The sequence below is a fragment of the Tamandua tetradactyla genome, chromosome 8 (genome assembly GCF_023851605.1).
Source record: "Tamandua tetradactyla isolate mTamTet1 chromosome 8, mTamTet1.pri, whole genome shotgun sequence".
NCBI classification, from domain to species: domain Eukaryota; kingdom Metazoa; phylum Chordata; class Mammalia; order Pilosa; family Myrmecophagidae; genus Tamandua; species Tamandua tetradactyla.
The window spans coordinates 41187732-41294454 of NC_135334.1; the positions used below are offsets into that span (position 1 = coordinate 41187732).

The window sequence follows — 106723 nt, forward strand, 5'->3', positions numbered from 1 at the left end:
CATCATCTCTGGGTCCCAGGTGTCTCAGAGTTACTCAAAGTCCCAGGTAAATATCAGCTGATGAACATGTACTTCAGTGTCTCAGTATCCAGAGACACACTTACAACTTTAGACTAAGTGTGGCTGCTATAAGGTTTACAATCTAGGTTCCAATTTTCGTATAAGTATTTTCTGAAAGAGACCTTAGCGCATTTGTTATTTAGTTTCTGACTGTTTTGCACAACAGCTTGTCCCCAAGGTTTACTCAGTTCATTGCATGTCTGTTGCTATCCTTCCTTTTGGTGGCCACACCATATTCCATTATATAAATTTATCAGTTTGCCATTCGGTGTCTCAGTTATTGTAAGTTTCACCTCCCCTGAACTGTTAGGCATCATGGGTAATGTCTTTACCAGAGTCCTGAGAAGGGAATTGTGCAGTATCTATTCTTTTGTGTGTGGCTGATTTCACTCAGCATTATGTCCTCAAGGTTCATCCATGTTGTCATGTTCTTCAGGGCCTCATTTCTTCTTACTGTTGCATAATATTCCATTGATAATGTATACCCCATTTTGTTAATTCATTCTTCTGTTTCAGTAACTGTTCATGTCACTGCTTTCAGCTCTTCTGGTTATATATTGAGTACTTGTATTGCCAGGTCATAGGCCAAATCAATATTTAGCTTTCTAAGGAATCGCCAAACTGTCTTCCACAGTAGCTGTACCATTATACATTCTAAACAACAGTGAATAAGTGTACCAATTTCTCTGCATTGTCTCCAACATTTGTAGATTTCCGTTTGTTTAATAGCAGCCATTCTTATAGTTTTGAGGTGATATCTTATTGTTTTCTGGATCTGCATTTACCTTATAGCTAATGAAAAGGAGCATCTCTTCATATTTACTCTTCAGAAAAGTGTCCATTTATATCCTCTGCCCATTTTATAATTGGGTTGTGTGTTCTTTTATTGTTGAACTGTATAATTTCTCTGTGTACACAGGATATCAAACCTTTATCTGATATGTGGTTTCCAAATATTTTCTCCCATTGATTTGGCTGCCTCTTCTTTTTAACAAAATCCTTTGAGGCACAGAACCTCTTGATCTTAAGGACTTCCCATTTATTATTATTTTTTCTTTCACTGCTTGTGTTTTAGGTGTAAAGTTTAAGAAGCTACCTCCTATTATTAGATCTTGAAGCTGTTTCCCTGCATTTTATTCTAAAAGTTTTATGGTACTGGTTCTAACATTTAGGTCTTTAATCCATTTTGAATTAATTTTTGTATAGGGTGTAAGTAAGGATCCTCTTTAATTCTTTTGGCTATTACTATCAGTTCTCCCATGCCCATTTATTGAAAAGACTGTTCTGTCCCAGTTCAGTAGATTTGTGGGCCTTATCAAAGATCTATAGTCCATAGATTTGGTGGCCTATCTCTGCATTCTTGATTTGATTCCATTGGTCACTACTTCTGTCTTTGTGCCAGTACCATGTTACTATAACCACTATAGCCTTACAGTAAGCTTTAAATTCAGGAAATGATAGTCCTTCCACTTAATCCTTCTTTTTAAGGATATTTTTAGCTATTCGGGGTCTCTTTCCCTTCCAAATAAATTTGATAACTGTTTTTTCCAAGTCTTCAGTGTAGGTTGTTGGGATTTTGATCAGTATTGCATTGAATCTGCAGATTTGACATCATAATGTAGACTTGGAATCATAACGACATTCAACCTTCTTATCCACGAACATGGAATGTCCTTCCATCTATTTTGGTAATTTTTTTTTTCTTTGGGTGCATGGTCCGGGAATCAAACTTGGGTGTCTCGCATGGAAGGTGAGCATTCTATCATTGAACCACCATGCCCCCCTTTATTTTGATCATTTTTATGTTTTGTAATTTTGACCAGTGTTTTGTAATTTTCTGTCTACAAATCCTTGACACCCTGGTTAGGCTTAATCCTAGATACCTATTTTGAAGGGCATGTTTTTCCTTAATTGTCTCCTCAGATAGGTCATTGCTTGTGTATGGATACATTACTGATTGTTGTTCATTAATCTTGAATCCTGCCTCTTTGCTGAATTTATTAGCTCAAATATCTTTGTCATAGATTTCTTAGGGCTTTCAAGGTATAGGATCATGTCCTATAATGCAAATAATGAAAGTTTTACTTCTTCCTTTCCTATTTGGATGCCTTTATTGCTTTCGCCTATCTAAGCGCTCCAGCTAGGACTTCTAGAACAATGTTGAATAATAGTGGTGACAATGGGCATCGTTGTCTCATTTCCAAGCTTAAGGGGAATGCTTTCAGTCTCTCACTGTTAAGTTTGATGCTCACTATGGGTTTTTCATACATGCCCTTTATGATATTGAGAGTGTTTCCTTTGATTCCTACCTTTTGAAGTTTTTTTTTGTTTAAATCTGGAAAGGATGCTGGATTTTGCCAAATGCTTTCTCAGTATCAATTGATTTGATCATGTAATTTTCCCCTTTTGATTTGTTAATTTGCTGTAATACATTGATTGATTTTCTTGTGTTGAACCACTCTTGCATTCCTGATATAAACCCCACTTGGTTATGATGCATAATTCTTTTAATATGTCACTGCATTCATTTTGCTAGTATTTTGTTAAGAATTTTTGCATCTATGCTCATTAGGGAGATTGGTTGATCACTACCTTTCTTGTAGCAACTTTATCCCTTAGAGGCATTAAAGTGATATCAGCTTCATAAAATTAGTTATGTAGTGCTGCTTTTTCCTCAAGTTTTTGGAAGAGTTTGCACAGGACTGGTGTTAGTTTTTTTTGGAATGTTTAACAAAATTCCCCTGTGAAGACTTTTGGTCCTGGGCCTTATCTAGTGGGAAGATTTTTGTGGACTGATTTAATCTCTTGCAATTGGTTTGTTGAGATCTTCTATTTCTTCTTCTTTTTTTTTTTTTCAGGATTTTGATTAAAAGTTTTATTTAAATATTACATGATTTGATTTTTATCCATCTATCTGGGCTGAAATTTTCAAATGGATACAATTTTATGAAGGTTACAAATATCTATCAAGTTACAATGGAAGGAATAATTATTTAGTTTTTTACAGTGTTTTAAAAATTGAGCTCCATAATTTTTCTTTCTTTAAAAAAAGATAAAAGTCTCTTACCATACTATGCCACTTTTAAAATATTATGTACCCAATAACAGCCATGTTTTAATCCTGATCCAATCTTGTGGGGGCAGCCATTTCTTTTAACCCTGATTCAATATCATAGATGGAAACTTTTGAATTAGTTATCTTCACAGAGATGTGGGGCATGCTCAATTCTGAGTGTGAGCTTTTGATTAAATGGAGATATGGTTCCACCCATTCCAGCCTGGTCTTGATTAGTTTACTGGAATCCTTTAAAAGACAAAACATTTTTGAAAGAGTCAGAGCCAACAAACTACAGAGCAGAGCCGACAGAGAGAGAAGAGACATGGATGTTTGGAGATGCTTGGAGCCCAGCAGACATTGCCATGTGCCTTCCCATGAGATGTTAAGCAAGCCGGAGCGGAGATCCAAGGGAAGCCAGGAGATGAAAGCCAGCCCCAGAGAAGAAAAGTGAAGAAGCCCCACAGGGACAGAGGCTGAAAGTAATGGAGACCAGGAGCAGGGAACCAGCAGATGACAGCCATATGACTTCCCAGCTGATGGAGCTGTTCCAGATGGCATCAGCCTTTCTTGAGTGAAAGTAACTTCTTGTTGGTGCCTTAATTTAGAATTCTCTCAGCCTTAAAACTGTAAATTTGTAACTTATTACATTCCCTTTTGACAAGCCATTCCATTTCTGGTATATTGCATTGTCAGCTAAACAAACTAAAACACATACAATGTGATATGAAAAAATCCAATTTCTCTGGAAATGTATACATTCACCTAGTAGTAAGATCTAAAATGGAAAGAATTAATACCTCCAGAAGAGGGTAGGGAAGTTGGGGGGGGGAGGAGATGGTGGTATGGATATGGTAAAATAAGTAGTGGATGATGTACCATTGGTACACCATAAGGTGCAGCCCACCCATATTTATGATGGGCGTGGAGGTGGTAGAGGAAATGAAAAATAATGCACGTCAAATACTGGAGGAGGAAAGGGATACTGTGGCATAACAGGACTGTTTTGTCTTTGAGGTGGAAACACAGAAGTCTCTGGAGATATCACATGTTCTAAACTATAAAACTGCTGAAGTGGGGGGTCTTCCATGGCAAGATTAAGGACAACTACTCCTGGAAAATCCTCATGTGAATTCTCTGTCATGATATCATTTTGGGTACTCTGAGGCAGGGTTATGAGCTTTCCAATTCTGATGGACTTCGGCAAAATCTTCACCTGGCTCATTAAATTCAGATTTGAGTTTTACCCAGCCTTGAATGTGAGCTTTTTTTCTCTGTCTGGCTTCTTTTTTGTTTTCATCATTGCTGAAATCTAAGGCTTGTGTTGGTAGTTCCTGATTATTCCTCCATGATGCATCTGATTCCCTATCTTGCTTAACTTTTTCTGTGAATAAGTATTGGATGAAGTTTTTCACTGATGGAGCAAAATACATAGTATCCTTTAAATATCTTTACTCTCAAGGTGATCTGAAGAACTGAACTGAAACACATAAAATGGATTAATAACAGGTCCAAATATCTCAAATATCTTTCCTGCTGCTTGTTGATCACTTTAAAAAATTACAGTCTCCTCATTAGCTGGAGGTAGGTTACTCATAGATTCAATTATTGCTAATTGTCCTATAATATTGGAAATAATCCCAAGAGCCTTTAATTCAGTATCATGCAGCAGAATAACATTGAGTTCTTCACAGAAGGTAGTTCATTAAGAAGTCCATATTTTAAGAGGAAAATTCTTATTTTCCATATCAACTTGCAAATCATCTTCTTCATCTGCCAGCGCTGGATGAAGAGATACATGAGAGGAAGTCAGATGAGGTGGGAGATGATGAGCAAGAGGAGGGGCCTTAACCATCGGAATCTGTTTCACTGTCTAAGTCTAAAGTCTCCAAAGAATCATGGCTCTATGCCAGATCGGCTGTGCCAGGCAGGTGACATAGTTCTGGCCAGGTGGCCCCCCTGGCTGCATCTTTGGTGCCAGGCTCCTGTCAGTGGTGGAACTCAATGCATGCTGAGGTGGCTGCTGTCCCACAGGCTGGGGCTCCACAGTCAGTCCTGCACCCAGAAACCCCTCACCCAGCTGCACCCAGCAACCCCTCACCCAGCTACATCCAGCAACCCCTCACCCAGCTGCACCCAGCAACCCCTCATCCAGCTGCACCCACCAATCCCTCACCCAGCTGCAGTGGCGATCATAGATCTGGAGCAGGAGCAGAGTCCAGAGGCTGCATCGCCTGACCTTTGCTAACCCCCGTGCCAGTGCCAGTGCATTTCAGAGTCTCCAATTGAGTGGTGGCCTCCACTACCTCCATTGCACAGCATTAGAGTTCACATTGGGCTTATGTTCTGGCCTCACATCCCGGGCTCGTGGACAGGCTCGTGGCTGGCCCAGGAAAAGATAAAACAGTCTTACCTGGGCCCAACTTCCCACTTTCTCAGGCCTTCTAATTCTTCTTGAGTCAGTCTAGATAGTTTGTGTGTTTCTAGGAATTTGTCCATTTCATCTAAGTTTTCTTGTTTGTTGGCACATGGACATTCATAATATTCTCTTACAATTTTTAGAATTTCTTCATGATCTGTGGTGATGACCCACCTCTCATTCTTGATTTTATTCCTCTCTCATTTTTCGTTGTTAGTGTAGCTACGGGTCCATCAATTTTATTGACTTTCTCAGAGAACCAACTTTTGGTTTTGTTGATTCTTTCTATTGTTTATTGTTCTCCAGTTTGTTTATTTCTGCTTTAATCTTTCTTATTTCTCTTCTTCTATTTGCTTTGGGGTTAGTTTGCTGTACTTTCTCTAATTTCTCTAAGTAAGAAGTTAAATCCTTGATTTTTGCTTACTCTTGTTTCTTAACATAGGCATTTAAGGCAATGAATTTCCTGTCAGCACAGCTTTGCCACATCCCATATGTTCTGATATGCTGTATTCTCATTATGATTTGTCTCCAGATATTTACCAATTTCTCCTTTGACCCACTGATTATCTTAAAGTGTGTTGTTTACTTTCCATATATTTTTGAATGTACTGGTTTTTTGGTAATTATTAATTTCCACTTTCATTCCGTTGTGGCCAGAGAGAGTGCTTTTGATAATTTCAATCTTATTAACTTTATAAAGACTTAGTTTGTGTCCCAGCATACGATCTATACTGGAGAACATTCCATGTGCATTAGAGAAGAAATGTATATCCTGGTGTTTTGGGGTGTATTAGGTCTAATTCATTTATCACAATGTTTTGGTTCTCTATTTCCTTGTTGACACTCTGTCTGGTTGTTCTATCTATAGAGGAGAGTGGTGTATTGAAGTCTCCCACTATTATTGTTGAAATGTCTATCACTCCTTTCAATTTTGCCAGTGGTTTGCCTCATGTACTTTGAAGCTCCTTGATTAGGGGCATAGACATTTATGATTATTATTTTCTCTTGGTGAATTGCTCTTTTATTAATATGTGGTGTCATTCTTTGTCTTATGATATCTTTACATTTAAAGGCAATTTTTATCTGATAATTAGTATAGCTACTTCTGATTTCTTTTGTTTAAAGCTTGCAAGGAACATCTTTTTCCATCCTTTCACTTTCAATGTAATTGTGTCTTTGTGTCTAAGTTGTGTCTCTTGTAAACAGCATATAGATAATGTTTTAAAATCCATTCTACCAATCTGTATCATTTAATTGGTAAGTTTAGTCTGTTAATGTTCAACGTTATTTCTGTAAAAGTAGTTCTTGAATCCACCATCTTATCTTTGGTTTTTATTTGTCTGATCTGGTCCATATTTTTTCCCTCTCCTTTTCTCCTTAAAATTACTGTTACTCATGTTCTTCAATCCTGTGTTCTCCTCCAGACCTCCCTTGCTGTCCTTTTTTTTTCTTCAGCTGACAGGACTCCCTTTAGTACTACTTGTCGAGCCAATCCTTTTTAACAAATTCTCTCGCCATTTGTTTGTCTGTGAAAATTTTAATCTTTCCCTCAGGTTTTTTTTTTCTCTCCCTCAGTTTTGAAGGACAATTTGGCTGGGTACAGAATTCCTGGCTATAAGTCTTTCTCTTTCAGGATGTTTAATATATCATACCACTGCCTTCTTGCTTCCATGGTGCCTGAGCTCAGTCTTATGTGTTTTCCCGTGTATGTAGTAGATTGCTTTTCTTGTGTTGCTTTCTGGGTTTTTTGTTTCTCTTTAATATTTGACAGTTTGATTAGTATATGTCTCGAAGTAGGCCTATCTTAATTCATTGTATTTGGAGTTCATTGGGATTCTTTGATTTGTGTATTTATGCCTTTTCTAAGGGTTGGGAATTTTTCCCTGATTATATCTTCAGTGAACTTCCCAGCCTTTTAGTCTCATCTTCTCCTTCTGGGACACTGATGATTCTTTATTTGTGTATCTCTTGTTGCCTGTCATTTTCTTAAGATCCAGTTCCATCTTTTCCATCTTTCTTGCCATTTTTTCTTTTGTGTGCTCTAGTTCAATTGTTCTGTCATCTACTTCACTTATTCTTCTTTCTGCTTCTTTGGATCTGCTATGTGTAGCTCCAGGATATTTCTAGTTTGGTCTACTTTATCTTTCATCTCTGTGAGATCTGCCATTTTTCTATTTAATTGTTCAGATTATTCTCTATGCTCTTCTAGTGTCTTCCTGACATTTTAGCTCCTTATAAATATCCTTGAGTAGTTATTCCATATTCTGCGTACCCTCTGGAGTTTTGGTTTGGTCATTTGGCTGGGCCGTTTTTGCCTGAATCTTCACATGCTTTGTGATTTTCTGTTCTGTTTGGGGCATTTGATTATTTTGATATGGTTATCTTGCAAGTTTGATATGGTTTCCTTCACGCATCCATAGTTTTGTGCTTACTCAGTTTTGCATTGAAGGTTTCCTGTTGTACTTGGTTTGCCAGTAATTCCCTGCCAAACTGAGGCCCAGATCTCATGTTGGGGTACAATTCTAGTTGAAGGCCTATTAAAAGGTAGACTAAGGCACACGGGTTCTTCAGTGGCAGAATGCCCACCTACCACACAGGAGACCCACGCTTGATTCCTGGCCCATGCAACCCTCCAAAAAACAATACTACTACTAATAAAAATAAAATAAAAATATTAAAGAAACCACCATCAACAACAACCAAACACACCTCACCATTGTTAGGCCCCAAGGTCAGAAGGGGACACCCCAAGACATATTGGGAATAAACTCAGACTGGTGCCTCAGAAGGGAGAGAACATTAAAAAAAAAATAATTAAATAAAATAGCATAATAAAAAATAAGAAGCAAAAATAATTAAAATGACAAAATCATTAAAGATAAAAATATATAAATAGAAAATAAAAATAACTATAATATCACTAATAAAAAATATATCTAGAAAAAAATATTTTTAAAAAAAGGGAAAAAAGGAAAATAAAACCTAGGCAGATAGTGTCCACTTGCCTGCACTTAGTACCTTTCACCAGCAAGTGGTGCCCCTGAGACACCTTCTCCCTCAGTTCTGTGCCTCTCCAACTGCAGCAGCTGCAGGAGAGATGGTGAGTGTGGTGGGGGATTGCTCCTGACCCATGGCGGTGGGACAGCTGGTCCTGGCACATGGACAGGGGATCTGACCAGCACCCAGAGACATCAGCTGACTTGCAGTGCCTGGCACCCAGCAGATCTACCACATGCCAAGCTTGATGGGACGCTTATTCACAGCACCCGGCTGGGCGACTACTCCCATAGGCTGGAGGTGCAGGTCTTAATGGTCGGCGGCTGAGTCTACCTTTGGGCTCCCCGCGGGTGCTTCAGCTGTGCGCTGGAGGAGAGGGACATTCAGTTCCTTCTGATCCACACCTCCCTATGTGCCACTGTCAGCCCCCAGTGGGAATCATAGCCAATCCACCCTGCTCTCCCCATTCCTGTCTCCTCCCCAGAACACCCTGGAGACACTCTTTTGACTACTCACCCCCCTGGGTCTGCAGTCCTGGTCATTCTCTCCCCGCTCCCCATCTTGTTCCATGGAGCATGTGTGAATTCAATCCACCTCACTCTGCCATCTTCCCATAAGTCCTTCATTTGCCTCAAACTTTTAAGTTCTAGATCCATCCTTTCTCACAGCAGGTCAGTTTTCAGTTCATCTCCTTTTTTTTTTTTCTCTCTTGCCTCTGGTTTCTTTTCTGTTAGGGTGTCCCACCAAGGGGAGGCAGATGGGGTCAATCCAGAAATGTCTGTTTTACATTTAGTGCTCCAGCCCACAGAAACTAAATTGAGTGGGTGCTCCTCTTACCAGCAGTTCTACAGCAGTCCCTCTGCTCCCACTCCCTGGGGACCCTTTTGTATGCAGCACTCAGCAGCTCATGTTCTGCCCTAGGTCTCTGGGGACTTGGGTTCCCGTGCCTGGATGTGCAGGGGGTTCTGACTTGTTGCTGTGAGTGGTTCTATAGTCTGTGTCTGCAGTGGGAGGGACCTGTCCGTTGTCTCTGGGTGACCCCCAAGCCGCATGGACTGAGTGCGGGGGAAGGGAACAGACTGCCAGTTCTGGGAAGGAAATTTCCAAAGTGATATTTTTCTTTTTCTTCGATTCAGCATTCGTGGAGTCCTCCAGTCTGTACCATTCTCCAGACTTCTAAGGAAGTAGGATTTGGCCTTTCATTTACTGAATCTCTGGGGAGGCTTTCTCAGGGAATGTCTTCTATCACCATGTTGATGATAGACCCCCCCCCCACCCCCTTAGTCTTTTGCATGCCATAGTTTACTAACAAGGCCTTTATCTCCATGTGGCTTGGATGATCAGAGGCTTCTTTCAGCTTCTCCAAATGGTCTGTGCTGGTCAGAAACTGTTGTGTACCTCAGAAAAGCCATGTTCTTTAATCCTAATTCAATATTGCTGGGTGGGAGCTTTTTGACTGTCTCCATGGATATGTGATACAACTAATTGTGAGTGGTAGCTTTTGATTAGATGGTTTCCATGGAGATGTGTCTCCACCTGTTTCAAGGTGGGGTTGCTTAATGGAGACATTTAAGAAGGAACCATTTTGAAAAAACTTCAGAGCTGACACAGAGAGATACATTTGGAGATGCAGAAAGAAAATGTCCCCAAGCGAATCTATTTGAAACAAGAAGCCAGGAAAGAATGCTAGCACACATCAACATGTGCCTTCCCAAGCTGACAGAGAAAACCCCGAATGTCATTGACTCTTAAGTCAAGGTATCTTTCTCTGGGTGCCTTATTTTGGACATTATTATGGCCTTAGAACTGTAAACTTGCAACTTAATAAACTCCTTTTTTTAAAAGCTGTCCCATTTCTGGTATATTGCATTATGGACATTTTAGTAAACCAAAACACGACCCTTACTGCTTCTGCTTATCCCACCATATAGTTTGAAACTTCTACTCTCCAGTGTCTGCAGGAAAGCCTTACCATTCCCCTCTTGGTTATAATAAAGGCAAGAGCCAAGGACCCACATATGCTTCTTCCCCCTTCTCCACAAATCTTGCAGAAACATAGATTAGGCAGGCCCCAGGCTCCTCTGCTGTTCTCATTCTCCCTTTCCCCCCTCCAGGGCCTCTGAGCTAACAAGTTGTTCTCTCATGCATTCTCAGCAGGCTGACTATCTGTGTCTGCCCCTCATCACCCAAAGACCTTTCACATGTCATCCAAAACAGGTGCCAGCAGGTCAAAGAAGTTCAGAGCTTCAAGGGTTGATGGCAGAGGAAGCTATTACATTCTAAACTCACTGATAATATGCCCTATCATTTTGGTCACTCTATATTTCTTTACATTTCTGCTTGCTTGAATCTCTCTTGGGTTCATATCTTTGCCAAATGCAACCAATAACAACCACCATACCCTTAAAGGGTCTGTCTATTGAGTGCTTTCAAATAGAACCATAAGTTTAGTAGGCATGTGGTGTGATTTCCAAGTTATCTCAGGCAGTCATTTATCCATTGTTTTGCCATTGCATAGCATGGTTTTCAGCCATTCAGTCTGCTTATTTATCCTGACTTGTACAATAACCATTACCCAAGTTGGATACTGGCAAATGAAAAAGCTAAAAAAAAAAAAAATATATGGCATCAGGAAGTGGTTGTGTTATGAGAAATCAAAACTGCAAAATCTCAGTAGCTTGAAAGAATGTGTATTTATTTCTAATTGTGCCATAGTTGTTGGATGAGTGGCCTTCTATGTGTTTTATGGATCCAGCTTCTTTCCAATCCTTCACTGGATCCCTGAATCTAGCCAGAGCTTGAGGATGAAGAGGCATGTAGGCCATCACTGAGAGGTTATAAATGCCAGGCTTGAAAATGATTTACATTGCTTTTGTTCCCAGTTCAATAGTCAGAACTCAGACACGTTTCCACCCCCAAGCTTGCAACTTCAAAATACCGATTAGTACTGTGCTGAAGAAGAGGAGAAACATGGGAATCGATGAGAACTAACATTCGTCTTAGACACATTGAGCATGTGCTATTTTTCTTTTTACTGAATTAATGTCTGCTTCCCCTATTAGAATGTAAGCATCATGAAGGCAGGGACTGCAGCCATTTATCACTACATCCTCAATGTCTAGAAGTGTCTAGTACATAGTAGGAATTCAACAAATATTTGCTAAATGAGAACTTTAATGCATGAATGTGTGTGCGAAGCAATCAACCAATCCATTTTAGTAAAGTAGGAAAGACCAAGTCCAAGAAGGAAGCAGCAAGTATTGATGTTCACGGGGAAATATAAAGTCAATGTGGACAAGTTTAGTAAAGACAGACAGAAGTCCTAGAGAAGGTGCTTATTTGATCAGCTGGTGATGGAGAAAGTATTTTGAAGGTCTTTTGAAATGTATACTTAATTTTGAGGTCAAAGTCTCAGAAAATATGCTGTGGTCATGCATTCAATATTACAGTATATTATTTCTTTTTTTTCATTATTTCTTTAAAAACCTGTCATTTTATTGGAATGGGATATTGGGGAATTTTTAGCTTTAAAGGTTATGTTTCATGTTTATTATTTAATTTTATTTTACTTTGGAATATTTAAAATGAATGTATTTTTAATAGGATTCCCCTTTTAAATTTTGAAGATTTGAAATACAGATGATTTGAAATTATGTGCTATAGAAAAATATTTCTTTGGATTGATTTGTAAACACTTTCATATTACCTCTTAACAACTACTGGACTTACCTAAAATTCATCAGAGTTTGAGAGAGAGAAAATTTGTCCAAAATTGGTATTTTATAACAGAAGTTAACATCTGATTGTTAAGGAAACAGGAGAGTGGAAGGAGCTAGGCTCTGGAGTCACAAAGATGTAGGCTGATATCCAGACCTGTCACTTCTTGGTTAGGGGGTCCTTGGCCATGTTATTTATCTTCTCCTGGCTTCTTATTTTTCTATCACAGTAAAATGAGAATAACACCCACATGTTAGCACTATTGTGAGGATTAAGTGGGATTTGGGGTGGAAAAATATTTGTAGTGTCTGACACATTCATGGCTCTCATAAAAGAAAAGAAAAAAAGCTGGTTTCAGCTTCTTTGTCCTCCTCAAACAGATTCAGACTGTCATTTGGATACCCTAGCATTACCTTCTAATAGAGAATGTAGACTCAGGATGGTTATTTGATTTTGTCTTATTTTTAATGATGGAGCAGGTGGTGAGAAGGTTGCAAACTTCTTCCAGGTCTAGTGGAAAGGAACTGATTTTTTTTTTTTGATTAGTGTCTTGCATAGCTTCTATCTATAATGCAGCATTTATTGTTTCCAGTTTCTGCTTTTCTCTAAGTGAAGCAAGAATTTAAAGATACTGCAAAAACATTTTTAAGGGAAAATCTTCTTAGATATTTATGATTTTGTTCCCCATCTTTTAAAGTTGTCTTTCCTACAACCAATGCAACAGCAATTTTATTGAGTTCTTCCAAAGTAGTCAATGAATTTTTCAGAGAAACAATTTTCTTTTCATGCCCATATTTCCCTAGTTTATATAATATTTAATTCAGTTACATGTTAATTATATAATAAATACAATAAGCATAAATAGTTTTGGGAAGAAATCCAACTTACTTTTGTTTGGCATACAGCTCAGGGTGTGCCTACTAACACAGCTAGCATCAATAAGTTTTAAAGCAGGAAAGCAAACTTTGATTAGGTCACTGAGTCAGTTAAGTAGCAGCTGATTTTAAAAGTGTGTGCAAACTGAATTATAGACTACTACATAGCTTTCTTGCTCAAAAAATATAAAAGTGATATAAATATGGAATGTGGCTACTTTTGTCCAATACTAGACATTCTGAACAAAATTGTAAATTAACATCAGCCATCCAGATGTTTTAGTTTGTAAAGGCATAATTGTCACGATTTTGAATATTTCAGTTTTTTTTTTTTTTTTTTAAAGGAAGGAAAGACAGAGAAGGAAGGAAGGGAGGAAGAAAGGGAAACATTTTTAAACATTTTCTTGTTTTATTATATTTTGTTTGTTTGTTTGTTTGTTACATGGGCTGGGGCCGGGAATCGAACCGGGGTCCTCCGGCTCGGCAGGCAAGCACTCTTGCCCGCTGAGCCACCGCGGCCCGCCATATTTCAGTTTTTAACTGAATTTCCTATTTTTTGAATATGCCACTTCATTTTAGGTGCTCAACAAATTCTTGTTCAGTTTTTAAAAGTGATCTCAATGAAGTTTTAACACAATTTTCTACTCTTAAATAGCTGTACAACTTTGGGATTTTATTCATAAAACAACTGGGTTATATGACAAATAAAAAGTCCTATGTGATGTGCTCTAGCATGTAGGCTGGTCAACACTCTCGGATACAACATGGCTAATAGTGTACAAAACAAGTGAAAAAGAAAGATGTTTGATGAAAAGAGGAAAAAATATTCCAAGATGCTCAACTGACTCAAAAGTATGTCCCCCAAACATGTAGTTGTTTCAATGAAAGAAGTTCAGTGAAAGAAGTCTGAGATTTGGAGAGGAATGTTCAGTCTACAGATCCTACACTAGTGGTGTTATTTGGCTATGAGACTTGCTTTTATGTTTTTGCAGATTTTAACTCACTATTTCTGCTGTTTTTTTCATTTCCTTTTTGTGCTTTCTTATTATCACAGAAATATATTCCAAAGCAGGCTTGTAATTTTTTTCAGGACAGAATCTTGTATTGCAGCAGCATTCTTTAGAGTACCATGTCCAGAATTTGGGGGGAAGTTAGCCTGATAACTTAAGAACAGATGTCTAATTAGAATACATACACGTATCTCAGCTTCCACTAAATGAAATAACTGTGTCGGTTTTTTTGTTTCAGTTTTTTTCTTCAAATGTTCTCTAGCATCTTTCTTTTCAGGATTCCTTTATGCCAATGTAATATATTGTCCTATCTATCTCTCATTTGACACTGTCAATATCCAGGGATCATCAGACAACAAAATATTCCTACTATTAACATGATTGTCATGGTTTGTTCTCACAACATGACAATACAGTTTGCAGGGATAAAACAAATTGAGTTTGATGTTGCTAAATTTGAGATAACTCAAAGTTTCAAAAGCTTTCAGATACCATTACTATGATTCCTGATATAGAATCTGATTGTGTCTTCTAAATGTTACTGTTTGAGATTTGTTAACAATGTATGATTCAAAATAAATGACGTTTTTGTTTGAAAAGAAAGTAAAATAATGATATATTTAAAACATTTAGGCTTTGCTTAGGTATTAACTATTGGGCCACATTCATTTGAGCCAAAAGAATTCCTTATGGATTTCACATGAATTAATAAGGTAAATATTAATGTGTGCTTAAAATAACCATAATCAAATAGTATATATTCATTTGATATCATTTGTTGAGAGGGCCTTCTGAGATAATAAAAAAACAAAGAAAAAGATTGCATTGACTACATAAAAATTAAACATTTCTGTAGATAGGCAATATAGTCATAAATTAGGAAAAGGACAAATTATAACCAAAACTAAGGTAAATATCTAATGCATTCTTAGGGGGAAAGAAAAACAATTTTTGAACACCTCACTTTAAAGTGTTAAAAATTGTAATTCCTCTCTGCTAATAACTGAAGCAATATGACTTTAAATAATATTACCGTATTTTTATTATTGAATTGGCATAAACTTTAAAAACTTATAGTGCCCAGAGCTCGGAAGGTGATGTGAGATGTGAACTCTTAGGAATTGCTTGGACCCATTTATATTAGTACAAGCTTTCAGAAGGGCGATACAAAACATACAAGCATATTGAAGGGTCAGTATGGTGGCATGTTCAAAAATCTTAAAAATATTCATAAGTTTCACCCAGTGATTCCACTCTTAAGAAATTGTGTTTAACTTTTAGCTAAAATGGTACTTACTTCAGCATTATTTCTAACATAATATCACTGAAATAAACTCATATCCAACAACAGGGCATTAATAAAGTTAGTTAGGATATATCTATATGGTGGAATGTTATATCAACTATTTAATTTAATAGACTAAAATGTTCTCAGTATATTTTTTAAACAGTAGAAGTTCTCAAAAATACATACTGTAAATGTCATTTATACATATATATAATTATGCAAAAGCTAAGGGAAACCACAAAATATAGCAGTGATCCCTCTGTGTACCGAGATTACAGGTGAACCTATTTTTCTGCTACACTTAAAAATTCTTGGGTGGGCCATGGTGGCTCAGGAGGCAGAGTTCTCACCTGCCATGCCAGCAACCTGACATCAGTTCCCAGTGTCTGCCCATGTAAAAAAAAAATTATCTTCTATGGTCACGTATTTTTGTAATATCAAACTACTAATATAATAATTTTGTAATGAATGCTTCTCAATTGTACCAGGAAGAAGTTTAATTTTAGTTAAAAAGGAATGTATAGGGGACAAGGGAAGTGCAGCAGGATAGCCAAGAGAGGATGCGAAAGAAATGTTTCCTTTGTTCTGTAGTTTCAAAGAGTCCTTGTACCATGTTTCAGTGGCAGAAGGTAAGAAAGAAAATTCAGGGAAATAGCTAAATATATGGATTTAATGATCTAGTTAAATATATTGTTGAGATGTAGGATGGCTCATTGCATTATCTATTAATGAATAGAAATGATTTATTTTAATAAAAATACAAAGAACATTTTATTTTCTCTGTGTATTTCCACTAAAATACAATAGAGACAACATTCTATTATTATTTCATAGAGGGCCTTTTATATATTTTATCCCAATATATTCTTACATTCCTGTATCTAAAATATTTGGTTAGGTAGACTGATAATTTAATGACATTGATGAATTGGAATTAACAACTAACCCAGCTAGCAGATGAGAAAGCAATGGGCATTAAAATGGAAGTCTTCTTTGGATGTGAGGACTTTATACTTTCTTTATTTCAAGTAAAATTGTTACATCAGTTTTGTTGCCATTTCAGTTATAGTGTCACCTGGTTGCTGAGAATGTACCCTTTGAATTCAGTATGTTTTGAGAGTCCTTGCATTTCTCAAAGTTTAGAATGTGAGATGTTTGCTTAACAGGACGTTAAAAGCACAATGGTGGTCAGCAAAAAGGAAGCCAGTAACTCAGAGTTCAATCTTTTGTGATAGCAAGGTCACAGAGATAGCACAATGTAGCATGTTATTATCTTATATAGTTGAATGATATCATTTTGTCATGGCTGTACTTAGAATAAACATTCTATCTTATTTTCTGTGTATGAGTAACCCATGAATTATAGCTCTCATCATTTACAATTCTCCTAATTACAAGAACTTCTACAAATTCTGTGCAAGACATGCTGTCTCACTTTTGTGTTCCTGTCTCTGATGCAGTTTTAAATGTACTTGGTTTTCTGATGCCAGGGATTTAATTGTGTTATCTGGGCTCCTTGGCCTTCACCTTATTCGTAATGATGGTAAATCACTGACACCCTCAGTTCTGCCTTGTTCTCGTTGTTTCCAGACTTTTAATTTTTTACTGCCCCTGACCCAACTGAGGTATTTCAAATCTTTATGCCTGCCCCAGGACTCTGTCATCTACCCCACTATCAGATGATTATAATGCTTATTTCACGGGTCCCTTCTTTCTCTTTGTCCCATCTTAACATATTTTTGGTTTTCTATATAAAAGGAAGGTATTGTTTAGCAATCTACATTTTATACCTAATGTGGTATCTTGGAATTATGTATCTCAGAAAAGCATGTTCTTAATCTTAATCCATTGCTGTGAGTGTATACTCATTGTAAACAGGCAATGTGGTAACTATTTATTTACGAATTCTCCTTTTGGTGGATAAATAGGTTTCTGTTTTTTGTTATCACGAGCATTGCTATGGTGAACATCCTTATACACACATTTTTGTTCATTGTTCAAAAATATGTGACTGGAATAGATAAAATATTTTAAATTGTTGGATCAAAGGGTTTATACTTTTGGAATTTTAATATTAATTGCTTTTAATCAGTACTTTAATCAGCACTGACAAATTGTCCACTAATATGGATATATTAGTTTATACCCCTATATCTTAAGAGTATCTGTTACCCCACATCTTTGTCAAGTTTGATTATAATCAGCCGTAATTTTTACCGGTTGGATGATAGGGAAAAAATATCATTTCAATATTGCATGTTTTGATTACTAGTGAAGGTTAAACATATTTTCATCCATTTGCTGTCTATTTGGATTTCTTTTTTTGTTTGTTTGTTTATGATTTTCTTGTTCCCGTCATACCCATTTACTATATTTTTACTTGTTCATAAAAATTTCTTTATATATTATAAAATTGATTTTTTAAAATATTTTAAATTATGAAATGCAACATAAACATACATACAGAGAAATTCCTATCAAATCATCATTAAAGCTAATAACCATGTATTCACCCAGGTCAAAAAATGTTTTTAAGAAGATTGAAAAAAAATATTTCTTCCTGCTTTTTTAGCTGTCTGCAATGAGGGGTTTAATGCAAATCACTTTGTCTGCTGTAGCCAGAAGTATCACTCTTTTTTCTGCATAATTTTATGCATTACTGTAGGAATGATTATAGTTTTATCTATATAATTTGTCAGAGCTACAGGACCTATAATAAACTTTATATCAGGTTAACCAGTTTCATCTTTATAGAGGACAGCTAATATTTTGTTTGCCTAACTCCTTTCCCTTCTGAAAAGCGTAAAAATCTTGCCCTCAGTCACAGAGGCCTGGTTTTATACACCTGGAAAATGAGAATATCAGGTCAGTCTCTCTCCAGTGATTTAAAGTAGAGACAAGAATCTGAGAGAAACAAACATGGGTAGGAAGAAGGGAGATCAAGAGAAGGGAGAATATTTGAGTCCACTTTTCAAGTTTTAGTCTGAGGCTCTGTATTTGGATTTCGTGAGAACACAGTGTTGTTACGATGACGTTTTGTTTGTGTTTAAGCTAGCTCAAATTGGACATCTGTGTCATTTTATAGAGAGAGTCCTAGTAAATAGAGAATCCCTGCCAAATTTTGAGAAAGATGGAGTCTATTACTTTCTTTTAATAAAGAGCTTGGATGTAAATTTCTATACTGAATAAGAAGCTCTATGCAGACAAATGTATCAATGAGACACCTAATACCTCTGTTCCTTTGTTTTCAGATTCCATTGTACAGTAAAGTTAGGGGAAGATTCGGGGGTAGAATAACAGAGAGAAGAAAGGATAAGTATCTGGTAAGTTGCCAAAAAATACCAGATAAAATGCACAGTAGGATTTTAAATTTCAGTTACTGTTTTCCTGCTCTAAAAGTGATGTTAGTTTTTTTAAAAATTTGTCCCATCATTTTTAAAATAGTTTTGAGTTCCTTACAGATATTTTTAAGTTCTTAAAATTCCTTTAGCATAGTTATTTTGCAGCATGAATGATAACTCTAATATCTGAAATCTACGTGTCTGTTTCAATTTTCTCTTATTCTCTGCTATTTTTTGCTCAGAGAGTCTTGTTCCTTGGATGCTGTTTTCTTGTATGGTTGGTTATCCAAGTCTGAGCTTAAGTTTCTTATAAAACTTAGGCTGCAAATTGGGAAACTTTCAGTTCTCTCTTTCTCTGAGAGTCTCAACTTAAATAAGGGATGGTAGTGTTTATCAGACTTCCTACTTCAGGTGGGCACTGGCTTTTTATTTTAGTTGCCCTCATTCCAAAAAGCCATTAAAACCCTGTTTTTGCTTCTTTCTTCAGAAGGGCAACTGGCATCAGGGCAAAACAGTTTTGAGTACTGGTCTTACTTTATTGCATTCTCACCCTTTCCTAGATTTTAGTCTGGTAATTTTCATATAAGTTATCACTCATCTATGTGCTGTACATGTATGCATATAATGTCGATTTTTAGCTATCCTCAGTAGGAGACTTGATCTTTATCTTGCTCAGCATATTAGAAGTGGAAATCCTTGCTCCCATCACAGAAAGCAGGTCAGTAGTGGCTGGAGCCAGGAGAGGGAGTGGAGACTGACTGCAAACAGGTCCGAGGGAACTTTCTCAGGTGACGAAACTATTCTAAAACTGCATTTTGGTAATGGTTCCTCAGCTCTATAAATTCATTAAAAATCATTGATCTGTACACTTAAAATGGGCAAATTTTATGGTATGTGAGCTTTGCCTCATTAGAGCTGCTTCAAGTGGAATTTGGGAGATGGTGGTTGAAAAATGGGAGACATTTCAGAAAGATTAAGGGGAGACAGGAAAGAAGAATATTTGTACCCTCAGTCACCTGTTCTCAGGAAGGAGACCCCTTCTCAGGGAGCCCCCAGACCAACACGGAATGACCACAGCAGAGGAGAAATGACCATCTGGCATGTTTGGGCAACAGTGCTAGAGATTGCTCCTTTCTGTTTAAGAGCCCCTTAGCCGGGTGACGCGGAGGGAAATACAGAATTTCACAAGGGCTTCTTGTGGAGGACTCAGAAAGGAGCTGAGCAAGAACCATGGCATTTCCGTGATGAGGACAAATTGGCCATGAAGTGGAGGCCACAATGTGGTCAGCCTGAGACAGAGGCCAGATGGAGAAAGCAGAGGAGCCCCAGGGGATCTGAAGCAGGAGCTTAGGTGGGAAGATGTAAGAGTGAGCAACAAGAACCACCTGACATGCTGAGAGAACAGACCATGAGTTACACAAGCTGAACTGAAATTTTAGAAGCAGATACAGTAAGGACAGAAGCTGACAGCTCTGGCAGCCTAAGTTGCTGTATTATATAGCCTACACCTTTTCTCCATCTGGACCTTAACCAGAGGTGGCCTGCAGCCTGGACCCCTCCAATTTCCTGGTATGCATGAGCTTTACCCTGTACCCCAGCCCTCCTTTTTAGAGAGGGGCAACAGCCCCGAGAGAGTGTGTGAACTTTGAATTAGCCAAATATTTTTCTGAAAGGGGATTTTAAGTAACAAAAGATCATTTTGAACCAGGAGAGAATGATCCACCTCTAAATGGCATTTTAATGCTCTACCCCCTCCCACCCCCAGCCATATGCCAGAATGGGCGCTTAGAAGAAAGTTAATGCATTTGTAGAGAGATGAAGACCCTTTGCTTTTGTTATACATTGAGCTATGGCATGTAAATTTCTATGCATCCCTACCACACTGCATGGCATATGACCTGTTTCTAACCAAAACTAGAATTTCCTGTTGGGGGAGCTATCAAACAACATGTTTGTGAATAAGATAAAGGTGTTCTGCTTCTTTTAAATGAGAATGGTGCATGGCTCTGTGTGAATATTTACAGCGTGTTGGCTCTATTTGTCAACATCTCTCTATATTTCACTTCTTAAAAGAGATCATCAGATAGAACTGGTTAAGATGACCCAGGTTTTCAACAGTATGGGTACTGCTTCTATTTTTTCCAGTTTTAGCCAAGTTGGTCATCTCTGTTCTGAAAATGCCATTCTCACTCCTAAATAACTCTGAAACTTATTGTTGTTGTCACTGCTTTATATCCTCCTCCTCTCTACCTAGTTCAAATGTTCCTCTTTTTTTTTTACTAGGCCCTGTTTGTACTCTCTCCTCCATGAATCCTTTTGCAAGCACTTTAAATCACACAGTCTACCTACTCCTCTGGATTCACAAAGCACTTAAATGTGGCAGTTCATTTGCCCTCAGAATGGCAACTTTACTGTCTTTTATATGTTGATCTAAAATATTCCCCAACTAGATCATAAACTCCACAATGTAGTCTTGAACTTACAGCCTGTATATACCCCACCATCTGGTCCATGATTTGGTATCTGTCAAACCTGAAATTCTGCACTGCTCTTTTATTTGGTAGGTATATGACTTGAGCACATAGCTCTTCTTAGCCTCACTTTCCTCATTGGGTTATTGTGAGGACTTAGGGAGATAAGGTATGTAAAGGGTTTAGCTCAGTGTATATTCCTAGCACACAAATATTCAATAAATTGCAGCAACTTCTAGACAAAGACTCTCGAGGGCAAGAATTATTTCTCTTTGCTCCTTCTTATTGTCCGTACCTTCAAAATACATCCAGATCCTTCTCACCACCTTCCTTGCTACCAGCCTCCACTTGATCACCGTCATTCCTTGCCTGGGTTGCTGCAGGACCTACTGGAGGCTCTCCCTGGTTCCCCTGCTGCCAGCCTGCTGCTGTCCTCTGCACAGAGGCCAGGCTGCCTCTATCAAACTGAGAAGAGAGAGGATCCTGTGTAGCGCGTACAACCTTTCCATAGCTGCTGCCTTCACTTTTGGCAATAAAGGTCCAGGGCCCTTTAAAGACTGCCCCCAATACTAACTCCCTGACTTCATCTCCAACTCCTACCACTCTCCCCTTCAATTGCTCAACTCTGACCAGACTTCCTGCTGTGAGAACATGTCACTCTCAGGACCTTCATACTCATTCTTTCACCCCATGACTTGCTACCTCGTATTTACCAGGTCTCTGCTCTGATGCCACCTTATCATGAGACCGTCCTTCACTAGTCAGTGTAAATACCATCCCTCACCTGATACTCCTAATACTCCCTGTCACCCTTAGTGGCCTTATTCTTCTCCATAGCACTGGAGAAGAATCTGTCCACTGGGACTGAATAAATTCTCTGATGTATTTTATTTTCATCTGTTAATTTGTTTTCTGCCTCCTTCCACTGGAAGGGAAGGCAAGCTTCACGTTGGTAAAGGTTTATTTTGTTCACTGCTCTATTCTCCATGCCCAGGAGTGCCTGGCATAGTTCATAAAAGAATGAATACATTAATTAAAGTAATTAATAATGGATCATGCTTAATAGCTGTATGTTGAGAAGTCATCTGAATGTGCAACAGAAATGATGAGATGTTTCAATTGCCAATTCATGCTATAATCCCCAGAGTGTCAGCATATTTTTAAACATAGTTAATTCTAATAGACTATAAATTCAGACCACATCTGGGTGGCCACTGTCACTGTTTATTTTGTATTATACCATTTTTCAGTGAGTATATTACTATTCACCATGCAGAGGGCTTAGGTCTGCCATTTTACACCCAATCAGACACTGCTGCCATCATTGTTGGAATCCATTCCTAGTACGGTTGCCAGATTTAGTAGCTGAAATACTGGATGTGCATTTAAATTTGAATTTCAGATAAACAACAAATATTTTAGTCTAAGAATGTCCCTAATATTGCATGGGACATACTTTAGTTTCTAAAGAAATTCATTATCTGAAATTCAAATTTAACTGGACGTCTGTATTTTTTTTTTATTTTTATGACAACCCTAGTTACTAGCATGGATTTCTTGCCTGTTTGTCTCACAGTTCTGAATGTTTTTACCTTTTCCAAGTCAAAAGCAGGTAACATTAGCCAGGCCACCATGACCTGCGCTTTGCTACTGATCTATTTAACCACTAGAGAAATTATTTCACTTTTGTTTTTGGCTATTTATAGAAAGTAAAGCCAAAAGATATATAAAAATGATTAACTAAGAGCCCTTCCTTTTACCTGACCCCAATAAACCAGAGCACACAGTGTAGAGACTTGAATTAGAACTTCACTTTGTGAGGAATCTTTAAAGGATTAGTTGCCTTCTATAGTGAAAATATTCACTTGTTTCAATTGTTATTAATTCACCCTCTTGAAACAATGGATGGCCTGGTGTGGACTCTGTTTATAGGGAAAACTCATGCCTTTTGGTGGAGTTATTTTTGGAATTTCCAGTGGCAAGCATTACTAGATTTAGGATTTGATTTGAAAGCTCCATGGCTTGGGTACGACATATAGCATCTAAGCTATTGGTTATTAAACAATTTCAGGCTGTGTGTACGGTTGTCCACTGGGACTGAATAAAAAATTTGTGCACACAAATGAAGATTTCATGAGTTATTTTTCATCTTGGCTATACAATTCTGCTGAATAATGGGTAAAAATGATATGTAGTTCTCTTTATAAAGTTCATTTCTTTTAAGCTTTACTATTCCTTGAACTATACTTCTTATTTTTATATCAGACTGAGGCATCATCCTTGATTTAGGCATTAGTCACTTCACGTGACAAGGCATTTCAGTTTACCCCAAATGCTTTAAGAAGTGGGCTACTGGATTTCAGATGCCATTTGTCTCCATCTGCAGAGTTGAAAGCCTCTAACGTTATGTGTTGCTTTTTTAGTTCTTCTGTTTCACCCGTAAACTATTCTTAGTTTTGACTTTCTAAAGATAAGTAGAACTCTGAGGAAATTGCATTCCTAGCATTATTAGACTAAAGTGAAGGGCAAACATTTATAAAGAGGGTAAATGTTAAAAGAACAAGCAGTGTGTTGTAGAGCTTAGATTAAATAATATTTGGTTTGCTTTGTTCTCTTACCTTTCAAATTCTGCTTATTCAGAGGCGCCATGTGAAACAGAAACAGCCATTATTATGTATACATTGTGTTAGTAAGAGAGAAAATGTACTCTTGAAGAATATCAGCTACTGAATGTTATGTTCTCAAGGCTATTTTTTCCCATTTCGAGTAACAACAGTAAAAGTCATAATAATAATTATAGTTACTACTTTTTAGCACTGACTCTGTACTAGACATTTTAATACAATTTTTTATTTATCCTTCCTATTCACAAGAATTATAATCATGTTGTTTGTTTCTCTACGAGAATGTAAGCTCTTCAAGAACACAGACCACCTTATCTCTGATGCCCTGGTTCTTAGCATAGTGCCTTACTTGTATTTCCTCAGTAAAAAAGAACAAAGCAACAAATAAATAAATGAGAAGACTACTTCTTTAGTTAAACTGTTAGAAGAAAATAATATTTATTGGTGCATTCATAGTATCTAGTCAATTTTTATCATATTTTAAAATTATATTTTCCTTTTTAATATAATATTTAATATATACTAAAGAATACCTACAGAAGTGTAATGATGGTAATCATGACTCCCTATCCAAATCAGGTCCTGTATCATTACCAATAATTCTTACCTATGTGTTTTTCACCTCACCCATTGCCCTGACTCCCCCGCCATAGGTTATGACTATTCTGGTTTATGTTTATCATTAGATCACTTTATTCTTTATAGTTTTATTATGTATGCATATATGTCTAAATAATATACTGTTTAGTTTTTCCTGGTTTTTGTATGAAGTCTGCAGAAACTTGCTTTTGTCATTCACCATTTTGCTTCTAAGATTCATCTATATCATTATATCATCTTGTAGATCACCATGCAAATGAACCACAATTTATTTAATCCTTCTTCTTTAGATGGGCTTTCAGGGCTTATTTTCTACCTTTTTGCTACAATGAAAATGAACATTCTTGGACATGGCTTCTTGAACATGTACTAGAATTTCCTTCATGTATATACTTAGAATTGCTGGGATGAAGTACAGGTGATTAAGTTTGCAAGACAACAAATGGTTTTAGGAAAACAACCATTTTATTTCCTTGAGTGAACCAGAATTGAGAATCCAAAAGTAATGTGATTCACATTACTTACATTGTTTTCAATTCAGTGTTATATCCCAGAGATGAGATATCTTGTTAATGAACAAATTCCAGTAAGTGATTATCGTACCAATCAGAACTGAGTGTTCCTGATGACAGTATGTGGTCCACAAAGGATACTTATTGGGTAAAGTTTATGAATGATGTTTCTATAAACTAAAAGTCATGCTAGTGATTGAAAAAATAGAGAGCATTATAATTAGAATTGTCTTGAAGAGTTCATAATTCCCAAGATCTTCACATAAATCTCCTCATTAGCAGAAGCATCATTCTGAGAAAATAATATGGTAACAGTATTTTTGCCCCTTCTGCTGATGTGGACAACAATTTGACAAGGGATGAACTAAATTGCCTTAACAGTTGTTTCGAGGGCTACTTTTTTTTCCCCATGATATTTCCTTCTCAAGATCCTAGGCTGGCTTATATTTACATCGCAAAAAAGTACAAAAGAAATTTCAGTTTGGTATGATTGTTAAAAGAGTATTTTATCAACATATTTTTCGTATAGTGAATTATCTACATATGGTCATATCTTTTCTAGGAATTTGATACATCAGTCACATATTGGAAATTTTGACTAGAGAAGAACCCATGTGTTTTAAGTAAGCTTTCATCTAACTTAAATTTTCTGATCCAATAGGCAGATTACTTCCCAGTGGATTCCAATTATAATCCAAATTCTTAAATTGCCCACACTATTCAGATTCAGACAAAAAGCTATAAAAGTGTAAAAGTTTCCAGAATATAGACCAACTATGTAAGAAACTATTGATGATGAGCTTGCAAGCAGAGATTACTCCCTCAAGTGCTATGTGTCTATACTTCTGAATTCATCAGATTATTGATCTTTTATTTGAAATTTAGCTCATTAAATTTCATACCCTCATCATTGGAAAAGGTAATGTGCTAAATAAATGACAATTAACCCAGTCTGCAACTCCTACTTAGTAAGCACACACTAATGTGCAAATAATGTCCTGCACCAGACACTATGGGAGCAAGTAGGAGAACACAGCCTGACCCTGCTCTGTGCACAGTGACTGAAATTTATAATATGATAAATAAACTCCACAGCAGAGAACATTGAATGCTAAATGAAAACTGTAATGCTTTTGGGGAGGGAGCAATCCCTTGAGCACCTTATTTCTGTTTGCATTATAAATATAAATTAAAGATTCAAAGACTTCCTTTCACTCTGTAGTTTCTTCTTTTGAATAAATAGTTGTGATATTCAATCTATTCACTGAAGTCAGATGTAGATTTTTAATTAGTATAAACTTTTAAGTTTTTTGTTTCACACCTCCAACACACAGTAACTACTAAATTAACATTAATTTGATAAAATATCATAGATATTTTAAATAATTATTATGAAAACCAATATAAAATATATTAACCACAATTGTGTCCAATATCTAGTACCCAGAATAAAGGGGAAAAACTCAACCAGTATATGTAAACATTGCTTATATAATTACCAAGGAGCTTAGACAGTAGAGGATAATCTCTCTAGTAATATCTCTATCATAGTCTTGTTCAAGATATTTTACTATAAATTATGTCATCTAAAAATAGTATTGTAGATGAGAATTTCAAGTCATGCAGATTATGAGATACCAGACCACTTCACTTGAGTAGGTAAAAGATTTTAAAGCAGTTCGGTGCATTTCCACTTGGCATCAGGGCAATGATTATACTTTATTCTAGATTTGAAATTCATAGTTATAGACAGGTCTGACTAATTTATTTTAAATTTATTAGTTCTATTTATGAGCAAAATAGAAAATGGTAAACTAAAAGATAAAAAAAAATCTGCTGTCCTGTACTTACAAATATTGAATTGTATTTTTCCATGATGGAAGTGGTCTAATGTAATCAATCATCTTTCTATATGTGGAGAACAAAACAAAAATAACTTAGACCCTTATATCATACCATAGCAAAAATTAACTCATATGTGATCATAAACCTAAATGTAAGAGGTTTCTAAAACTATGAAACTTATAGGAGAAAATCTTTGTGACCTTGGAATAAGCAAAGATTTCTTAGATATGACTACAAAAGCATGATGTATAAGAACAAGCAATTAATAAATTGGATTGCATCAAAATTAAAACCTTTTGCTCTTTAAAGACACCACTAATAAAATGAAAAGACATGCCCAAATTGGCAGAATACATTTGCAAAACATACATCCGATAAAGGACTTAAATCCAGAATATATAAAGAACTCTTGCAAATGGATAAGACAACCCAATTAAATCAATTTTAAGTGGGCAAAATATCTAAACAAACATTTTTACAAAGAAGATAGATGAAATACTAATAAGTGCATCATTAGTCATTAGGGAAATGTAAATTAAACCACAGTGAGACACAACTTCATGTCCACCCAGAAAGGCTATATTTAAAAACTAAGAATACTAACTGGAACCCTATGAATAGTGTAAAACAGTATAGCTACTTTTGAAAATGGTTTACAACTTCTTTGAAAAATTGAACATAAATTTATCATAAGATTTAGCAATCCTTCTCCTAGGTATTGGTGCAAGAGAAATGAAAATATACGTCCCCAAAACACTAAAATACCAACATTTTTAACTCCAAACTGGACACACCCAAATATCTATCCACCAGTGAATGGAACACAGCATTTCCACACTATGGCATGCTCCTCACCAATGAAAAGGAAAAAACTACTGGTACATGTTACCACATGGATGAACTCAAAGATAATTATGCTCAGTCATAGAGTCAGATGAAAAAAGACTATATATGTTGTGTGATTCCATTTATATGACATGTCTAGATAAAGAATATTGATGGAAATGAAAAGTCAGTGCCTAAGGGTAGAAATAGGGATTAGCTACAAAAAGGCATAAGAGAGCTTTTGGGAGTAATGAGATGTTCTAAAATTTGCACTGTGTGCTTATTGTACAATTCTAAACATCATTGAACTCTTAAGTTTGCAGTGGGTCAATTTTGTGGTTTGTGAGTTACACCTGAAAAAAGATGTTGAAGCAGCAACAACAAAATACATTTTGGAAGACAGATACATATATATATATATATATTTTCAGATGTATTTTTAAAGTAAAACCCATTGCAAATGTATAAGCCCGAGTCACATGAATAGATTATTCAATATTTGTGTAATTTGGACTAATCACTTCAACTCTTGTGAGAATAAAGATTTTTCAGGTAAAATCCCTATTCTATCAATGAAGAAACTAAATTTTATGCTTGCATAAGGTCTCCATGCAAGCTCTGCTGAGCTTTCTATTCCACCTTTGTTCAAGCTCTCTGTCCCTGTGCTTTAATTTCCATTACTTCAAAATGAGTCCTGATAGCTTTTAGAACAAGTCCCAAAAGGTTTCATATGACAGGATACACCTAAAAAAGTCAAAAGCAACTTTATCCATATACTTCTACAGAATATATATACTATAAAACTAAATGTGCCTATGGTTAAGCTAACTAAGATATCCATTTTTGGTGGTCCTGAGTGCATTGTTTGTTTTCTTAAATAAAAATATTTTAAAAACTAAATTAAGAATAAAAAAGAAAGAATGAATATCACTAGTTTCAGGAGAGTATTAAGCTTGAATGAGGAGATGTAGGGGGATGGAAGGGAGAGGAAGAACATGCAGTAATTGCTGATGCTCTAGTCCTTCTGGATGGTGGATTCATGGTATTCGTTATGCTAATAAATAAGCAAGCTTGAATGAATACATAAATAAAAGGAAACCAGGCTTATTCTCTGAAAGATATTAAGATGTATAAGATATTGTGGAGGCCATAATCTTGTAAAGGAAACAGACAGTATACACAAATTATATATAATACTTATTAATGTTTAAGTACAAAAAACAATATAGAATTTAGAGTTCACAAAACCCTTTCACATATATTATCTCATATGGTTCCCCAAATAATGCTATAAGGAAGGCAAAATATGCCGCTTTTTTCCCTTGATAAACAATCACAATTCTTATAGGTTAAGTGATTTATTCAAAGTAGTATAACCAAACACTAAGAACTCAAACCCTTTAGGTTTTCTGTTCTTTTTACTGTAGCTGCCATCTCCAAAAACACAGATGATTAAAGAGACACTTGGTATATGAGAATCAAAAAGTTAATTGTTAAAATGAAATACATTATCATTTTATGCCTCCTTGCATATAATATTTTCTTTGGTTCCTACTTTAAGGATATGGGTAAGCTGAACTCATTGAAAATCATTTGGAATTGATTTTACTTGCAATTTGTTTTTCTTTTCCCTTTTTAAGTCTAAACTTAGCTCTGGCTAGAGTTACTAATCAACTGGTTGACTGACTTCCTTTTGGTTGGCTTTATTATTATTTTAGTATAAAACACAACTTGCTTATAGGGATATTCAGGGCAATTTTTTCCCAGGACATTTGAACTAGTTTAGGGCAGATGTTTTTTATTCTCCATCATTGTGAATGTGCATTTCAGAAGGATGTAGAAGCCTTTAAAACAAACGAAGAATTTTAATGGCAGTCTCCTGGGTCACTAGTGGTCAGTGGGAGTATGAACAGAGGGGTTACTATGGTTTTATGGCTTCCTCACTAGGCTTATAATTATAATTGTTAATTTATGGAATGTGTTCCTGCAAACTCTTTAATTCTTCAGAATAGCACTGGCTCTGCTCATATACCCTGGGGTAAGGTTCAGGGCTAAGTGACAAAATAGATGTTTTCTTGACAAGTCATGATTGTTAGATTTTTTATTGGTACTAAAGCAATTCAACAGCAACAGAACTGGATTTGGAGTTCAGTTGTGTTAAATTATTTAATAATACAATAGCTTCAGGCTAGATTTAACTTTAAAAAGAAGATCAAATATTTCTGAATCTTAACAACAATTAAAAATTCTTGATATATTAATTTCCCCCTGTTTATTTATATTAATAAGTGTGATTTTCTGCTTTTCTCCTCTGGGAAAGAATTGAGATACAGCTCAAGTTTTTGAGCTATATTTATACCCCTCCTTTCCTATGGTCTACAAAAAATAAGCTAGTTTTAACTGCATTTACATACCATAAATCACTGAAATATTTTCCCTAAGCTTACAGTTGTAAGCTTAGTGGTTACTTTATGTCTATTTACAAATAATAGAATTACAGAAAGTATGAATGACTTTCTGGCTCCATTTCATTTAAAATTAAGGTTGAGAGGTTAAGAGACATGCTCAAAAGTACATAGTTACTAGGTGAATGGTCTTTGAGAAAGTATATTGCATGAAATAAGCCTGGAATGAAAAGGCAAACATTATAACACCTTATTTATATGGACCAACTATAATATGCAAACTCTGAGAACTGAGTCTGAGAGCACAGGTTATCAGGTGAAGGCTTATTGTAAAGGTTCCTAGATTATAATCTCTTACAACAGTCACATCTGTTCCTGAGTTATAACTTTCATTTCTAAATTCTGAAATATTTCTAAACCTAGTTGTTCCCTGGAATTTGGGTATTTATGTGACACCTGAGACTCAGAGCTAGAGTTCTGCAGCTATGAAAGTCATCATTAATCCATACAGCAACTGTTTAAAAAGTTGGAAAAGAAATCAAATTTCAATTAGAGATATGAATCAGGCTGATCTGGTGAGGACTAAGGTAAAGCATACTAAAGGGTAAAGGATGGTATTGACAGTGTTTTCAAATTTCAACCTCTGTGTGAGACCAAAGGAAAAGATGTTTATTGGTACAAAATTTTTATCTTCTGATGCACAGTCTCTAATTTAACTTGTATGGTCAGCTTATTCAAACACCAGAATTACACGAAAACTTGAATAGGCAGTGAGATCTTCTTGGTTTGTACAGGTTGGTGAGATGCCCTGATACTTGCCAGAGTAATCTGGGCAGAGAATAAAAAAGTATTTGCAAATTCCCCTCAAGGACAGGGGTAAAATGTGGAACTATTAAACTTACACACCAGAGGAATTCCTGATATTCTTGGAAACATTAACTATCAATTTAACAGGCAGAGCCTTTGATCTTGGGGTTTGCCCTTATGAAACTTACTCCTGCAAAGCTAAGCTACTTATAATGATGACTAAGAGTCATCTGTCGCTCAGATGTGGCCTCTCTCTAAGCCAACTTTGCAGGTGAACTCACTGCCCTCCCTGCTATGAAGGACGAAACTCCCAGGGGTGTTAATCTCCCTGGCAAGAGAGGACATGACTCCCCATAATGAGCTTGGCCCTGGCATCATGGATTGAGAAAGACTTCTTGACCAAAAGGGGGAAGAGAAATGAAACAAAATAAAGTTTCAGTAGCTGTGAGATTTTATATAGAGTCTAGCGGTTATTGTGGAGGTTATTCTTATGCATTATATAGATATGCTTTTTAGTTTTTAGTGTGTTTGAATAGCTAGAAGAAAACCCCTGAAACTGTTGAACTGTAATCCAGTAGCCTGGATTCCTGAAGATGATTGTTTAACTATATAGCTATTACAGTGTGTGACCTTGTGACTGTGAAAACCTGTAGCTGACACTTCCTTTATCCAATGGACAGATGAATAAAAAATAAGGACAAAAATAAAGAAAATAAATGGGGGGAGGGAAATAAGGGATATGGGATGTTTTGAGTGTTGTCTTTTACTTTTATTTTTATTTTTTGGAGTAATGAAAATGTTCAAAAATTGATTGCAGTGATGAATGCACAACTCTATGATGATACTGTAAACCACTGATTATATACCTTGGATGATTATACGGTAGGTGAACATATCCATCTCAATAAAATTGCATTAAAAATTTTAAAAGCACATAGCTAGTTAGTGACTGAGTTCAACTATAATCCAGATTGCGAGACCCCCATCCTGTGCTTTTTCTGCTCTTCCAAATTCAGATTCAGCATACAACTTTAACAACAAATACAATACAGCTGAAGTCATCTTATTCTGCTCCCTCAGAATTGGTAGATGGTCATATAAGTTAAAAAAAAATTGGTTAGGGAGTCTCAATAAAAACATGCATGGATTTTCAACATTTTATTTTAAATTAGATCCATAAATATTCCTTTTTCACCAATCTTTTGATGAAGGATCTTGGTAGTTTCTGTTGGTATGGGCCCATATTTCGGGTTACCTGTGGTTTTTCTTGTATAAGCCACAAGTGTAGTCCAGCATTTACTCTTTCCAGTTTCAAATTCTTTAGGTTGTGTAACAGTTTATTGTGAATGTTAAATATTTCTAGATTTTTATTATCCCCCCCTACTTTTCCTTTAAATTTTTTTCTCAGCTCTACCCATTTAAGCAGGTTTTCTTTCTCCTGTCTTCCTTTCCTTACTTTATTTTTCTTTCCTTTCATCCATCTTTCCTTCTTTCTTTTAACTGACTAGCCTTTATGAAGTCTTTTCAAAACCTTCAATTTAGTTCACAGAAACAACAGCTCTCTTTGTTTTTCTGATACTATTTTATCTATTTACATATTAGTTGATTAAATGAGAGAATAACAATAATAAATGCAACTCTCATAAACAGGCTGGGGAAATAATAATACACTCTTGGTAAACATTACTTAGTGGTGGGGTATTATCCTAACTGCAAGCCAGGACTCAGCGTGGGTGGGAATCCTGAGGCTCTCTGTAGAGGGAATGCAGCCCTGTAAGGAGGGCTTTTACTGAACATTATAATTATAGTGTGTAAATAATTATTGGAACAACTTCTTTAAATTTTTCTGATGGTAAAAAAAAAAATCATGATTTTGAGAAGATTAAAGAAGAAAAATAAACCAGCTACTCCAAGATTAATTACATCATTCTTAAAATTTCATATGATTTCTTCTAATATTTTTGCAGTCATATATATTTTTATTTACAGAATTGGGGTTATAGTGGACATATATTTTACCCTCTGTATTCTTAAATCATTTAATGATTTACACAATGAGTATTTCCCGCATTAAATATTCTTTCAAAATGTATGTTTTTAATGATATCACAGGGATTCATCTAATGAACACACTAAAATTCTTTATCCGATTGCATATTATTGTGTTTAATTATAAGCTTTTTCCTTCCCTTTGAAAGAAGTAGTATAATAGAGTAAATAAAAACATGGACTTTACAGTCAAGACTGACTAGTTATAGCTCATAGTGTACTATGTATCTAAAAGTTTTACTAATCAGTATCTGGCAGTGCAAATCCTCTTCCTCATCCTTCCTTATGTACTCCTGGCTGTACTTGTTCTTGTTTTTCGTTTGTTTTCAAAGTGAATTTACAGTAACTTTATCTAGTTTGCCAAACCATATACTTTGGGTAGTGAGTGGATTTGTATTACTCTTATAAACTAATTTGACAAGAAATAATGCACCACCAGATGTATTATATTAAATCTTATCATCAAGGTACATGTTTTATCTTTCCATCTCTTTGGGTTTTGTTTGACGATCCTCCACTAAATTCTGTAGTTTCTTAATATAGATTACATATATTTCTTCTTAAGCTTTTATTGTGGTTATTTTAAAGAGAAACCCTTTTATTACTGTTACATTCTGATTTGCTAGATTATAAACATTTGGACTCTGTTCTTGGTTTGAAGAGTTTATAAGTTAATTCCTTGGAGTTTTGAGGTCTATTTAAAGTAATTGATTATTTCAATTGATTGTGGTCTAATAAAAAGTCCAAGAATAAAAGAAATGAATGTCCAAACCAAGCAACTCTGAACTGAGTCCATTTATTTTCCTCAGATGATTGGAAGATTCTATCTTTGCATAGACAAGTCTTAGTTTCTTAGCCACACTGAACCTATCGATAGACTATAAGAGTGGACTTCAACACTGTCAAACCAATGTTCTCTCTTTTATAATCAGTATTTTGTAAAACTTCCTTTAGTCCTGAAATATGAACCATGCATATATTATTATAAATTTTTAAAAAATCCATGTAAGTCAAAAATATCTCGTTCAAAATTTTGGCAGAGCAATCTGAATTAGTCAGATTCCTGTATCTGCTTATAAAATGTAAGAAAATTTAAGAGAATAAAGAAATCAAGCTAGAATTTTTTTTTTAATTTTAAAATAAAAAAATAAAAAATAAAATCAAGCTAAACAAGAAGCTTAGGGAAATGGAAGGTCATGGATACAGGAAAGACAAGAATAAAAATGTGGTTAATAATTGACCAGATTTATTTGTACATAAGAGACAAATAAAAAACAGAAATAATAGGCAGAGACTAATTACAAACCTTCAAAGTGGAAAAACTAGTTTGCTAATCTTGAAAATGAACTTCGTCTTACTTTATAAGGGTAATGATCAAATAATTCTTTGTTAGTACATGGGATGAGGTAGTAAATAAAATAACATGGAAAATATATCTCCCATTCTATCTATTTGGGTTTCTAGAATGATTTGTCTCTAGAACTTCAAAAAAAAAAAAGGTCTTAGAATTACCCTGGATATGTTCTGTTCACTTTTCCAGAGGCCCTCTCCAATCTTCCATCTGCTTTGCACCCTGAAAGATGGACCATTACAAGCTTCATTAAATGGACATCCTGCACTGCTGACTTATGGCTGGGTTTGCCAATGGGAAGTACTAGCAAGAGATCAGAGGGTTAAAAAGAGTGAGATCAGGTATTTATTCTGCTTCCTCTCTCACTGTGGGTCTCCATAGGCTGGTAACCTCCCCCCACAGAAGGTCTTGGCTCCTATCAGAAAGCGCCCTCCTCAAAATTTGTTCTGTCTTCAGGTTCTTATAATCACTCCCTACCTTTCCTGCTTCAGGCCTTGGGTACAAGTTACAAGTTCCTAAGTACTGCTCTATCCCTTCTGATTTTCCACACTATTATAAATAATCCCTTCAAATTCACCTCAACTTAGCTAATTTGAGGGTGCCATTTTTTTCTTGCTGGGGCACTAATTAATACAGTAACTGGTATTCAAATTGGGTCCACGAAACAAAACCTCAAAATGATATCCTTGGAGTTGGTTGCTTAGATAACTAAGGAGCAGATATTAAGAAGCAACCTTCCTGACTAAGGGAAATAAGGTACAAGTAAGCTTGGCATGTAGTGAAACCATGATTACTTCACTTGTCATCAGTGTTTATGATTAAATTCAATAATAATTCTCATCACTTTATTGAGATTGGCTTTATTCCTTGCATTTTAAGAGTCTCATTAGCTTTTCAAATATATATGAAAATGCATATCATGCCATACCATTTCCATTTTAATATTTGATTTTTCATTAGGTGAATGAAAACATAAATAATACTATTAAATAGTAAACAAAATCTTTTTCAATGTTTCCTCAGAGAGTCATCTTATATTCATGTGTAAGGATAAGACATTCAAACCTTTCTTCAGTTTCAGTTTACAGTCTATTGTATTAAGAACACTTAGTCAATTGTATTAATAAGATTGTGAACAGTATTCACCAATTTGTGGAGACTTCCACTAAGATTTTTAGCATCATATATAGCCAGTGACTGATGTGCTGAATTTCTAAAATACCTAGAGCTATTATTTTAAGTTGGTTAATAAATCCACATTGCTAAATATTGCTGGTGCTCTATCTGTTCTAATGTAAAGGCATTAGATAAATATTTTTTTTTTCGGTAAAGTAACCATAAGGGTTTCAAGAGTCCAATTTTTGACTACTCCTTTGTATTCACTATCAATAATTTTGAAAATAGTATTTCCTCAACATATTCTTCATTCCTTAAAAATTAACATGTAAGTAGTAAAGCTTTATTATTGCACAGAATACATTCATCCTGTTGCGGTTAAAATTCATTTGACTCTAGTTCATTTTCAGTTGCTTTCTGATAACTTAACCAAATTCTTGATTCTTGTTGAAATATTTTCATTGTTCAATGACATAGAAAAAATATTTAATTAAAATGTTTTTCCATCAATGTACTTATAACCTTCCAAAAGCTGGTATGATCGATTCTTCTATGGTATCACATGGTTTACCGTATTTTCCAACCGCTTGAGTTATTAGTCAGTGTAAGACTTCTGTCCATGGGTTCTTATTGCTAAGAATCAATAGTGCCATTTTATTTTCATGGTAAAGTCTTTTTAATTTTGATGAGGTCCCATTTATCTATTGTTTCTTTTGTTGCTTGTGCTTTAGGTGTAAAGTCTAAGAAAGCATTGCATCCCTGTGTTTTCTTCTAGCAGTCTGAAGGTTCTGGCTCTTATATTTAGGTCTGATCCAATTTGATTTGATTTTTGTATTAAATATGAGTTAAGTTTCCTCCCTCTTTCTTTGCAAATGCAGATCTAGTTTTCCACGAAGGACTTTTTTTTTTGGTGGGGTGGGGGAAGGGGTACATGGTCCAGGAATCATACCCAGGTGTCCTTCATGGAAGACTTGCATTCTACTCCTGAACCACCCATACATTCTTCTGAAGGATTTTTTCATGAATGCAATAGGGCAATGTACATAATGGAAAAAAATATTTGGAACCATATGCATGATAAAGGTTTAATATCTAGACTATATAAAGAAATCTTTCAACTTAACAACAAAAAGACAAACAACCAATTTAAAAAATGGGCAAAAGACTTGAATAGACATCTCTCCAAAGAAGATATACAAATGGCCAGAAAATATATGAGAAGATGCTCAACATCATTAGCCATCAGGGAAATGCAAATCAAAAGCAGAAAGCAATACCATTTTACACACCCACTAGAATTGCTACTACTGAAAAAATAGAAAATTACAAGTGTTGGAGAGGATGCAGAGAAAAAGGAACACCCATTCATTGCTGATGGCACTGTAAAATGGTGCCAGCTGCTGTGGAAAACCATTTGGCAGTTCCCCTGCAAGCTAAATATAGAATCATTATATGACCTGGCCTTCCCACTACAAAGTATACACCCAAAAGAACTGAAAGCAGGGACTTTAAAATATATTTGCACACCTATGTTCAGAGCAGCATTATTCACAATTGGCAAAAATGAAAGCAATCCAATTGTTCATTAACCAATGAAAGGATAAGTAAAATGTGGTATATATGTACAGTGGAATATTATTCAGTTGTAAAAAGGAATGAAATCCAGATACATGTGAAAACACGGGTGAACCTTGAAGACATCATATTGAATGAAATAAGCCAGACACAAAACTATGATTCCCCTGATTTGAAATAATTAGAATAAGCAAACTCATAGAGTCAGAATTTAGAGAACAGGTTACAAGAGGATGGGGTGGGGTAGGGAATGAGAAGTTAAAGCTTAAAATATACAGGATTCCTATTTAGAATGGTGGAAATGTTCTGATAATGGGTGGTGGAGATGGTAACACAACATTGTGGATATAATTAGCACTGAAATATATATCTGAATGTAATTAAAAGGGATAATGTTAAATCATATATATGGTGTGCTGGTTTGAAAGAATTATATACCCTAGAAAAGCCATGTTTTAATCCTGATCCATCTCACAAAGGCAGCAGTTTCTTTTAATGCCTATTCAGTTCTGTGGAAACTTGATTAGATTATCTCCACAGAGATGAGACAAGTCCAATCTTGGGTCTTAACCTTTGATTAAAGAGAGATGTGACTCCACCCATTCCAGGTGGGCCTTGATTAGTTTACTGGAATCCTTTAAAAGAGGGAGCATTTTGGAAAAAAGCTTGAGAGCAGCAGAGCCATGAGAGAGCCATGAGCACCACAAGAGCCCATGCAACTGGAGACCTTTGATAATGAAGAAGGTAAAAGCCCCTTGGGGAGCTTCATGCAGCAAGAAGCCAGGAGAGAAAGCTAGCAGACATTGCCATGTTCGCCATGTACCTTTCCAATGGAGAGAGAAACTCGGAATGGCATTGGCCTTCTTGAACCAAGGTATCTTTTCCTGGATGCCTTCGATTATACACATTTCTACAACCTTGCTTTAATTTGAATATTTGTGCAGTCTTAGAACTGTGAACTAGCAGCTTAATAGATTTCATGTTTTAAAAGCCATTCTGTTTCTAGTATATTGCATTCTGGCAGCTAGCAAACTAGAACACATGGGAACAGAATAAAAATTTAAAGAAATCCATGGAACTGCATTATACAGTGAATCCTACGTTAAACCATGGAACACAGTTAATAGTACGATTATAAAAATATTCTTACATCAATTGTAACAAAAATTTCCATACCAAGCAAAGTGTTAATTATAGGGTGGTCTATGAAAATCCTGCATTTTATGCAATATTGTTCTGTAGTCCCACAGCTTCTCTAATAAAGAAAAAAATATTTAGGCAATAAACTAAGAAACTTACTGTGAAGACCAAGCAAACAAGCAAACCAACTGTGCCTTTCCAACTTTCGTGATGTCCCAAAACACTCACACACCTTTACAAAACAGCCCCTTGAAGGCAGCACCACTCCCATAGAGAATCACTGGACTGTAGGAACATTATCATAAATCAAAAACTCTTTCCAGTTGGTTGCAAATTTAAATATGCCAATGGAAAAGATGTGTAAGGTCTCTCATAATTTTGTAATTTAACATGCAATCAGTGAACACAACACCTGCACAAATCTCTCTGAGAAAGAGTTTTCAGTTCCATGACTGATGAAACGTCACTAAAAGTGTCCATGAGCAACCGACTCAGTCTGTAAATCCAGAAACTCCTGGCTATGTTGGATTTTCAAATCTTCCCAATTGAGTGCACTGAAAATCAGTGAAAACAGGTTTTGAGTTCACGTTAATGGTGGTAGGTGAATCGGGTTTAGGAAACTGACTTTCATAAACAGCCTTTCTTGAATGACCTCTACCCAGAAAGAAGTATACCTGGAAAGGCAGAGAAAATGGAAAGAACTGTCCAAATTGAGGCCTCAGTGATTGAGACTGAAGAGCAAAGGGTCAAGCTGCACCTGACAGTGGTGGACATGCCTGGCTCTGGTGACCCCCTCAACCGCAGGGAATGTCCTATATTGACAAACAGTTTAAATTGTACCTGCACGACAAGAGTGGGACGAATCGATGACACATCATAGATAGAGCGCACTGCTGTTTTAATTTTATTTTCCCTTTGGACCTGGATTTAAGTCCTCAGATGCCGTGTTCATGAATGTGATACCCAATAAGGCGAACATTGTGCCTGTCATTGCAAAAGCTGACTCTGAAGGACCGAGCAGTGAAGGAAAGGATTCTGGGCCAAATTGAAGAACATTAACATCAAAATCTATCACTTACCTGATGCAGAATCAGATGACAATGAGGAGTTTAAAGAGCAGATGAGACTTCTCAAGGCCAGCATTCTGTTTCCTTTGGCTGGATCCAATCAGTTGATTAGGCCAAAAGTAAGAGTCCGCCTGTACCCATGGGGAGTCGTGGAGTGGAGAGCCAGGGCACAACAGCTTCCTGAAGCCGAGGACGCTCGTTACTCACGGGTAAGATCTGCAAGGGGTGACCCAGGATCTGCCCATTCCCATCAGTATCTGTCACCTTAACTCACACACACCCCTTTCTTTTCTACTGTGACACCCCAAGTCCGGATATCTCCCACTCCTGTGTCTGTCCAGCCTTTGACCTCTGACAACACAATTTGGTTTCCTACCTAGAAGCTGTTATGAAAGACTTGTTGCTAACTTAATTGAATTGTTTCTTTTAGCCTTTTTTTGCTGTTGTTATTTTTAAAAAAGGTAGCTTTAGTAATCTGTACATGAAGAACTTTAGATGGTAAGTCCAGAGAAATGTATTGGGTACTTTGCTAAAAGCGTCATTCTATCGCTACATGAGGAAACGTGTTTTCCACCAAGAGATTGTAATTCTCTCAGGAGAGGTGCCTGCCCCGGGGGTCTCCTCAGAGCAAGAGGGGCTCACACCAGCCTTCCTCGCCTGGCTGCCTGTTATTGATTTCATCCTGGTAGGTTTCTATATGAGGTTTGTATTTTGTGAGCTGACATTACTGATAAAACCACATCTCTGCTTAGATAGCACTTAATGAACTGAATTAAGAAGTACACATCATTCAGAAAAGTAATTTCTGCGTTGTACTTTATCAAAATATGCACATTGTAATAATTTGATGGATTAGTGCAAAAAAAGTTCTTCTGGGACCAGAGGCTCACTACCTTAAAAGGCAGTCCATTCATTATTACAGAATATTACTTAGAAATTCCTTCCATAGAGTGAACCCACATCTGCCTGCAGTGCCCAGATGTAAAGATCCCAGGTGTCCCGCGGAAGGAAGCAAGTTAATATGCAGTGCTTTCTAAGTCTTTTTGTGCCTCTCTAGTACACGGCCTGTTCTGTTGGCATGATTTAGGTTATTGTTCATGTTACAGAGAATCAGACAAACAGGCAGTTTTATCCAAACAGCATCTTTCAGTCTGAGTTCCTGTCTCCCTTTTCTTTAAGCTATGTTCCAAATCTTACTTCTTGGGCTTTTCTCACATATGAAACCACAAGATTTTCCCCAAATGAGTGGGTATTACTGTTTCCAGGGCAAGAATTTTAAGCTGGAGCCTGAATTTCAAGCTGGTATTTCTTTTCTCACCTTGTAAATGTCATTGTTCCCCAAACCTCCCTCTTCAACCCTCACAACACACTCATCCACACACGTGGCTCACCAGCCACCTACATACTGATGACTCCTGACGTGATCTGAGTCAGATCCTTCCCTTTTGCTCTAGATCTGTTTATCTCTGTTGAAAATGGATGGCTGAAGGGTATTCAGACTACATGTGTTCAGTACCTGTCCCTCTTCTACCTTGGAGAATTATCCCATCATCCATCCAGACTTCCAAGGCAAAATCTAGGAGTCCTGTGTCTTAGGCTCGCATTCCATTTCCATCTGACTAGTAAATCCCATCAGAAATCTCTCACAAGTGGCCCTGCTTTTTTCTCAACTTTAATTTCAGTGCCTTAATAATAATGGTGCTTAGTAAATAACAGTTATTGTTTGCTAGAAAATGTCCTAGGCTTTTTACATACATTTTTATTTAGTTCTCACAAGACACTGAACGAAAATAATATTATCCCAGTCTTATCTATGAAGAAAACAAGGCACTATAAGGTAAATTAATTCCCCCAAAGTCAATTAGTCAGTGAGGGATATTTTCAATTTTATCATCAGCTCCCACCATGAGAAGTGTGAAAGGCACTTTCTTAGTTTCCCTGCCTCCCATGTGCCTTTCCTCTAATCTCACCCTGACTTTGCTACCTGATCTTTTAACTACAAATCTGCTTGTTTGATTCCCATCCTTAAAATTCTTCAGTGTTTCTGTCTCCCTTGGACTCTAAGATAAAACCCAGACTCCTTGGCTTTAGCACGCAAGACAATTTATGAGGTAACCTCAACCGATTTCTCCAGCTCCATCATCTGCCATTTCTCCAGGGGCAAGCACCCTTCACACCAGCACAGAAACAACTGGTTGTTCTCTAGATATATTCTGCAGCTGCACACCTCAGTGCCTCTTAATGTGTTTTTTCTTCTCTCCAGGACACCCTGTCCACCCTTTCTGCCTAGGCAATCTCTTTAGGACTGGTTCATTTTGCATTCTCCAAGCAGACATCCATGACAACTTTATCTTTTATTTTAGTATCTTCATTTTCTACCATGACACCCTATGCAAGCCTCCATTTTTTTATTAACTTTTTTTTTATTGTATAATATAACCTATATATAAAGCAAAGAAAGAAAAAACAATAGTTTTCAAAGCACTCTTGAACAAGGAGTTACAGGACAGGTCCCAGAGTTTGTCATGGTCCACCATACCATCAGATGTTTCCTTCTAGCTGCCCCAGAATATTGGTATGCCTCCATTTTTGACTCTACAATACTATTTAGTTTGGGTTCCCCACAAGAGCAGATCTTGAGACAAGGATTTAAGAGCAAATAATTTGGGAGGCGCATGGAACAATGGCAGGGTAGTGGAAACATGATACAGGAAAGGGAAAGCAGATACTAAAGGGTGTGCAAATGATCACAGTGGGCCACAAAACTTAAATCCTACACAGAAACTACTGGAAAATGATGCAAAATACATCTCAGAACCAAACCACCAACACCTGTCAGTCATTGGTTGAACATAACTGGAAGGTACTAATTTCCAGATTCTTCAGGGAAAGCAGACTTGTGTAGTTTCGGGAAAACAACTATGCTCAGAGAAGTAGGGGTATGGTTAGGAGTTAGAATTTGTCAGTGGGAAGTCATATAGAGCACAATGAAAGGGGACAGACTGTCTACTGACAGGTCTGCTACGCTATATCTTTTATTTACTTGTCTGCCTCCCCAACTAGACTATAATAAGAGGAAGAAACCTTATATTTACCTCCACATTCCCTGCCCCTAGACATTGGCTAATGTAGGATAGATTACTATATTAATAAAGATTATTGTAAATAACTCTTGGGTAAAAGAGTGAACATTTTGAGGCCTGTGGGGAGTGCAAACAGATACCAAAACTCCAGGCACAGAGAGGTAAGTGACCAAAACTCTTCCAGAGAGGATAGGATGTTAGAAGTTGATTCCCTTTGGTTTAGCTATTGGGTTTCCTCCTTAGTCTTGGAGACTCAATGAAAATATATCTTAAAACAGCCATCTCATTCATTTCTTTGTCCAATAAATATTTATTAGTTGTTATTATATAACAGGAACAATGTAGAGTTTAAAATATACCCTTCCAAAGTTGTATTTCTACTGGGAAGCATTATTGTATTGCCATTTGTGGATTCAAGGAATTTGTGAAATACCTGAAATTATGTGCAAAAGGATTTGAGCGCATGTATTTGCATCTCTATGAGAAGAAAGCTCTACAGCTTAGATCAGGAAAGGTTAAGGACCACTGTTCTAGAGTGTTTTTAAAAATTTCATGTTCATGTTTCTTTTAAATATTATGATTCACTTACTGAAGAAGTTTAAATGGAAATTTTGCTTTGATAACAATACACTGCAGCTCTTTATTGCTTATAATGTTTTTTCATGACCACAATTATTTTTGATCATTGCAACAACCCTGTGAGTATGTGGTATGTCTCCATTTTACAAATGAGGAAAGTGAAGTTCAAAGACAATAAATTATTTACTCAAGGTCATTCAGCTAGTAAGTAGCAGCTTAGTTCTAAATTTTCTGAGTCTAAATTTAGTGCTCTTTCTGCTATACTCCACTGTTATTATTCTACAGAAGATCTTTATTAATCAATTAACATTCAGGCATAAAATGGTACATATATAACTAAGAAGCCAACCCTTTACTTTTACTGTACAATTAACACTGGTAACATTCTCAAAGCATTTAACATTTATATTTTAGCTGACATCTTAAAGGCCTACCGTGACATGAGCTTTTACTGATGTGGCACAGAACAGAGTCCAGATCTCTTTCTGTGTTCAGAAAATCTATTATCTATCTCCTGCTTACCTTCCCGTCTCATTTCCATTTACTTTATCCCAACATGCTAGATTTTAAACACACTAGACGGTTCTCCAAACAGGATGTCCTTTCATTTCATCCTGCTTTAGCTCATCCTCTTCCCTTAGGCTGGACTTTCTTCTTCTTGGCATAATGAATGAATCCGAGAATGAACTCCAATGGCACCTCTTTTCTGTAGTTTACCCTGACTGCCCTTGGCAGAACTAATTGCTCCCTCCGCTATATTCTCACAACACATTGTGGGAATGTGTCATAGCTCTTGTTACATTGTCTTACAGTTGTTTATGTATCTTTCTAGTTACACTCAACTCTTGAGGGCAAAGACCATCTCTTATTTATCTTTGTATTCTCAGTGCTTAGCTCTATGCCTAGCATGTCATAGGGTTTCAATAAAGTCTGCCAAATTAAATGATTACTCATTGCACTTATTACAACTATTAAAATGTTTGAACATTCTGTCCCTGGTAACTCTTATTTAATTTTGTTTAAGAACAGATTATATTTGCTTTGCATATTTCCCTGGAAAACTGTCAGTTTTGAGTCTTTGTTTTTTTAAATAATTTTAATGTTTTATTACTTTTTTTTTACATGGTAAAAATTTAGTTCATTTCAATTTTTTACTGACTGTGCTTCAAATTTATATATTAAAGAATTTAACTGCTATCTTTGAGAATAAACTCTATTTCTTTGAATTTCCTTAACAGTAATCCTTGTATTTTACAGATGTCTGTCATAATAATTCATAATTACTCATCATTTATCCTTCCCATCTTATTAAATGTAGATTGGAAATTGTTTTCCTTGAATTTTAATTGCAGATTTTCTAAAAGTAGGTCCATGCTTTGTTTTCTAAGACTTTTTATTTTGGTCCCATAGTTGCAATTTTACTAATGCATCTTTTAGCAGTTCTCTTTTCACATGAAGTTTAAAATCTGGGAACATCAAGAATACCACAACAATGAAAATATAATTATCTCATTAAATATTCTGATTTTGAATAAAAACAATGGGACATAAAGATGATCAGAGAAAAAAATGACCTTTTATGCCATCATTTTACTCGTGAAACAGTGAATCAAGCTTTGTCAGGTCCGACCAGTAAAACAAATCATGCTTAAGCATTTAAACCAAAAGAATGGAACAAGAAATTAGATCCATAGGTATGGATCTTCCTCTAGAGGAGATGGTAAGGCAACCCAGAAATTAGCAGCAGCAGAAGCTGCTTTCACTTTTTGGCTGGAGGAACAAAGGAAAGAGTCATGCTGAAGATCCAGTGACAGGGTCACACAGCAGACATTGGAAACTGGCAGCCTATCTGGTGGTAGCTGGAGCTACTGAGTAGACACAAATTGAGGCAGACAGGGAAGTAAATACCCTAGCTTCTCTTTTTCTCTTACCCTATAACCTCCTGACAGGGCCTCCCCATGTCCAATACCAGTTGGGTGCCTGGGAGAATAGAGCCTGGAGGAGTGACCTCTGCAATGCAGAGTATAGAAGGGGAAGGAAGAGGACTGGATGTGAGAAAAAAATAAGGTCAGAAACTGACACCTACATTACTTATTATTTTGTGCCTGAATCTACATGCTCCTAACATCTTATGAATCATTTAAGCTTGGGCCATTTGGAGACAGAACCTGTGATTGGCTGACATACTGGATTAGCTGATTGTTGAAGCTTATACAAGATATTGTTAGACCATACTGCTTCAACTTTATACGACTATCATTTGTTCCAGCCCTGTTTTTCAATAGGCATTATGAAGCTGTAAATAATGGATTTGTAAGCAAAAGCAAAATTTTATAGCAGTAATTATTCCTTTGACAAGATATATCCCTAAAGCAGGGAAACGGTTTAGTTAGTTCAAGACCTTCTATTTAAGAACTGTTGTGAGAGCCAGTGTTGTAGTTTGCAAGCTGCCAGAATGCTGTATACCAGAAATGAAACTGCTTTTAAAAAGGGAAATTTATTACGTTACAAGTTTACATGTTCTAAGACTGTGAAAATGTCCAAATTAAGGCAAAGCTATAGAAATGTCCCATCTAAGGCATCCAAGGAGAGATACCTTGGTTCAAGTGGCCAATGACGTTCAGCGTTTCTCTCTCAACTGAAAAGGCATGTGGCAAACATAAGGATATCTGCTAGCTTTTTCTCCAGGCTGCTTGTTTCATGAAACTCCCCCAGGGGCATTTGCCTTCTTCATTGCCAAAGGTCTCTGGCTTCATGGGCTCTAAACCTTTTTCCAAAATGGCTCTTTCTTAAAGGGCTCCAGTAACAACCCCACCTTGAATGGGTGGAGACATCCATGGAAACCATCTAGTCAAAAGTTACCCCCCCACACAATTGGGTGGGTCACTTCTCCATGGGAACAACCAAAAAGCCCCCACCCAGCAATAGTGAATGAGGATTAAAGGGCATGGCTTTTCTGGGGTCCACCACAGATTCAAACCGGCACATTCTACCCTTTGGATCCCCCAAAGACATGTTCTTTCCAATGCAAAATACATTCATTCCATAACATCAGAAAGCCTTAAAGCATTTCAGTAACAATACAAATGCAATTCAAAATCAGAACCAGTGTAGAATCTTGTCAAAGTCAGCTACAGGCATGGTCTGTCCTAAGGCAAAATTCTCCTCTGGCTCTGGACCTGTAAAACTCAAAACAAGTTATCTGCTGCCAACGTACAAAGGAGGGACAGTCACAGGCTACAAATTCCCATTTCCATAGGGAGAAATTGGAAGGTAAACAGGGGTAACTGTACCCCAAAATTTCTGGAAATCTGCAGGGCAAACACCATTCTATTTCAAAGTCTGAGAGTCATTTCTCTTTGGGGCTTTAGAAAGCACCAGTCCCACCCTTTCCAGGGCCTACACAGTGGCCTGCCTCTCTCTGAATGCAAACTTGAGGGACACTGGGGAGATTACCTCTTTCTTGGTCCCACCCTCTCCAAGCACTGGGGCCATACCTGGGCTCTCTGCCATCTGTGGGGCACATGTTCAACCCTTCCATGTGGTGGCAACCAGGCTCTCCTTGGTCCCCAAGGAATGTGCTTTACCCTCTTCAAGGCCTGAGGCAGCACAACTCTTCCACTGCACTGAGGTAGAAGACCTACCCTCTGCCTTTGGGGCAAACTCACCCTCTCCAACTACTTGGGTGGGCCTGCTTTTCTGGCCCAAGGTCTCTTAACTCCAGGCTTTAGCCTCCATGGTTCTGCCTCTGAGACATTTTACCTTCACTTTGTCCCTTTTCTGAATCTTTTAGTCCAGACTTGTGGCAGGTCCATTTATACAGACCCCACCACATTCTTGTTGGCTTTCTATGTAATATGCTCAGATCATGCTCATCAGACAAATGGAGTTTCAACAAATCCTCCCTGGATAACTCCATCGCCAATCCCGGCTTTTTCTGAAATGTCTATTTCTATGTTTAGTTAAATCCTCACATGGGGCACTATTCTCTGGGATTTCCCTTTTTGGAACCCCAGAATTTTTCAGGCCATTAGTGTCTAGTTTCTTTATACCCAAGAGTTCAGTTCTCAGCTTATCTTTTTACTGTTGCATTTTACCATAAGCTGCAAAGAAAAAGCAGGCTGCACTTTCCACATTTAATATGGAAATCTCTTCTGCTAAATATCCATGTTCATGGCTTTTAAAATCTGCCTCCCATCTAAAGCCAGCAGTTAGGTTTGATAAATTTTTTGCAACTTTAAAATAAAGGTTGCCTTCCTTAAAGTTTGCAATAACACATACCTCATTTTTGTCTAGAGCCTCATCAGAGATATCTTTAGAGTCCACATATCTACCAAAAGTCTCTTCAAAGCATTCTAGGCCTTCTCTATCAAGTGCCTCACAACTCCTCCAAAATCTTCCCCTTATCCATTAAAAAGCCATTTCAACATATTTGGTGTTTGCAAACCACAACAGTACCCCATTTCTCTGGTACCAAATTCTGGTCAAATTTGCAAGCTGCTGGAATGCTATATACAAGAACTGGAACAGCTTTTAAAAAGGAAAATGTATTACATTTTAAGTTTATATGTTCTAAGGCTGTGAAAATGTCCAAATTAAGGCAAGGCTATAAAAATGTCCAATCTAAGGCATGCAAGGAAAGATACCTTGGTTCAAGAAGGCCGATGACGTTCAGGGTTTCTCTTTCAACTAGAAAGGTACATGGTGAACATGACAACATCTGCTAACTTTTTCTCCAGGCTTCTTGTTTCATGAAACTTCCCTGGGGGTGTTTTCTTTCTTTATCTTTAAACATCTCTGGCTTTATGGGCTCTAAAGCTTTTTCCAAAATGGTTCCCTCTTAAAGGGATCCAGTAAGCAACCCCATCTTGAATAGGTAGAGACACATTTCCTTGAAGCCATTTAATCAAAAGTTACCCCCTACAATTGGGTGGGTCACTTCTCCATGTAAACAATCAAACAGCTCCCACCCTGCAATATTGAATGAGGATTAAAGCACGTGGCTTTTCTGGGGTATACCAAAGATTCAAACTGGTACAGCCAGGATACAATATTAGATGTGGTGGTTTGAAGCCGTATGTACCCCAGAAAAATATGTTCTTAAATGCGATCCATTCCTGTGAGTATAAGCCAATTCAAGTAGGACCTTTTGATGAGGTTACTTTTGTTGAGGTATGTCCCATGTCTATCAGAACAGGTCTTAATCCTATTATTGGAGACCTTTATAAGAGAATAGAATTCAGACAGAGAGAGGAAAAGCCACGGGAAGCTAGAAACTGAAACAGAACCTGGAAGAGAAGGATCAAACCAGGAGAAGCTGCCATATGCCTTGCTGTGTGACAGAAGAGCCAAGGATTGCCAGGAGCCAGACCCGGAATACAGTCCCTGGAAAGAAAGTGTTGCTTTGATGACTTGATCTGGACTTTTTCCCAGCTTTACATCATGAGTGAATAAATTCCCATTGTTAAGCCAACCCATTTCATGATATTTGCTGGAGCAGCCTAGGAAACTAAAACAGATGTTTTGGTTTTCTTTGGAGTTCCAATTGCAGTTTTCTTTTCATCTTATTTGAAAGTGGTTCCACTTTTAGTTGGGTTTAGCAAGAAGGTATGTGTGTATTTTTACATGTATTATTATGTAATATTTGATACATAGAAAGGAATGTCTAATATATTTGTAAGTTATGAAGAAAAATAAAATATACACTCCTGAAGCCACCCCCAAGTTACATGGAAACGTTTCCCCATCACTGAGAGCATTCATGTACTTCTTCCAGATCCCTAACCACTGATTCACTCCCCAAACTACTGTTGAGAATGTTATGTTGAAAATATGTCCTTTAAAAAGTTATTTTACCACATATGTATGTATTCCTAAAGATAAATCATTCAGTTTTTTTTGTTTTGTTGTGGTGACATAATACAAAATTTAATTTCCCATTTTAACCATTTGTAATTGTATAATTCAGTACCATTAATTATATACATACTGTTGAGGTACCACGACTGCCATCTTTTACCAAAACTTTTGCATCACCTCAAACAGAAACTCTGTGCCCATTAAGCAGTAACTCCCTACTTTCCCTACCTCAGTCTCTGGTAACCTCTAATCTACTTTCTGTCTCTGTGAATGTGTTTATTCTATATATTTCACATAAGTGGAATCATACAATATTTGTCCTTTGTGTCTAGCTTATTTCACTCAATGTAACTGCTAACAAAGTTCATCCATGTTGTAGCATATATCAGAATTGCATTCCTTTATGGTTGAATAATAATCCATACATTGTATGTATGTAGCATATTTTGCTTATCTACTCATCTGTTGATGGACATGTGGGTTGATTCCACCTTTTGGGTATTGTGAATAGCCAATGAATATTGGTGCAAAGTATATGTACACATCCTTGTTTTCAATTTTTTGCTATATACCTAGAAGTGAAATTGCCAAGTCACGTGGTAATTCAATGTTTAACTTTTTGAGAAACTATCAAACTGTTTTCCCCAGTGGGTTCATTTGTTTCTCAGAGGTATCATGTTTTATGTAGTCTTCTGTGACTTTCCATTTCACATATTTTCCTAGGATTCACCTCTATTGTGACATATAGCTATAGCTCCTTCATTTTTGTTGTATAATAATCTATTGTGTGGATATATCATATTTTATTTACCCAGGTTCTTGTGTTTGGATATTTAGGGTAATTTTGTTTTTACTTGTGTGTTGCTTTTATGATCAGTGTTGCTATGAACATTTGAGTAGATCTACTGGTATATATTTGCAGATTTTCTCTAAGAAGTAGAGTGGAATTTCTGGGTAAATGCATATTCATATTTACATGATAATTCAGTGTTTTTTTCCAAAGTAGTTTTAACCAAATTATTAGGGATAAAGAGGGACTCTACATAAAATCTATTTTTGCTGCTGATAATTTTTTTACCCCAGCTTTACTTGGCTCAGTATTTGGTGGTATAAGTTTCCAACATTTTACATTCAATGTTTCCATGTTCTTATAGCTTCAACATGTGTCTTACATATAGCTAGGTTTTTAAAAATCCAATCTGATGATCTCTACCTTTAAAAATTGATTAATTTGGACCATTTACATTTATTGTTTTTATTGAAACACTTAAGCTGTTTTCTGTCATTTTATTCTGTACCCTTTATTTTCCCTCCATTTTCTCCTTTCTTGCCTTTCTGTAAGTTGGTTTATTTTTTATCACATTAAAGAAAACTGGTTTACAGTTTTTGTAAGTATATTTATAATAGCATATGATATTTTAGAATATTTTAACTCCAATAGTTTAGCTTTATTAACTTATAAGAAATTTTTGCCCAACATTTTAATACTGCTTTTCATCTTCTCTATAAATTTGACAATATTTATTATTCAATCTAGATTATGTTTGTTTAGAATTATCTAAATCTTCACCAATTTATTTTAACTCCAAAATTCCTTCTGGGGTAATTTCCCTTTCTTGGGAGAATACATAGTTTAGAATCTTGTTTAGTGAAAGTCTATAACAAACCTGGACTTTTTGTTTGTTTTTCTGTTTTAAAGAGATGGTTTGCTACCACACACTATCCTTACTATTTACTTTACTCCCTACATCAGCAGATTCACATCATACATCCATGTCATTCTGTAAAAGTCCTAGACCTTTTCTCTTTAAATATTATTTCTACCACATTCTCTCTAAGAACTCTTCTGGCATTCTGAGACAATTTTATCTATCCTTTGAGTCTTTTATCCTTTCTTTCATGACTTTATTCTCTTGGTTTTTCTGGGTAAGTTCTTTATCCATTGAGTTTGGAATTTAAACATTATATTTTTTCATTTCTAAAAGTTCTATTTGATTCTTTTTGAACTTTACCTGGCCATTTTATAATTTTTTGTTCTTTGTTCATTTTTATTCCATATTTTACTTCTTTAAAAATGTCATACTTAGTTTTTAATATTATATATTTAATAATTCCAATATCTATATTATTGATAACCTAATTTTAATTTGTTTTTGCAACTATCTCTTACTATTGTGGCTTGTTCTTTGTATAATTGGTCATTTTGATTTGTGTTTTTTTTAATTGAACTTAATTTATGAATATGGGAATTCTGAGAATATAAATTGGGATGCTTTTCTTCAAAGAGGATTTATATTAATTTCTTCTTGCATTCAGGAGTTCCACTGGCTTAGGATGTATTTACTCTCTTCTGAAGTCTGCAGATCCATACACTTAAGGTTCACCTCTCTAACACTGTAGAGTCCATGGCTTTTCTCCAGTGCCAATGATCCTGTAATGCCAAGGTGATTCATTTCCAAAGGAGTCCTTAACACATACCATTCTGATTTCAGTTGACTTTTTTTTTTATGGCCTTTATTGTTCTTCTTACTAATGTCATTAACTCAGAAATTTCTTTTACCAATGTGTGGGTGTGCTATAAATTTAAAAAGTGTTTTTTTGTTTTAATTTATATTGGGCCTAATTTTATTTGTAGCAATAAAAATAAAACCCTGTAGATGATCTAATCTGCCCTAATGCTGAAAGAAGTCTCCAGAGTATCTTTAAACAAAATTATCTTTTTTTTGCTTCAGAAGATAGTATCATCTTTGCTTTTCTGTTTTTTTTTTCTTTTTAAAATCACCTCATACTTCATCCACTGGTGTTTTACAATGGAAAAGTGTCTAGAAAATACTGACAATGGTACAAAATGTAAATCCTCTCTTAGCTGTTCCTAGTAAGTACTTGAATATATGTCTTCCTATAAAAATGCATAAATTAAATAAAAAACAAAAAGAAAAATAAACTAAAACAGAATAAAAAGAAAACTTCAATAAACAGTCATTTATATGACTGTTGTATAATAAGAAGGACTCGCTATCAATCATCCTGCTTCCTGGCATTTACTGAGGACATTTTACTTCATCCCGAGTTCATGAGGTCCGCGTCATACCATAACAAGATTTTTCATCTACCAAGGTTCATTTAAGACTAGGAACCAGCAAGCATTATTCACAGATTTTAATTTTAAACAAAGAGAATCCATAACCTGATAAAGGCATTATTATCTATATGCAGTTATCAATAATTTTGCAGAGTTGAAACAAATGGAAAACTTTTAATTTGAATATAGTGAAATTGTTTGTAAATAGAGTTTTATATAGATTTCTCCATGTCAACTCTTGACTTAGCCAAATTTAAAGCTTTTTATCTATTAACATTTCCCAGGAAGTGAACTTGCTTCATTGTATTTCACATAAATTAAGGCAGTATTTTTTTATAGGCTTTTGATAAAAATGCTGTCACTACACACAAGCACTTTTTAAAAAATGTTTAAGCAAATAACTCTTGAAACACACAGACTAACAGACTATGGGAATATATAGCCTCTCATAGCTATCGATTTCTTTAATACACCACCCGCGCTCAGAGTATGGAAGATTCAAGGACGGTGGAAGGAGAATTGTACAAGGGGAGGGGGGACTTGAAAAAAATGATACCAAGTAGCTCACATTTGATGATTTGTTTACTTAAATGCCAGTGAAACTGGGGCAGGATATCACGAGAGGCCAGGACTAGAGGCCTAATGATATTCCTCTTGGGTACCAATAGAACTGCCAGTACTGGTGAAGGCAATGTTCTTTCTGACCTCATCAGGTCAATTCTCAATGACATTCAACCAACTCTAATACCTGAAGGGTTTTCCAGAAGTAATAGTTAATCCAGTTTCAATTTCCTTTTACCCTTATAAAGACTGTTGAGAAAGACAAAAGTATAAAACAAAGAGAGACTAAAGTCTTTAATTTTGGAAAAAGCAGATTTAGATACTGGGTTTGGGCTTCAAAGCCCCAATTTGCTTCCCTAAACCCTTCTCTCTGCAATTCAGCTACCTACCTGATGGAGAATTTGAGCAGCACAACAGATATATTTGCCAGAAATAGACAAGACTTTGAAGCTACCTCTTAAAAGCAAGCTGGCTCTAACCTGCTTATGATATAGAGGCAGGACAGTTCATTCCCCTTCCTCAAAGCAGGCAGACAGGGAGACAGAGGAAGCAAGAGGGTTGAGGGTGGAGAGGTGGAGCCAGAGAGAAAGAGTGAGAGCAAGCGAGAGCAACTGAAGTGAAGGAACTGAGAATTGAACTGTGTGCTTACTCTCTTCTCCCAAAATCACTTAGATGCCTCTCTTTCTTCCTTGAGTGAAAGTTATAGAGAGCACAGAATTTCTCCTTTAGTAGAAAGCTACTGTCATGGTTAGGGACAGGTGTCAACTTGGCCATGTTGTGGTACCTGTTCGTCTGATTGGGTAAGCACTGGCCTGTCTGTTGCAATGAGGACATTTCATAGGATTAGGTTATGATCACGTTAGCTACATCCACAGCTGATTCCATTTGTGATCAGCCAAAGGGGAGTGTCTTCTGCAATTAGTGATGCTAAATGCAATCATGGGAAGCCTTTTAAGGAGGACTCAGAGGAGATAAGTTGCATTCCTGCTTTGGCTGGCGAGCCTCTCCTGTAGAGTTCATCCAGGCCATCCATTGGAGTCATCAGCTTCGCAGCCTGCCCTGTGGATTTTGGACTCTGCGTTCCTACGGTCACGTGAGACACTTTTATAAATTTTATATTTGCAAGTGTTCCCTGTTGATTCTGTTTCTCTAGAGAACCCTAACTAATACATCTTGGTACCAGGAGTGGGGGCTTATGGAGGCCAGGTGATCAATGGAGTTTTAGCTCAGGTCCATCTCACAGTGGGTCCAGTGGGCCCCCGGACCCATCCTGTAGTTATTTCCCCAGTTCCGGAATGTATAATTGGCATAGACATACTGAGCAACTGGCAGAATCCCCACGTTGGTTCTCTAACTCGTGCAGTGAGGGCTATTATGGTGGGAAAGGCCAAGTGGAAGCCACTAGAACTGCCCCTACCAAGCAAAATAGTAAATCAAAAGCAATACCGTATTCCTGGAGGGATTGCAGAGATTACTGCCACTCTTAAGGACTTGAAAGATGCAGGGGTGGTGATTCCCACCACATCCCCATTCAACTCTCCTATTTGGCCTGTGCAGAAAACAGATGGGTCTTGGAGAATGACAGTGGATTATCGTAAACTCAACCAGGTGGTAACTCCAATTGCAGCTGCTGTTCCAGATGTAGTATCATTGCTTGAGCAAATCAATACATCCCCTGGAACCTGGTATGCAGCTATTGATCTGGCAAATGCTTTTTTCTCAATAGCTATTAGTAAGGACCACCAGAAACAGTTTGCTTTCAGCTGGCAAGGTCAGCAATATACTTTCACTGTCCTACCTCAGGGGTATATCAACTCTCCAGCCCTATGTCATAATCTTGTTCGCAGAGACCTTGATCGTTTCTGCCTCCCACAAGACATCACACTGGTCCATTATATTGATGATATCATGTTGATTGGACCTAGTGAACAAGAAGTAGCAACTACTCTAGATTTACTGGTAAGGCATTTGCGTGTCAGAGGATGGGAGATAAATCCAACAAAAATACAGGGGCCTTCCACCTCAGTAAAATTTCTAGGTGTCCAGTGGTGTGGGGCTTGTCGAGATATCCCTTCTAAGGTGAAGGATAAATTGCTGCATCTGGCCCCTCCCACAACCAAAAAAGAGGCACAACGCCTAGTTGGTCTTTTTGGATTTTGGCGACAACATATTCCTCATTTGGGTGTGCTACTCCGGCCCATTTATCGAGTGACCAGAAAAGCTGCCAATTTTGAGTGGGGACCTAAACAAGAGGAGGCTCTGCGACAGGTCCAGGCTGCTGTGCAAGCTACTCTGCCACTTGGGCCTTATGATCCAGCAGATCCAATGGTGCTGGAAGTGTCAGTGGCAAATAGAGATGCTGTCTGGAGCCTTTGGCAGGCCCCAGTAGGAGAATCACAACGCAGACCCTTAGGATTTTGGAGCAAAGCCTTACCATCTGCTGCAGATAACTACTCTCCTTTTGAGAAACAGCTTTTGGCCTGCTACTGGGCCTTAGTAGAGACTGAACGCTTAACCATGGGCCACCAAGTTACCATGAGACCTGAGTTGCCTATCATGAGTTGGGTGTTGTCTGACCCACCAAGCCATAAAGTTGGGCGTGCACAGCAGCACTCTATTGTAAAGTGGAAATGGTATATACGAGATAGAGCCAGAGCAGGTCCTGAAGGCACAAGTAAGTTACATGAAGAAGTGGCACAGATGCCCATGGTTTCCACTCCTGTTGCCACATTACCTTCTCTTTCCCAGACCAGAGCTATGGCCTCTTGGGGAGTTCCTTACAGTGAATTGACTGAGGAAGAGAAAACTCGGGCCTGGTTTACAGATGGTTCAGCACGATATGCAGGTACCACCCGAAAGTGGACAGCTGCAGCATTACAACCCCTTTCTGGGGTGTCTTTAAAGGACAGTGGTGAGGGGAAATCCTCCCAGTGGGCAGAACTTCGAGCAGTGCACCTGGTTGTTCATTTTGCTTGGAAGGAAAACTGGCCAGAGGTGCGTTTGTATACTGACTCATGGGCTGTTGCTAATGGTTTGGCTGGATGGTCAGGGACTTGGAAAGACCATAATTGGAAAATTGGTGACAAAGAGGTCTGGGGAAGAAGTATGTGGATAGATCTTTCTGAGTGGGCTAAAAACATGAAGATATTTGTGTCCCATGTGAATGCACACCAGAGGGTGACTTCAGCAGAGGAAGATTTTAATAATCAAGTGGATAAGATGACCCGTTCTATGGATACCAGTCAGCCTGTTTCCCCAGCAACTCCTGTTATTGCCCAATGGGCTCATGAACAAAGTGGTCATGGTGGTAGGGATGGAGGTTATGCATGGGCTCAGCAGCATGGACTTCCACTCACCAAGGCTGACCTGGCTACAGCCACTGCTGAGTGCCCAATCTGCCAGCAGCAGAGACCCACACTCAGCCCCCGATATGGCACCATTCCCCGAGGTGACCAGCCAGCTACATGGTGGCAGGTTGATTACATTGGACCACTCCCTTCATGGAAGGGGCAGCGATTTGTTCTAACTGGAATAGACACATACTCTGGATATGGGTTTGCTTTCCCTGCACGCAATGCTTCTGCCAAAACTACTATCCGTGGGCTTACAGAATGCCTTATCCATCGCCATGGTATTCCACATAGCATTGCTTCGGATCAAGGAACACACTTCACAGCAAATGAAGTGCGGGAATGGGCACATGCTCATGGAATTCTCTGGTCTTACCATGTTCCCCATCATCCAGAAGCAGCTGGATTGATAGAACGGTGGAATGGCCTTTTGAAAACTCAATTACGGTGCCAACTAGGTGGCAAAAACTTGAAAGGCTGGGGTAATGTTCTCCAGGAAGCTGTGTATGCTCTGAATCAGCGTCCACTGTATGGTGCTGTTTCTCCCATAGCCAGGATCCATGGGTCCAGGAACCAAGGGGTGGAAATGGGTGTGGTGCCACTCACTATTACTCCTAGTGATCCACTGGGAAAATTTTTGCTTCCTGTCCCTGCTACCCTGAGTTCTGCTGGTCTACAGGTTTTAGTTCCAAAACGGGGTGTGCTTTCTCCAGGAGAAACAACAGTGATACCACTGAACTGGAAGTTAAGATTGCCACCTGGCCACTTTGGGCTACTTATGCCTCTGGATCAACACACCAAGAAGGGAATTACATTATTGTCTGGGGTAATTGACCCTGACTATCAGAAGGAAGTAGGACTGCAACTACATAATGGAGGTAAAGAAGAGTTTTCTTGGAATATAGGAGATCCCCTGGGGCGTCTATTAGTACTACCATGCCCTGTGATTAAAATCAATGGAAAACTGCAACAACACAATCCAGGCAGGACCACTAATGGCTCTGAGACTTCAGGAATGAAGGTTTGGGTCACCCCACCAGGCAAAGAACCACGGCCAGCTGAAGTGCTTGCTGAGGGGAAAGGGAACATGGAATGGGTAGTGGAAGAAGGTAGTGATAAATATGAACTTCGACCACGTGATCAGTTACAGAAACGAGGACTGTAATGCTGTTTTGTTTGTGTTATACTATTTAAGTTGTAAGATATCAAGTTTAAGAATGAATGTTGTCCAAGGATTTGCACCCTATTCTGGAGAGATTTAATGTGTTTCCAGTTATATGCAGGACAGTTGAGTATTGTCAGGTAAAAGAAAAAATGTGTGCTTATTTTTGTTTTCATTTGGAAATCTAAGGTATAGGTGCCAAGTTGACAAGGGGTGGACTGTCATGGTTAGGGACAGGTGTCAACTTGGCCATGTTGTGGTACCTGTTCGTCTGATTGGGTAAGCACTGGCCTGTCTGTTGCAATGAGGACATTTCATAGGATTAGGTTATGATCACGTTAGCTACATCCACAGCTGATTCCATTTGTGATCAGCCAAAGGGGAGTGTCTTCTGCAATTAGTGATGCTAAATGCAATCATGGGAAGCCTTTTAAGGAGGACTCAGAGGAGATAAGTTGCATTCCTGCTTTGGCTGGCGAGCCTCTCCTGTAGAGTTCATCCAGGCCATCCATTGGAGTCATCAGCTTCGCAGCCTGCCCTGTGGATTTTGGACTCTGCGTTCCTACGGTCACGTGAGACACTTTTATAAATTTTATATTTGCAAGTGTTCCCTGTTGATTCTGTTTCTCTAGAGAACCCTAACTAATACAGCTACTCACAGTAATATGAAGACACAAGAATGGTTGCCTCCAACTATTCCTGGTATCCACTACACTGTATCCTACCAATATTCTTATTTCTGCCTAGACCTGTCTTTCTATCTTCTTTCCTGGAATAGCTACTACTTAACTTTCATCACTTGCTCTGATCTCTCATCATCAACTCCTTGCCCCATCCAACTGCGGGTTACATATTCCATGGATCACAACTGCGTGCCTACAGGTTTGTATTCCTCCCTATCTTTCTGTGCTTTTTCCTAGATTGAAAGTTCAAGGATAAAAATTATGTTTATGTAGCTTATAATTATATACGTGTTACCTGCCATAATGCTGGTATGTATTACCAGCAAACAACAAACATTTATTGAAATGGGAGCTGAAATTGGATGTCATGCAGTTATTGTTCTCTTAGCATGAGGCAACTTACATTGACATCATGTATGAAAAATTACTTCATCTAAGGGTGTTAGAGCTATATAAGAATATCCAATGTTTACTGGTGGTATGATCTTGGACAAGTTACTTAACCTTGCTAAAATTCTTTCCTCATTTTATATGTAGATATAATAGCATTATTACTATATTAGAGAACTATTTTGAGGATTAAATGAAATGGAGATACGCATACAAAGCACTTAACCTAGTTCCTGGTATATAAAAGGAGTGCAATAGAATAATTAATGTTTTTGATTATATCATTGTCAGATGATCCTGAAGTAATAATTTCTCTTTATTCATGACATTATCATTTATACAATGAACCTTTAAAAAATTAACAAAGGACACTTTCCTAAGTTTCTCTACTACCTCTATCACTTTACATTCGAGGCTTATTTCCGAGGTTAGCCGTGTGACCTTAGTTTGGTCAATATATCAGCACTGTTTTTTTCTGATAAATTGTTGCCAACATATTTCACCAAAAACTTGGAGAAATAACACCAAATGACTTACCAAATTCTGACCTGTTCCCCCTGAAACTTTGAGCTCATTAAAAGCTTTGTTTCTAAACTTTTCTATCAAATCTGCCTGCTAAAGTCAATCCCAGGGAAAAACTCGTTATTGGCTTGTTTTCTTCTTCAAAAATGCCATTTTTCTGAAGGAATTCATAAATCCTGACCAATTATGTTCTATAGTGAATTTATACTCGTTAATCTCAGTTACACAACAACCTCATTCATTTTATGTGGTACCCTGTCATTTTTTTTTTTTTTTATACTGTATGGCTGGAGTCAAATTTCATTCTTTTCCCATGTGAGTATCCTGTTATCGCAGCATCATTTTTTGGCTTTTTTGTTTGTTTGTTTTTTGGGAAGTGCATGGACCAGGAATCAAAACAGGTCTCCTGCATGAAAGGCAAGAATTTTACCACTGAACTAGCCTTGTACCTCTGTGTCCTATTACTTTTATGATATGTTTCCTGGGCTCTGCATTGTGCAGACAACCTCTGTGTCCCACTGTACTGGAAAGACTGAGATTCCTGAACAGCCTTTCTTTTCCTACTAAAAAATGTGCATCTGTACCTATATTTTCTTCCACCCCTCCACAACCTTCACTCTGTATGCTTAAATAGTTTCAAATGTTACTAGTACTACTTAACAATATTTTCTTTCTATGGTTTCAAACTTATACCTTTTTATGCTATTCATTCATTCACATATTCAATTTTGCCAATAAAGCAATGGGATAACATACCAATTGGGCATTTATAATTCAAGTATTACATTTTCCAATTATTACAGTTTAGCTTGGCAAACATTATAGTAGAGGTTAATAAAGTGTTATGAGAGACTAAAGGGGGGTGATCCCACTAAGTGGGTATAGAAACGGCCAGGAAGAATTTCTGGATGAGCTGAATTTAAAAGGAAAGTTCTAAAGATTAAGTAGACATTAACCAGATGAAATGAGCACCGAGAAGGCGGTGCTGACAGGTAGTGGAACAGAGTATGTAAAGGCAACACAGTACAACAAAACAATGTTCTGTGTGAGCTATGAGGTAAAAGGAATGAGATAATGAAGAGCCAAACCTCAAACCATTAACTCTGTGAGGGCTGGTGAATAATTTTAGCCATGGAAGAAAGAGGCTTGTATGTGTGTATGTGTATGCTATAAAGTTTATTTATGGATTGGATTGGAGATGAGCAAAATGAGGCAGAGAAAGATCAATTTCAGAATTTCTACAACAACCTAGAGAAAGCTGAAGTTCTCGAAAAGTGGGAATGGGAAGAAAAGATCAGTTTTTTTTTTTTTATTAATTAACGGAAAAAAAGAAATTAACCCAACATTTAGAAATCATACCATTCTACATATGCAATCAGTAATTCTTAACATCATCACATAGATGCATGATCATCGTTTCTTAGTACATTTGCATCGGCTTAGAAGAACTAGCAACACAACCGAAAAAGATATAGAATGTTAAAATAGAGAAAAAAATAAAAGTAATAATAGTAAAAACAAAACAAAACAAAACAAAAACCTATAGCTTGGATGCAGCTTCATTCAGTGTTTTAACATGATTACTTTACAATTAGGTATTATTGTGCTGTCCATTTTTGAGTTTTTGTATCTAGTCCTGTTGCACAGTCTGTATCCCATCAGCTCCAATTACCCATTATCTTACCCTGTTTCTAACTCCTGCTAAACTCTGTTACCAATGACATATTCCAAGTTTATTCTCGAATGTCGATTCACATCATTGGGACCATACAGTATTTGTCTTTTAGTTTTTGGCTAGACTCACTCAGCATAATGTTCTCTAGGTCCATCCATGTTATTACATGCTTCATAAGTTTATCCTGTCTTAAAGCTGCATAATATTCCATCGTATGTATATACCACAGTTTGTTTAGCCACTCGTCTGTTGATGGACATTTTGGCTGTTTCCATCTCTTTGCAATTGTAAATAATGCTGCTATAAACATTGGTGTGCAAATGTCCGTTTGAGTTTTTGCCCTTAATTCCTTTGAGTAGATTCCCAGCAATGGTATTGCTGGGTCGTATGGCAATTCTATATTCAGCTTTTTGAGGAACCGCCAAACTGCCTTCCACAATGGTTGCACCCTTTGACATTCCCACCAACAGTGGATAAGTGTGCCTCTTTCACCGCATCCTCTCCAGCACTTGTCATTTTCTGTTTTGTTGATAATGGCCATTCTGGTGGGTGTGAAGATCAGTTTTCAGAGTTACTAAAATAAAAATCTAAGAATTTCAAACTTTCATTTTGGGATGGATGTAAACTTAAGAGTCAGATAATTATTTTAAAATAATTTCAAGGGCCCAGAGAGATGTAATAGCAATGAGGACTATATGAACAAAAATCCAGAGAATGGAGAACTTTCTGAAGTGAAGCTGTGATCAGCAGCCATTTATTTTTCCCTGGGGGCATTAATTAATTATAGGCATTGACTAGATTTGGAGTATCTGGGCTTGGTCTAGGTAGAGGGACAATATAGGGGGAAAAAAAGATAAAAAAAATCAAAGCAAGACTGAAATAAAAAACTGGAGGCCTGAGGAGACAAATAGGGCCAGTTCTCCATAAGGTATCTGTTCAATTTTTTACTATATGGTTGTTTAATTACATTATGTACCCCCCAAACAAAACAAATCTTTTTAATTTTAATCTGCATTCCTCTGGGTGTGAACCCATTATAAAAGGATCTCTAAAAGATGTCATTCTAGTTAAGGTATGATCCAATATTACTGGAGACCTTATAAAGAGAAGAAGTTGGAGAAAGCCATAGAGAGCAGCTAGAAGTCACCAGAAACTGGAAGATCAGACTCAAGGAGAAAGAGATCACCATAGAATGGGAGGTAGGATATAAACCACGGAATCCCAAGGATTGCAGCAAGCCAGCACCAGAATGCTGTATTTGGGGAGAAAGTATGGTCTTACTGGTGCCTTAATTTTGAACTTCTTCTGGCCTCAGAGCCATAAGTGAATAAATGCTTGTTGTTTAAGCTATTCAAGCTCTATGGTATTTATCATGTAACAGTGACAATGGTATCTAACAGCTAAGATAAAGCCTCTGGAATGTCCTATACTTTCATGGTGTTTAGGGAACCAAAAAGTACTTAGGGAAAGAGGGCCTGAAAAACAAAACAAGTTAGGCTTGATCTATATGCAAAAGAATGAAGGTGGAACCCTACCTCAAACCATATAGGAAAGTCAACTCAAAATTGGTTATAGATCTAAATAGAAGAAGCAGAACTATCAAACCCCAGAAGAAAACATAGAGAAGCATCTTCAAGACCTTGTGTTAAACAATGATTTCTTAGATTTTACACCCAAAACACACACCACAAAAGAAAAAATAAATAAATGAGACCTCAGCAGGATGAAAAATATTTGTACAAAGGACTTGATCATAAAAGTAAAGACAACCTACTCAATAGGAGAAAATAGTTGGAAACCACATATCTGATAAGGGTTTTATATTGAGACTACATAAAAAATCCTGCAACAATAATGAAAAGGCAACACACTTTAAAAATGGGCAAAAGACTTGAGTTGACATTTCTCCAAAGAAGATACAAAAATGGCCAGAAAAATACGTGAAAAGATATTCAACATCACTAGCTATCAGGGAAATGCAAATCAAAACCACAATAAGATAACAATACACATCCACTTGAATGGCTACTAGTAAATCAAAAAAAAAAAAAAAATTACAAGTGTTGGAGAGGTTGTGGAAAAACTGGAACACTCATTCATTGCTGATTGGAATGTAAAATGGTGCAATCATTATGGAAGACAGCTTGGTAGTTCCCCAGAAAGTTAGGTATAAAATCACCATATGACCCAGCAATCCTACTTCTATACACCCAAAGAATTGAAAACAGGGACTCTCATACATATTTTCACACTAACATTCATAGTGGCATTATTAAAAATTGCCAAAAGATAGAAGGAACCCAAGTGTCCATTAACTGATGAATGGATAAATAAAATATGATATATACATACAATGGAATATTATTCAAACATAAAAGGGAATGTAGTTTTGAAACATGGGACAATATGGAAGAACCTTGAAGACATCAAGAGGAAAAAAATTATGAAGAGGAAAAAAATCAGACACAAAAGGTCAAATATTGTATGACTTCACTGATATGAACTAATTAGAATTAGTAAACTCATAGAATCTAGAATATAGTACCAGGTGATGGGTGGAAGTAGGGAATGGGGAGTTAACGTTTAAGTTCTAAAGAGTTTCTATTTGGGTTGATTGTAAAGTTTTGATCATGGGTGGTAGTGATGGTAGCACAACATTGTGAATGTAACTAACAGCACTGAATTATGTATTTCAATGTGGCTAAAAGGGAAACTTTTAGGTTATATATACAGTACTGGAACTTTTTTTGAATCATAGGACTGTACAACACACTGAACTCTATTGTAAAGGATGGACTACACTTAATAACGCAATTATAAAACTATTCTTTCATGAATTGTAACAAATGTACCACACTAATGCAAGTTGTTGGTAATAGGGTGGTATACAGGAATCCTGTAATTTATGCATGAATTTTTTTTTTTGTAAACCCTCAACTTCTCTAGTAAAAAGTTTTAAAAATACAAAACAAAACAAGCTAGATTTGAAGTGCTAGAGGGAATGGTAAGGAGATACTGAGGCTCTGGAGCTAAATCTAGAGGCTGTGTATACAGATCTGGCCTTGGCAGAGTATCTGCTGGGATATGAATAAAACCATCATAAATTTTGGCATTTACATTGGGCTGGAATGATGATAGTTAATTCAAGGGCCTCAATCAGCCAGTCAATATTGCTTTCAAGACATTTGTCTCCTCATCCTTGAAAGACATTCTGCCCTTCAGAGGTTTTCAGCTTAGCTATTTAGCCTTATGCCCATGAATCCTTCAAAATTTGGCCCAGATCACCAGCCTTTCAAGGCTTAGGAGCTTGAACAGCGGCAAATGAGGACAGACTGAATCTTTCCCAAATTGCAACCAGTCCCAATACATAGAGAGCTGGATCCATGCTATCTGTGTAACAGCGGAAAAAATCCTCTGCCTCCTTTTATGCTTGTTTTTTTTATTTTTTTATTTGTTTGGTTTTTGTGTGCCTCCTTTTAATTATAAAGTCTAGCATAGAATTAAATCACTAGATATGAGAAGAGAAAGACCACATGATAACCAAGAAACAAAAATAAATGATAGAAACTGACACTCTAATAATCCAGATATTGGAGTTAGCACGTAAGAACTTCAACATCACAGTGATTATATATTCAAGAAAATTGAGAAAAAGTTGGCCAAAAGAGATGAAAGGGTAGAAAATTTCAGCAAAGAAGTGACCATATATAAAAAAAGTATCAGATGGACAGTCTAGAGTTGACAATCATCATCTAACAATATGAACAAGTGAATGTGTTTACTGACAGCTAAATTATTAACAAAAACGATGCAAGCCAAAAGATAATATCTTTACACCCCTGAAAGAAAGAAATGTCAACCTAGACAATAATTTCTCTAGCTAGAGAAAATATGCTACTAAATGAAGGTGAGACAAAGAGGCTTTAAAAGAAACAACTGGAAAAGATGGAGTCATAAAAGAGAAGATAGGATTTAACAAATGAGTATGACTCCTGAATCATATTGATATTTCTTTTAGTCTCCAATGTCTTGGAACAGCTAGAAGAGAAAACCAAACATTGTGGAACTACAACCCACATCAAGTTCTGAAATCTATTCTATAATTAACTGTTGTGGTGTGCTTTGAAATTTATTGTTTTGTATATATGTTATTCTCCACAATAAAAAAAGTAACAACTGAAGGTACTTATGCTGCAAGTCTAGACATAAATAATAAAGGAAGTTCTAGATAAAAATGTTTCCCAAACAGAAACCTGAAAATACACAGGGGAATGAACACCAGAAAGAGTAAAATTGTGAATAAATATGAATTAATATTTTCTGTGTAAAACCATAGGAATGCATTGTGGAACTTAAAGTATATAAAATGCATAGCAACAACAATGCCTATGAGGGAGAATGTTAAAAGAAGTTGAGTTTTAAAGGTCTAAAATTATTACGGAACTGGTAAAGTAATTTAGACCATAATAGGCCATGAATGCATATTGTGATTTCTAGGATAACCACCAAATATATAGCTAACCAATTAAATGAGGGAAAAATGAGTATTAGATTAATGCAAATAAAGTCAAGAAAGGAGAGAATAAACATAAAAGACAAAATACATGGATCATATAGAAAGCAATTATTAAGATGGTAAATATAAGTACATTATATACCCTCTACCAGTAAAAAAACTAAGATAAAAAAATAGCACTCAACTGTGGTAGATTCTGTTTTGGACTCCAGATTTTCCCCAGACTGGTTTCAGGGCAGAAATATTCATTCTTCCAGCTATTCTGGGGCTGATAGCTAACAGGTTAAATCCTCCCTCTAGGCAATTTTCTTCATCTAGCTGGGTGGTTCACAGACTTCACTGTGCATTAGAATCACCAGAAGGGCTTGTTTAAAACACAGATTGAGCCCCAACATTCTGATTCAATAGGTTTGGTACTGGGCCCAACAATTTGCATTTCTAGCAAGTTCGCATACTATGCAGCTCCTGCTAGTTTGGGTAAAACGTTTTGAGACTGGCTGGTGTAGCTGAAAGTCACATTCCTTGTCTGCAGGCAGATTTTATTCAGTGGAGTTGGTCAGTATAGGGGCATAAAGGTCTGGCATCCTTGCCCCAATTTCAGACAATTATCTGGGGTCATCCTAACTCCAGAGCTCCTTATGGGATTGGCATTTGGCTTTGTTGTGCCTTCATGCAGCCACCTTTCCCTCTGTCCAATTGTACATCCTCCACTTTCTCATAGGCATTGATCCCAAGAGCACGTCCCAGTAAACTTCATCTCAGTGTCTACTTTTTGAGAATTGAGACTCTGGGAGTGCTGCTTAAAGAAACACTTTAAATATAGGGTCCCAATGTGATTGAAAATAAATGGAGTGAAATATATACTAGGCTAACAATAATAGGAAAAAATGGTATAACTGTATTAAAACTTTTACGCAAGAATGATTACTAGAGTGTAAGAGGGACATTTTATAACGAGAGAGGACTCAAACCACCAGGAAGAAATAATTCTAAATCTGTACGCACCAAATAAAATAGACTCAAAATATTTCAATAGAAGTAGACAAATTACATGAATAAATGTCTTGATTGTGGATTTGTTTATAATACACCTCTTTCGGTAGTTAATAGAACAAGAAGAAAAAAATCCCCATCAGGGTGTGTTCTAGTTTGCTAGCTGCCAGAATGCAACACACCAGAGATGGATTGGCTTTTAATAAAAGGGGATTTATTTTGTTAGTTCTTCAGAGGAAAAGCAGCTAACTTTCCACTGAGGTTCTTTCTTATGTGGGAAGGCACAGGATGGTCTCTGCTGACCTTCTCTCCAGGCCTCTGGGTTCCAACATCTTTCCTCGGGGTGATTTCTTTCTGCATCTCCAAAGGCCTGGGCTGAGCTGCCAGTGCTGAGATGAGGCATGCTGAGCTGCTTGGCTGTGCTACGTTGCGCTCTCTCATTTAAGCATCAGTCAATTAAGTCAAACGTCATTCATTGCAGCAGGCATGCCTCCTAGCCGACTGCAGATGTAATCAGCAACAGATGAGGTTCAGGTACCATTGGCTCATGTCCACAGCAACAGAACTAGGTGCCTTCACCTGGCCAAGTTGATAACTGAATCTAACTACCACGTATCCCCCCCCTTGTCAACTTGGCAACTACAGCCATCACCTTAAACAGGTGCAAAAAATTCTCTTCTGGCTGTGGAACTGTGAATCTCAAAACAAGTTACCTGATGCCAATATGCAAAGGAGGGACAGTCACAGGATACAGGTTTTCATTTCTGTATGGGGAAATTGGAAGAAACACAGATTAAAACCTGCAGGGCAAGCACCGTGGGATTTCAAAGTCCAAAAGTCATTTATGCTTTGGCTTTAGAAAGTGGCAGTCCCACCTTTTCCAAGGGCCTATGCAGTGGCCCGCCTCTTTCCAAATCAACCTCGGGGAACATTGAGGAGACCACCTTTTTCTCGGCTCCACTCTCTCCAGGCATCACGGCCACCCCTGGGCTCTCTGCCATTTCCAGGGCACACACTCAACCCCTCCATGTGGTGGCAGCCAGGCTCTCTCCAGTGCCCCAAGGAGCACTGCAGTCAGCTAGGAGGCATGCCTGCTGCAGTGAATGACGTTTGACTTAATTGGCTGATGCTTAAATGAGAGAGCGCAATGCTCCCAAGGAGCATCTCTACCATCTCCAAGGTCTGAGGCTGCATGACTCTTCTGCTGCAACAAGGTGGGAGACATCCTCACCCTTCAGGGTAAACTCACCCTCTCCATGTATATGGGTGAGTCCACTCTCCTGGCCGAGGTTTCTTGGCTTCAGACCCGAGCTTCCATGGTTCTTACTCTGCAAACTCCAATCTCTCCTTTTTGTGTCCTCCTTTGCCAAAACTGGCAGTGATTTCATTTATACCAACAGTCTCTTCAAGCACTCCAGGACTTCTCCATCATTCTCTTCACAGTTCCTCCAAAATCTTCCCCTTGCCATCCAAAAAACCATTCCAACAAATCTGGTATTTGCAAACCGCTGCAGCACCCCATTCCTGGTACCAAATCTGTTCTAGTTTGCTAGCTGCTGGAATGTAATACACCAACGATAGATTGGCTTTTAATAAAAGAAGATTTATTTTGTTAGTTCTTCAGAGGAAAGGCAGCTAACTTTCCACTGAGGTTCTTTCTTACGTGGGAAGGCACAGGATGGTCTCTGCTGACCTTCTCTCCAGGCCCCTGGGTTCCAACAACTTTAGATTCAGACAACTGAATCTAACTACCACAGGGTGTAAAAGATCTGATTATCATAATTAACCAACCTGACCTAATTTATACAAATGGAAGCCTAAATGCAAAACAACAATATGCATATTATTTATATGAACACAAAGAGCCTTTAGAAAAGTTGAAAATCTTCAAGACCTCTGTATGACTCAGAAGTCATTCGGACTATTCTCTGACCACAGTGGAATTAAAATAGAAATGATTAACAAAAAATACTTGGAAAATTCTCAGATAGAAATCTAACAAGATACTTCTTAAGAACTCATGGGTCAAAGAAGAAATCACAGTAAATATTAAAAACAATTTTGAATTCAAAAGATATGAAACAAAAACTGACATAGCCAAAAGGAGAAATAGAACATTGTAAATGTGGTTGCAATTTCAATCTCTACTCTCAGTAATTGATAGAACAAATAGAAAATGAATAAGACTATATATAAGAGCTGAGCAAGATTATCAACCAACTTGACCGAATTAACATTTATAGAATATTCCACCAGCCACAGAAGAATACAAATTATTTTCATGTGCACATGAATAGACCATATGCTGGGAAATAACAGAAGGGTATCTGGAAAACCCCAAAATATTTAGAAATTAACATTGTATTAAATAGCTCATGGATCAAATAAAAGATCATAAGGGAATTAGAAAATAATTTTCAACTAAATGAAAATGAAACATAACATTAAAAATTGGTAGGGTGCAGCTCAAGCACTACTTAGAAACTTATAGCTTTAGGTACATATATTAGAACAGAAGAGAAGTCACTAAGCTTCCACCCATCATTGGAAGTACAGGTAAACCACTCCCTGTACTTCCAAGCTTGCAGGCATGGCATGTAGGGACATAATGGAGACTATAACCCCTGCAACTTTTAAGTCTTAAAGGACAGCCCTAAGGATACCATCTCTCTCTTGCAGTTTGGCATATTGTCTTAGATGGGGGTGGGGGGTAGGGGGCCATGTTTTAGCAGCTTCTGATTGTTTTTTCACTATTTGATAGCTCTCATCCCATATCCAAGGAACCAATGTGAAGTCTGTGTCAGCTTCTTCCTACCTTGATATGCTTTTCTTCCTCTCTGGTCACTTCTCTGTCCTTTTCTCTTTTTTTCCTGCTTCTCTCCTATCTCTAAAAGTTGGCATGTCCTAGGGATCAGTTATTTTTTCTTCTCGTCTCCATTTATACTTGCTTACCTGATGATCTCATCAATTTTTCATGCTTTAAATATGATCTATATTACCATGAGTCACAAATTAATACTCCTTAGGCCTGACCTCTCTACTGAACTGACTCATACGCTCAGCTGCGTACTCAACTTCTCCACTTTGATAACTAACAGGTCTTTCATACTGTACATAACCAAACTGAATTCCTGCCCACACCCCATGCCTGTTTTATTCATAGTCTTCTACATCCTAATTTTGACAATTCCTTCCTTAAAGTTTTTCCCTGACAGAAACTTGGAGCCAACCTTAATCTTTGATTACTTTTATTATCTCACATTGTGCTTCCTTTCCTTTAGGAAATTCTTTTGGTCAACCTTAAAAATACAATTTTTAATCCCTTTCACAGCTTTCGTCCTGGTCTGAGTCAATATCATTTCTTGCCTCATGTGGTAGGCTGAATAATGGCCCCCAACAATATCCATGTTCTAATTTCTGAAACCTGTGACTGTTACCCTCTATGGTAAAAGGGACTTTGCAGATGCAATTAAAGTTAAGGATCTTGAGATGGGGAGATTATTCTGTATTATCCAGAGGGGCCCTAAATGTAGTCACAAGTATCCTTAGAGGGAAGAAGGTGTAGAGTTTGTTACCAAAGAAGGCAATGCTGACTTTGAAGATGGAGGAAGGGTTATGAGTCAAGGAAAGTAAGGAATGCAGCTCTCGCAGCTGGAAAAGGCAAGGAAATAGATTCTTCCTTAAGCTTCCACAGAAGACAGTCCTGCCAATACCTTCATTATGGCTAGTGAAACTGATTTCAGACTTCTGACCTCCAATATTGTTAGAGGATAAATGTGTGCTGTTTTAAGCCACCAAGTTTGTGGCAATTTGTTACAGTAGTCATAGTACACTAATACACCTAGTTTACTGCAGTGAACTCCTAATGGCCTCTCTATTTCTACCCTCACTTTTTACAATATATTCTTATACAAGGGCGATCCTTTTAAAATTGAAGTCCTATCAAGTTAGTCCTCTGCAATGCATTCCTATTCCTTTAGAGCAAAAGGCAAAATCCTTGTAATAACCTAAAAGTATCATGATACTCTTTCTTTTTAATCTCTGCGTTTCTCTACCTGTTTATTCTATTCCAATCACACTAACTTCCCTATACTTAAGAGTATACCAAATACACTTCTGCCTTAGGGCATAGGCTGACTTTCCCCAGATAGCTGCAGGGCTGATTCCTTCATCCTCCTTAAATTTTTGTTCAGTCTCACCTCAGTGAGGACCCCACTGACAACTTAACATTGTAATTCCCCATTCTCACCCCCAGTATTTTAAGTCCCCATTTTTGTGTTCTTTCCCCCTCCACATAAAGTATGTAATCACCTTTGAACATACTATAAAATTTATTCATTTTTAATATTGATTATTTATCATTTGTCTCCACCAATAGAATATAAGTTCCATAAGGACAAGGGTTTTTTTTTTCCTGTTCTCATTCAAGAATGTATCTACAAGTATCTAGGATAGTCATGGCAAAGAGTAGGTACTCAGTAAATATTTATTGGATGGGTGGTAGGAGTGTAAATTGGTCCAACTACTTTGGGGAACAATTTGGCAATATTTACTAAAGTTGAAGATGGACATACCTATGATGAAGAAATTCTTTTCCTGAAATCTAAGAGATGAGCTATCCTATGCACATACTGTTTACAACAGCAAGCACAATTTGCAAGTGCAAAAAAAGGGAAACCACCTATATATCCTTTAATAAGAGAATGGATAACTGAGCATTTATCCAATGCTGTATTGCAGTGAAAATTTAATATGGTTTCCTTTTTATATAATTTAAATACTCATAATATATTTTAACAGTAAAAAAGATCTCCACTTCTTTGGCTTGTCAATTATTCTACATGCCTAGGCAAGATGTCATAGTTACACTTTTTTTTTTCCTGGAAGTTAAGAACGTGGCCCATGTGGAAAGTGCCAGACCCCACTCCTAGGGAAAGATATTACTTTTTTTTTTTTTTGCATGCTGTAATGGCAGGGTCACATTTCATTCTTTTTTCCATATGAGAATCCCATTATTGCAGCACCATTTGTTGAATTTTGTTTGTTTGTTTTTGTTGGTTTCTTTGCTTGTTTGGGAAGTGAATGGGCCAGGAATTGAACCTGGGTCTCCCGCATGGCAGGCAAGAATTCTACCACTGAACTACCCTTGCACCCCCCCAGGACAGATGTTGCTCTAAGACTGGTTGTGGCCACCCCACAAGGATAGAGCTTCCCAGGATGTTTGAGCCACCTTGTTAAAGTGTAAACACTCCACCTTGTCTACTTCATTCTCTTGTGCTGGGGTACATGTTTTTTGGTTGTCATTGTTTGTTTTGGATATAACATAACAATATTTCAAAATAGGAGGATTCTGGAAACTCACTTTTAAACCTGTTATAATGAAACATATATAATGATGAAATATAATGCTCCAGTAAAATGTTTAGTCATATGCATTTTTAAGTCTTTAAAACATATAGGCAATCGCATTTCTTAAGTTAGGGTGCAAAACCCTCCCAATTTTTCTTGAGTCTACTGTAGAACTATTTTGTTTTCAGAGTCAACCTGACTGGAGAAAAACCAGAATGTGGAGGAAAGGAAGTGGTGATTTAGCATTCACTAGTTTTTATAATTCTATACTTAAACAGTGACTACTAATTTTTTTCCAGGGAAGCTATTTCAGTGCTTTGGCACATATGGTTTATTTGGAGGCATGTCATGATTTCTAACAAATAAAATGCAGTGAATCATAAGATGCTGCAAGTGTAGTTCTATGTTATTCATACTAAGAAAAAACAAAGAATTTGACTCATGACAAGGACTGTGACCAAGGTATGGAGTTCGTAATATTCTCTCCATCTCGATTTTTTTTCCTCCAATAAATACAAATATTGTGTTAAGAATTTACATAATTCACCTATTTAGAATCTTCTTTGAGATATTAGATTTATTAAGACTACTGCTAATTCATTATGTCTGGAATATCAAACATAAAACTTTTAACATATTAAACTGAAATCCTTAAACCAATGACCTGAGAGGGATTACGGGTAGATTGGCGATACTTATTTTTCAAAATTTTTTTTAGATGAAAAAATCACTACCCAGAAGAAATTCTCAGGAATTGAATTTAATTAACTTGGCTCATGCCAGGCAACCCCTTTCCACTTCCCTAGTAAGTGACCTCACTTGATAGGACTTGATCACAACTGTTTATCTGTCATAGGGCCCAACTTCAGTTTATTAAACCAGCCAGCTTGCTTTGATGAGTCTCAAATTTCATTACTACAAATGTGTCTGCCTCTGTACCGGCTGCCCTGTGATTTCCTAAACATTCTGCCTTAGATTTCTAGCTAAGTTCTAGCCACTTTGATTCCTTCGTCTGCCCTGCTTGGATTAATTTACTTCAATTTAGGACTTTCTGTTATGCTTGCCTTGAAATTTACAGGGATTAAGAGCAGGAAATTCTTACTAAAAGGAGTCTTGGCATCACCTTTAGGGTGCTTCCAGTTAACAGAGACCAGAATTTATACTGGAGTACACAGGCATATATTATCTCAAATAAAGGCAAGTCCAGGGGTAGAGTAGATTCTTTACCCTGAAGTAGATTCCAGGGTAGCTTTATGGTCAATTCCATGAGGTCTTCTAAAACCAAGCTCTTTTGTTCCTCTGCTCTGCTTTTTTTGGTAGAGGTTTTATGATCAGGCTGGTACCAAGCTGCTGATAGCAACTCCAGATCATTTTCCACATATAGCCAAATCCCAACAGTGAAGAGAATTATTTGCTTTTTGGTTCACTCTAAAGAGAAAGAGAACTTTTTTCAAAGGACTTCCCACCTCTGCCTTCCACCAGCAGATTTCCCTTCCTATGTCACTGGCCAGAACTGAGTTACACTCCTACCTTAAACCATTCATTGGCAAAGGGAGATGGAGCAAGCTTTAATCTGATAAGGCACCCCTTGTGTAGTGAATGAGGTCCACTTCCCCTGGAGCACATGGTGATATGGGGGAGGGTGGATACCTGGACAACATTTGGATTTTATTATGAAAGAAGAAAGAAGGGTAGATGCTGGGTCGGCAATCAACAGTGTCTGCCATGATACTATGCACCACTATGCCATGCATAGGTAAAGCCTGTGTTTTGGAGCCAGATGGATCTGGATTCAAGCCCTGAATAAACTTGGACTATCCAGGAGGCCTTGATCAAATTACTTAATCTTGATGAGGCTCTAGTTTGTTTCATCTTTTTTTTTTTAATAGGTTGAGTTAGATTATATGCTACAGAAAATTTAGGTTCTAGACCAAATAAACCTTTCTTCCTTTGGTCTTAATAAGTATGTGTGGTTCTAAAATATAGACAATGTCTTCTCTCCCCATGTGTTCTGAATTACTTTAACCTCGATCTGATCAGCTTCATTCTTATCTCTAAATATCAGGTTTTATATATATATAGCCTTTCAAAATCCAGAAATAATAATTACCGCTCCGGACTGAATGTATCTGCTATAAAAGCTTACAATCTAGCCCCCTGTTTTCTTACAAGTATTTTCTAAATGGACATACCATAATAGTTCTTTCATTTTTGGTTTATTTTGCTTCACCAAATGTCCCACATTTTCATTCACATCATTGCATACCTCACGACTTTGTTCGTTTTTGTAGTAGCGCAAAATTCGATCACATGTACACAGCATTGTTTGCCAATCTACTTCTCCATCAGTGCATCCTTCAGCCACCTGCAGTTTGTTTCGACTTTAAAAAGAACATAAGTATCACCATCTCTCAGGGTTATGAAATGATTAAGTAAAAATAGTAACAAGAGCTATATGATTAAAAGGTTATAGAGTTCCTGGTCTTAGTAACTTCTCAATGTATTTTCCTTTCCACTTCCTTAACCCTCCAACCCCTGGCAAAAGCACTTCAAATTCTACAAATTAAATCCATTGCTTTCTTCACAAAGATCTTGCCTAAGAAATCCATATCAAAGCTCTTCCTGTCCTACTATATAGCATCCCATTTCATTTCCTTTCAATGAGTATGGAACTGTTTATTGAGTTGGAGTTTTAGAGAAATGTTTATAACATGAAGTATTTATGGTTATGTAACCAGCCTAGCACAAAGACAGTACCATGTTATTCTGAAGGACAAAACTGTAAATTATGCAAAAGGGTGACAGCCTGATAAACTAGACATAAAATTTGTGTCAACTTCTCAGGAAACCTGAAACAGACAGGTACAGAACTTCACCACCATGAAATCTGATCTGACCTAGTTTCAAACAATGTTTGAATGGGAACTGGTGTCTGGACAATCATACCCAAATTGGAGTTGAGGGTATCTCTGTGATAAAACCCCACACCAATTTACCATGGCAAATTAATTCGATGGTTTTCTTTAAATTATTTGAACTCATTCTTGATGAGTTTGATTCCATTGGATGGAAGATATAATATGTGCTGAGTTATGAGGGTAGATTTTCCAAGATTAAGAGTTGCATTACTTTGTTGGTGTGTTCACTAACTGTTCATTTAAAAATTTATATGAAATATATTTTGAGCGTGTTACTTTTCATTCTCTTCCAGGCTACAACTTCTACCTCTTCAATCTAGGCCAGACAAACACTCAATCAGGAAAAAAAAATCTGACATTTCCTTCTATCTGCTCTTAGGAGCATGGGAGTCAAGACTATGAAGACGAAAGCATTTTTCTTACAGGACCCTGCATGGGGTAGCCCTGGAAGAGTGAGGAGGCAGCTTACCTGAGCTCTAGATGGTTCTTAACAGCTATCCCTCTCTGCAGCCCATAACAAAGTGCTTCATTCTCTAGTTTTGAGATGACTTCTGGGACTTGCCTCACATGCCATGTGTAGTTGGTTGAATGGTGGTTTCCCCAAAGGGTATATCCATGTCCTGACTGCTGGGACCTGTGCATGTGACCTTATTTGGCAAGAGGGTCTTTGCACATACAATTAACAATCTCAAAATAAATTCACCCGGAATTATTTGTGCAGGGGTGCCCTAAATCTAATGACAAATGTTCTTATAAGAGACAAAAGGGGAAGTACAAAGGAGAAGGCCATGTGAAAGCAGAGATTCAAGTTATGGAGCCACAAGTCAAGAACTCTTGGGTTACCAGAAGATGGAAGAGGCAAAGAAGGATTTTCCTGTCCTTTAGAGGGAGCACAGCCCTTTCAACACCTTGATTTCAGATTCTAGCCTCTAGAACTGTGAGAGAATAAATTTCTGGTGTTTTAAGCTACCGAGTTTGTGGTAATTTGTTATGGTAGTCTTTGGAAACTAAGACAACATATTTTGAACCCCCTTCTTATCTCATTTCTCCAGCTTTGTCCTGCTGCCCCTCTCTGCTGAGTCCATTTGGACTGACAACTTGGTTGGATATACTTCCAGGCTTCCAATTTCAGGTTCTCTTAATAATGCTAGCTATCTGGTGCTGCTTTAACTTTGGGTTGGGGTGCAGAGTCATGTGAAGGTACCCCATCGTCAAGCTCCAGCAGTTTCCCCAGAGCCCAGCCCTACAACCAAGGCTCAGTTCCAATGTTCCTAATTTGTCATGATGGGGGGACTGGACATAGATACCTTGCAATAAATCATGGATATGGTGCTAAATATAGATTCTAATCCCAAATCTGCTATTTCTTTTGTGATCTTGGGCACAAGCCTAGACTTTATCATCTGTAAAATGGCAAAGTTTAGATTCACCTAAATAGGTTTTATAGAGATTTGCAAATATTTTCTCATTCAATCCTCAAAAGTGATATGAAATTAAAACATATATTATTTGACTCTTAGAATAAGGGCAAAGTAATACATAAATACATTCACCAATTCCATTATTATATTAGAATACATGGGTGACTGCTTGAAAACCAGGCTGTAAGACAACTCTGTTGTGAGTATAACAGCCTTACTGCTTGAAACATCCATAATTTTATGTCAACATTTACTATATGCAATTCTTCCTCTGTATGAATACAAAGCTTTAGAAGGGAAAAAATCATTCAAATGTGTATTACAGTTTGTTAATGAATCAATAATTCATGATCTGGAGCTCAGACACCTAAAGTGACAGCTTACCATCTGTTTCCATCAAAAAAGACCCCTTTGTTTCTTCCATGAGAAGCAATCAACTGCAGCTCAGGAGAGAAAAAGGCAAATTATTCTAAGCTAGTAGCAGATCCCCAGTATATATAATAGCATTCTGATTTCTGTAGGAATTTTTTTTCTTGCCACTGATTCAAGTATCTGCCATTATATGTATAAATATCTACAATGTGTCTGGCACAGTCCTGCCTTCCAGGGTCGGGGGTTTAACCAGAAAGTTAAATTACAGTTATGCCTTCTACATGACAGAAGTTAGGGGCACGGCACCCCCACGATCTAGAAAATCCATGTAAAATTGTTTTATCTTCACTTTGAACCAGAGAAGAATCTTCAATCAATTTCTTCAGGGTTTGAGGAAACTTCCTGGGTGCCTCTTGAATGTCAGATGCTGCCTCTCCCAATACTTTCACACTGTGTAAGCTAAACCTTTTTTTTTTTTCCTTAATTTTCAAACCAGCCTTTGCTGGTCTGAAAATCCATAGGGGTAGAACTTTCATCTTCATTTTCCTTTAGGAAATCATGTAAGGACATAGCTTTTTCTCGTATGATGACAGAGTCTACTGGAATGCTTTTTTTATAATAATCCTGCACCCAAAAGATTGTTGCACTTTCTACATGCAAGAGATGCAGATCTTGTGGTTTAAGCAAATGCTTTGCACTGTTGGTGTAGCTGCAGTAATGGCTTCACAGATTTCCATCTCTTTCTTCTTGATATGCCTTAGGTCAACTGCAGTGGCCATTTTGTGGCTTCCACAAAACTTCCACAAATTCCCATTTAACTTCTTATGCTTACCCATGATATATCAAATCTGCAATGGGAAAAAGTGGCAATGTAGAAGGATAACTAGTATGTTCTAAAATAGAGGGGTGCACAATGAAACCAGATTTTTGGTAGATGACAATGATATAGAGGGATGAAAAGCTCCAAAACAGCATAGAAACAAGAATTCACTCAAATATGAGCAGTAATGATGTGGGGGTTGTTTTAGACCCAGGTTTTCAGAAGCCGTGTAAGAAAAAGTCTAAGACACAGGAACAATAAGGCTATACTGGAGATAGAGCCAAAGTTATATAGAAGAGGATAGGTGACTAGAGGGACTTATTTTTTGACTGGACAAAAATGACAAGTTTATTGCCCAATAATTTAAAAGTCATTTTACTCATACTGTATATGATTAGGTCTATTTCTGGGCTCTTTATGAAGTTAACAATCCCTTGATACCCAACAGGAAGAGCTAGGGAGATCACTTCTTAAGGCTACGGTCTCTGGAGTAGACTACCTAGGCTTCAATCTTAGCTCTGTCTATGACCTTCATGAACTGGAGCAAGTACCTCAATCTCTCTGTGCCTTGGTTTCATCATAATTAACATAACAGAAATAATAATAGTGCCTATATTATGACATAACTATGAAGATTAAATAAATTAATATATAGAAAGCACATATATGAATATATAATTTGCATATTAAACATTGGATGCTGTTCTTAGTGCTTGCAATTACTATGATCTACCTTTTTGCTAATATTGCAGTCTTTAAATTACCCTAGCTCCATAATAAAATATATGTACATAAAAATCAGATTGCCCATCCTTGTTCTTCTTTTTCACAATTGACCTAGTTACAGACTGCAGCCTCTGGTCATAATGGAGAAGAAGGAATTAAGTTTACCCTTCTTCCTTAAACAAACATATGAAACAACAGTTTTTAGACATTGGTCAACATGCAGCAAAGGACAGTGACTGCTGAGTAAAGGGAAACAGATGAAATGAGTTTGATGAGCGCCTCAATTTACGTCTGGACAAAGTTTCCATAGCCACAGGGCAAGAAAGAGAAACCAAATGATTGTACTGTCTCCCCAAATTGTGGAGACAGAGTTTGCCCTCGGGTATGTTTATCCTAGTACGAATACAGCACCTTCAGATCAAAGGCTTGATCAGGGATAACAAGGTGGACAGAATTCTCAGGGCAAATTACCAGAAAGGAGAGAGCTGGAAAGGCAGAATACTGGCAATCTGCAGAGAATTTCTCTCCATCTTCTGTTGAGTGCTGAAGTGAATGCATCTGGGGAAACTACCTAAGACCATGATAAGAACCAATTTAAAGGAGAAGGTGAAAAATTCCCAGACTTGGTAATTCATTTTCCCAATAGGACATCTGATGAAATATTCTGAAGGTGTTCTATCATTACTAGGATAAAATAGCCCTAGACCAAAAGCTGTTCTAGTCCCACCTAACAAAGCTTAGAGCTTGCCTTGAAAGAATTTGTTTCCTAAAAATTTTACTGATTCCCAGAACAAAATTCAAATATCTTGAATTAAGTGAAAAGATATATAGCACCTAATAATGTAAAATACTCAAGGTCCATTGTTCAATAAAAAATTGCCAGGCATGTAGAGAAGCATTTTCTCCCATAATGAGAAAAAAATCAACTAATACAAATAGACCCAGATAATGCAGGTGATAGGAGTATTAGATAAGGACATTTAACCAGTTATAAAAATATTTGATATATTTAAAAGGGTAGAGGAAAGCATGAACATGCTAAAGGAAAACATGGAAGATAAAAAAGACCAAAATCAAAGATGAAAAATGCAATTTCTGAGAAGAAAAATATGCTGGATGGTATTAACAGATCAGACACTTCAGAAGAAAAGATTGGTGAACTCTAAGACATGGTGATATAAATAAGCCAAAATCAAGCACAGAAAGAAAAAGGACTGAAAATAAGTGAAAAGCACATCATAAAGTGGTGGGACTATTTTAAGACATATAATCAGAGTCTCCGAAGAAAGGAGAGTTTAGGATCGGGGCTGAAAAAAATAGAAATAATGACTGAAGGTTTTTCAAAATTGATATAAGCTATAAACCCATAGATTAAAAAAATAAAACCTCAATAAATCCTAAACACAAAAGTGTGAAGAAAAGTATACCAAGACATATAATTAATTGCTTAAAATGAGTAATACAGAGGAAATCTTAAAAGTAGCCAGAAGTAAAAAGACACATTATAAAAAGAGAGACCGAAGATAAGAATGATAGCTGACTACTTATCAGAAATCATGCAAACTAGAACACAGTGGATTAGCATTTTTTAAAGATCTGAAGAAAAAGAAAAGTCTATCAACCTGGAATTCAACACTCAGCTAAAATATCTTTATATACATACAATGGAATATTGAGAGGCTGCAAGAAGAAATGAACTCATGAGATATGCAATTAGATGAATAAGCCTTGAGGACAGTATATTGAGTGAAATAAGCCAGAAACGAAAATACAAATATTATAATGCATCAGTAATATGGACCAACTGTAACGTGCAAACTCTGAGAATTCAATTCAAGGATATTGGTTATCAGGTGAAGGCCTATTGCAAAGTTTCCTGGACTGTAAGCTTTTATAGTGTTCATATCTATTCCTGAGTTGTAACTGTTATTTCTAAATTCTGAGATGCTGAGCCTTTGTGTACAACCTGGCCATTGCCTGGAACTTCAGGTACTTGTGTGACATCTAAGACACAGAGCTAGAGCTCTGCAACTATGAAAGTCAGCATTACCTCATACATCAACTGTTAAAAACACTGAAAAAGTTATCATCAGACTTGAATGAAGCTGATCTGGGTAGAACTAAAGTAAATCAGATTAAAGGGTAAAGGATGATAGTGATGAATTTAAATTTTCAGCTTCTGTGTGAAACCAAAGGTAGAGATGTTTATTTGGTACAAAATTTATATTTTTGGTAGCACCCTATCTAATTTAACTTGTATGGTCAGCTTATTCAACCATAACCACATGGAACCTTGAATAGGATATCAGATCTTGTTGGTTTAAACAGGTTGCTGTGATGCCCCATTACATCCTAGAGTAATCTGGGCAGAGAACAAAAAAGTATTTGCAAAGTCCCTTTGAGGGACTGGGAGAAAAGGTAGAAATATGGAACTTCCACACCTGGGGAAACCTGATTTTCTCACAAGCACTGGGGCCTGCCAATTTGTGGGCCAGACCCTTGATCTTGGGGATTGCCTTTATGAAACTTATTCCTGTAAAGAAGCTATGCCTATTTATGAGTATACCTAAGAGTCACCCCCAGAGAACCTCTTTTGATGTTCAGATGTGGTCTCTCTAAGCCAACTCTGCAGGTGAACTGACATGTGTGAGACATGACTTCTAGGGGTATAAATCTCCCTGGCAATGTGGGACATGACTCCTGGGGATGAGCCTGGCCCTGGCATCTTGGGACTGAGAAAACCTTCTTCACCGAAAGGGAAAAGAGAAATCAAACAAAATAAAGTTTCAGCAGCTGAGAGACTTAAAATAGAGTTGAGGGTTCATTCTGGAAGTTATTCTTATACAGTGTACAGATAACCTTTTAAATTTTGGGGGTAGCTAGAAGGGAATACCTAAAACTGTTAAGCTGTAATCCAATAGCCTTGATTCTTGAAGATGACTATAAAGCTTTTAAGGTGTGACTGTGTGATTTTGAAAACCTCGTGACTGACACTCCCTTTATCCAGTGTATGGACAGATGAGTAAGAAAAAAAAAGACAAAAATAAATAAATAAATAATGGGAGTGTGTGGGGCTACAGTATGTTTTGGATATTCTCCTTTACCTTAATTTTTAATTTAATTTTTTTTTTTTTGAGTAATGAAATGTTTAAAAATAAAATGCGGGACGGGCCATAGTGGTTCAGCAGGCAGAGTTCTTGCCTGCCATGCTGGAAACCCCAGTTTGTTTCCTGGTGCCCGCCCATGCAAAAAAAATTAAAAATAAATAAATTGTGGTGACAAATGCACAGCTTTGATGATAGTGAGAACCACTGATTGAACTTTGGATGATTATATGGTATGTGAATATATATCTCAGTAAAATTGCATAAAAATAGAAAGTTGACTGTTTAACACAAAACAATGACAAGGTTTTGAGGGCTTTATAACATATGTAAAAGCAGAATGTATGCCACAATAACACAAAGGCCTAGATTGATGAAATGGGATAAACAGCTATAATATTCCTATCTTTTAGATAAAGTGGTACAATATCACTTGAAGGTAGACTGTGATGGCTTAAAGGTGAATTCTATTACCTCTAATGCAACCAGTGGATAAAAGGTGTATCTAAGAAATCAATAAAGGAGATAAAATGGAATGTATTAGTTTTCCACTGCTGCATAACAAATTACCACACATTTAGTCACTTAAACAACGAAGTTTCTGTGGGTCAGGAATACGGGCATGACTTACCTTGATGGTTTGCTCAGGACCTCACAGGATTGAAGTCAAGGGATTGATAGGGCTGCATTCTCATCAGAAAGTTTGAAAAATCTGTCTTCAAGCTCACTGAGGTTGTTGACAAAACTGATTTTCTTGTATGTATGTATGAATGACTCTGTATGATGAGGTCCTCATTTCCTTGTAAGCTGTTAGCACCACTCACAACACCTACAGCTATTCTCAGGTCCTTGCTACATGGCCTCACTGGCCCTCTCACATCTCATGGTAGCCTACTTGTTCAAGGCCAGCAGGAGAACCTCTCTAGTTTCTGATCTTTCTTTCCAGTGAAAGCCTGGAACCTCTTTTAAAGGGCTCATTTGATTAGATCAGACCCATTTAGGAGAAATCTGTCTTTCAATTAATTCAAAGTCAATTTATTAGGGACTGTGAAGGTTAAGTCCATGTGTCAACTCAGCTAGGCTATGGTGTCCAGTTGTTGAGACAAGCAAGCATTGGCCTGATTGTTACTATTAGGGTAATTTGTGGCTTTAAATCGTTAGTCAATTGATTACATCTATGGCTGATTATAGCTACAATTGAGAAAGGAGATTGCCTTCAGAAATGGGAGAAGTCTCCTCATCAATCCCCTTAAAGGGAGAACAGATGATTTCAGTAGTCATAAAGGAGAATTTCTATCTCTGCTCTGGACAGCCAGCTCCTCCTGGGGAACTCACTGTCAACTTCATTGGAGTTCCCAACTTCATCACAGGAATTCAATGACACCTTCATCAAGTTTCCAACTTGTGGCCTGCCCTATGGAATTCAGACTTCCAATCCCCATAGCTGCATGTGTCAATTCTTAAAATAAATCTTTTCATATTCTACATATATATATATTCTGTTGGTTCTGTTTCTCTGGAGAAATTTGCCTACTACAAGGATCTTAATTAGATATGCAAAATCTCTTCATATTTGCCTATAGCATAACCTAATAACAGAGTGAAATTCCACCTTATTCACAAATCCTGTGCACACTTAAGGAAAAGAGGAATATACATGATGTGTACATGCGGAGAAGGAATCTTGGGGGCCATCTTAGAATTCTGCCTATCAAATGGAATTATAAAAAAAAATGCAATTAATCCAAAAAATGCAGAAAATTTTAAAAAATGACCAAAGAGATTAGATAAATACAAAGCTTATAGCAACCATATTAATAATCATATTAAATTTAAATGGTCTAATGACCCAATTAAATGGCTGAGAGTGTTAATTGAACAAAAAAAATCAAGGCCTTACTCTATGCTGTCTAGATAAAACCCATTTTAACCATAAAGACATAAGTAGATCAAAAGTAAAAAGTGTAAAAAGGTGTACCATGCTAGTACTAACCACAGGAAAGCTGGAATGACTATAATTACAACGAAGTTGATTTTAGAATCTTACCAACAATGAATAGGTGCTTTCATAATAGTAAAAGGATTAAATTCATCCAGAGGACAAAACAATCCTAAATATTTATATACTTAATAACAGTGTTTCAAAACAAATGAAGCAAAAACTGACAGAAGTGCAAGGAGAAATAGATCAGTCCTCCATTATCGTCCAAGAATTCAACATCCATCTCTCAATAACTGGTGGTTTAACAAAGCAACATGACCTAATTGACATTTTTTTTTTTTTTTTTTTTTTTTTTTTTTTTTTTTTAAAGACAGAGAGAAGGAAGGATAGAAGGAAGGAAGGAAGGAAGAAAGGGAAACATTTTTAAACATTTTCTTGTTTTATTGTATTCTGTTTCTCCGTTTTTGTTACATGGGCTGGGGCCGGGAATCGAACCGAGGTCCTCCGGCATAGCAGGCAAGCACTTTGCCCGCTGAGCCACCGCGGCCCGCCCTAATTGACATTTTAGAACACACTATCCAACAACTGAAGAATACACATTCTTAACCTTGCAGCTATTGACATTTGGGACTGGATAATTCCTTGTTGTTGGTTGCTGCTGTCTTGTGCATTGTAGGATGTTTACAAGCACCCTTGGCCTCTACTTACTAGATGCCAGTAGCACCCCTGCTCCCATTTATGACTATCAAAAATGTCTCCAGACATTGCCAATTGTACCCTGGGGTTAAAATCATTCCAAGTTGAGAACCACTGATTTAGAGAGAGTTGTGTCATGAAGTGTGTGCTAAGGGGAAAAGGCAGGCGGGGTAGTGTGGGAAAGTTACCTGGCTTTATGATGAAGGCAGCCTCTAGGTCACAATGGTCATATACTTTCTTCATGAAATTAACAGGCATTCCAGGATTTAGTAATAGTCTTCTCACTAATATTCCATTGAATGGGTTTAGGTCATAGCTTATTCTTGAATCTTCATCAGTAAATGATGAATCTGGCATTCCTAGTTTTAGTCTATGATTCTTGCATTTAATTCAATAAGTTTTTATCAAGTGCTTATTATTGGCTAGTTACTGTTCTAGCATTGAGAATACATTTAAGAACCTATATAATGTACTTGATTAATAAAGCTTAATACATTTCATTGGCAAGAACAATTAAATATATAATATGGTGATAAATGCTGTGGAGAAAAATAGAGCAAAGTAAGAAAGGCAGTGAGTTGAGTGGGAGAAGTGTTCAGGGAGATGTCAGGAATAAGGCAACATTTGAGGAGAAGACCTAAAAGAAGTGAGGGAGTAAGTAATGTCAATATCTGGTGTTGTATTTAAGGCAGAATAATTAAAAAAGCCCAAGGCAAGAGCATACTTGAGAGTGTTTTAGGAAGAACAAGCAAGGCCAGTGTGTTGGCGCACAAGGATTTGAGTCAGAGAGCGGTAAGAGAAGAGGTCAGGGTGGTTGCAGGGGCCAGACCATGAAGATTCATTAGGTCACTGTAAGGATTCTTCTTTTTGAGTGAAATGGAAAACTGTTATAGGTTTTTGAGGAGAGAAATGACATGACAGTTTAAGAGGATCACACTGGTTGTTGGTTGAGCTTAGACCAAAGTGGACCAAGGGCAGATTCCATAGAAACAGTTAGGAGGCTGTTGTAATATTTCAGGTGAGTAATGCAGGATGGTAGCAGAGGAGGTGGTAAGAAGTTTCAGATTTTGTACTTATTTTGGAGGCCCAAAAAGCAAGATTTCCTGATTGACAGAACGTGGGATGTGAAAAAAAGAGTGGAGGATGAAGCTGACGCTTTTGGCCGGTGAAACCAGAATAATTGAGCTAGAATGATATAGAAAAGACAGCAGAAGGATCATTCATTTGGGGGCATGTTAAACTTGAGATATCATTTAGACACCTAAGTGAAAATGTCAAGTGAGTTGTTTGCTAAAAAATCTGGAGTTTAAGGAAGAAGTCTGATCCAAAGAAAGAAATGTGGGAGTCATCAGTCTTTAGCTAGAATCTAAAGTCATGAAACCCGATGAGAAATGCTAGAGAATGAGTATAGACAGAAAGGGCAAGTGGTCCTAAGGATAAGCCCTGGGACAGGCCAATATACAGAGATGGGATTGATGAAGAATGTATTAGTTTCCTATTGTTGCTATAACAAATTATTACAAAATCGTTGGCTTAAAACAACATTAATTTATTCTCTTACAGTTCTGAAAGCCAGAAGTCTAAAACCAAGATTTTGGCAGGACTGTGTTCCTTCTGGAAGCTTCCAGGAGGAATCCATTTCCTTGATGTCTTCAGCTTTTAAAGGCCAACTGCGTTCCTTGGCTCATGGCTCTTTCTGTTACTTCCATAGTCACATCTCCTATTACTGACATTGATCTTCTTGCCTTCCTCTTAGAAGGACCCTTCTGACTACAGTGGGTACACCCTTATAGTCTAAACACTCCCATCTTGACAGCCTCAATTTAATCCTATCTCAATATACTCAATTTAATCACTTTTGCAAATTTCCTTTCGGCATGTAAGATAAGATACTCCCAGCTTCAAGGGATTAGTACATGGACATCTTTTGGGAGTCAATATTCAGCCTACCACAAGGAGGACACAGCAAATAAGACTAAAGGGTGCAGCATCCAGTGAGGCAGAGAACAGAAAGGAAATGGCATTCTGGAACTGAGTGGAGACATGGCTTCTAGAAGAAGGGAATGATCAACTCTGTTAAATGTCACCTGTGGATCCAGCAAGAAGCAGGTGAAATTGACTGTTAGATTTAACCTACTTTCCAGGCAATTGTCATCAACAAGAACTATTTTAGTGGAATTGATGAATGATGAAAATATGATGGAAGTAGATTCAGAAGACAATGGAGTAGGGTCAGGTTCGTCATGTGTGGCTTGTGCCCAGGGCCCCATGTTTAGAAGAGTCCCACAGTAAAATTAATGCTCTGTTGTCACTGTCTCGAAATTCTTAATAATTTTTAAACAAAGGGCCCCACTATTTTATTTTGTACTTGTCCCAGCAAATTATGTAGCTGGTCCTGCCATGGAAGAGGAGGAATTGGAGACAGTGATTATGAACAACTTTTCAAAGCAGTTTTATAGTAAATAGTATCAGAAAAATGGAGCCAGAGGAGGATGTGGGATCAAATGAGGATTTTAAAATTCAAGATGGTTGCTTTCTGGTCTTGCACTTATTGTGTGACAACAGAATGTCATGGCTGAGCCAGAATCTGTTGAAGCTATTGCCAGATGTTCCACATGTGGTTTTAGCTGAGCTTGCAGCCTGATTTCACCAGAACCCTTTGAAATAGGACATGCCTCTGTTTCCCTGCCTCACATCTGTTATTTTTCCAGTGGGTTGGTGGTGTCATTCAGGAAGGATAAAAATTCTTATAAAGTCAAATTTCAACATGTCTTCTTAATCAATCAAGCCTCCTGTCACTCTGAACTCTGACACAAGAGATTAATTTTCCAAGCTTTGTTCTTCACAAAGCCATGTTTTCTTAGAAACATTTGAAAATTGATTTTATCATGATTTGTTTTAGCATTTTCCCAGGCATACCAGTTCAGCTGACTCAGGGCCAGAGTCATTCATTGCTGTCCTCAGGAAAAGCACACTGTTGGCATCCTTCCACACTGTGGGCATTTCTCCCATCTGTCATAGTCACTGGAAATGAATTTCACTGTGAAGGTCTCCTAACCACACTGAGCATGGCCATCCAAAGCGTTGTACTTGAGCAACCAAACATCAACCCACCCTTCACCAAGTAAGTAAAATAAAATACACATACATGCACAACACGATGGCCCAGTGTCATGATCTAACTGACCATTGTAAATTAGAAATTTTAAGAAATCCCTGAGATAAATGTTATTAAAACTACTAGTTGGAATAGAAAAATTTCTAATCTTTCAAACCTCGTTAATACTTATGACAATTGTTCAACTTGGAATACGTTATTCTTTTGTGACTCAGTTTCAGTTTTGCATAAATGAAAACAAATCTTCAATATATTCCATAGTAGAAATGTCTATAAAATTGAGATAAAATGCTGTTATCTGATATTTGGAAACCTCAAATTTACACAGGAATTCCTTTCTTCTCCCTTTAATTCCAATTCTCACTTTCCAGCTCTTACTCTTTACTCAGGAAGTGTCTGAAGGCCGGAGGCAACAAAGGAAGAAGGATCAAGGAATAGACAGATGAATGGATGGACAGGTCTCAAAAAAATTGAAAGAGACTTTTCATTGACTCACCAACTTGTTGATTGGCGATCATATACAGCAATACGTGGGCAGAAAACATAATTATTGCAATAAAGTCGCTTTTGTTTAATTTAGGGAGAATTAAGTGAATAGGAAATTGCAATATATTGTGGGAGGTGGCATGGAAGTACAGGAAGGTCCAGTAAGGTTGGTGAATGGGGAGGGAAGGACATAAAACTTTGGAAAGTTTGAAATCTACTATAAATGTAAGGAATTATTATAGTTTTTTGCTACTCCAATTTATGCTCCCTGTGGAACAAGTTGCTCTATGTTGTGTTGTGGAAACACAGGCTCAGACACAACAGAAACTTTCAGCAAAGAACCACTTTGAGGTTTAAAAGAGCAGGAGAAGAGATCCCATCATGGCTGGTCTACGAGAAGCCGGCTGCCGAGTCAGCATCTGTGGATAGTAGCTCTGCACAACCCGAAAGGTGAGCCAACTGCGTTGCCCAAGGGTTGGTATTTACACCCACCGCAAGGGGCCCTGCCACTAAGCAAAAAGCATGTATCAAGCAACCTTTGTTCAGAGTTCCTGCCCTGACAAGCATCTTGGACTGCTGGTTCTTGGTTTTGGGTTCAAGGCAGGGTCAGGCCTTAGGCCATTACTGGGTCCTCCCTAGAGGCAAAACTGAAACATATTGAGACATCTGCACGCAAAGAAAAGGAATGGGGGTGAGGGCTGGGAGATGGCCACTGAACCAGTCTACGCGTCCCCAAGCCCCAAAACAGATATTAATTTAAAGGAAAACAGCAAAAGTAGTGGGTCTTTGGGACCTTCCCATTTCTTCCCAGGTTTCCTTAATCCTGAATATTCTCATGGGGCACTGACTTTTCTCCCTGATTTAACATCTCTTAATTATCATTTTTCTCCTTCCCACGCTCCTATCAAAACTATCCTGTTTCTGTTTTATTTCTTCAGAATTCTGCTACTCTGCTTTTTTTCAAACTCGTTAAAAAAAAATAGTCCCAACATGTTAGTATGCTACCTTTCCGAGAAAATATAGTTACAAAATTTCAGCTATGAATCTTAAAAGATATCTTCTTCTCCATTTTTCCTTAAAAATAAACCCTAACAGTGACAACTCCAGGCATATTGGTATGCAAATGTGGCACACTAAAAAAAAATCAAAATTAATTGGGATCAATTAATATCTGCTTTGGAGGCATATACAGTACATAATAATTCCTTATATTTATATAAGATTTTTAATTTTCCAGTGTCTTTGGGTATATTTTATCATTTAATTCTTACAACAGGTCTATGGAAAAAAGAAAACTTTTTATTCTTTACATTTTACAGCTGAGAAAATAAAGGACCAACTAGAGTTGCAGAGCTAATAAATGATAGGCTCTCAATCAGTATCTACTTGTGATTTTCAAATCCACTATTCTTCTAAGATGTTTTTGCTGTCTTTCCAATCATTTCACTCCCCAAAGCCAAGTTTTTAAAAGTATTCAGTCATACATTTGATTTTGAAGGATGTAAGGGAGGGAGGGAGAAGGAAGGAAAGAAAGAAAGAAACTGACATAGTATAAGAGTAGCGATTAAGGTAATGGTGGGAGTTGGGTCAAGAGACTGAAGATGCCAGGGAAGTAAGAAGTGAGCTGTTAATTTCTGCTGTAGACTTCCTTAATTCATCTTTCCAGCAGTAAGTCAAAGGTAAGAGAATCTAGTGAATGAAAGTGGATGGTTAAGCACAGAATTCCTTTGTTGTATTGAAAGTTATTAATATATTAGAAAAAAAAGCAGTAGCTGGGGAGACATCTGTAGCTTCATAGGTCTAAGATCTATAAGTCAGTGTGGCATTTTTATCAGATGGGTTAACATAGTAATGCCTGTACAAAGGATTCACTCTATGCTGTTTGGTAATCTTTGATCAGTATGGAACAGTGTTAGCTCTGAAAGATAAAATTAACTTAAAGTAGGTTTAATATGTTATTCATATCTATAAAAAGAACAGATCAGTAGAAAAACCCAGTGATTTATGTACTAATCTATAGGAAAGCTATTTTTGATCAACTAGCCCACAATAATATCTTTCCCTTCTTGTTTTCCATATTAATTATATAACCTACATCATAGTTTTTCAGCATTTGTGCTAAAAAAAACAACACATTTTGTGTTAATTTTATTTCCCTTTAAATATTTAGCTTGATGTGAATGACATGTCAAATGATTTTTATGAATGCCTGATACTATCTAACAGAGTACTACTTAAACAATTTCAGAAGTACTGCGATGGTTAGGTTCTGGTGACAAGTTGGTGAAGTGATGGTGTCCAGTTGTCTTGTCAGGCAAGCACTGGCCTGACCATTGCTGCGAGGATATTCCATGGTTGGTTGATAAACCAGAAGGCTGGTGTATTAAATCATCAGTCAGTTGATTGCATCCATGGCTAATGACATCTGCAATCAACTAAGGCATGTCTCCCGCAGTGAGATAATCCAATCAGTTGGAGAACTTTGAGAAAGAAGAGAGATGCTTTCACTACTTCTTCAGCCAATGAGCCTCTCCTGTTGAGCTTGTCCAGAACCTTCATTGGAGCCGCCAGCTTCACAGCCTGCCCTACAGATTTTGGACTTTTCCATCCCCATAGTTGTGTGAGACAACTTTATAAGTCTCATATTTACATATCTCTCCGGTTGGTTCTGTTTTTCTAGAGAACCCTACCTAATCAAGTACCTTTTACTTAAAACGGATTGAAATTTTTGTCTAAAGAACTTTCTTCAAGGAAAAAATCCAATAAAATCTCTATTTAATCTTCTTTTCTTATATAAGGAAATTATTTTAAATAAGCAGTTCATGAGAGTAGCCCTCAGTTATCTGATCTTATTTACAACATATTGCATACAGTAAAATCTCTTTAAACTAGTATTGCTATTCCAGATAATTAATAACTAGAAAAGGTGCTATTCCTGTTAATATTTTCTGTTATTCTTTAATAAAATTGTTGATAACATAAATCTACTTATATTCAAAATTGATGTTATTTTCTTTCCCCTTGAATTTCTGTCAGTATATTTTGTCAAATGTCTTTTTGGGTTGTCAGCATTGTTGTCAATTCACAGATACTTAAGCAAAGTGGTTTCCTTTTCCCAAATGGAATATTGACCTTAAAATAAGCTACAACACATAGAATAGTGTTTTGGTTTGCTAATGTTGCTAAATGTAGTATACCAGAAATGGATTGGATTTTAACCATGGAGATTTATTAGCTCACAAGTTATAATTGTGTCTGTGAAAATGTCCAAATTAGGGTATCAACAGGAAGATACTCTCTCTGAAGAAAGACTGCTGGCCTCTGCAACACCTCTGTCCTTTGGGAAAGCACATGGCTAGTGTCTGCTTGCCTGTCCCTCCTGGGTTTTGTTGCTTTCAGCTTCTGGTTCCATTGACTTCCTCTCTGAGCTCTCCCTAGGACTTCTCTTATCTTACCCAGGTCTTCTCTCTCAACTTTCTGGGCTTTTTCTCTTTTATCCTCTCACAAAGGACTCCGTAAAAAGATCAAGATCCACCTTGAATGGGCTGCTCACTTCTCAATTGAAACAACCCAATCAAAAGTTTCCACTCACAATAGGTCTGCACCCACAGAAATGGATAAAAAAAGATGGCCTTTTCTAGGGGTACATAATAGCTCCAAATTGCCACAGTTATTGCATTTCATAGTGATAAAGAAATTAGTGACTTGAATGGTCATAGTTTCTCTTAATATGAGAAACTTTGATCAGTTATATTTAATTATTTTACTGATACTGTATGAGAAAAAACTTTTATTAGGAATGTAATACTTCTTTGTTTGACGTTCATATATTTTTATATCTGTGTGAAAATAGAAGTTTAAAGGGATTTAGAACTAAGCCCAAGTTGATAAATAAATATTTTAAATCTTGAAAACATTGAGAGGAACAGTTGAGGTTATCCCCCCAAAAATCTGTGACAACCTCAGTCATTTATTTGTTTATTTAGTTATTTTTGGGGGGTGGTGGTGCATGGTTCGGGAATTGAACCCAGGTCTCCCGCATGGAAGGCAAGCATTCAACCACTGAACCACCCATGCACCCTCAGTCATTTTATTTTTCAATATTTTTTTATTAATTAAAAAAATTAACAAACAAAACATTTAGAAATCATTCCATTCTACATATATAGTCAGTAATTCTTAATATCATCACATAGTTGCATATTCATCATTTCTTAGTACATTTGCATCGATTTAGAAAAAGAAATAAAAAAACAACAGAAAAAGGAATAAAATGATAATAGAGAAAAAAAAACTATACGTACCATACCCCTTACCCCTCGCTTTCATTTACCACTATTTCAAACTGAATTTATTTTAACATTTGTTCCCCCTATTATTTATTTTTATTCCATATATTCTACTCTTCTGTTGATATAGTAGCTAAAAAGAGCATCAGACATAAGGTTTTCACATTCAGAGTCTCATTGTGAAAGCTATATCATTGTTCAATCATCATCAAGAAACATGGCTACTGGAACACAGCACTACATTTTCAGGCAGTTCCCTCCAGCCTCTCCACTACATCTTGAACAACAAGGTGATATCTACTTAATGCGTTAGAATAACCTCCAGGATAACCTCTCGACTCTGTTTGGAATCTCTCAGCCATTGACACTTTGCCTCAGTCTCTTGATGTTAATTCTCAGCTCATTCTAGGGTTTTTCTCAGTCCTTTGATGCTGAGTCTCAGCTCATTCCAGGATCTTTGTCCCACTTGCCAGGAAGGTCCACACCCCTGGGAGTCATGTCCCACGCAGAGAGGGGGAGGGTGGTGAGACTGCTCATCATATTGGCTGGAGAGAGAGGCCACATCTGAGCAACAAAAGAGGCTCTCTTGGGGGTGACTCTTAGGCCTAAATTTTAAGTAGACTTGACCTATCTTTTGTGGGGTTAAGTTTCATGTGAACAAACCCCAAGACTGGGGGCTCAGCCTATAGCTTTGGTTGTCCACACTGCTTGTGAGAATATCAAGAAATCAACTTGGGAAAGTTGAATTTCTCCCCACTCTCACCATTCCCTGAAGGGGGCTTGCAAATACTTTTCTCAATATTATCTTGTCAAATAATTATCTTTGCTTTCAAAGTGTTTTGTTTTTGTGTCCAAAGAGAAAGAAAAATATCACTCTGTACAATGCAGTTCATGGATTATACCAATATAGAATGAAAACACTTTTAGCATCTCTTCATTCTACACAAAGGGTCTTTTTAAGACTAATTTATCTTGTGAGTTGAAGTATATGCTCATTTTAAGAAGGCATATTTCCACTTTAAGTAGAAAAATGGATTTTAAATTTAAAAATTATTAGCAACTAGAACAGTTTCCATCAAGTTTTTGATTAGTCAGCTCAGTGGACCAAGAGGCAAGAACTGTGTTCTCCTGACCCAGGTTTCCACACTTTGGCGTAACGGAACAGCAGCACATCCTGGTGCCCTGGTTTCACTGCATGACGCTCTGTCCTGTGCCGGTGAAGTTGACATTTCAGCTCTGCCCTGCATCTGGTCATCCTCCTTGTAAGTAATTCAACATCCTTTCAAGACAACCACCTTACACTCAACACAAACTACCAGATTAAGATAGATAAAGGATATCATAAACAAACACGGCTTGTGGGTTATAATAAAAACATAATCTTATTTCTTCTCTTACTACCCCTCTAAAATTTATTCAGTGGATGATTTCTGTCCTTGTCTTTATCTCATAACCTTGGGGTAGTGTCAGGAACCTTGAGTGAAGAGTCCAGGAGACAGGAGACTTTGCGTTGTGCCCTCTGGTACCTCCTTTAGCCATGCAGCTTCAATTGTATCTTAGTGTCTTAGTGGAAACTTTGATGTTAACATCCTATTTCATTGCTTTACTATAGCTGTCAGGATTAATAAAGGTGAAAAATTATGGTGGGTGGGTAATTAGAGGTAGAAAATTTCGGCTTCATGTGTCTCATAAATCTTGAGTTTGACTTAGAGTGTTCCCAGTTCTTTTTAACTGGTTCTCAAACCACCCTTTTTCAGTCCAGGATTCTCTTCCCATTTCCCTGAATTCTCTCCTCAGATACCAGCTAGCTGTGTTCTCTTGATAGTCAAAATAAATCAGCTCATTATTAAAATTTGTTTTTTATTTTTTTAACTTTCATTACAAATTTCAGATTTAATAGATTCTATGTTCCCAGCTATTTGGAAATCAAAGGCTCATATGGCAAAGACTGCCCTTCAGATTGTTATAAATTAGTTTGTTTATTCAATTCATCTAAATGTTACCAGGTGCATTATTGAAGGGTGATGTAATCATCTATGCGAAAATTAGAAAAACTAAATGCGCACAAATATGGTATATTCATGTGATATAATATTTTGCACAGGTGTTAGTACCAATGGAAGAGGAAAGAGAAGAGTGTACTATAAAGGGAAGAATATTTAGTCTAATCCAGAACTTTGTTAATGAAAGTATGTTCCACTCCCAATGGGCACCACCTGAGAACTTGTTAGAAATGAATAATCTCAGGATCTACTTTATAATCACAGAATCAGAATCTGCAGTATAGGAAAGGTGCATATAAAGTTTGAGAAGAAATGATCAAGAATGCTTATATTTAAGTCCTTTTGGAGCCACTTAGTGTATAAGGATGATTTCTCTGAAGGGAATGATTAATGTCAGCTTTATAGGAATACAATGAAGCTCAAATTCAATGTAATAGATGTGAAAGCCCTTTATAAAGTACAAAATAATATACAGATGAAAGTTAACTGTATCTTCAGAGAAAGTTTTCATGGAGAGTATAGTCCTTGGAGATAAGTGTGTAATAAGCATGCAACATTTTGCTGCCCAACTTCTACTTAAGCAACCTCCCTTTCTCTCTCACAAGGACACCCTCTTTAACCTACAGTTCTGAATTCTTTTTTTGGTGTGTTTTTCATTTTTGTTTTTGTTTTTTTCTTCCACTCTAGAATCTGTGACCCATTCTACCTCCCCTGGAAGAGTAAGTATGATCATTTTTTCTTAAAAGACTTTATCAATTAAGATTTAACAGTGAACTATTTTCATTTATATAGGTAATTACTCAACATAAACAAATATGCCAAGAAGTTATCACATACTCAGGTTTAGTAAATGGGAGTAATCTAGGTAAAACTACATGGGGATTATATGTTCTAATGCATTAAAAATTCAGAAGCAAGTTGGAATTTAATATTGGTAATATCAGCCTTATATCCCATTGACATGTTGGTGTGAGGCAAGCAATGCCTGATTCACGCTGCCAAATTCTTCTCTCTACAATTCCCACCACATCAACTCCCTTTCAATACAGAAAATGGTATCAGCTTCTACCAAGACTGACAAGTAGGAATGAAGGTCAACCCATTGCCAGAATTTGGAGGAATCCACAAGTTTTATGGAGCAGAATTAAGATTTACAATTGCTGGCTGAAGTAGTTTTCCATTCAAATATTTTATTTCCAAAGAGTCGCACAGAATATTTAAGATTCATAGTACCAATATTCATAGTTACTTGTTTTTTGATAGGGTGGGGATAGAGGAAGGGGTAGAAATTGCCATATGCCATTCATTTGAAGCAAGTTTGTAGCAAAATAAAATTCCTAAGTGGAAAAATATTAAACCCCAATAATTAAGTTGCATGTTAAAATGTTGATTTTAGTTTTATCAGATTGACAGCTAGTGCTTCACATACTTCATCTCTAGCTGAAACATAGGAGTAATTGACATAGTTAGAACTTCTTCTTGAAAAAAAATTAAATATCTTATATCAAATACATATCCTCATTATTCTCATCCCACACCACCACCCCCCAAGAAGAATATGACTTATGGGAAAGCGTTGACTCACGGGAGGCTTTATATTCTGGAATTTGTTCACTGTTTATTACCTCAAAAAGGAACCTAATGTACCTCCTCCTTTGTCTGTACTTCTTTCTATGATAGTTATGTTACCCAGTTATTAAAACAAAAAGAGCAACTCTGTTTGGTATAACACATTGGTTTGGATTGATTTTGTTAGAAGCTATCTATGTTTATTAGGTCATCTACCACTTTCAGTACTACTGAGTGACGGGTGTGTGGCTACCAAATTAGATTACTCATATTTGGGAAATCGAGGGATATGTTTAATATTTTGCTTTTCTTAAGAGAAGAACTTACTTAATCTGAATGTTGTACACTGAATTTTATAATTGCTTTCAAGATTTTTCTCTCCTTAGAAGCTGAAATTTTATAGCAAGGTTGATTAATGACATTGTTTTGCATTTCTAAGAGACCCTTTTGTCTGGGAATCTCAATATTTACAACATCTCCGGGCAGAGATGTGACTCTGTGCGGTTTTCTGCTTTGTCCTTTTGAAATAGTAAAGTAAATTAATTAAAAATACCTACTTTGGGCTGAGCATTGTATTTGTGTGGAACTGTGTAGAAAATTAAAGAGGGCATCACCCAGCTGTTGCTTTCAAGGAGTCTGAATGGGTCCTAACTACACTCCTGCATACCTTCAGTGGAGGTGCCAGTGAGGATGAATAGAAATGGTAGTTAGTAAACAAACAAAAGCATCTGACAAACTGCTCAGGGATAAAAACAATGCCTTCACTTTTTAATGTTTATTTAATAACTTTCATGTAAGAGATGAGGCAAGGCAATTGTAAACTCTACATGTGCACAACCTGCAGGATAATGAAGTCATAAATGTGTAAACTAAGATGAATGATGCCCAGGGAAAATTTTGAGAACCACAGATTAATCTATGAATCCAGGTTTTGTATATTAGTTATCTATGGCTGCATAACAAACTACCATGAATTTAGTGGCTTAAAACACACGTTTATTATGTCACAGTTTTTATGGGTCATAAGTCCAGTTGCCCTTAGCTGGATTCTCTATTTAGAATCAAAAGTCTTAACCAAGGTGTTAGACAGGCTGTTTTCTCATCTGCAAGTTGATGGGAAGAATCCACCTCCAAGGCTATTCTGGTTGTCGGCAGAATTTATTTTCTTGTGGGTGTAGGACTGAGGACCCTGGCTTCTTACTTTGTTGTCTGGAGGCTGCCTTTAGCTCCTAGAAGATAGACTTAGCTCCTTTACAAATGGGCCTTCAAATGCAGCCATTGATTTATATCCATCTAGGGAGACCGAGTTTCTACAGTGAATCTGCCAGCAAGGCACAGCATTATCACTGTAACATAATCACAGGAATGCCATCCCTTCACTTTTGCTATTCTCTTGGTTAGAAGAAAGTGACAGGCTTTGCCCACACTCAAGAGAATGGGATCATGCGAGAGAATAAGCACCAGAAGGTGGGGACAATGAGGGGTCACCCTGAAGTCTGTCCATTCCACTCCTTAACTCATCAGTATCAACTGAAATTAGGGAAAGCTACATATATCAGAAAAGTCAAGCTAACAGTGACAAAAGCAAAACAAAACTTGATTTTACTCTCATATTAAAAAGAAAAAATAAGTCTAGAAAAAGGCACTTGCTTATCTGGGACCTGCAGTTTTTCTATCTTTGCTCTATGAAATTCTTAGCTCATGGCTTCTATCACGACTTTTAGTCTCAAGGTTGCCTCATGGTCCAATATGGCTGTTTGCATTTATAGCCATTACCAACAGAGAAAAGGAAAGAGAGATAGGAAAAGAGTTCATCCCAGTTGAAGGTGCTTTCTTGACTTTTTGCCTATCCCCCCAATACTCCATTTACATCATTGTGGCCAGATATTAATTAGATATAGCTGAAAAAACATGTTCTTAATCCCATTCCTGAGGGTGTGAAGCCATTGTATGCAGGACCTTTTGAAGATCAAATAAGCCCACACCTTATTTTAGTTAAGGTGTGGCCAACTGAATTGGAAGGGGTCTTAATCGTTATAGGAAACCTTAGAAAGAGAAAGCCATGAGGAGGGGCTAGAGCCCAAAAGAGAAAGGAGGGGACCTTCCTAAGTGTTGAGAAAGCCAAAGAACTGAAGGATTGCCAGTCAGCCAGGATGCTACTGACCCTGAGAGAAAGCAAGCCTCCCAGCCTCGGAAACCATTAGCCAATAAATTCCTGTTATTTCCTGAAACTCAGAGTTTGAGTTCTGCGTCTCTGAAAATCAGCATTACTCCATGCAGCAACTATTAAAGAAGCTGAAAAAGAGTTCAGACTTCAATTAAAGGTATGAATGAAGGGATCTGGTTAAGATTAAGGTAAATCAGAATACAGGGTAAAGGATGATATTGTCTGTATTTTAAAACTCCAACTTCGGTGTGATACAAAGGCAGAGATGTTAATTTTGTCTAAAATATAAAATTTCTGTATGCACTATCTAATTTAACCTTTCTGGTCAATATATTTATACAACCCAATTACGTGGAACCTAGAATAGGGAATGAGATTATGTTACTCTGTACAAGTTAATGTAATACTCTGATACATTCCTGAGTATTTGGGGCAGAAAATAAAAAGTATTTTCAAAATCCTCTTGAGGGACTGGAGAAAAAATGTGGAACTATTAAACTTCCTCACATGGGGAATTCCTGATAGTCTCTCAAATATTAGGGATTCACAATCTAAAAAGCCAAGCCCTTTATCTTAAGACTAACCCTTATGAAACTTATTTCTGCAATGGTGAAGCTAAGCCTACTTATAATTATGTCTAAGAGTCACATCCAGAGAACATCTTTTGTTTCTCAGATGTGGCCTCTCTCTCTAAATAACTCTGCAAATAAACTCACTACCTTCACCCCCACCATGTGGGACATGACTCCCAGGGGTGTAAGTCTGCCTGATAACATGGGACATGACTCCAGGCAGGAGCCTGGCCCTGGTATTGTGGGATTGAGGATGCCTTCTTCACCAGAAGGGGGAAAATAAATTAAAATAAAGTTTCAGTGGCTGAGAGATTTCAAATAAAGTTGAGAGATCATTCTGGAGGATACTCTTATGCAAGCTTCAGCCAGATATTGCAAATTACCACATTATGCCAAGCCCCAACCAAAAGTATTCCTGAAGATTCTATAAATGTTTTACTTAGTAACTTTATTTTTTTCAGAAACTTAAGGCCTGCATATTGTTCCGATTCCAGATAAGCCCTGAAACCTAAAGGTTCCAGTCTCTTTAAGGACATCAATCATTTTCATTCTTCTATACCATAAGGTCAACACCTATTTACAGCATGAAGAAGCTAAAATGGTCATTGCCTAGATATCCTTGAAAACTGAAGGAATCATCAAATGAGAGGGGGGAGGTGTAACTGAGAAATTAAGATTTAAAAAATAATTATGAATACTGACTCATTATACTGATATTCTTTTTGGTTTCTAGTGTCTCAGAATAGTCAGAAGAAAGTACCTGAAATTGTTGAACTGTAATCTAGTAGTCTTGATCATTGATAATGATTGTGTAACTATATAGCTTTTACCATGTGACCATATTATTGTAAAAACCTTTAGACTGACACTATCTTTATCCAGTGTATGGATAGAAGAGTAATAAAATAAAGACATGCATGAAAAAAAATAGGTCGGGAACATGAGAAAAATACCCCTATGTAAACTATGGACAATAATTATAGTATTAGTTTAATAATTTTCATCAATTGTAACAAATATACCTACCACAAAAATAATAGAACTTCAAAAAAAGTATTATCAATTGTAACAAATTTTCCACATCAATGGTGGTGGGATGGTGCATGAGAATCCTGTATTTTGTGTGTAAACCCACAACTTTTCTAATAAAAATTTTTTTTTAATTCCTGTTGTTTAAGCCCAAACCGGTTTGTGATATTTGTCATATCAACCTGGAAACTAAGAGGAAGGCTGAGAAATTAAGTTTTAACTGTAGTTGCTGTTAACCCAAATATACCAGAGTTTTTTCTAATAAGGAAGTAAAGAAGAATATAGATACTGGGTGGCAAATTGCTATCTCTGCTATGCTGGCATGGAGAGTTCCTTACAATCTTGCCCTGCCTAAATGTTGAACATTACTGTCCAGTACTGATCTCCTTTTGGAAACCATTCATTGAACCTATTTCCAGACCACTCCAAAACAGAGAAAATATGTTGATTCCTGCCTGTGCTGATCCAGGTATCTTCACCATGCAAAGTTCCATACATTGATTTTTCCATTCTTGCCAGAGTTCCTACATTGATCACATGTCCAGTGAATCATTCAACAATACTTGGGCTGTGCCTTCTATTTACTAATTCCACCCTTTGTCCCTATCCCTTCAACCCCATAACTCTTGGGTTGAAGTTCTGGCCCAGTGCCTGCCTCCCTTCTATTTGGTGATTTTTTGCATATTCTAAAATTCTTATAATGCTGCACTGGCTCCATTTCAGGATGTCAGATTACTCCACTTTGCATCTTCAATGCCAGGTCTGTGGAGTAGATCCTTTTCTTTGTCTCCCTATCCTTGGTTACTATGCTCAACTTGGAGGACTGACTTTTCTAGCACCTACAGCTGCAAATAACCTCAGTGCCTGCCATGTCTCATTGTCTGTGCCTAGTTCACGTTGTCTGTGCTCAGCCTCAGTCTGCCACTCTTGCAACAATTATCCAGGCCAAGCCAGAGTTGTAATAGCCAGCAATGTTAATCTAAGTGTATAATAGAGACTTGGTCAAGATTTGAATTGGATTTAATTAGTAGTGTATTTCATGAGAAGATTCTTTGATCTTACTTATGCCAATCTCCTTCACATACTCAAGGTATGCTCAGAGAATATTCTGGTACAAGTCTCAAATCATTTAGGTCTCAGAAAATGGATCTTGCGACCTAATTTTGTCAGTGACAAAGGTAATTTAGGTTGGAATCTCAATCAGTAGTGAAATATTTGGGGGCTTGTTTAGGACTTTGAGTCCTCAGTGACATGACTGCTGAGGTTGGGACTGACAAGGGGTTGGGGACTGGCAAACGAGAGTTCTGCTGAGCTGTCTGGAGCTTCTGCTGCCACTTTTATATTTGCTAAAACTTCTGTCATTTTTGCACTTCTAGCAGTTTCTAGAGATGCTACAAATGTTTACTTCCCTGGAATTTACACCTAGTTGTCAGACCTAGCTCATTCCACTTTCCAAGCACATCTCTCTAACCTAGTATCTGACCCACATTGAAACACATAGGTTTTCAGTATGAAACGTTGAGCATAGTGGTCAATATCATCACCCTTCTAACTAAAAAAATTTCTTGGCTTTTCATTCACACTACTAATACTAAAACTCTGTGTAAGACATTGGTCTTAGTGTTTGGGTTATAGTGTTAAAGAGAATGTCCTTATTCTCATGTCATGTACAATCTAGAGAAAGCAACAAATAAGGAACAAGTAAATTAATGAACAAACAAACATAAAAAATAAAATAATGAGAAATGACTTGTAGGGGATTAAACTATTGCAATAGTGAGTCACTTGATGGGTACTTAGGTTTAATGTGGTGACAAAGGAAGGTCTCTGAAGAGATAACATATATATTAGGATCTAAAGAATAAGAGAAGACTAGTTATGCATGGATATTGTTCCCAATCTCATCACTATTGACATTTTGGACCAGATAATCTTCATTTTGGGGGACTATCCTGCATACCTTGGCATCACTAGACTTTATCTACTAGAAACAGTAACGCCTCCCGAGTCACGACAATCAAAAATGTCTCCAGATATTGCCAAATATCTCCTTGGGGGACAAATTGCCCTTGTTTGAGAACCACTGGATTGAGGAAAAAAAATTTCTAGCAAACAGAATAGCTAGTGCAAAGGTGCATCGTTAGGAATGAGTTTGATGTTTTCAAGAAGCAGAAGGGAGAACAGCATGTCCGAAGCACAGTGGTCAAGGAGACAAATGGTACCTAATGCAATTAGAGAGGTGGGCAATGACCATGCTATGAAAGGATTGCAAGCCAAAGAAAGGATTTGGGGTTTTATTCTAGGTCTACTGGTAAGAAAATAAAATTTTCTATTAGTGGTGAGATATCGGATTTACATTTTAAGATTACTTTTGCTGCTGTATAGGAAGAGGAAGGGTGGCTGCTAGATTCAGTGGTGGCTTGAGCTGAGGTGGTTGTAGTGAAGATAGAGAGGAGAAGATGGAGATGAGATGCTATGGAGGTAGAGGAGACAGAAATTATTTATGGAATGAACATGGAGGCAAGAGAAAATAAGTGAGGAATTATTGGTCTCATCAATTGGTAATAGTGATATCTTTTACTGAGATGGGGAAGATGAATGAACAATTTCAGGAGGAAATTTTGTGAATTCTACTCTGCTTGAGTTAAGTTTGAGATGTCTGTTAGACTCCACAGTGGAGTTAAGAAGTAGGCAGTTGAATCTATGAGACTGTGGAAAGATCAGGGCTGTTAGTACAGACATGGGACTCATTATCTTTTATGTGCTCATTAAAGTGATAAAACCAAAGGATCACCTAGGACACTGCATGTCGTGCTCAGACCTGTAATGAAGGCGAAAGCGGGGATACAAAAGAATGAGAAGAAACACAAGTAAAGTAAAAGAGTGGGGACAGAGGGTCAGTGACTGAAACAGTCAAAGACACTGACTTCTTTTTCCACTCAGCTTTTATTCATGAATCATAATGGAAAGTACATACATGCTTATTTTCGATTATTCTTAACACAATGTATATTTCTTGATTAATGTTTAATCTTTATTTACAACTCGTATGGGGAAAGAATGGTCTGAAGACAACAACAGTCTAGTGCATTGACTGTTCTCTCCCAGTGTCTCAGAACAGGTCTTTTGGTGGTTTGCCCCCATCTGGCAGAACACAGTGTGTTGTGCTCAGCTGTTCTTCATCCTGGTTGAGCATAGCCGTGTATGCCTCTTAGACTGAAGTTATCACAACTGCATAGAGAAAAGACAAAAATCTAGGACTAAACCTTGAATACTGAGACTTCTAGGAATTAGCCAAGGAAGAGCCAGCAAAAGAGTTATGAAGTAACTGCCTATGAGCTAGGAGGGATACCAAGATAACCTGGAGTCACAGAAGGCAAGAGGTGAAAGTTGCAACTGCTCTTACATTGGGGGATTTGTGCTTCTTACTGACTTATGACAATTTTTTTCTCCCCTAAGCTCTTAAAATTTGTCTGTGGAATCAGAACGCTTGGGATCCGATCCTGGCACTTTCATTACCAGCTGTTGAACTTGGAAAACTTACTGAATTTCCTTGTGCCTCAGGTTTTCCTCTGAAAAAAATGAGAATAATTATAGCCTCTACATTATAGAGTTGTTTGAAACTGAAACGTGACCATGTATGCAAAATCCTTATGAACAGTTTTCTGGCACATAGTAGGTTTTCAAAAATGTTAGTTTTTATCATTATTATTATTGCTTGTGCTCAGATTTTTAGGCATGAATTGTATCTTGAGGATAAAGGAAACTCTCCATATCATATTGGGAGTAAATATTGCTATAATTTACTGGAAGGTTTTATGTCAAAATCCATGAAAAGTCTTAAAAATGTCTACATGATTTGGCACAACTTCACTACTTGGAACTGATAAAAAGAATACAAAATAAAATACAAGGATACTCACTTTAATATCATTCAAAGAGGAAAAAAAGTAATAAACTCATTACTCATCACTAGAGAATATTGAAATGTCGAGTTCAATATGTCTATTCAATATACGGCCTCAAAAATAATGATACAAAATAAAATAAAAAACACAAAAAATAATGATACAGATATGCATTTGGATAAAGTAGAAAATGTTGGTTTTTGTGTGTGTTTCTGTGTCTGTCTACACAGCAAAATGTTTGTAATGGATATTTCTGGGTGGTGAGATTAAGGGTGATCTCTAAAATCTTTCCTCTTTATACTTTCATGTGTTTTCTAGAACTTTTTGGCACTGTGTAAGATTTTCTCTTCCAGTAGGAAAAGAAACACAGTAGCATTATTTTAAAAGTAGAGTAAAAGGAATAGAGACAGGCTGTCTCTAAGCCTCTCTCCTGTTCAGACAGAGGTTGATGATCCTTCACCATTACAAGGAGGAGTTACTCTTCTTGCTAACCTTTTCCTGTTTTTTTTTTTGTAACAATATTAAGTACTTTGCAAGACTAGATTTATTAGCAGTCCATGTGAACAAAGATGGAAGATGTGTGGTTTGTAGTTGCAAGGAAATGGAACTTCAGACAAGCTAATGAGAGAAGAAGGAAACAGAGCACTAAGGATGTCTGCTAGTCACTAGGCTATAAATTCTTTCCCCAATTACTTCTCTTCTGCCAGCTGTGCTGTGTGACCCAGTGCTTTGCCCAGGAGACCTTCCAGTTCAATGGCTCATGGCATAGCAACAATTCACCCATGCAGAAGCATTCATATGTTTCAAAGAAATGGACTGTGCAAGTTCAAATACAATTTGAATTCCAAACTGCCGATCTCTCTCTTTATACATACACGTGTTACAAACAGGCTCAATTGACTGAACAAAGGTTTATTACAAAGACACAGCACACCATGCTGATTCTGAAAGGGAATCAGACACATTATTATATGGCCACATTTTTTTTTCCATTTTTAAACAGCTTTATTCACGTATCATACTATACGGCCACATTTAACCTATTTTTCCATCTTATTATACTCCAGGGTAATTACAGTACATGTTTTACTAAAATGGCAATTTTAGTACACTATGTACCATGCTAGAACCTGAATTTTGGAGCCAGAAGCATCTGAGTTCAAATCCAAGTTCTGCCTTTCAGTAAGCTATGGGAACATTCTTTTCTGTCAGATTCTTCATCTGTAAATTGGGATAATAATACCTTGGCCATGCAGGTTTTTTGTCATCATTTGAAATCATTGTTAAGGAGCTTGGTATGTAGTATGTGTACCATAATTCTCTCACATTTTACCAAGAAACATACATTATACATTAATGGAGTGCCAATAATAACATCTCAACAGTTCATTACTGATAATGACTAATAAATACATGTCTGTGTATGCACACACACTCAGATGTGCATACACAATTAGAAAATTAAGAAGAAACAGTTGACCCTGGTGAGTTGACTGGATATTGGCCTCTGTTTCTACCCATTTCACTTTCAATGTGATATGGAGTTGTGCAGTCCCCAGGTGAGAGCAGTGAACTTTGAAGTCCTGGATTCTAGACCCAGCTCTCCTACTGATTAGCTGTATAACCTTATGCAAATTACTTAAACTTTCTGGGCTTCATTTTCTCAAATGCAAAATAAAGATGATAAAACCTACTCTCAATACATTCCAGAAGGTAGTGACAATCAAATGGAGACATGTATGATAATGTGTTTTGTAATTTTTTATAGAAATATTAGGGAAGCGGTAGAGTTGATCTGGTAGTTAAGGGCCAGGTGTTTGGAATCAGAATGTCTAGATTCAAATCTTGGTCCCATCATTTCCTAGTTATGTGTGATTTTTGACCAAGTTATTTATCCTTTCTGTGCTTCTGTTTGTCCATCCATAAAATGGAGATTACATTTATGTCTACCCTGTAGGGTTATTGAGAGGGTTAAGTGAAATAATGCATAAAAATTATTCAACATGGTTCTTGATGCACCGTAAGCAGCACCAAATAAATATTGCCTGTTTTTATTGTAGGCCTTCACTGACATTAAGCATTTGAAAATCATATTGACTATGTCTAAAAATACAAGAATATCAAAAAATGTACCTAACCGAATAATAAAATGAAGTCTAAAATATTCATTTTTATCCAAGTATGTTTCCTGTTTTTCCTGAATGAACTATGTAATTAAGAACAAATTAAATATTTAGTAGTTTTCATGCACATTAATTCCAAATTTAATCTTTAACCAATAAGGAAATACGAATATAGCTTGCTTCTCATGGGTGATTAGCAAGGATTTATGTACTCAATTTTATGATGGTGAAAATTCAGTCAAAAGGAAGCTTAATGTCTTGCTCTATGTCACACAACAAAGGAGCTTGTCTCAATGCTATATCCTCTTAATTGAGAGCCTCTGCTCTTTCTCTAAAATAGAGCATAATCTATTCCAGTTTTTGAAAGAAAGGAAAGCAAATTTATAAGTTTCAATAAATAAACAGATTCATTTTCTTGTGCCTTATAATCTACCTACTGCTCAAGGCTATAACAAAAGTCCTAGAGTAAGAATGATAATTTACAAATTATCCTGTTTAGTTCTGGTTCCAGGAGTGGCAGAGTAGCTTGTTTCAGGAACTTGTGACAAAAAGTAGGATAGAAATTGTAAAAGATATGCCCCTTAAAAGAGGAAAACTTCACTGGATTGGGACACTCTTTAATATGAATTTTTCTCTGAGGGCCCTCTACTCTGCAAGGCACAGAGCAATTTGAAATAAGCATAAAGCTGTTATCTTATTGGCTCGATGTGTGAGAGGGCAGAGCTGAAGGTGCCAAAAGGACTGGAAATGGAGTAGGGAAATACTGGCAAGGAGAGAGCCACAGAAGGAGAAGTCTCAAAATCTGTATGTAAATCCCCTGAAATCCTTGGCCAACCCCTGAAATGCAGACACGTTGGGGAAAATCTAAGGGGCCCAGAAGAAAGCAACAAGTACATATTGAAAGCAGTTTCAATTGTGGTATTCATAAGGGACATAGATTTTGGATTTTGAATCCTGCCATGTTAGATGGACTTGGTAAATACCAAGTATTCGAGGAAACACTAGAAGAAGGAGTAAAGACTATGCCCAGAGTCTAAAAGAGACACAATAAACTTTTATTGTTTATCCTAGGTCTAATGATAAATCATAAGAGGCCCACTCCAAAAAGTATAAAACCAGGGTCTACCAGTTCAATGTGATTAGCCAATAATTTATCTGCCTATTACAACAAAAATCACTGCCACTCAGAGGATAATAACAGAATTTAGAATCTCTACACTATATCATCCGCATTGCCCAGGACATATTAAAAATTAGTAGATATGCAAGGAAACAGGTAATGTGACCCATTTTCAAGAGAAAATTGAGTCCATAGAAGCCAACATTAGATGGCGCAGATGTTGGAACTAGCAGATAAGAATTGTAAAGCAGTTACTATAACTATTCTGAAATGGTCAGTTATCAATTTATTGTCTCTAAGTTCCAGATCTTCTCTTTGCTCTGTTTTGCATATTGGACCCAGATCCTATAAACATTTCTCTTCTGCCAACTAGCACAGTATTAAGCTTGTTAGTAGCTTCATTTCAGTGAGGTGACACTGAAGGAGAAAGGGGCTTCTCTTCCTGGTTCTGATATGCTTTACTTTTTTACAATTCTGGCTCCTGCAGTGAGTGGGAGCTAGTGTAAGGTGTGACACCTAGAGGGTGGCTGCCCAGTGAGTTTTAGCAGCAACTCAGCAGGAAACTTCCCTATAGTCTCCCTACTGGGAGACTGCTTGCCAGCCACAGTCTGAAATAATCATGAATTTTCCCGCCATTGGGTTGGTCATAGACACACCCTCTCCAACTATATCTGAATTTCAGCCTTGGGGGCAGGGCTGGGGCGGGTGCCTTATCCCATGTTTATTCATTTTTTGGTTACTCTGCACCAGTCCTGAAGGCCTTGGCTGCTCCCTTTATCTGCTATTTCTGTATCTACTTTAGTAGTTAATCGCCTGGTACTAGTCAATAATTCTTTATATTACATTTTTCCAATTCAAATTGGTAGTGTGTTTTCTCTCTCTTCTGACTGGAACCCGACTGACAGCCATTAACTATGTTCATAATGAATAAATGAATAGGGCATTTCAGTAGATATTCTTAAACTAAAAAGCAAACAATCTGAAAAATAAAATAAATATTATAAAAATAATATACAAATTATCTAAAATAAAAATTCATGGCATGGCATAACAGCAGACTGGATATGACAAAAGAATGAATCTGAACTTGACTCTTAGGTAATGTCTATGTACCTCTCTAAAGAATAGAGAGAACAGGAATTGAAAAAATAAGTAAACAAAGGTTTAAGGCCCTGTGAGAAAATGTCATAAAATCTAATATACATGTAATTGTAGTCTCAGAAGGAGGAGAGAGAGAAAGAGAAAATTTGACAGAAAAGTATTTTTTAAATAATGGCTGAAAATTTCCAAGGTTAAGAAAAGATATAAATTGATAGAGCCACAGATTACAGCAAATTCCAAAAAAAGATAAATATAAATAATATTACCTTTCTGCACTGTGGTAGAT

At 37.1% G+C, this 106723-nt stretch overlaps 1 protein-coding gene and 2 pseudogenes across 2 annotated transcripts; 2 read left to right on the forward strand and 1 right to left on the reverse strand.

The window, feature by feature from the left end:
- Positions 1–1703: 1703 nt before the first annotated feature.
- LOC143643361 (uncharacterized) lies at positions 1704–86599 on the forward strand. Of its 2 annotated transcripts, XM_077112053.1 has the most exons (5): positions 1710–1810; positions 18673–18744; positions 34441–34592; positions 85855–86076; positions 86442–86599. In XM_077112053.1, exons 1-5 carry the CDS (start codon positions 1724–1726, stop codon positions 86506–86508), a joined length of 600 nt encoding a protein of 199 aa, XP_076968168.1. In that variant the 5' UTR covers positions 1710–1723; the 3' UTR covers positions 86509–86599. The 2 variants fall into 2 exon arrangements, 1 of the variants encoding a protein (XP_076968168.1); XR_013156235.1 differs by lacking the exons at positions 85855–86076; positions 86442–86599 and adding an exon at positions 74165–74807 and having other exon boundaries at positions 1704–1810.
- LOC143643857 (H/ACA ribonucleoprotein complex non-core subunit NAF1 pseudogene) lies at positions 3909–8042 on the reverse strand (annotated as a pseudogene).
- On the forward strand, positions 38569–39449 carry LOC143643858 (septin-2 pseudogene; annotated as a pseudogene).
- Positions 86600–106723: the final 20124 nt, after the last annotated feature.

Bases quoted from the DNA above. Each gene is read 5' to 3' on its own strand.
- LOC143643361 (XM_077112053.1), top strand. From the start codon at position 1,724: ATGGAATGTCCTTCCATCTATTTTGGTAATTTTTTTTTTCTTTGGGTG. The intron at 1,811-18,672 runs GTGAGCATTCTA...CTTTGTTTTCAG, and splicing joins TTGGGTGTCTCGCATGGAAG to ATTCCATTGTACAGTAAAGT. The intron at 18,745-34,440 runs GTAAGTTGCCAA...TCACTTTTCCAG, and splicing joins GAAGAAAGGATAAGTATCTG to AGGCCCTCTCCAATCTTCCA.